The 144,179-nt window shown below is 36.1% G+C and overlaps 1 protein-coding gene and 1 non-coding gene across 2 annotated transcripts; both read right to left on the bottom strand.

Annotated features, from left to right (window-relative positions):
* Nucleotides 1-34,782: 34,782 nt before the first annotated feature.
* Nucleotides 34,783-134,370, bottom strand: GPM6A (glycoprotein M6A). Its single transcript, XM_072334224.1, has 7 exons — nucleotides 133,743-134,370; nucleotides 69,636-69,828; nucleotides 57,607-57,763; nucleotides 43,433-43,586; nucleotides 41,853-41,929; nucleotides 40,580-40,645; nucleotides 34,783-37,117 (listed from the first exon to the last, which is right to left on the bottom strand). The coding sequence occupies exons 1-7, from the start codon at nucleotides 133,777-133,779 to the stop codon at nucleotides 36,965-36,967; spliced, it is 837 nt and encodes a 278-aa protein (XP_072190325.1). The 5' UTR covers nucleotides 133,780-134,370; the 3' UTR covers nucleotides 34,783-36,964.
* Nucleotides 75,255-75,382, bottom strand: LOC140252337 (U6atac minor spliceosomal RNA). The gene has a single exon (XR_011903618.1). It is a non-coding gene; the product is annotated as a U6atac minor spliceosomal RNA (small nuclear RNA).
* Nucleotides 134,371-144,179: the final 9,809 nt, after the last annotated feature.

The following is a 144,179-nucleotide window of genomic DNA, read 5'->3' as shown; positions in this document are numbered from 1 at the left end:
AGCCAGTGCATTACATGATGTTACGATGTGGAATACCAGTAACCAAAAATCATAAAACCATGACAGTAGTTTGGACAGAAAATGAAAGCTCTTGAATAATACCACAATTTAGTACTTTAATGTAATAGTATGTACTAAGACAAACTTCAGAGCTGTTTCTCAATCCTTGCGTTGCATTAGTTGATACAGTTAAATGAATATTTCATACCTATGTGAAACTTTTAATTATTAGTTCTACCACAGAGCAGGAAAATTATCATTCAAAAAAAATCTAAGCAATAAATTCTATTGGGACAGGATTTTAAAGTATCACTTGTAAGCTTTTACAAGATGTAAGATGCTCCCTGTCTTAAGACAATCCTTACTTTCTCTTAAACAGAAAAATCAAATCTGCAATATAAAATCTAATTGCTTTCTTATAAAAATTTATTACATTAGTCAATGGAAACTGATTACAGTCTCTTCACTTCTAAATTTATAAAACAAATTACTTCCACCAAGGAGAATAAACTTTATATAGGCCCATCACAATTTGTTTCCAATGTAAGTACTTGAGGTTGAAATACATAAAAATCTTGCACAATATTGGATTCACTAGCCAGCCATTCCAGCTTGCTTTTCACTGGGTTCTATTCCATGAAGTCAGTGAAAGTCTCAAAGTGCTTTGTATTTTCAGAACCTCTGTATTTTCAGTATTTTCAGAACTCCTACTTAAATACATTTTGTTATCACTGGGAAGCATTTCCTAAAACATCAATGCAATTTGAGAAGTCTTAATTGAGTCAAGGGAATTTGCACTTCTTAATTGCATATATACTTTTCTACTTCAAGCACTTCACAACGTTACGTTGTTAATTGGTTTTATATTCAAATAAATCTTTTTATTTTTATCATTTTTACAACTTTTTTTTTTTTTTCAGTGCTTTAACTAATTTCCTCTAAAGGTGAAACATTTTTCATTTTAAATTATTGGAGTGGAAAATTGCACACGCTTAAAAATTTATGAAGTATTATGTAAGGGGTTGTGGTCTCATCAAATATTTATGATATGGCACCATATTTATTCCACCTACTTGTTAAAATTGCTTGAAGTACCCACTGTGATTTGTTTGGCAGAGCATACCTACTTATTCTTCCATAACAGTCTTTTATGTGATTCATGCCATATTATCTATTGTTTGAGCTGTACCAGGGAAAAAGAAAGCATGACATTTCAGACTATTTTTCATCTCTCTATTAATAGAAGGTAGCTTCTAGTGGGAATTCCAGACACCACTTTTGTGCAATCAGCCAGGGCAACTTAGGAAACCATCTACAAAATCACACAGAATCACAGAATGACCTGGGTTGGAAGGGACCTCGAAGATCATGAAGCTCTAACCCCCCCCTGCCAGGCAGGGCCACCAAACTTCCACATTTACTAGATCATGTTGCCCAGGGCCCCATCCAACCTGGCCTTGAACACCTCCAGGGATGGGGCATCCACAGCCACCCTGGGCAACCTGTTCCAGGACCTCACCACTCTCCTAGTAAAGAACTTCCCCCTAACATCCAACCTAAATCTACCCTCTTTCAACTTAAATCCATTTCCCCTTGTCCTACTATTATCAGCCCTTCCAAAGAGTTTACCCCCCTCCTGGCTATTGGTTCCCTTCAGGTACTGAAAGGCTGCAAAATAAAATATTTAAGAATGATTTCATGATAATTTTTAAATACAAACAAGTGTTGCATCAAGCTATGTGAACCTGGAAGCAAAGTGTCAATTCTGTTTAGTGATGGGATTATTTCAGGTAGTTGTGAATATCATATGCTTAACTTCATGAAGACAATAAAAGCCTTTCCAGTAAAATATCAATGTCATTCAATTGGATGGGGAAAAAAGTTACCTTTAGCCTTTGGACAGAGCAGAGTTTGTCCTTTCATGTTAATCTAAGTTTTCTTACCTTACTTATTATTTAGTTCAGCAATTTTCATTCTGACAACAATATAAGTAGGCATTATTAAGATTCTACAAACAATTAAAGGGACATAAACTTGTTAAAATTTTATCATCTCATTAAAAGAGATGACTTCTACTTTCTAAATATAGAATTGTTTTATTTTGCCATAAACTTCATTTTCAGCTCTGAATTGACTCAGTAAATACACACAGTGAATGAACCTATGTACTGATCATCATTGTTCTGTAAAGTGATATTAATTTTCTGAATTTTACAGATAAGCTACAGAATGAGAGTCAGACTTTGTATCCTGTTAAAAGGATCCCCACTTCTGGAAGAAACAAGAGAGATTAATGTTAGTGCATTCAAGCAGCAGTTAGAAGATCAACAAATTGCATTTCCTGTAGGATAATGCCACACTATTTTCTTGGTTAGATTTTTTTTAAGTGTTATTTAATGTTGAAATATTATGAGCTATCAGATATCTCCAGGCAGCAGCTAAATTCAAACAATAATATATTGAAACTGGCAGAGTCCCAAAGAAAATACTCTTCATTAACATATTTGTTCTGGAATCAACAATAACAAAATAGAGTTCCCTCCCTATTTTCCATTATTTGGAAATATACAAGTGTCATCTATTATCTACTCAGACTGCTCTCCAGTCTTGATTTCTTGACCGCATTACAAGTAAGAAAATAAAAAGGATAATCCTTACAGTTTCTCTAGAAACTGAGTACTGCTATCTAGAAGAAATATTAAACTCCTGTAACAGAAGCACTTCCATATTTTTCTACCTTCTACCTGCAGAAAATTATTTTTAATCTTATAGCCTTGAAAAGTACTTCAGAATGCCTTCAAGCTTAAATACAGAATCTGCTTGTATGTCCTTAAGCATTGAGCTCAAAACAGATGCACATCAGCTGAACAACAGGAAGAAAATTTCACGGATGGCCAGCAGGTTTTGAATTTATTTATTTATATTTTTTTCTATCTGTGTGTGTTTCTTTTGCTCTCCCTCAATGATTTCTGTATCAAATGTTTTCACATCCCACTTACAGCTGGTGGCTGCACGGTATTTACATCACCGATGTTCATAACTAAGTCTCAAGGTAGGTTAGGTTCAGTACAGCTAAGCATTTCAACTGAAAGCAATTTCCTCTGGTGAAGAGCCAGGAAGTTGCAGATGTCAGAAGCAGCCAACTGCTGTACCTAAAACGTAACACTTTTGTGATCTCACATCAAAGCACAGAGGTATCAATCATTCTAGTCTTATTCTCGCATCCAGCACAACGTTTCTCACTGTAATAAATGAGAAAACTGTGAAGATGTAAAATAATGTAACTTCAGAAACTGTTAACAGCATCTTGTACTGTAAACAGATTTTCTTGCTATGGTTTTCAGTTTACACTGTTTATAGGTATATATATGCTGATCTACTTTAAAAATGCAATGTTGGCTGCACAGCATCCTTAGTGAAGATCAAACTTAAGTATTGACAAAAATAATAAATCAAGAAATTTCTATTCATTGCCACACAGTAAAGAAGCTCCAAGATATACTTTGTATTTTCCACCTTTTCTAGTAAATAATGTCTATCAGCAGGCTGCGTACACTGCATTCATATAAGCAGACAGTTACAGAGCGTTACAGCTGAACTTACCAGTGAGCTCAAATCTGGCATTTCTGACCTCCTTTCAAACAGGCTTCTAAGGCCTATAAGTGGTTTTTAAAATTCTCAAGTCAGCTACTCTACGAGTTTCTCAAAGCATAAAACCACACTCCAATAACCGAACTATTTCTTTAGGAAGTCAGTTGCCACATAGAATGATCTTATCTTCCATCACCACACAAAATCTGTTTAGTTTACACTAGGTAATAAAAAAGTATTTGATCAGGAATGTGATAAGTTTATCTTGTAACTTCACCAGCCCTCAAAGCTGCCTGATTCTTTAAGATCTTTTAAGAGATATTACAATGAAAATGGTTTGTTCTAATATTAATTTGAGAATGGAATAGGCAGCAAATGCATCAAGGAGTACAAGGGAAGATGGTGGAAGGAAAAAAAATCAGCACAAAAGTGGTATTACAGATAGGAAAATCAACAACGGACAGATTATGCTCCTCTTTACTTATAACCTGAAAGATTCTTTAAATGGGAAAAATAACAGTTCCTAACAGAATATTTTTAAATTAATTTAAATATAGTTCATTGATCTTTTCTTCTTAAAAATAAATACAACCATAGTTATACAGCTCAGCTTCCTAAAATTGGACATTTCTAACTGCAGCAGTTTCAGTTGTAAATTATGAAGCTGCATAAATCTGAAGTAGAGCTCCATTATTAGTTGTTCATTTTTACCAGATATATTAAGATTTACTGTAGAGTCAAAAAATTTTACTTGCTCCTATTTAACTAAACTTCCGGAACAGAACTTCTGAATAGAAGGATAAACAGCCTTATTGTATAGTGTTTATAGTACCTTTTTCTGCTATCTCTCAGTGAATAACGTCACAGGAGAAAGAACTCCACGTTTTCATTATTTTCAAGATTTACCAAAATTAAGATCTATCAGCATTTGTTTTAACAAACCACATTGAAGTATGGCATTAAGTGAAAAAGGCTGGCAGTAAAGACAGGCCTTGGCATATCAAAAAAGTAAGATTTTAGAGCAGGTGTGAAAGTCCTCGCTTGACAGATGCTTACAGTGTAGATTAGTTTGCAGATGCTGCACCATATGTTTGGTTACAGAAAGCAGTTACCTTTAAAACTGATACATAGTTCTCATGGTTAAGAGTTATGTGTATGAGATTATGGCAGTCAGCTGCCATCAGTATGCCTAGATAATTAAGAGGTAGTCCTAATTTTAGCATATTTCAGAAAGAATTACAGAAAGAATTTGAGAAGTACAGACCATCTGAGAAGTACGTGCATGGAATTAGCACAGATTTCAATCAATACTTTTTTTTTACCTTGATCACATTACCTGGCTTCTAACTGCTCTGGGTCTGGAAGTCTCAGGCTTGTAATGAAGAGATGGCTGCCAAATAGATTTGCAGAAATTACCTTTACTTTCTAACACAGGAATAATATAACAGAAATAGAGATGGCACGTGGAATAAATAAGAAGTACAATAAGGAAATGAACGTTTCAGTAAGAAGGAGAAAAAAAAAATAAATAAATAGAGAAAAGGCATCCAGTGATACTAAACACTGAGTATTTGAATAAGTGAGCTATTCTTACAGAATAGAATAAGAGCTCCACAACCACACGTACCTGAGAAGAACGAAATAATACTTTCTGGTTTGTTGTTGGTTTGATTTTTGGTATTTTCTATTTTTTTTCTTCCAGATTAGAAGCCATTAGCACTATGGAATGGCCCAAAGTTTTTAGAATATCACAGATAATGTCTACCTAATAGGAGAAAGGTGGGCTGCATATCTGAGCAGTTACTGGCCTTTCCAGTTGCAATAAAGGTGATAACATCGCATCTAGAAGTGTCATGATGAAGGACTGAATCAAGCCTAAAGAGCACAAAACAATTACATGTATAGAAATTGAAATGAATCAGCTCTTATGAGCATTAAAACAGATTTTAATGAGTAGTCATTCTACTTAATGACTTCTAAAATCCAGCAATGTAAGCAAAAGTATAAAACACTCAGAAAGATGCATTTTTTCCCACTTAGTTTCTGTGAGAATATATATGAACTTTAGTATTCATTCTTCTAATACTTTGTAGCATTATTCTTAAAACAAAAGAACAACAAAAGAGGAAATAAGCAAATTTTCAAAATAAGCCACAGTATATAAAGATTTTGGAAAACGGCACGTAATGAAATTACTTTGAATATGTTTTAAAAAGAATATTCCTAGTATGGAACATTTCCATCAGGTAGCAACTTCTGATAAGACTGTATGAAATCAACCTATTTGTTAAAAATTGGTTAGTTTGAAGGACTTTGTTAAAACAGTGGTTCTGCGCTGATACATTTAAGTCAACAAATAGATCCAAATTTATATTCTCATTCTTCAGATAATACAAGCAACAAGTCATTTAATTAAGTCTGATTGACTTCTGAACATAAATTGCTGTCAATGAAATGAAAAACTCTACCCAGCACAAAATATCTGTGCAATTAGGATATATCCCATTTAAATATATATATATATATATATATATGTCAGGTTTTATATTCTCTCAGTGAGGAATAAAGAACAAAGTTTCAAGGTTGCCAGCTGGCAGAATGTAGCCGAGGAAATATAAAATTTAACAATTCTGTATTAATCACCATTTATTTTTGTTTCCTACTATATACATACTTCTGCTAAAACTATCTCTAAAAATAATTCAATATCAGATATTGATATCTCAGACTGCACACCCTATTTAGCTGCACACCCTCAAGCTCCACAACTTCTCACATTTGTTAGTATGACTAGATAGAAATGGTTGCTAAATAATTATTATTATAATCAATCATCCTGAAAGGAAAAAAATGAAACACCATCAAAAGCAAAAGACTGCACGTATATCCTTAGGGTAACATTTTCCTCAGACTACATTATCTGAACTCTGGTTTGAAGGTCAGAAGGTCATGAGTAAACTTGACAATTGATTTTGCTAAATCATTGTTTGAACAGTCTCTTAAGTATTATTCCCCCATCTAACCTTTATGTAGCAGAGAAATAGAAGTTCAGGTTATGACTTCATTTTCAGAAAACCCAGATTAATTCTTTCTCAGACACTATTATCACGCTTCACAGTATGATTTCCTCTGGCATTCTCCCATTCAAGTCCTAAGAACTAGTAAAGCTAATTTCTTGGCTTTATTTCCTTGACAGTCTCAGAACAACATGGCTATTACAGGATAAATAATGGAAAGCAAAGCAATGAAGTCTTCCCAGTCTATCTAGCTACTCCTCTAGGCAGAACCTGCCAGCTAGGGCATTCTTATGAGATTAGTCCTTTGCCAGACTATTGAAGGCATAAACAATGATCTCCAGTTTCACATATTTGTGTTCCAACCAACATTTTTTTTTTTAAAAAGAGAAAAAATTACGCCACATTCCCAGTTCTACCAAGATTATTTCTTGTGATCTAAATTCAGAGTACTTGTTATAAATGGCTGGAAATAGTCTGGCTTAAGTCAGATAAATGAATTGAAATGCTAAGCAAGTAAAAAAGTCAAACTTTACTTGCTTTGCAGCTCAACTTCTTTATCTGAGTTTGCTTCACTCCTAAATCATACTTGGCAACAAAAATGTTTGCCATTTAGTAGATGCCCTTTATTTAGCAAGTAAATATCAAGGTGATCTGAACTTCACTTCTAAAGACAGCTACTTTGACCATCCAAATACAATTATCAGACAGCAGCAGGTCTTAATATAATCTCATACTTTTTGGGGGCTTTGATCAATATTTATGACAAGTTCAATCAAAATTTATGTTTATGATGATTTGATAAATGTTACTGTATAGCTCTTTTATGTTGTCTCCTAACTAACTAAGCTTCATATCATCACTACCTCCAAGAAGCTGTTCAGAATTAAAGTTTGAAATCTCCAGAGAAAAATGACATATACAAAAAAGAATCAAGTAGATTGACAGTTTGCTAGACTAATGGGAAAATCTCAATTTCTCTCCATTCTCAGTTTTATCCTTCTAAAAGTGACCAAATTTCAGTCCTCTAGTCAAGTCTTGGACATCAGCTCTGCAGCAGGAAGGCTGAAAATTTTAATTCTCTCAAGCTTAGCTGGGTCTCTTGTGGTCTGTTAAGCTAAGGATTTATTCATGGTGTGAACTAAGAGTATTAAGTCATTCTCACTTCAGCAGGATGTTTGAAAGCCTAAAAATCACAGCTCAAGTCAGAGCACTTAGAGATATCTAACTTCATGTGAATGGGGTCAGAAAAATATTTTAAAATATCTGAAATGCCCAGACATCACTTGCTTAGTTTAAAACTTTTTTTCAGAGTCCAAGGGGTAGGAAATTCCTTTAAAAAATAAACACTGCAATTCTAGATAGACTCTTAATCTGAAGAGCTGGGATTTAACTGCAAGATACGATCAAGTTACACTATTGATCTGTACTTAAGTAATAACAAATCCATATATTCTAGTGGTATAGCATCTATGATAATAGGCAGCATCCATCTGAAAGCTTTCAGATTTGACCACTACAGAAAACAGGAATAGAATGAAAAATTCTCTTTAATGTAAAGCAAACAAAAATAAAATGCCATCAACTGTGTTTATTTCATAAAAAGTGCCAGAGCTCAAACTCTCTACTTACTAAAGTTTCCATTCTATTTATTTATTTATTTTTACTTGATAATATCCCCAAATACTGAAACGGTATTTTTCTACTAAAAAAAAATAATGCTGACTGAAAAATAAGATAAGTTCTAGTACTGCTGATTGTAAGGGAAATACTACTCAGGATAACAAAAGTAGTTCTGGTGTAGCACAATGGAAGTTGATTATGAAATGGAAAATGTATGCAAGCCACAGGCAAAAACTTCCTGACATTTATATACATGATTCATGGCACTGATAGGAGTATTCAGTCTAGCCTCACTTTTTCTATGATTCAGGGTATCAACTTTCAAACGATAATCTCATTATTGATCCGAATAACCTTTGTTTAGATAAAAAGCATCGTTGGAAAGACACGTCATCTACGCTTGTTAACAAAAGGCAGAAAATTCTACATTTCCGTTCAGTTGTTTCTCCAGTGACTGATCTCCCTCCCTGTTAGTATTTATGGCTAATTTATACCCCAGATTTAGAAGATCGTCTCTTTGTTAGAGAAATTCATTGCAAAAGTACCGATCTAAATAGAGATGCTACTAAGATTTTTATAAGAAGGATAATGAGGCACTGGCACAGGTTGCCCAGGGAGGTGGTAGATACACTGTCCCTGGCAAACACTGAGAGGCATAGCAGTTTGAGTACTTAAATTTGTGCTTTTGAGAACACAAAGCTGTTCTTTCTGTAGATTTTGAAAGTCTTATCCATGTGTCTTTGTCTCTAGACACAGATATTATGAAGGAATTGTACAAGCAGAGAAGAATCCAAAGGATTGTGTGCCCTGTATACAAAACGTATGTATTTCAGTTTCAGTAGCTTAAAACAATAACAACAGAAGCAGAGAGCGCTGTTCCTTGCCTAACATAACATTTGGAAGAGGTTTTAAAAAATGTTTTAAGTAATATTATACGATTCTCAGATGTCTGGTTATATTGGACAAGAATGGGGTAAGTTAGCCTAAGCAGGTTCATTTTAATTCCAGTTACTACACATCAAGATAATTAAGAAGTGGATGTTTCAGTGAGTATATTACAATTATTTACATAAACTAAGCATTCAAATATCCAACTTCATTTGATGCACAGACACATGAGCTTTAATGCTGCTCAGCCTCTTACATCATTTATTCATATATTCTGCTGAATCTCACCAAACAGCGTTAACTCATTGCTGTCCACATGCTGGGAAAAAGGGGGAGAGCACGTGAAATATTTTAAGCACACAAGTATTTCTTTCTGCTCTCATCTTCTTGTTTCTCTTTGAAGCCAAACATAAAACATTCTAGAAGTTTTGAAGATAAACAAAGAAGATTGGTTTCCTAGCAACAGTTATTTCTGCAAAGCTCTCTGAAGTTTCTCCTGGGTGTTTTCAAGGCTTTGCCCATTTACTAACATATGAATAAAAGCACCCAAACAAGGACAAACCTATGTTTCTTTTCAGAATTGAAGCTGTGGTAAAGCACAGAGTTGAAAGACATCCATGTTCTTTAAGAAAAGCATAAATTTCCTTTCAAAACTGAAAAACAAACAGCCAATATACATCCAGAAGGCACAAACAGCTTTGCTTCTTTGAAACATAGTTTACGGTCCACCACTGATGAAACCTAACAAGCTCCACTTCAAAACACAAAGCTGGCAGCAGGAATTGCTAAACTAATAGTTCCCCTAATAAATGAAATTCTGTTCTAAGTGTCAAATATTCCAGATATATTGTTCTCATTATTTGACAAAAATAAAATAATGCTGACCAACTTCAGCTGTCTGGTAGCTGGTAAAATATCAGGTGAGAGAAGAAAACTGAATTAAATATTAATATTTTACCTGTCTGAGAACCTCTACGACCTTCTGGGAGTTATATACATGGGAGGATATAAAATTGTTATGTTTAGAAAATAGTGCTTTCTCGAGGAATTAACTGTCAGGAAATGCCACTGAGACAGAGCAGTACTCGGAGAGCTGAACTTCTAGAGCACACAGTGTTTTCCAGGCAAGGGTGCTGGTACCCACCACGTTAGAACAAAGGCTTGCCTGGCTGTGCTAGGAGTCAGCCTAAATGTTACTACAGAGAAAAGAGTTTCCCTTTCCCTCTCATCTTCTTTGTCAGCTGTATATGGAGGATGATAAGAAAATAGATTTGGATGCTCCAACTCAAGAGCAAAGAGTGGGGGGGAAAGGAATAGGTATTTCTTGTAGTCAAACATATTCTTTATTTATTGTGAAATGGCACCACAGAATCACACAGAATCACAGAATGACCCGGGTTCGATGGGACCTCAGGGATCATGAAGCTCCATCCCCCCTGCCTGGCAGGGCCACCAAACTTCCACGTTTACTAGATCAGGTTGCCCAGGGCCCCATCCAACCTGGCCTTGAACATCTCCAGGGATGGGGCATCCACAACCTCCCTGGGCAGCCTGTTCCAGGACCTCACCACTCTCCTAGTAAAGAAACCATAAAAGTACCATCCTCCTCTTTAGCCTGGTTTCCCCAAATCCCTCTGTAAATTTCATATTTCTTCAGAAAAGCATGTCTGCAAACCACTTTATCTTATAAGGCTTTCCTTTATATCAGTGTACCTTTGCACATGGCAATGAAAACCATATTTCAAACAGAATTTTTGTCCTGCTCAAAATAAAACCATAGAAAACTGTTTCTGAGAAAAACTGAAAACAATAACAATTAAAAAATCTCAGGGTACAGCTGTTATGAGGATATCTCTTCTAATCTAATTACGGAAGAACATAATTGATAAAAGTGTTAAAAGGACTTATCCAAAAGGATTACATTAGTTAGAAAGATTATTTGTTTTCTCTTCATTTTCTAAGAAAAAACAACTGCAGTGGTGTGCTTTCTGGTCAATGTGAATCCACTGAAAAGCTCTAAATTTATAAAACTGTATAAACACAGTAAAAAATACCATTAACAAACTATATTATTACCGTTTTTATACTGTACACCAATGTCAGCAGCAGTAGCATAAAATCTAATAGTAGAGAGATATCAAAGCACCACAATTCCTAAAATGCAGTAGACCCAACATCATCCAAAGCCAATTTACTACAGTACAGTAGTCAGTTCTTTATATCCCTCTTGAAAATCTGCTGCTGCAAAACCATGTTAGTGCAAGCATTACAGACAATATTCAAGTGGGTTATAAATCAGATGTATCTGTTTTAGCTTAGAATTTGCTACAAAAAAAAAAAAAAAAAAAAAAAAAAAAAAAAAAAAAAAAAAGCTTATGTTTCACTTATTCAGCATCAGAAAAGCAAAAATAAAGAATCTTAAGAATCACAGGGGAAAAAACAACAACTATAACAAAAACCAGACAACAGGAAAAATAAATGAGCAAAGGTATGTGTCCATGGTACAACTGCTTGTTGAGCATGAGGTTTTCAAGGAAAGATATGACAAGGCCAGAAAGAAGAACAGACAATTAACAAAAGTATAACATGATTTTCATACACATAGAAAATAAGAATGTTCATCTTCCAGAACAAATCACTGTAAGGAGTGTGTAAGAAAATGGCATACCGTGAGTTAGCGTATCTAGTTGGAAAGTTCACCTTATTTCTCATGCTATATGTGGGGGTTATGGAAGCTTTGCTTCATCTCTTATCACTTGTGCCAGCTTGATGCCTGAGAGGCTCTCCTGGATACTCAGATGAAATCTGTCAAAGACTGCTCTGCTCACCTCGTAAGATCTGAGCATTTAAGAACATTTTTCTCTGCACCCATCCCTAAGATATCAGTTAATTTTCTTTGACCTGCCCTACACTTTCCATATACACCAGTCTGCACCAATACAGAATTTTTAAATCATGTTAAAGTAGTGAGGAGTATTTTGGGGCATCCCAAGCTGTTTTCAATTAACTGTTGTCAGTTACAGACTCATTTAACCCAAATGAACTCTACCAGAAGAAAATATTTACCATCTGGCTATGGCTGCATGCAGTACCAAATCTGAAGCTTGATAAGGAAGAAGTGTTAGAGTATGCTGATTAGCCGTTGTCACTGTTAGCTCAACAAGAGGAATTGCTCATGCTTACGCCTTCCTAAGTCACTGCTCTACTTTTTTATATGACTTGATAGAGTTAGTATTGTCCTGATCCAAGCAGAGTGCTATGCAACTAGGATATGGATGGCTTTGCCATTGGCAGCTATACCAGTCTGGCTGCTTTCCTAGAAAACAGAAGTTCCACAAGCTAAGTATTCACACTTAGCATGTATTATGAAGCAAAGAACAGTATATTGCTGACCAGCTAAGCTGGCCATGAAGCTTTATTGATGAGAAATAACAATTTTTTACAGAAAATGAAAGGTCTTTCCCTTAAAAATTCATGATGCAAATGTGGCACATTTATAACCTGTTCTGAGTCACTCTGCTGTGTTTTCTGTGGAACAGATGATGCAAATTCCCCTCATTACAACTCATTGGCTCAGCTGCTGGCAAGAAAACAAACCCAGCTTTGTTCAAACAGTATTAAGCAGTCCTGGCAAACAGACACCTGGCATAAGACACTGCTGTGCCAAAAGCTGGCTGCCCATTTCACTGATCAAGTAGAAATTCAACATAAAATGAAATTAATCACTTCTAGGAGCTTAAAAAAAAAGTATATATATTATAATAATAGTAAAAAAAAAAAGAGTGGATAGGCCAAAAGTTGCCTCCTCTCCAGACCAGTTTAATTTTATGTTGATTTTTCTTTTTAAATTATTTATATTTGTAGTTATATTTTTTCCATTTTTATTTAAAGAGTAATAGAAAAATATTTTTTAAAAAAAATTATTATTTTTTTTAAGTGTGTAAAAGTAATAGTACTTCAATAAAACAGATTCTTTGGGGAGGGAGGAGAATGAGCAAAAGTGTACATACATATTTGAAAGATTTCATGTGGCCTTGGTTATCAGCATGGTAGCAGATACTTAGATTGTACCTGTCTACTATGTGCCTAGATTTTCTGCTTTTATGATGGTAATGTGACAATCACCAGTTAGACAACTAACTTCAAAATATTCCAGTGCCATTTTCATGAAATAAATATATAGAGTCATTTCTTCAAAAGATCAGACTGTTTTCCTTTCTTATTACTGCAGCACACTAATACTTACAAGAGAATGGAGCCTGGTTTAGTCAGTTGCTATACACACAAACAGTTAAACAGGAAACAGAGAATGGTTAAAAAAAGGAAAGCCATACAATATCCTTATTCTACAGATAGTAAACTGTGTGATATTTATTGAAAGGCTCAAACTCGGTCTGTGTACAAGCAGTTAGCTGAATAAATTGAATCCAATAAAAGCCCAGACAGACAAAATATATTATGGTGTTCTGATAGCAAGACTAGTGGTTTAGAATTATATGCCTGGTGTTGTGCTGCTCTGCATATTTTACACTTGCAACTTGATTGCTTAAAGCATCATAATGCTGTGTTTTTCAATATCTTTTTGAAGAACAGCAATCACTAATATTTTTAGAAAGTTATATGTCAGCAATATTGCTGTCTCTGAAGTCCCACACATTGGCTGTGCTTGCTAAATGGAATTTTAACCTCAAAGGGACGCAAAGTGAGTGCTGATGTCTGCTCAGCTAATCAGAAAAGTAGCTTCCATTCATTTAAATGCCTATGAAGATGTGCCATATTTGAGTTAAAATAATGTTTGTTTCTTTTGCAGACTAGCAACTGAAACTGTTCCTGCAACTACTGCTGTACCAGCAGCAGTCTGACACTGTAGCTAGAACAGCATAGGAACCCTACTCTATTGAACTCCATGTTTAAATCAGTACAGGTTTTCAGATTTCTTTCTGTGTATTAATTAATATGCCAAAGAAAGGCAGCACAAAGCTAGGAAAACAAACAAACAAACAATTACTATTTTGAATGGCTTAGCAGACAAAGTGCATTCAGTCTAACATCTATATTTATGAAATATGTTTGCTGACAATAACTTCTGTTTATATTTATAGAAATAGCCAAAACCTTTTGGCAGTAAATATTAATAAAAGAAGGTTTTGACACAAAGCTACATTACATGGAGCCTACCTCCCAACATACCTTATTCTTTAGCAATAAAATGACATTTCAATGGAAAAACAAAGCTAATCAGTGTGAACGAAAAAAAAGCTCTGGAAAAGTAAAGTAAAAAGTAAGTAAAAAAAAAAAAATCTTGCTGGAAAAGGTAGTCAGTGATAAAATATTTAGTTATACATTGCTACATGTTTGTGACTTTTCTTTATGTATGGACATGTCCACAAGTATACACATATACGTAATGAGGAATATTATCATTTCTTTTCAGCTGTTATAGTTTGTTATCACTGAGCAGATAAAATGACCCTAACACTGCTGAACAGACTGCCTTGAAGTAAGCCCCAACAATTCTTACATCTGACATTTGGAATAAAGTGAATTGCATAACAGCCCACGCATCACATATCCTTATGATAAAGATTTACTCAAATATTTATCAGAACGTGTCCTGTAGAAGCTGTGATTGATAAATCTGATGGAATGGACTGACAGAATGATAGTGTTACAAGTCTAAATCTGACTCTTGTTTAACCAGTGATTTCAGTGGGCCTATTTCTGCTTGTATGTCAATCCAGTTGGTAGTGGAATCTGGTCACGCAAATGATACACATGCAACATGGAAAAGAGGGCATAAATTTGACTTTTGGCTTCTTAAATGCTCTATCATTCATTCAGCATAGATTTCTGATGGCATTTCAATGCACTGCCCACCTGCTTCTTACCAGGTGAGTTACAAAATGAAAGCAAGTTATTATTTTTACGTTGAAGTACTTGACATCCAGTTCTGCTCATTCACTCAGAACCATGCAGTATTTGGGTCAGTCCTTCACAAGCAGACAATCTTTCAGTTTTCTAGACTTCTCAGGAGTTGTGCTACTATCCTGAATCCTTACAGAATGATGTTATAGGCTGCATTTCCTTCTCTACTGTGATATGACAACGCATAAGCAATGAAGTTACTGAAGAGCCTTTAGCTCTTTAAAGTTGAATAGAAGTCTTCACATTAAACTCAACAGACATTGATTCTCCTTAATTTTACTTTTCTGACACATTGTAATTTTGCTGAGAATGCACACCATCCATGCATTCCAGGCAAAATTAAAAGTGTCAACAGTAACACTCAACAATAAATGCATTCGAGTGATGCCTTCACTGATTTGAAAGCTAATAAGTTTTTAAAAAAAAGAAAAAAAGAGAAAAAAAAGAAAAAGAAATAAGACACAAAGGCAATGTTCTACTTATTTCTATTCTTGGTGAGTAGCATATTGAATATATCTTTCAGTTGTGTTCTAATCTCCATTTAGAATGCAATAACTCCAGTTAATTGAGACATTGCAGCACTGACATTAATATATACTCTTCACTTTATAAGTTCTGAATAAGGTACCCTTTCTTTTATTGATCAGAGGGTTGTCAGTCACTGTGTGTGCTGGTTTTCCCCTTTCTGTTAGTGATATATACACATATAATTCCAAAGGTAATGGTTGATACAGGATATTTAAGTTAAAATCTCCTCTCCTAAAGTTCTTTTTTGATTGTTTGTTTTTATTTTTCCCCCCAGGAATCTGATTTTCACATACATTCATAGATTTCTCTGCTCATTAAGACATCACTGAATGATTCTCTCACAGTTTCCTAATCAGCTGATACACAATACTCTATGGGGAATACAAATCCTTTCAAACATTAGATGAGGCACATTTGACAAACTCTAATGGAGATTATATAGAAAGTGAACTACTAAAATAAAGTATCTTTATTGAGTTTTCTGTGTTTTGTTTTTTTGTTTGTTTGTTTAATTATTATTTATTTTTCTCTCTCTCTTCTCCAGGTGTTTCTTTTAACAGTGCAATGTGAGAAAAGTCAAAAGTTGTCCAGCAGAAATGCCACTGCACAGAAGCACAGATCTTCACCCAGTTCATGGCTAGGCCACTGGCCTTCCACAAATCCCTTCTATTTTCTGTTTTACTAGCTGCATTACACATTGTAGATGAGAGCAAAGTACTGGGATGGTGAGAATGAGCTTTAAGTGTTTCTAGAATGGGTTTAGAAATGACTAGTTCCAGGACAACTATTTTTACATTAGATACTCTTCTTTCAGCAAGAAATATCTGTATTTACATAAATGATGACCCTCCCTTCTATATTCCAGGCATTTGTCCCTTTCTACTCACTACAGATTCTTCACCAAATGGAATGTAAGAAACTAAAATTCTGCACTGGAATCAATGAAAACTGAAGTTGAAACTGAAATTGATGCATCTTAGGATAGTTAATGGTTGAAAATAGCACTTGTGTATAACAATTAATTTAATTTTTTTTAAATTTAATTTTATTTTTTGAAGCTATCTTACTCTCAACCAATAAGGACAATAGCTTATGTTATTATTATTGCAATTTGCAAATGCTACTGCAACTGATAAATTGGGGGAAAAACATTTGTTAAATGCTAAGCTTTTAATTATTTATCCATGATTCCCATGGTTATGTATTGGGATTTTTTTTCAGTCCAGGTAATTTCAAACCAGTGTGCCTGTGCTCTACATGTTTACACAAACATATGAATGCTGTATGAATGTTACAGATTAAATTTACACAATAGATCACACAAGACTATTGTTGATGTTTTTTTCCCAGTGAAGAGATGCTGTGATTTTGGTAGAAAGCACAAAGCACAGTGACATTTCATTTCTGCATAACGGGGTTTCCATTGGAAAGTTGTTTCCACAGAGAACACCTGGTGTTGCTTGTATCTTTTTAAATAAAGCTATCCAGCCTAAAATTCAGACCTTGAATCAGCCATCATTTCTATTACAAAAGCACATAAAGACAAGAAAGCCTGAGACTGATGAGTTCAAAAGAGGAGGGCGAAAACGAAGCAGAGCAAACCAATGAGCCAGACACAAATCGATCTGTCTTTAAAAAATGTCTCTGAGTTGAAAAAACCTTTTTGATCTCTGAATCAACTTTGCCCTAAATCAAATAGAGAAAAACCTAGGAGCTTTATACTGTTTTGTACCCCTAGCAGAAAACAGCTGAAACAGAATGGAGAGCAGCGTTACAGGTGTTAAAATCCTGACAGTAATTATTGCTCTATTTGGGCAAGTTATAATTTATGCATACAACTATTTCTCTGCTGGTATATTTTTCAAATAAGGTTACTAATTCATAGTTGGAAGACAGGAACGCTTTCTGCACAACAGGAAAGCAGCCTGTCATCAGAGCAATTCTTTCAATACCACTGCTTTAAATGTGGCAAAACATCAGTTTCTACCACCATCCTGTATCTCATCATCATAGCAACAGGGGTTCCTACCATGACAACAGTCTCTTTGATGTTTTTGTTTGAACGTTCTTTCCCTTACAGTTTTCTCAGATAGTTTTACTGAATAATTTTCCATAAAATTACTACTGTCTTCTGATGACTCATTACGCTTCTACCTAATATGTCTTGAACCTGCATACATTTATGAATCCTTATTATCTATTCCGAAGTCCAAACCTTAGCTTAGTTTGGGCTCTAAGATCTCAGCCTTGCCCCTGTTGAAATACAAACATTCTGTTGAAGAAATTAGACAAAAACATTAGAGTTTTAACTTCTTGTACCAAAAAATAATTTCAGTAACCTCTATTGTATATATATATTATTAATTTATATATCTATATTAAGGAATGCAAGTCTCTGCTTTCTGTGTACAATATAAAAGAAATTATTTTTCTAAGTGCAGGATTCCTACTAGAAGGGCTAAGATTCAAGACTTTTTGAAAATAATTTTAAACTCCTAATCATTTCTAAAATTTCACTGAATTTCACATTTTGTTTCTTAGAATGCTTTATTGATTTGTCAGCTTTTCTCACATAAGCATATGTTTCACCTCATCCCAAATAGTTTTTAATCTGGCTACAAATGCCTTTCAGAAGGCTAACAGTGCTGAAGTACTGCTATGAAGAACTTGTGTATCTAAATTATTTATGTTTCAAAGTGACCAGAGAAAATTTTTTCAATGTATTTTTGAATATGCAGTAGAATAATTGCTTATGTTTTTATTGTAGATGGGCTTACAAAATAGGAAATTAGCTGTGTTTTCTTTTGATATTCGGTATTTTAGAGCCCTAATGGTATTTATCTCATCAGACCCACAATGACATCTTGTGGCAACTTTGGACCAATCTTTCAGTGAAAAATTTTTGAGTAGTAAAATTTTCCACTGACTTTCTTGCATTAAAAAACAGTTAAACTTGGCAACAAGTCCATATAAGCCATCCACCAAGAACAGCAGGTCCTTATGTCTCATTAGCAACCATTGCAGCTCTTCCATTTTCTTTTTCGTGTAGTGGAAGACCGACTGCTTAACTTTTCGCACAAGTCATCTTCTGTGAAAGAGGCACTATGCCAAGTAAGGTATGACAGAAGGACTTAAAGCTTTCGGAAGCTGGTACAGTTAAAGTCTGCAGCATTTTAAAAGGAACTGTAGATAAAGGAAAGCTAAACATAAGAGTGATTTACAAATTCATGTCCAAAATAACCCTTTGCAAAATTCTTTTAAATTCTTACTCAATCTTGTTCTCGCTGTTGTTTGGGATGGGTAGCTGCCATAGAGTTTGGTTGTACTTTTATTTTGTTTTCTATCAGCCCTCGGATATTTTTATTAAGTACATTTTCATTGTTTTTTTCTTTCTGCACAAGCACAATAAATATGTTGGGTTATGTTTTAACCTAGAGCTATACCATGAATGTTAAAGGCTTCTCTGATGAAATTTTTCTCAGACTCCTCAAAGGTGTTTTTTTTCCTCCCCTTCTTTTTCTGCAGTGACTTCTAACTTCAAGTGAACTGTATTTTAGTTTCCTTAGAATTTAGCTAATAATTCAGTGTCTATGCCCTTGCAGTTAACTTAGGATTCTCATATTACTCTATTTTTGCTAAAATTTGGTAGCTCACAGGCCAAGCAATGAGAAGTCATAACATAGGTCTTTTTACACTAGGTTACAATTACAGTATTTCTTATTTATTTATGTAAACTGGCATCCAAAACAGGATAAATGTAGAGCAACATTTGTCTAACTCTGCACTGAGAGATGATTTAGTTATTTGCTGACAATCTTCATTAAAGTACTTGAAATTCTACTATTGCATATGCCAGAAGGTGCCACTCTCTTGGCAGAGGTAGGAATCCATTGCCTGAAGCACTCTGAAATTCAGCAAGTGAACAGTGTTGCACCCTGGCTCCTGAAGGAAAGTGATTCAATATACATTCTTAGCACACTGACATACAGCAAAGAATTCATTTCAAATTGTCTGATTGGGCAGAAAAAAGCCACCTTTTGCAGAACAGCCTAATGCAGGTTTTCCAGCCACATGCAGCTAGCCTCTAGGCATTTGCAAGCAGGCAGAACATCAGGCAGGTCTTGGCAGCAATTGAACATATGTTGTTTTGGCTTGCTGCACAATAGGTTGTTACTGGCAGTGGACTAGCAAGTAACACCAGTCAGCTCACTGGAAACTACTAGCGTTCCCACCCAAAAGGTCATAATATCCAACCAAAGAATGTAGGCTGTCCTTGACTTGGGACCTCCCCAGAATGCTGGGATGGACCAAGGGAGCCAGTATCATGTTGAGGTGGTAAATGTTGGAAGTAAGATTTAGGTGAAGGAATGATTTGGGATCCCAATGCAGTGATGAATAGTAGTAGTGAAGAAGTGGGAAACAACGTGGAACTAGATTACTATTGCTGTTGAAGAGAAGGACTAGCAGCACATTTAAAAGAAAAAAGAAGGGCAGGAGGGTTAGGGGAAAAAGGGATTGTAAGGGCCACCAAGTCACTTATCCAGCACAAAGCATTTCTCCCATGATTTCTGTTGAATCTAGGCAAGAATATGAGAGCCATAGCCATGATGATACTTCCATAGCAGATACCTGAGACTACAGAGAACATTTCTGATATTTATTCAAGTCCAAGATCATAAACAGAACACAGCTTTAAGCCAATTCTGTTTATTCCTCAACCCTTGAGAAAGTCTCTTACAAAACACCCCAAACTGTAAGAGATCCTCCCTAGGACTCCTCCCTACATTATAGAATTCAGCACCTCCTTCCAATCTTAAGTCTTAAAATCCTTAGAAAGTAGCCCTATATCTATTGATTGTAATGCATGTTCTGTTCAAGTTCTGCCATTTCATATCACTCAAACCTTTTGCAAGAATCTTAATCAGCAAGAGAAGTTCCCAAAATACTGGATAAGATAAGATATGGATCAGTGTCTTCATTTGGAGTTTAAAAACTTCATTTTCAAGTTTGATCTGAGCAGTGGGACTTTGCAGTCTCATTAACTTTTCTTCTGATAGGAGAACATGCCAAATCTAACATATATAGAGGGAAAACAAGGTAAGCTCACAAATTCTTATTTGTTTTTTTCTTTATCATAGCCTAAACACCAAGCTGCTGGATCTCCTGCTGTAAGAACAGAAGAACCTTAGGTTAGTCTTGCTTACTTGCAATCACACTCCAAAATGTCCTTCAATGAAGGAACAGATTTATGGCATAAATACATAACTCCGATGTTTCCTGGGAGCTGAAATTCTGAGTTAATGCTCCACCGTCACTGCCTTATGAGCTATGTCATGGATATAGCTTCTATACAAAAGAAGAAAATCATACTCTCATTCTTGATAAGGAAAAAAGCAACAACTTATAAATAAGTAATTTATGCAGAATATTAAATTCTAAACCAGAAGTGAAATACTGTATGCAGTTTTTCTTAGAACATTTCATATTTCATTTCAACCATCCTTCATTTCCTCTACTGAAAGCAATAAAAAAAAATCCTTAGAAACTGCTTTAAGCTACTTTGAACAGAATATCACAAAATATGTTTCTTAGAAGGATTTGACTATTTCCTATTTCACTGATAGGACAGCGTGTGTTCCCACCACAGAAGCAAATCTACAACTTACACTCTAATATCTTGATATGTTTGATATCATAATCTAAGGTGAACCTTTAAGAGTAAAGGTTGAATAATGTGATTCATGAGACTCGATTGCTTTTGTGAATTGTCCTGTGGTGCACAAACGATCCCTGTTATTACTTTCTCGTTTACAACTAAATTGCACTCTTCTGCTGTATCAAAGTTAATGAACCAATTGTGTTAATGGAAATGCTAAGAGCTAATCAAAGTATTAACTAATGCATGCAATTAAATAGTTTTAATCAATGTTTTTATGTCTTACTGATAATAAAAGTACTCTGCCACCGACAATCAACCTCCACTACAAGGACAAATTGCTAAGAAAGTATAAGAATGCACCTTTTTGCTATTAAAAATTATATACTATTACTAATGTATTATTATTTTGGTAATTTTGGTTTTAAAGCATTAGCAGTTCTGCATGTGAAAAATCTAACAGATTCTCAACAGAGAGTATTGAGTCCTGATATAACTTGACACATTTGTGTAGAAACAGTTGATACTGGATATTTCCGTGCTTAGTTTGCAAGCAAGCAAATTTATGTAAGCCTCTTCTTTATTTGATTGAGGCACATGTCTCTTTCGCTTGAGTCACGGCATTTCTTCCATTTCCAGGTGGTTTGTAATACAGCGCACAGTCAAATTAACCAGAGCTCTGGTCCTGATGCTGTGTGTTTTCTACTTCATTAATAATTACTTGTAGCTCTTGATCACAACCATGCTTATCTATCTCTTTAATAAATAGAAACCTCTTTCAGACAAGCAAGTGGAGTCACTCTGAAATCTTTTGTGTCCCTTCTGAAATAAGAGCACTACCCAAATATTAGGCCTAAGCACAGCATTGTAGTAAAAGAGCTCATTAATACCATGAATATTTTAAAGAAATAATATAGTTCATAACTTCCATAGTTATGATTTACATGTATTATTATTTTGGATTTAATTTTCTCTCATATTATTCTGCCAAAGTCATTCTTATTTGGATTCAGCACTACAAGATGAACTTTTGTGTCTGTAAAGCAACATATTTTTCCATAATTAGAAAACTAAAATGTTACAGCTTAATTCCAGGATAACAAAATTTAAACAAAGGATATGATAAGATTTAAAGCAAACAAAAGGATAAATATTAAACCAAACTCTCTCAGAACTTGAGCCTAATAATCTGCAGAGTTATTCAAGCAATTATATCTGTGTGCCTGTATTGTACCATCCATCACTGTGAAAACATACTGTGTTTCCTGAAAAATTTATTTGAATCCTTGAATAATAAAATGAAATATCTATACCATAACCTTTGTAAAGGAGTACAAACTATGTTCTGTACAAAGCAAACCTTGTTATGAAACATTATTCCATCTCCACCTTGTGGAAATTTTCTGCATACACTATATTTTTGTATAAAAATGAATATCTTGATGTGATCCAAATCACTCCAGTAATGTAGCTGTAGTAATCAATGCATTCATGGATCCTCTTAAATTTGACTTGTCATGTACTTTACAGCTCCAAAATTAGGTTTTCTGTTAGGTGGGCCAGAAACTGTCTGTGAGGATCACCAGAAGGGGTGAGAGGTAAGGAGGGGAAATGGCAGCATTGGAAGAGCTCAAAATTAAGACTCAGGTTTTTGTCCCAAAGATGCAAAGTTGAATATGAAACAATACTATGATGTGCTCAACTGTGCTGAACTGATACTGTGGGGTATTTTTCAACACCACTATATTTCTGAGCACTAATTCTATTCAACCTCAAAAAAATTCACTGAAGCACTGAAGAGTTCATTTCAGTAGAAAGAGATCAGGAACACAGGTATATGATTAAAAAAACAATCTTACCTTGTCCTGGAGGTGAGAATCCAGCTATGTAAAACTGCAGTGAGTTTCCCCTCTGAAACCCTCTTCTCCAGCTGTACTTCTGGCTCCCAGAAGATATTTTCTTCTGCCATTTAATGGTTTGCAAAGGAGGGCAGAAAAGCAGGCCTAAAGTGATCACTAGGACCACTGCATTTGCATCTTTACTGTCATTAAAGAAAAACAAACAAAACTTATTTTAAAAACACTGTTAAGTTCTATTTTAATGCCTTCATATAAGAAGGTTGTTATAGAAATAATTTGTATTAGCAGTTCAGAGTCTCTTTTAATTTTGATCTTAAAAAATTATGGTCATTTCTCCATCCCAGGTGTTCAGCATACAGTTCTCTTATATCCCCTCAGTTTTTCCTTTGCTTGACTGAATATGTCAGCTTCTTCATGTCCTAGTCTCCATTTACCTGGTCATCTATGAAGTGTTCCTGTGCATTTTTTTCTGGAGTCATCTCCTTTTCTTTAAACTATATACAGTGTTTTAGCTAAGACCTTACCAGTCCCTTCTAATATTACTATTCCCAGATAAAAAAATAAAATACTTATTCTTGCTTATCATAACTACACCACAGTTCTTCAGAAACAGCCCAGCCTACCTGTGTGTGGTGTGTTCAGGACTTTTTTTTCCCTTAAATTCTTACCTTTCCCCCAGTTCTATTTAATATTTGTAATAAATATATTATTATTTTCAAGAGAATCAATTTTGCTAGGCATGCAAATAAAAAACAAAACAGAACAAAAAAAAACTGATACAGCAGTCAATATATTTTTAATAGCTGTATTTATGTATATATGTAGAGACATTTAATTAACTATATATATATATATGTAACATTGTATGTATTATATGTACATTGAATTTAGAGAGAGCAAGATATTTTATTTCTTATATACTGTCACCCAGGAGAGTTAGAGCCTTCTGCAGTATCAAGTGTGCAGGCACATTTAGTACAGAAACCTGAATGGACTTCCAGCTGATATTCTGGTTTAGCATCAAACCCAGTAAATCCTTTCTCACAGTACAATTGTACAGACAGTACAATTAGCATATAATTGCCATTTTTACATCACTATTAAATCAGACAGAGGACCGGGATTGAAATACTCTTCTACTTCTGAAAACAAAATAACCTGTACTTGTTCAAAAATGGTATAGTTTCTCCTTGCTTAAACACTGCTTAGAAAATACAATACTACAGCGCAGAGACAGACCTGTAACTCTATGAGCCTCACTGTGTGACAACAGCAGATGGCAGCACGAGATTGTTTTTAGTCTTCAACAAAAAAACAGTGGCTCCAAAGCACGGATGGTGTAGCTGACCAACTACTTCCAGTGGAGTTGCATCTTTCATTAAAACAAAACAACTTTCTTCAAAAGCAAAACGTTACCTGAGAAAATATCCCCCCTACATTTTTGATTGAAACTGAAAAGTTTTGGCTTCAATTTAGTCCCACCAAACCCAAAGCTACCCGACACGTTTCATTTCAAACTGTTTTTTTGAGTTTTACAAATTCTAAAACACCGAATTAATTTCCTTAGATTAGGTCTTTGGGGAAGTGGCAATGGGTGTCTCCTCCTTTACAGACTCTTCAGTTAAGCTCCTGGGGGTTCTGAATGCTGTTTGAATCTCCGCATCGCAGGCCAAGCAGCTCCATCAGCCAAGATTGCATTACACCATGGCTTTCTAGCTACCATTTCTCTCTGCCTATTTCAGTATTCCCACAACTAAACTGAGAGAATAGACCAGAAACGCCTGTAAGATCCTAAGTGAGTTTTCCTAATTTCGCTTGCTATCATACAGCACTCTTCTGTGCTTACTGCCAGACAAAAGTAGGATAACAAAAATAAAGGCATAATTTGGTAGAAAGAAAGAGGCAACAGACAGAAGGAAGGCAGGAGCTGAGACTAGCCAATGTGAGAGGCTGTAGGCACATTACTCTCTCAAGCACGAGTGTCTAACCTTTTGGCTTCCCTGGGCCACACTGCGTGAAGAGGAACTGTCTTGGGCCATATTTAAGTATATAATATGTTTAATGTTTTTAAGTAACAAAACTTATTTTATTTTTTATTAAAACATTAAAAATGGAGAGCAACAAAATCATTAAACTAGTGGGATGTCTCATCCTATTTTTGTGAAATCAGTGCATCAATCTGGTTCCCCAGAAGGGGCTGCAATTCTTACTGTGGTCTCAAGGTGTTCATCAAAGGATTTTGATGAAATTTTACTCCTCCTGCACTTCAGCCTTGGCAACAGTCCTTCAAAAATGTACACGCTGCCAAATAGCAAAGGCATAACTGTGACATATATATATATATTAATATTATGGTATGAAACATAACACACATATGTTTATTTTCACTTTCAAGACAAGTGTTTATTTCATTTAAATGAGCAGTAAAATTGACTGAAAATCCTAAATCTATGAACCATGTTTAATTTTCAAGTTCTGTCACAAATTTTCCTTTTGATTTCATAAATGACTTGATGTCATTGCTCAAATCATAAAATCTTTAAAAACATTTTACTCTGAATTAGCCACCTTTAGGTTGAGATAATATTACCATCAGTCATTCGCCACTTAATTTCTACTGGGTGTGTGTGGTGGACAGGAGAGGTACAGTGAGCACTGCACTGTGTCCACTACTCCACAGCATTCCATTCTTGCCTATGCAGTCCGTGTTTGAGCTATACTCATTCAACTCATGAAAAGTATTGCTAAAAATCACAGAATAATGTTCAAAGTTTACAACTTTGTGGGGCTACTTTACTAGCTGTCTGGGGCTGCATGCCTGGTCTAGAGGTAGTCAGAAAATCCTCCTCCTTGAATGAAAATTTCCACAGACAAGGAACATACAAGACAGTTGTTATCACACCAAGCAAGTAAGATTAGGACAACTAGGGTGATCAGATAACAAAACAAGCAGACGCTGAAAGAGGAATTCTACCACTGCTTTGGCCTTCACTTCGTATCAAAGAGATTCCTCAGGTGAAGCTGGAAGATTCTGGCAGTGGCCAAAAGCAGCAGAATTGGCTCCAGCTGAAAACTGAGAATCTGAATGATTCCTGAGAGAACAATTATCCTTACTTTTCCCCTGGTTGAGTAGCACTGTAGACAAATTCATTCTCCATAAACAAGGTATCTTGCTAGCAATGTGAATGTATCACACCTTCTGAAGTTTTTTCATTACTATTGCTATTTTTTGTTATCAGCAAGGAGTCCCAAGCTAATCACACGGGCTATACAGCCTTTAGTGTTCAGTGGCTCATCAGTAGGAGTTAGAGATATGAACACTCACCCTCAATCAAGAAAGATATTTTCCATTTCTAAAGTCGTAGGGCAGAAATGCAAGATACAGGAGACTCGTTGGACAATAGTATAAAGTAAATTTACATTTTCATTGAAATAAATTATGTCTTACTGCCAAGTGGTGCTAATGGCTAAAAATGAGTTCTTTATTTCTTATTTCAAGGCCTGCATTTGTAAATTGTTTCCTGATCCTGTCTTTCTGGACTCACACCGGAGGCCTACAAAGAATGCTAAACGGTTCCACGCATCTCGTCCAAACCTCAGTTCACATCAGTTTCTCCCCCTCTTTCCCACCCACTCACACCTGCCCTCCAGCCTCCTATCAGATGGCAATTAGCACCCCTGTGGCTGGGTTTGTACTCTGTCCCTTATTCTGGACATGACCTGTCCCTGCTCTGCGTTCACTCTCATGGCTCCCTGCTGCATTGCATCAACTTCTGATTCATCACCATCCCCTTAAGGCCCTTAGTTTTTTCACCCTGTCACTCTTCATTTTGTCTTGCCTCCCCACATCCTCTTTACCGTCCTAGCTATACACATTCACCCATTTTTCCATCAGTTGCTTTACACATCCACCCAGTTCTTTCCCTTCACCAGTGCATGACAGTGCTGTCCACCAGCTCCTCTCCCAAGACCAGTTCTGACACAGGCCTAAACAAATCAGCAAAATATCAGCAGCATATGCAAAGGTACATCTGGTTACGTGACAGCTAAGGAGACTCTGTCACTGTCAGAAGTATTAACAGATAGAAAGTGTAGTGAGCCAAAAAAAATGCTTGATAAGTATATTTTAAAACAAAGCATTGACAGTCTTTACCTGCATTTAAGCTGAGCTCCATGTACGTGCTGTTCCTCAGGCTGGGATGCTGTGAAGCTGCAGATGGGTTTCTCTGCAATGTCTTCTTTCCAAGGAGCCCAGGCCCAAAACTGAACACAGTACTCAAGGTGTGGCCTCACCAGTGCCGAGTACAGGGGGACAATTACCTCCTGCTCCTGCTAGTAACATTGTTTTTGATGCAAGCCAGGATGCTGTTAGCCTTCTTGGCCACCTGGGCACACTGTCGGCTAATGTTGAGCTGTGCATCAATCAGTACCCCCAGGATAGCTTCATGCTTATTGCCAACAAGGAAGTTCTTTGTGATTACCATTCTGAAGGAGCAAAAATGTTTTTCAGCGGAATGTCTCAATTCTTCTACAACTGATTCTATCAAACAAGAAACTGCGTCAGCTCCTATCAGCTACATATGATCTGTCTGAAAGAAAATGTATGACCCTCTCAAAATTAACTGACCAACTGAATCCCTGTACTTTTAAAAGTCTTTTTCCTTGATCCTAAATTTAATAAATATTTTCCATGTCAGTCACTGAGTAATTCTGCTTTATGATGGCACCAGATCATGAAGGGTTAAAAGTTCTCCACTGTCTTAATAAGCAACCCTTTATAAATAGTCTTTATTAATAATATTCTCATCATTTAATCAGTTTCCTACATTTTAAAATTCAAAAACCTTAATTGATAACTTCCACATTAATTCATATCTGCATTGTCATTACCTGGAAAGAGGAAGTGCTGATTTTAAGAGCAGTGCTACACATGCAGTGCATGTACATGTTGTTCCTCAGGCTGGGATGCTGTGAAGCTGCAGATGGGTTTCTCTGTAGTGTCTTCTTGCCAAGGAGCCCAGGCTGGAGGCTGAGTCAGAAGCAGCAGCAGGGTTGTCTCTGTGTTCTGTCCTGTGCTGAGAGGCCACAGCCAAAACACTGGAGATTATGTAGGTTTTGTATGCTTTCATATAATCAGTACACCACATGGGGCTACGGGTGAGAGATATGGCCTGTTCAAAAATCATCCAATATATATTAGAAGCAGTTTTGCTTTGTTTTTAAATTCAGAGTGAGTATTTTCTTGCTACAATAATTATTAACGAACGCCATTTTAAAGTAGGTGGCAGAAAATACATTCAGAAATAGTTAAGTTTGCTGCCGAAACTCCTTCATTATTCACTTCTGAATTCACCAATTATTACTAAGAATTAGGGGATACATCTACATATGCACATGTATAATGAAAGACTGTTTCTAAATGCTTAACTTATGGCACATAATACTTTCACAACATGCAAAACTGGAAAAGGAACAGATTGGAATAATTGTCTGAAAGTTATTATTTTGAGTCAAACTCTGCAAGCAATCATCAGCCAAGCACAACTTTCTGCTCTCAGTATTCTTTTCCACCAGATGTCAGTATTATACAAATGCTGACAGCAAATTTAACAGTCTTCCCCTCCCACCAACTCATCTGGGACACAAATTTAACTGTAATTTTTTTTTCTTAATACAGAAAATTGGTTATTTGTACACAATCTTAAGTTCTGGACCATAAAGAATAAAATCGTCTGAATGTCTATTCATAAATATCTGTTCTACAGGTCTGGCCCATATACCAGTGCAGGAGATAAATGGATTTTTTTCCTCAAGAAGTTAACCCAGTTAAAGAGATGAATGCATGAGACAACAAGCTATCCACACCATACAGGGAAGCTTAGGGAAGAGGAGAAGACTTCCACAAAGTTCAGTAGCTCCTTCCATGTGCGTGGCTCTCTATCCTATTTTAATGAAAGGAAATACAGATATATTAATCCGTGTATTTAATGCCAAAATGAAAAGAACACCAATTTCTACACCACTTATGAAAACACATATATAATTCCTGAACACTGATAACCATTCTTGCATTTTAAATGTGAAGATTTTTCTTTTTATGTAATTCTTTTTTTTCCTAGGAACAACTCCTGTTCACAGAACAGCATCATACACCTTGTGGCATGAACTCACAGTGTGACCTTCCACCCTTTGTCATGTCATAGTTTGCTGTTTCAATTATCAACTGCTTTGTCCCAATTGAATCTCCTACCCGGATTTACCAAAATATTCTGTCAGATCAAACAAAATCAATGAATCCTGAATACCAGCTGATAAGTATCACGTAGCACAGATTTACATAGCATCTAAGGTAACATGACACGGCAGGTTCCCCCCCTTCCTGATTTTACTATGTTTTTACCCTTTGAATACTGAAGGAAAATAGAAGTTGCTTTAGGGGGCTCAGGTTTTTCTCTTTAGTTAACATCCTCTTTGTTGCCTTCCCAGGGAACCTCAGGTTTGCTTGGTACTTGCCTTCGCTGTACTCAGCATATTCCTCAAATTTGGGCAGTCAGGATGAGAATGTGGTATAAGAAGCGTGATGAGTATTTGTGGCAGGGACTTAACTGGGTACAGCCTCACGTTTGCTCAGTCAGGTAACATCAGTCCCAGTGTCACTCAGACACTCACAGCTGGAGCAGACCTGAGCTGCAGAGAGAATGTGGAAGGCGGGCACAGCAGTGGTTTGCCTGGGGGCAGTGATGTGTTGGTGAAGGAACTATTAGAAAAAGGGGAAAGCAAGCATGAAGCTCCCACACACAGGGTAGCCCTCCAGAGACTGCGCAGGAAAGGGAAGAACAGTATTTAGCACGATGAAAAAACCTATTCATGCACATATTAAATTCTGGGAGAAATCCTATGTACTGTTACATTTAACATGGGTGGTTTGGAGGAGTTGAAGATACAAAGATACAGAAGCCTTCTATTAGCAGAAATCGAACTACAGTGAATAAATCCACTAAGAACAACCAAAGCTGCTATTATTTTCATAGACTATCTTAGCATCTTTACAAAGAGATTATGGTAAACATCTTTTTAAATCTGAAAAAATACTTAACCTTATCATTGAATGTCTTATTTTCCCTTAAAGATGGCTCTAACATTAATGTAGCAAGGAAGTATATTTTCCACAAATGCAGCTGCTATAAAAACGTAAGAGGATCCATGTTCAGTACAGCAGATGCCAATGAGAAAAAGAGAACTATCGGGGTCATAAAGTGACACATTCCCCTGAGTCACTAATGGCAAATTAAGATCAATTCAGATTAGGAAAAGACAGATAAGTCCAACTTATGGAAATGACCAAGTATTCTTTCTAAAAGGGGTGGATGTGTCCATGCAGCTGCAGGATAAACCATGCTCAAGGCTGAGAGAACCTAAAGTCCAAAAGCAACCTATCTCTGGTGTACAAACAGTCATGGTTATAATGTATTACCCAACACTTTTCCTTTTGGTTGTTGTTGTTTTTTGTTTGTTTTTTTTTAACCTATGTAAGAGTTTTCCTGTGGTTGATTAAGCTTAAAATCCTTTAGCAGGAAACAACGTAAATCTTTAAAAAAGTAAATCATAAATAAACTGGACTGCCAGTATCTACATGGCTGCCAGTACCTTTCAGAAGTTTTCTTAATAGGTTTCCATTTGTAAAAGTCATGCTGCGTCTTCTCAAGTGTATTTACTTAATTCAGATATTCACTGTATTTTATTTTAACCAGGGTTTCTACAAGAAAAAACTGAATAAAAAATATGGGCTGACAGTCCTACAGGATATCAGAATACCACAACAGTCTGCCCAGTCCATATGGTGCAATTTCAGTTAACTGACTGCAGGTTAATTGCAAACAAGAAACAAACAAACAAACAAACAAAAAAAGCGACAAACAAGCCCATGTTTTATCAGACTATATCTATATTGTGTTCATATAGCTAATACGAAAATGTAATCAATTAACTTTAACTACTACATTGCAAAAATGCTAACATTTTTTTTCCTTTGTTTTTCAGCAAATGATACAAGCACTGGATTTTCCACACTGCTAACCCTGAAATTTGGAATTTCTTTGTTTTTGTGAGTGAAATGCAACCTTGCTATGGAGGGAGGACCATCCTCTTTTGCATCATCCACCAAGCAGCCATAAATGACATGAGCTCTACTTGACTGTTCCATGCTTCTGCACATGCAACACATCTGCCATGCCATCATGCTACTCATGCTGGGATGTCAAAGCAAGAGCACATGGCCACACCACCAGCTACTTGGTCCTACTGTGAAAATTAAAGCGAACTTGTAGCTACAGGTTTCTCTCAGCCATCTGTTCCTCTTGAATTCCTCTAAGGAGAAATATGCTTTGGAACTGCACAACATTCAGGTTTTCTAGACAGCATTTGCATTCTGTACCTTGTAGGAAACTCTCATAGTCCAGGGGAGTCCAAACTTTTGGCTTGCTTAGGAAGTATTTAGTAAATAGAAAACATCTTGGGTTTGTTACCCAGCGAGTTTCACTTCTAAATTGATGTTTATCTTCAAGAAAAAAATCAGTAAACTGTGAGTAAAGCTTTTTAGAAGATGCAGGATCAATAGCCTCAGAGAACAAAATATTCCCTATTAACTCCATGAAAGAGATTCATGCATATATATATATCCTTTTTCTCTTGGACAGCTAAGTAAGAAAACCATTTAGATAGGTGGTCTGAAAAACATAGCTCTCGTCTTTATTTTTCTGGTCTATGCAGTATTTCTGGCTTCAACTCAACATGCAGAACCACAGAATATTCATGCAAACTTCTTATTTCATCAGGCCATCTTTTTTGTAGCATGACTGGGATTTAGTGCCAAAATTTCAGTTGTTGCTGTGTTATTGCTAAAACTGTAACAGCTGCTGTAAAAAGAGCTTTGGTTTGACATGGCCTCACCCATCCCAAGCCATTGCTTCCAGACAGGGAAAGTTCAGCAACACCAAAGAATAGCAGGCAGTTCAGAAATAACAATTCAAAGAGGAATCAAGATTATCTTCCCTGGATCTCACATATATCTGATCAGACTCAGCATGACTTAAGGGGAAGAAGTCTATGACAGATTGTACAATTTGGGCAGAACCTTTTTCTCAGAACAGATTTCTCTCTGCAAAATTGCTACCAAGTTCTTGGCTGATGCTCTGTCTACTGGTAGTCAAAAAAGATCCACTACTAACCAAGTAATCATCATACCAGCATGTATCGCTTACCTGTTGCCATCATTGCTAATACCTGCTTATTGCTGGAACAAGTCTCTGAAGTGTTGGAATCCTCTGTAGATATCTGAAAAAACAAAAAACTATAGTTGAAAACTTCAACATTCAGAAAGGGTTGGAGTTCCTCCTTTGCAAAGAATACAAGTTAGAAAAAATTCACGTGGGACAGAAAAAGCTGCTAAACATATTAAATGCTGTTCTATTCAACAGACATCGACCCAAAATGTCAGCGGTGCTGAAAAGGGATATCACCAGTAGACATAAATGCAGCCTTAATAGGATCTGTTTGCAGCATTTGGTGCAATTCAATGGAAATAAAATGCTGCTTATATTTATAAGAGAACTTGTTTAAAGAACATCCTTCCTCTCTTGGGATGAAATGTGTTATCGTCTGCCCTTTTATAGCTCAGTAGAATTGAATATGTGTTCTTCAGAAAATCAGCTAAACCATCAGTTGTGGTAGTACAGAAATTACTAATTAGAAAAAATACACTAGAACTTAACTGTGGAAAGAACTATACAATATTCTGTCACTTATTATTATGGTAAGTATGGTACAGAGCAGTTCTGCTCTAAAATTTATGCTGCCAACTATAGGTTCATTGCAGCCATGGATAAACAGATAATTCTGATCTATAGGTGGTCAAATTATTATCCCTTAAGATCTGCCACCTAAAGGGATTAATTTGTCTACCTTAGTAGTGTAAGAAAATCTGAGAAATAACACTTGAGAGCTGTTTTTCATTTTGCGGATTTTGCCATTTCTCTTGTTCTGATAACATGAAATTAGCAAATAATTTCAGTGCCTCCTCTGTTCAACTTTACAGCCAAACTACATGATAAATTGACCTCAGGAATAAGACTGATTTTAAAGTTTCTCTTTCCGTCCACTCCTGCTGCAGACATTCATTCCCACATCTGCAATGCATTTTGCCATTGCTGAAATCGTGATGATTTGGTTTGTTTGTCGGCGCTGAAAACAGAGACATCAGTAGGACCCTGTTGGGATATAAAGCATCTTGCACAATAAGTAAATAAATAAATAAAAGAATGGGTAGGAATAAGGGCAAACAGGTAGGAAGATCTTGTAACTCATAGAAGTTTTATATTTCTTTTGTAACATGCTTTTAGTACTATGGATGGGTAAGAGCAAACTGAAGAAAATGAGAAACTGCGGATAAAGGACTGGGAACTTTTAAACTGCTCTTCGTTGAACTACAGCCTCTCCTGCAGCAATAAACAAATAAATAAGCAAGTAAAAATCTTGCACCAAATATTTATCTACAGTATGGCTTCTGAAAAGCACAACAGTCACAGTTTGACTAAGCACAGCAGTGTGTGTAAAAATGAAGACCCATGCAACCTACCTCAATATAAATCAGCTTAGGTATGTAAACTAAATATATGCAGAATTTGAAGTGAATCTGTTAGGGCTGATGTGCTGTGCTTTGAGGAGCTCTGCTGCTCCCTTGGCTTGTGCTGCTGATGGAAAATCACTTGTCATTATGGCATGTGTTCTCATCAACTGCACACAAAGTGCTATATAACAGTTAGTCAAATGAGAAGCAAATACATGTTGGATTGATATTATAACTATTTTTCCTTAGCAATATCATGCTAATTGACATATCAATAGATCTGTATTAACAATTGAAATTACATTACATACACATAAGTAATGTATTATCATAGTTTTAAAGCAAGAGCTACTGTAATATTCAGTTATCCGTATCTTCAGCACTCTTCAAGCTGATACCAGCTCAGCTTCTGGCAAACTGTTCCAAATGAGACCAAAGTAAAACCAATCTTGTGTAGCTCTTCTCTTGACTTACAGTTAAAAATTATAGCAAGTATGTCCACGCTACCTTGATTTTCCCAGGCTATGAATTCTGTTTTTAGAAATCTTTTACTCTCTTATTCTTAGGATATATCGTTTCTGATAGTAACTGCTGCTTAAGACATAGATTTGAAGTAATGTGCATACTGGCAGCGATTGTAAGTTTCAATGCAGTACACATATTACCCATAATTGAACCTCATGTCACAGGAAAGCTGCTTATTTTATTTTTACCCATGTGTAATTTGTGAGAGGTAAAGTTTAGAGGGAACTCAGTCATAACAGAGGATGAAAATGTTACTCTTAGTTGTAGATTTTGTCACTGTTCACTGCAATAGGATTTTTTTTTTTTTAATCACGTATTTGACAGAGACATGATCTACAATTGATATAACACCTCCATCTTAGCTTTTCTAATTTTGGTTTTTCTTCTCATACTTTATGCTAAAGGATTTATCTCCTGGGCTGTACAAAAAAATATACATGACCGTGAGCATTGCTCCAACAGCAGTGGCAACTGAATGAATAGGACTCTTCCGTTTCTGGTGTGAATGACTTGGTTGAGTTTAGGCAAAGAAAAAAACTACACAGTGTGAACAATTAATAAGTACACAAAGTACACAAGTGTGTTTATTACATTTTTGCAAGCACTTTGTTCTACATTTCAAAAACGCCACCATCAAGCTGTTGGCACATTTATGTACAAAACAGATTAATCGTAATGCCTGCTACAAAGCATTCTTTGTGAAAATACAAACTCTAATACCAGAGAAGAGCCAAAAGCATTAACATCATTACATGAGTTTAAAAGACATAGTTTTAAAAATCAGCACAAACGTTTTAAGACACAAAACTGAAACACTACAATATAGAATCCAAAAGAGGTTCCTAATACTTTTTGCAGAACTGCAATACTGGTACTGCACATTATGAGAAAACTGTTGACCCTGTAGGACAAGTGTAAAAAAAAGAAAAAAGAAAAAAAGAAAATATATATATATAAAAAGAAAAAAAAAAAATTAAACCAAAACCCCAAAATCAAAACCACCACCAAAAATCCCCAAAACAAGCAAAAGAAAAATAATCAATCAACTAATACTACTTAATGCATTATCATGCCACACAAATAACTATAGTAATACCCTCTACGTACTACAAGAATTGTTAGAAATTACTGATGATGCATGACTAGTAATAGTACAAAGAGTTTTACTCAAGAAGTTTTATTAGAAATGCACTTACACTGAGAGAGAATTCACAATGGTCCAATAAGTGCACAAACTACCTAAGTTTTTAACACTGACAAAAATGTCTTGTCAGGCTACATCACTTTAAAAGACACTTTACAGCATTCTTGTAGCATTAGAAATAGGCAAAAAAAAATTAATTAAAAAAAGAAAATACACCAAATTTGGTCTGATAATACTGATTTAGTTTAAGCAGGGTTTTTTTTGTTTGGTTGTTTGGTTGGTTTTGTTTTTGACACAGGAAATTCTTTCAAATTAAGATGACTTATCTGATAAAATTTTCCTATCAAAATAAATGTTCAAATATATTACTACACTTTCAAATAATAAGCTCTGTAGTGGTCTTTCACCTAACTTTAACATAATACAGGTAAACCAATATGCGTAGGAAAGCTAGAAGCCAAGCTACAACATTTATGGAAGTCTCCTTTAATATATCTTGTACAGTTCAGACAGGTGCAATCCATTTAAATTTTTAAAGCAGGTAAAAAGACTTCTGATTCCTACGATCACTGTATTTTTGATATATTACTTTCATAAATGTAGCTAAGCAGTAATTTCTCACATCATCACATGAACAACTCCAATTTAGCATAACCATCATTGAATTAAAGAGAGATCATTCTGTAAAAAACTATGGATAACTATATCACTTAAGTAACAATTGTCTATATACCATAACTCTTTAACAGGTAACCGTGGTATTGAACTCCTTCAAAAGGCAAGTGTCCATGCATTGTTAGCACCACGGTCGGCATGCTCACAATACAAACAGGAATTATCACCCATGGAACTTGGAACAAGAGAATATTCTTTAAAAACATCAATAAGAATACAATGTTAACAAAGATAAGAAGCACTTTTTTCTTTTTTTTTTTTTTTCCTTTTTTCTTTTTTTTTTCCCTTTTTTTAAGATTTTTTATTTTTTTTATTTTTTTAATTTTTACCCACTATTACAAATTTAGAAATTGCACCTTTGATCATTTAAAACGTTCTTAGGACCTTCATTCAAGTTGATGAGGGTCCGTCTGGCAAGATTTCCAAATATAAAGGAAAGTCATCAGTGTTTTCTCTATATATTGTACATCATGTACAATGGTCCCTTTGAAGTATACCTGTAGTTAAAGTAGTTATTGAACTCAAAACTAAAAAGTATAAAAAGCTACCTTTTTTCAAAAACATATAAGAAACAATGCAAAAGGTGTTATGCATAACACATACAAAGTGATTAAAAAAATCAAACACATATTTGTATTTGACAATAGTTTAGTATCCTTCATTTAGCAGAACTAATTAGCTTAAAAGGATTCAGGAAATGCTATTTAGGAGCTCTGTGGTAAAGAACATCACACAAAGTAAGAACTAATTTAGAAACCAAGTGCTAGACAACCAAGAATTGCACATGGGTGATAGGTAAGTCACCCAAACTATCTTTTGTGAGAAGCACTTTCAATTGTTTTTGAAATGGTTGGATGGCCTTTAGTTAAACGACAAAGCATTCACGTGTTAGAAAGTAAAACAAGGTTTGTTTTATGTGTAAGCATTAAGCCGCTCTTTAGAGCGAGTAGAATGAATGTCATGAAGCTCTTGCTCCTCCTTTGACTTAATATCCTCATATTTTTGCATTCTGCAGGCATCTTTCACATAGGCCCAGTTGGCAGACAAGACCATGAGATAATGGACCTGTAAGAGAAGTAACATGGAGTTAAGCACCAACACACCTAATCAGATTCACATTCAAACTTTACAAATTACAGGGCTAAGTTTGTTGGTAATTGTGTTACTCTCAAGCACTTACTGGTCATCACTTAGTACATAGGGAAAAGAAATCAAAGTAAATTAATCCAAAAGCTGGCACCATGAGTAGTATCCAGGTCTGGGATTACAAGATCAAATGAGAGATGATGATGATGTCAAATTTCCATAATCTCCATTCAGATTAATTGAATGCCTTACCTTTTATTTATTTGCTTTTTCTTCCCCCACAGTAAAATTCTTGTCAAATTTCAAATAATGTGACTGGAAATCCTAACCATTTTGCCATCTCAGACAATTAGACCACTGCTACTCCTTGGAGAGTATGATTTCAGTTGAAAAATATAATCTGAACGTCACAAAAATAATATCTGACCAGGTAGATGGATATGAATCCTAAAAATGGAGGGTATCTGAGCAGTGTTCTTATGACTTCCTGACCTTTTCAATCCATGAACCAGAAAGCCTCACAGCTGAAGATTATGTGTTGAAAATGGGACCATGAAGGCCCTGTTTTCTAGACACAAAATATTTGGTAGCATTCCACTATGATACTAGAGTCTTGCATTTTCACTTGGCATTTTACTTGGCTTTTCAGAAGTACAAAAAAGTAGACAAACTACTCTTAAGATAGATTGTGCACACTCATTAAACTCCAATTTTTATTCCCTTTTCTCTCTAAAAAGGAGACAGAACCAAAGTTCTGGCATAGCTATTAAAATCTCTTGCATGTCACACTCACTGTAAGTAGAATGACTTTCCTGGAAGTAACTACTTTGGCATCTCTAAAGAAAAAAATCTCAAATAAATATTCATGCTACATAATTACATATTAGTTAAAGAATCCACCATCTTTGTTATTGTTTTGTTTTTTTTTTTTTTTTAATTTCACACCAAGTTCCCAGATAATGTTGTCAAAGGGAGGAGGTCATCTTTAAGTGGCTGTCTAATTGCATTTCACACTTCCCTGACCCGAATAGCCTGAAGCCAATGAGGCCCTGTCAAGGCTTATTCAGATTGAAACAGGGAAGCCTCCTCAGTTTGCCTCGGGTCGTTTCAATTACAGGCATATGCAAGATAGTGCAGGGTCTTTCCATAGTCTATGAAACATTCCTGCTTAATTTTCTTCCTAAGAAGAAAGTATGTTTTGACCTCTCAGATCTGTAGAATTTGGAATTTTGTATTGTTTGGTTGGTTGTTTTTTTTTTTCTTTCCTTTTAGGACATTTAATGAACTCAGCAGGGTAGAAGTCTGAAGAACTTGCTTTTCTCCTCTTACCTGCATCTAACACCCTTTGAAAGAACACAGTTATATTTGGCTACAGGAACCAGCCTGGTTACGCATTTCCCTGCCTCTTGTTTGACATTTTCCTTCTCTGAAAAATCAAGATTTCACTGCTATATAATCTTGAAAGTACATGAGTTTTTCTATGCTCCAACACTAATTTACACACACTTTTTGAACCTCAGAGAGCATTCACAGACAAAACAGGCAGCTAATTAATTGTTAAATAAATTAATAAACAATTAAAAATCAACATCCATGTACAAACCTGACACCAAAATAGAGATTAAAGTAATAGCTATGGGAAAAACATGACTTGTGACCATGCAGTTCTGCAAATTCTAACATATTTGTTTGATTGTTTTTGCAATAAATACCTTCATTTCTCTACGATATATATCACTTTAGTTGTCAGTTCATTTCTCATCACATTGCCACCATTTTGTGTTGTTTGTTGTTTTTTTTTTCAAATATTTTGGGGTCCCCTGTTTTCCTATCTCTGGAGGCGTGGATTCTGAGGAATCCCTCCGCCCTGCTCATCATGGAACTGGACCAAATGAGCCTGTAAACTGCTGACATTCAGTCAGATGGACTAGTTAGTTTTAAAGGAAATGCCTAGTAAGTGTTTTCAACTTGCAATGTATTGATAAGCTTTAACCTTTGTAAATGACTAATATTTTGATCTCATTTTTCTATTAAGAAGTAATAAATTTTACAAACGTAGAGTTTTTCTACTATTACGGAACCGTACACAGACACTAGGCTAACTTCATCAACTTAACATTGATCTGGTTCTTTGTGCAATAGCACATATGAGGAAGGACATTGACTCTCCAGTGACTTAAATTACCTCTATACAATGATTTTGGTACCCCTAGCCCAATGTCAATACCTACTGATTTGGAGCACAGGATCTTTCTTCTTACTGTATGAGGCAGAAAGTACAGTCAGTCCCAAAAAGTGGAATCCCCCTTGCCAGCTCCTCCAGTTTTACTGTTTTGCATTGCATGAGACCACACATATGGGGTCAGCTGCTTCTGCCCCATCCCAGTTCATTGTGTATATCCTGCTCCTCACTAGCAGGCCAGTATGAGAAGCCAAAATGTCCTTGACTTAGTACAACCACTGCTCTGCAACAACTACATCAGTGTGTTATCAACATTTTTCTCATCCTAAATCCAAAACACAACACCATTTCATTACATTAAAAAATGTGTATTTTTTGTTTATCTTCCTTTTGTTGGCAGGGTGTCATGTAATACATGGCATGGAAAATCAAAAGAAAACCTTAATGCAACAACAGGAATCACAAACATGATTCTAAGGAGAGCAAACAAACAAACAAAAAAAGTACAGCTCTGGAATTTAGTGGCAAGAGATTAGTTGCAATAGTAAAGCAAATATCATCACTAAAAACTCTCTGAGGGAATGCATCAGTACCAAGTAACAGTCATTTTTCATTCTCTATACCAATCTTTATCAAGGTTACAGCAGAGTACACATTAGTACAGGGAATACAGTACAGAATCCCTACCCCAAAAATATCTTGATGTTTGTACAGACACAACAGGCAAAATGCAGAAGAGCAGGGCAATATCTTACACACATTTTATTACTTGGAACATACTCATTGGCAAAAATTGAAAGTTATCTTCATTATAAAAGTAGTAAAAATATGTCCTAAAGGAGAAACTAAATATTCTCATACATGCACAGAACAGACAAATAGATGTAGCTCCTAATATAGCAGCATGGTAAGTCTGTGAATATCCAGAAAGGCACAGATCATAGACGGATACTATTTGGTCATATAAGTTCCATTTGGACACACAAGTTCCTACACGTGTCTGAATATAGCAATAGAATGGTAAAAATTCCTATTAGGCACCCAAATGTTTATGGCATTCAAAGTAATCATGACATTCTACTTCAAAGGTAATCCAGCAATAAAATTAAAAAGTATTTATAAGTAGTAGTATTGAATTACATAACTATATTATACCAAAAGACACGCAAATTGAATAAGTAACAATCAGAACATGTTAGTGATTCAAATGACAAAAATAAAATAAAAATAAAATAAATAAAGGGTGTTGGGCTGCTTACCATAGCAATGACTGCTGCTCCTGCTCCAGCGAGTGCCACAATGAACAAGTGGAATGTCATATTTAGCTGCAGAGACAAAGACAGGGATTTTTTATGGATTTAATACTAAATAGTAATCGAACAAAAAGCCTGAATAATGCAGAGCAAAAGACTGCCTTCCTGGTAACACTGTTCTAAAAAGCTGGTGATTACTAACACTTTTTATCAAAATATTGAAGTAATAGCATGACGTTGTTACAATATTCATCTCAAGGACAAAATAAATAAAAATATATAAAAACAAACAGGACTCTAAAAAATAGTTTATGTTTACAGTTACAATACTCTCTATCTAGCTCTTCAAAACTCTGGTTTATGTAGAGGCAGAGGGAGCCTAAGAAGAATTTGTTTCCCTTTGCTAGCTGTAGCTTTTCATATGCTCGTATTCTGATTTATTTTCCTCAAAATTTTGCCAATAAAATTTGTTCACAATAATATAATAGAAAGTTCTTTAAGTAATCCAAGTTAACTATCTTCTCCACTCCATCCCAAACTACACGATTACATCTGTTTTTCAGATCAGTGATCTGGTTTACACTCAGTGTACGGACTGCACAGCAAGGGCTGCATTTTCATAGATGCTTTTTGATATAAACAAAGGGTGACTGTGGAATCACACTGTAGGAAGATTTATGCAAACAGAATAAGACCCTGTGAAACATTTAGTGAAGCACCCTCTGACTTCGGATTTATCAAGATTTTATCCTCTCTTATTGTTTTAGATAGACATTATTTTGTTTGCCCTGTCTTCTACCCTTATCATTTAAAAACAGAACCAAAAGGCTCAGCTATACTGCAGTAGGTCGTCTTTGCCCAAGAAAAAATAAAAGAGGTATATTTATCACTGCAAAATTTGGTCTGATCCATTTGAAAACGTTATTCTCCTGTCACAACAGAAACTGAGATCTTCAAATGAATTCTATATATAGTCTTCTTCTTTGTGCAGCAAGGTGCATTAGCTTTCAAAAATGCATGCGCTTTGTTGATTTCTTAACAAAAACAAAACACAAGTATGTTTAGAAAAATAATGGCTGGAGAAGCTCCAGCAGCAAAATGCAGTACATGGTAAAAGAGCAGGAAAAGTACTTGATCACTGTATTTTCCACTTTCCACACCATTTTATCACTCTGGCTAGAATCAGAACATAAAGAGTAAGAAGAAAAAAACATACATCAGTTGCTTCCTACTATAACGTATGTCATGGATTTGACAAAATATCACCACATTTACTCACCTCATTTGAGTCACACATCTTGATGAAACTTTCTGATGTGGTACAAACCTTCTTTTCCTCTCCAATCGTTACAATACCTAGAGCAGAAAAAAGATATTCACGCAGTTTAGTTCTCCTGGTAAATAGCAGCTTACTTCATGTGAGCCAGGAAAGCTAAGAAATACCAAATTTTACCTCCTACCTAGAAATCTCATTAATGACAAAATCATTGTTTCCTAATTTCATCAAAAAAACAAACACATCATCTACTTAGTAAAAATTCTATTAGGAAACATGTGGGTAATGATTTTTTTTGCCATTAAAAAAAAAAAAAAAAGAAAAGAAAAGAAAAAAAGAAAAAGAAGTCTTCATTCTAAATTTTAATCAGCACAATAATTAGGAATTAATTTGCAACCACTGTGTGCACATATCATGCAGGATATACATAAATATTCTCTACCCTCACGTTGAAAACCGTGCTGTCGATTGTATCCAGATGTGTTGATTAGGTACAAAGCTTCTTCCAGAAGTTATAACCAAGTATAGCTCAAACACATATTTGATTGTAATAGTTGTTTCTATCAGCAAGAATAACCAGGAATTATACAACTTGCTTCAGCTAATGTTGAAGTACTAAATCAAAGATTAGCTTGAAGAAAATCACTATATTTATCATAAAAAACAAACAAACAAACACAAACAGTATTGTTCTTTCCTAATAGAAAGAATTTTAAAATAGAATTTATAGGAAACAGATATATTCACAGAATATACATTTCATATGCTAGTGCTGGTATGCACATTTTAAATAAAAATAAGAATAAAAAATAAGTATGAACAAAATAAATATGAGCAAACCAAAAGCTAAGAGAAAAGAAGAATGAATACTTTGATGAGGTCTGTACAGACAACTGCCTTTTCAACTCGCCTATTAAGCTGAGGGGGAAATATTTATGTTTTTTAAAAAAGATCACTCCTGAAAACAATAAGGTGTTTTTGTTTCAGGTTAAGTTAAATATTCAATATATATCAAACTCTTTTACTCCTATGCAATGCAACACTTTTTTCTATCGTAAGGCAGCAATTAAAAACATACTGCATGTTTATATTTGGCTAAGGAGATAAAGGAGTGAGGCTCACAGAAGTGTCCAAGAAAAGTAGTATTACCCACAGCCCTGTGGGCTGAGAAACCAGGGAGGCCAGAGTATCTAGTCTCAAATCAGTCTTATGAAAGAAAGGAATCAATATCGAATCTAAGTATTCTCAAACTTTTATAACATTCCAAACCACTTCATGTACAAATTCTTCACCCTTCAAAAAGCAAATATATTTCCACATTTTTTAAATTCTGCAGCTCACTCTGTAGCCCCACATTCTTTCTCCAGAAGCCCTTTAGAAAGTTCCTATTTGTATTGCTCTTCATCTTCACCAGGCCTAGAAATGCAGCAAATCTCTGATAAAATGCCTTGACTTGTAGCTAATACCACAGAAAGAGGTATTTTGGAAACATTGATTGGAAACATGCAGACACTTGGAAACAAAGCAACATGACATTTCTTGTTGTGAAATCTTGCTGTATTTAGTGTCCTTCACTCACATACCATACTGGCGAAGATCCAAGCAGAGATTAGTTCCATCCACTAAGGTGGCATTTCGGCAAATGGTCCACAGATTGAAGTACATGTATACAGGCAGAGAAGTGAAGGCTGTAACGCCAAGCCAAGCCAACATAAAGATGTATGTCAGCATAATAAACTGTAGTAAAAGAGGGAAAAACAAGCAAGTCAGAATTTAACTGATACTCAAATGCAAGAAAAAGAATCACTGAGTAATGAGAAGAGAGAGGGAGAAAAGAAAGAGAGAAAGAGAGAAAGAGAGAAAGAGAGAAAGAGAGAGAGAAAGAGAAAGAGAGAGAGAAAGAGAGAAAGAGAGAAAGAGAGAAAGAGAGAAAGAGAGAAAGAGAGAAAGAGAGAAAGAGAGAAAGAGAGAAAGAGAGAAAGAGAGAAAGAGAGAAAGAGAGAAAGAGAGAAAGAGAGAAAGAGGGAAAGAGGGAAAGAGAGAAAGAGGGAAAGAGGGAAAGAGGGAAAGAGGGAAAGAGGGAAAGAGGGAAAGAGAGAAGGAGAGAAGGAGAGAAGGAGAGAAGGAGAGAAGGAGAGAAGGAGAGAAGGAGAGAAAGAGAGAAAGAGAGAGAGAGAGAGAGAGAAGAGAGAGAGAGAGAGAGAGAAAGAGAGAAAGAGAGAAAGAGAGAAAGAGAGAAGGAGAGAAAGAGAGAAAGAGAGAGAGAGAGAGAGAGAGAGAAAGGGAGGAAGGGAGGAAGGGAGGAAGGGAGGAAGGGAGAAAAAGAAAGAAAGAAAGAAGTAGGGAGGGAGGGAGAAAGAGAAAGGTGTATTTCTGATTTACTACTATAGTTCACAATAATACTATATGCTGTGCTTTTTTTTTTTTTTTTTTTTTGCTATTAAAATCTAGGTCTTAAAAAAAAAGTGAGTCCTAATCTGTAGCTCCTGCAGAACTGCAATGGTATTGAATCAATGAGACTATCTATCTGTTATGTTGTTACTACATTTAAATAAATTTGAGATAAAAAGAAATACAAGGGAATTCATCACTGTGAACAAACTAGGGTGCCTACCTCTGTTAGCGAGGAATTGAACTACATGTTTTGTAACATGTTTCCCAAAGGCTCAGCACATTTTCACATTTAAGCCTCGAGAATATGGCATTCATTACTTGCATAGCAATACGCTTGTAGGAAGCATTGAATTCTGTTTGCCTCCAGGGCTGGTAGTTATACTGGCACATAGCATAACACGTAAAATAAATAAATATATAAGCATGCTACTTCAGACAACTAGCAGATATTCATCAGTAACCTTTTCATTTTATGCTGTGGAAGGGGTATGAAGATGCTAAATGTAGAAGGTAAGTCAACCCCTAAATATTGAATCTGAATAGCTTCAAGATTTGATGGTTTCAGAAATGTTAACAGATTTAAACACACTGCTGAAACAAAAACTATTCAGCACACTGACATTTTTTTTAGCTGCTTATCACAGCAAAAAATAATAAATAAAAGAAACCAACAACAACATTGAATCTGAGAATAAGAAATAAGACTTATTTTTGAAAGCAGAATAAGCTGGTCCACAGTGTGTTTAAATTAAACACCAAAGAGTAAATAAAGGGAGAATTGAAGACATTTTCTAGCTATTTTGATGAAAGATTTCTTATATGGGGTCATAAAGGAATAAGCCTAATAAAAATACAGTTTTTTGTCCTTGTAATCAAATAATATCAGATATTAAGTGTTGTAAACAGTACTGAAAATTGCTCCAGGCATAACTTGTTCACATGTAGCTGTTCAGGAAAGATACTCCAAAGTAGAAACTAGTTTTGAATTTTAGGTGAGGTAGTTTTATTACTTTGCTGGTAAAGGATGGACATTCTCAAGCCTTATTAAAGAGAATTTAATTTGTTTTACCTTACTTCCAAATAATATTTAATAAAAGCCATTTTAATTATGAGAAAGTGCATTTACACAGAGATTTAATGCAGTTTAATTAATCCAGTTTAAAATTTAAGTCAGATTGATTTTCCATATTGTCCCTTGGTAGATGACTCTTTCAGCGGTAGTTTGAAAAGTTGGAGAATTTATAGCTTTAAAAATAATTATCAGAAGGATTCGAGAAACTATAAGATAAAGTTTTGCTCCATGTTAGTCTTAAAGCTGATAAGGCAACATCTGTTTGAACCTTGGGGGGCATTTATTTACAAATAATTACTCAGAAAATTACTTGGAAATGTAGATCCACTTAAGGGCTATGAATTCCCAACTAAAATGCTGTGTCTGATCCTCATTTCTTATCATGCTAAAGAGGTTGCAGGTTTTGTAAAGCAGAACCAACCAATAAGAAAGAATGTTCCCTGTGTGTACTCAGAACAGCTTTTAAGGTCTCCATTTACTATTTTATATTCTATAGATCACTGTTTTCTGGAAGCATTTTAAAGGTAAAGACAGCTTCCTTAGTTTATATTCTACGAATGTGCCAAATGCAGCTAAATCTGTGGCCTTATTTTTTGAGCCTCCTTCCAGAGCTTATGAACTAATCAACAATTTAAAAATTTATCTCATGTTCAGTTAGTAATGTATAATAGTTTAACAGAGAGGACAAGGAGGAAAAAGATCAGCCTTAGTATGAGCAACACAATCTTTGTTTAATATTCGCTGGTCTTTTGATCTGTAGAAGGAATGGATCTCTCTGTAGCATAGAACAGGAAGCCTGCTTAAAAATCCGTGCTGAGATAACACAAAGCATTGGTATAGCAAATTGGAAAAAACAGAGCTCATTAGCCTCTAAAAAAGCCCTTCAAAACAGCCTACCTCTGCCTGGGGCATAGAATAAGAGCAGCAGAAATCTGTCAGACAATGGCTAGAAATCCTAGGAGCTCCTCATTCAGAGAGAAATGCCTGCCTGTTTATGGAAGGGATTCTCTTTTAAAAACATGATTACTTGTCTTAGAGGCTCAGAAAAAGGAATCAAGTGCTGATTTAATTTTCAGAAATAATGTAGAAAAAAGAATTTCATTTTTTCCTTCCTGCCAGCTTTGACTGAGGAGCCAATGGTCAATTATATGCTCAAATTTTTGTTATAATACTCAAGGGATGGGGAAAATGCAGATAAATTTCTTTCATCTCACAGAAGAATGGTATTAACATGATTAACAGGCCCTGGAAGACGCTCTCACTGGTACCTGTGAGGCAAGCTTTGTAATCTGGACCTGACAACACTTTCTGCTCTAGGGGCAGTAAAAACCCAAAAGTAAAAACCGAAAAGTAACAAACCTTGCTCAACAAGTTATTATTTTCTGGCAACAGGAATTGTTACAAATTCCTTTTATAATGGAGTGAAAACGCAAATATGTTTGTTTGAAAACCATAGCTGAAGGAGTAAATTATTTTTTTAAATAATCTTTCTGTGCTATGACAGTCTACCCTCTGCTGTAGACAGTTTGTAAGAAATGCTTAAGGAGGCTGTTCACCACAGGATTTCAATTCAAAACTTAGTCTCCAGAGATTCAAAGGGATCATTCTGCTTTGAAGTAGCATTATGCTATGTGACAAGCCAAAGATTTCTGAAATAGCAGTTCAACATCTTAAAGAGGTACCACAGTTTGTTCTTTACTACTCTGTGTATTGTACTGATAGCGACAATGTGGTTCTCTGGTCATCCCAATTGCCACTGTAAGAAGGCAAACATACAAAATAAAGCGGAAGTGATGGAGAAATTCATTCAACTGGACAATAGTTTCAGCAAAACAGATATTTAACCATTGTAGCAGTTAAGTTCTTGCACCAAGTTGTTGCTGTGTGGCTGGTAAAACCTTTCTGTGAGATTTTACAAACTTTTCATTGGCTACAAAGGCTCTCTTGGATGATGATGCATCAAAATAATCAAGCCACCAACCCTTTTGGAAGGCTTTTACGATAAAATCTGTTTCACAGATCAGCATCAGGAAGCAGAGATTTCATTGTACATTCTGAAATAACACACATGACAGGACAGCTTTAATGGCAGTCACAGCTGGGTAAAATCCTGTTTCCATTGAAAACATTACCAAACTCTGCCTGTTTTAATAAGATCAAGATTTCAGTTACTGCTTTCTTTTTAAAACATATGGATACTGGTCCCGTGAAAAGCACTTTGATTGACTTAATAATACTGTTCTTATTTTAGTTTTGTTATAAATATTTTAATACTCTTAAAACAACATCTTATCTCTACTTCAGTCACCATGGAGACAGACACTGCAAAATCATGTTTAAAAGTTGTGTAACTACAAAGAGACAGATTGAAATGGAAATAGTGAACTCCAACTGTTACTTTTGTCATTTTATTGCAAGAATAAAGTTTTGCTACCTATTATATATATACATACAGAAACATAGCAATAAATTCAGAAGTGTCTGAAAATACGCTTAACTCTTAAAAAGCTCATGCTGCCGTGTAATTTTGTGTTTTTCAAACCACTCATATTCTTGTTTTATATGAACTCCATGACATGAGCTTTACCACAGAGTTATGAAAAGAAGTACACTTTGCTCTGTTTATATCCAGTTGACATTTATTATCTACTGTGACGCATACTTAATATTTTGTTTTTTATTTTATCATCCACATTTTTCTTTTGATGGCAACTGAGAAGCATGAACAGGAAGATCTCTACTTCTTCCTAAATTGTTCTTTCTCTATAACATCACATTTGCATTTGATTACCTATAGATTTTATTTCAATGCTAATATATGTATTATATTATTATATTATTATATTATTATATTATTATATATATTCAATGCCACTGATCACTTTCTGCGGAGACTAGCTACAGAGCAGGTAAGACTGCACTGGGCAAGGGATCTGGAGTAGAAGGGATCTGGAGTAGAAAAAACCAAAAGTAAGTTCTTCTTCCTCAAGAAAAACTCTGTTTAAGGCTTCTGTGAAGGCAGTAGCAGTGCCTTGCTTTGCCTGTGCTGGGGAGCTGTCAGCTGTAGGCAGGCTCCTGAGTCATCGGGGTGGAGCTGACACTGCCGGGCAGTTTAAACAGCCTGTAAACAGCCTGCAAACGTGTTGTTGTTGCTGGTCATTAACGTCAGCACCTGACAACAAGCTTTAAAGAGCCTCAAGGAGAGCAGAAGCTAGCCACTGATCACTTTCTGCGGAGACTAGCTACAGAGCAGGTAAGACTGCACTGGGCAAGGGATCTGGAGTAGAAGGGATCTGGAGTAGAAAAAACCAAAAGTAAGTTCTTCTTCCTCAAGAAAAACTCTGTTTAAGGCTTCTGTGAAGGCAGTAGCAGTGCCTTGCTTTGCCTGTGCTGGGGAGCTGTCAGCTGTAGGCAGGCTCCTGAGTCATCGGGGTGGAGCTGACACTGCCGGGCAGTTTAAACAGCCTGTAAACAGCCTGCAAACGTGTTGTTGTTGCTGGTCATTAACGTCAGCACCTGACAACAAGCTTTAAAGAGCCTCAAGGAGAGCAGAAGCTAGCCACTGATCACTTTCTGCGGAGACTAGCTACAGAGCAGGTAAGACTGCACTGGGCAAGGGATCTGGAGTAGAAGGGATCTGGAGTAGAAAAAACCAAAAGTAAGTTCTTCTTCCTCAAGAAAAACTCTGTTTAAGGCTTCTGTGAAGGCAGTAGCAGTGCCTTGCTTTGCCTGTGCTGGGGAGCTGTCAGCTGTAGGCAGGCTCCTGAGTCATCGGGGTGGAGCTGACACTGCCGGGCAGTTTAAACAGCCTGTAAACAGCCTGCAAACGTGTTGTTGTTGCTGGTCATTAACGTCAGCACCTGACAACAAGCTTTAAAGAGCCTCAAGGAGAGCAGAAGCTAGCCACTGATCACTTTCTGCGGAGACTAGCTACAGAGCAGGTAAGACTGCACTGGGCAAGGGATCTGGAGTAGAAGGGATCTGGAGTAGAAAAAACCAAAAGTAAGTTCTTCTTCCTCAAGAAAAACTCTGTTTAAGGCTTCTGTGAAGGCAGTAGCAGTGCCTTGCTTTGCCTGTGCTGGGGAGCTGTCAGCTGTAGGCAGGCTCCTGAGTCATCGGGGTGGAGCTGACACTGCCGGGCAGTTTAAACAGCCTGTAAACAGCCTGCAAACGTGTTGTTGTTGCTGGTCATTAACGTCAGCACCTGACAACAAGCTTTAAAGAGCCTCAAGGAGGGCGGAAGCTAGCTTCCGCCCACAGCTTACACCAGCGTGGTAGTCACTATCTCTGCTCATAGTAAGCTGTGCTTATAGGTAGTGGCTGAAGTAGCAGGGGCTGTAAGTATTAGCCTTTAGTTTTTCCTACGCTCTTCTTGCTGTTCTTGGGATTACAGTATAATCATGGTCTCCACCAGGAAGAGATCCTACTCCTCCAAAACTGTGGCAACTCAGACAGAGGGCCAGGCCAGGAATGCCGCAGTTCAGGTTTCTGGCTGTGTGGAGTGCCTGGAGTTGTTGCTGCCTGGGGAGGGTGGCAGGGCCCCCACCTGCGTGAGATGTGAGCAGGTGGACGAGCTGCTAAGCCTGGTGGTGGAACTCAGGGAGGAAGTGCAGCGGCTAAGGGCCACCAGAGAACGTGGGAGTAAGAAGCAGGGTGAGGAGTATGGAAAAAACACCAGGAAGGTGGTGGACCCCCTGCCCTACCACAGGAGGACAATCCCTACCACTGAGGAGGGCTGGCAGAGAATTCCAACTCGCCGTCGTGGGTATCCCCCCTGCCTGCCTGCCCCGTGTCCACCACTCTCCCTGAGCAATAGGTTTCAGGCACTGGAAATCAATCAGGAGGTGAGTGGAGAGAGGGTGGAGGAACTACCTAAAAGGGAACCCCCTAAGCTGAGTAGGTCCTCGGATGGTGATGATGGTAGTACTCCTCAGTTGGTGGTGCCCCCCAAGTCCATCCATTCCTCACCCACCATTAGAACATCACCATCAAAGAAAAAACGACGGGTCATCGTTATTGGTGACTCTGCGCTGAAGGGAGCAGAAGGGCCAATATGTCGGCCAGACCCTCTACATAGAGAGGTCTGCTGCCTCCCGGGTGCCCGGGTTAAGGATGTAAGGATGAAGCTTCCTTCTCTAGTCCACCCCTCTGACTACTATCCCCTATTAATGTTCCAAGTTGGTAGTGATGAGGTAGGCAGAACTTCCATGAGGACTCTGAAAAAGGATTTCAGAGCTTTGGGGCGACAGGTAAAGGGTTCGGGAGCACAAGTTGTGTTCAACTCTATCCCACCTGCTTCAGGGAAGAATGAGGGATTCAATATAATGGGCCAACAGATCAATACCTGGCTCCGAGCTTGGTGTGCCCGGCAGGGGTTTGGGTTTTTTGACCTTGGGTTCCACCGGTCAAAAGGGATCTTAAGGAGAGAATTGGGTAGGTTCATCCAGAGGGCTTTAAACTAGTTATGAAGGGGGGTGGGGCAGTAGCTGGGGTCACCAAAATGGAAACTGCATGCAATGTCCCTGTGCTTGCAGGAGAGGGGTATGCTTCTAAACCCCTAAGGTCTTGGCCCTTGGTGAAGGAGGAGGATGACTTGCCTCCTTGTAGGAAAAACACGAGGGCTGGTGTTAAGCTGGTGGCTGTGGAAACGCCTAATAGTAGTCACAAGGCTATTAGGGCTGCTGCTGATCGCAAGGAGGCCAAGCTCAGGTGCCTTTATGCTAATGCACGCAGCATGGGTAATAAACAAGAGGAGCTGGAGGCCATTGTTTGTTCAGAAAATTTTGATATAGTTGCCGTCACTGAAACGTGGTGGAATGACTCCCACACATGGAGTGCAGTGATTGAGGGCTACCAACTTTTTAAAAAAAATAGGCTAGGTAGGAAAGGTGGTGGTGTAGCTCTCTATGTTAAAAAAGATTGTGAATGCGTGGAAATCAATAATGATGATGACAGGGTTGAAAGCTTATGGATCAGAATAAAAACCAAGGCCAACAATACCGATGTTATTGTGGGAGTTTGCTACAGGCCACCTACCCAGGATGATGAGGTGGATGAGATGCTTTATAGGCAATTGGGGGAGGTCTCAAGGTCACTCCCCCTCATTCTGGTGGGGGATTTCAACTTCCCAGACATCTGCTGGGATTACAATACAGCAGACAGGGAACAGTCTCGGAGGTTCCTAGAGTGTGTGGGAGATAACTTCCTGACACAGTTGGTGAAGGAGCCGACGAGGGGAAACAAAACTCTGGACCTGCTGTTTGTTAACAGAGATGGTCTGGTGAGGGATGTAAAGGTTGGAGGCCGTCTGGGACAAAGTGATCATGAAATGCTAGATTTCTCGATCCTTGTCGAACCGCGGAGGGGAGTCAGCAGAACTGCCACCTTGGACTTCCGGAGGGCGGACTTCAACCTCCTCAGGACTATGGTTGAGAGGGCCCCCTGGGGAGTATCTTTGGAGAGTGTGGGAGCCCAGGAAGGTTGGGAATACTTTAAGGAAATTGTCCTAAAGGCGCAGGAGCTGACTGTCCCAAAATCGCGAAAGATGAGCCGACGGGTGAGGAGGCCGGGCTGGCTGACCAGAGACCTTTGGCTTGATCTAAAGAACAAAAAGAGAGTTTACGGTCTCTGGAAGAATGGGGGAGCTACTTATGAGGATTACAGGTTTGTAGTGAGGCTGTGCAGGGAGAAAATTAGGAAGGCCAAGGCGCAGCTAGAACTGAGCTTGGCTTCTAAGGTTAAGGAGAATAGTAAATGTTTTTATAAACACATCAATACCAAGAGGAAGGCTAAGGAAAATCCCCATCCCTTGTTGGATTCTGAGGGCAACTTGGTCACTGAGGATCGGGACAAGGCTGAGGTACTTAATACCTTCTTTGCCTCGGTCTTCAATAGTTATGCTTGTAACTCCCTGGGAACGCAGCCCCCTACACTGGTAGACGGGAAGGGGGAACCAAAAGAGCCTTGCGTGATCCGTGATGAGATGGTCCTGGATCTACTTAGAAAGCTGAATGTTTATAAGTCCATGGGGCCGGATGGGTTGCACCCTAGAGTTCTGAGGGAGTTGGCGGATGTGGTTGCCAAACCACTGTCCATAATTTTTCAGCAGTCTTGGCTGACTGGGGATGTCCCGGTGGATTGGAGACTGGCAAATGTGACGCCTATCTTCAAAAAGGGCCGGAAAGATGATCCTGGCAGCTACAGGCCCATCAGTCTCACCTCGGTGCCTGGGAAGGTTATGGAAAGGATAATCTCAGGTATCATCATGGACGAACTAAAGGTCAGCCATGGGATCGGGCCTAGTCAGCATGGGTTTATGAATGGTAGATCATCATAGTATCATAGTATCATAGTATTGTGCGAGTTGGAAGGGACCTTAGAGATCATCGAGTCCAACTCCCGGGATTCGAGCCCTCTGTGTAGCAGAGCAGCACTTCTACCCCCTGCTCCACAGGGGGGATTCGAACCCGGGCCCCCTGGTGTTGCAGACGGGAATTCTACCGCTGCGCCACCGGAGGCACACGATCCTGCCTGACTAACCTGATTTCATTCTATGACAAGGTGACCCGCTTAGTAGATGAGGGAAAGGCTGTCGACGTGGTCTACCTGGACTTCAGTAAGGCCTTTGACACTGTCCCCCATAACATTCTGGTAGAGAAGCTGGCTGCCCGTGGTTTGGATGGGTGCACGCTCCGCTGGGTGAAGAACTGGTTGGATGGCCGGGCCCAGAGAGTTGTGGTCAATGGAGTGGAATCCAGTTGGCGGCCGGTCACAAGTGGCGTCCCCCAGGGCTCGGTGCTTGGGCCGCTTCTGTTTAACATCTTCATTGATGATTTGGATGAGGGGATTGAGTGCACCCTCAGTAAGTTCGCAGACGACACTAAGCTGGGAGGGAGTGTTGATCTGCCTGAGGGGAGAAGGGCACTACAGAGAGACCTGGATAGACTTGATCGATGGGCCAAGGTTAATGGAATGAGTTTCAACAGGGCCAAGTGTCGGGTCCTGCATTTTGGTCATAACAACCACAGGCAATCCTACAGGCTTGGGGAGGTGTGGCTGGAAAGCTCCCAGACGGAAAGGGACCTTGGTGTGCTGATGGACAGTCGGCTGAATATGAGCCAGCAGTGTGCCCAGGTGGCCAAGAAGGCCAATGGCATCCTGGCTTGTATCAGGAATGGTGTGGTGAGCAGGACTAAGGAAGTCATCCTGCCCCTGTACTCAGCATTGGTGAGGCCTCACCTCGAGTACTGTGTCCAGTTTTGGGCACCTCAGCACAAGAAGGACATGGAGGTACTGGAGCAGGTCCAGAGAAGGGCAACGAGGCTCGTTAAGGGCTTGGAGAATCAGCCCTATGAGGAGAGACTAAGGAAGCTGGGGCTGTTTAGTCTGAGGAAGAGGAGGCTGAGGGGAGACCTTATTGCTGTCTTCCAGTACCTGAAAGGTTCTTACAGTGAGAGTGGGGCAGGTCTATTCTCACTACTGACTTGTGACAGGACGAGGGGAAATGGCCTCAAGTTGCGCCAGGGCAAGTTTAGGTTGGATATTAGAAAGAACTTCTTTACAGAAAGGGTGGTTAGGTACTGGAATGGGCTCCCCAAGGAGGTGGTTGAATCGCCATCCCTGGATGTGTTTAAGAGCCGCTTGGATGTGGTACTCAGGGATATGACTTAGAAGAGGTTTGTTGTTGTGGTATTGTTTTGTGGTTGTTTTTTAAGAGATAGGCTACTGGTTAGGCTGCGGTTGGACTTGATGATCTTCAAGGTCTTTTCCAACCTGAGTAATTCTATGATTCTATGATTCTATAACCTCATAGTACAGATACCTTTAAACTCACTGATATATCAATGCTTAAGTTGATACAAATCATCATTTGTCATCCTAGTCATTTTCATTTTCTCTTTATTTATTTCTTTAAATTCCAGTTTGAAATATAAATATAATAAAAGAAGGACATTTAAGTAGCTGACAACCTAAGGGACTCCTCTTGGCAATCATGGATCTGTTCTAACTAGCATCTCCTACATTCATGACTCATGCCCCATTCTCGGACAGAAGTAAATGATGAAACATAAATTTGTCAACCTCTCTCGTTTTTACAAATATACACTGCTGGATGAATGAGTCTGATGTTCTGACATTGCTACTAAATTTGCTACAAATCACAGAAAACACACACTTGTAAAGACTTTTCTGCTTGGTCTAGAATCACTACTCCTAGCACTAACTTGTTGGTCTTTATTATTGCCTCTACAAAACATGTTCATCTGCTCTCTCTCTTTCTCTGACATGCTATATTCCTAGGCACAGTTCCAAGACTCTTGTTGAAACATGGATACATTTCATGCTATGTTATTAATGTTGTGTGGTTAATTCTTCTTGGCTAGCATTCAAGTCAACTGCTTCAAGAGAAAAAGAAAGCCAATAATATTACAGTATCAGTCCAAATTTCTCTTAATAGCAGGACAGACTGTAACAGTCAAAATAACTTCTCAGATTTGCCTAACTGTGATTCATCTACATACTAAGTACTAGCCAAGGAGACATTCTCTAGATTCTTAAAAACTGTTACCAGAGAATGATGAAATCCTTGAAATTGAAACTTCTGAAGCATTGATTTTAAGGAACAGGTTTTGTTTTGTTTTGTTTGTTTGTATTATTATTATTATTATTATTATTTTCAACATTTAACTTTCATGGATAGTTTAAATGGATGAAAAACTGATCTTGCTAAAATTAAAAAAAATTACCATCTTTACATTACAGTTCATTTAAATGTATATTTTTGTCAGATTCCTTTGGATGTGCCTTTCAAGGCTGAAATTCTGTACCTGATATCTGACAAACTGAAATCCATTATCTGCCTATAAAACAACTGTTTAACTTTCTGATTTACCCTGAATTAATTTCTTGGCAGCAGTAGGGGAGGAGAATTCCACAGCTGCATCACAAATACATGATAAAGATTATTTAACTAATTTTTTGAAACTGAACTGAAAAATAAAAAGGGAAAAAAAAAAAAGAGAAAGAAAAAGAAAAAGAAAAAGAAAAAGAAAAATTGAGAAATTGAAATCTACTATGAGACACTTAGTTTGAAGAAGGTGTCTTTACAACAACAGATGAATAGGTTTTCCCTGGAGATTTAAAAATTTATCTCTGATACTTTCTTGCAAATATACTCCATATTTTATTTGTGAATTTTCTTGAAGATGTGGATGGTTTTGTAGCATTATGCTGCCTAACACCTTTGATATTAGGTATTCCACTTGTCTTTTTTTAATTTGTTTATTTTTTCTATGTTTTCAAAATCTCTCTTTCTCATTGTCCATTTGCCACTTGGAAATTCTTTGCCTCAAAATGTGTATACTTACACATTCTCAAAAATTTCCTCCTCCTTTTCTATTTCTTTTCAGTGATCTTTGCAAAACACATAAACTTGAGACTGAATCAAGAGATATGGACTTCCAGAGAAAGTCAGTGGTTTGGCTATTAGCCATATGGTAGAGTCTAAATGTGTGATCATTCAGGCTTATGGGAAGTATTACCTTCCTGAAACTGCAGAAACTTTGTACAACTGGCCAAACTGGTAACACTTCTTTGCTAGTTTCTAGGTCATTTGGAACAATAATTCATTATTCTGCCTTAGAATTATGCAATCTGAAAAGTCAGAATGAAGCATTTTTCTTATCAGTAGCTAAACTGTTTAAGGTATTCACTGTTTAGCATGTATCAGAATAGGAAATTATTTTGTTAAATGCTTTCTATGTGGAACATTGGATTAAGGGAGTTTAGACATATATATATCTTCTTTCTTAAAGAGAAGGTTTTCTAACATGAAGGTCAATGGTATCTGGGTTCCTCAGATTCTGTTCAACCAGAAGAAATATTCTTATGTCTCTCAGCCCACCATTTTGTCACCTGAAAATCCAGACATGATATCTGACTTTGAGAAACGAGAGTTTCATTTCTGGCATTTAGATATGGTGCACCTGCTTGGATGGGAAAGCCAACTGAGTCTGCACTGAACTCTGTTCCTTCTTTGTTACACAAAGAATCAAATCTCACCATGATGAAGTTTTTCTGCCTCTGAAATAACTGTTTCAGTCAGGACAAGAGGAAATGACAAGTTCACAGCCCTCAGATGCATTTTTTCAAGGCATTTTTGAAGCTTTCATGATTTTCCTTGCAAAATAATAATAATAATAATAAACTTAAAAAAGCAAATTGGTAAATGTTTTGGAAATCTGAAGGTTTACTTGAAGAAATTGAGAATCATGAATAAAATAGAACATAGGGATTCAGGTGACCAATACAATTTTCAAAGGCAGAAGAATCCCTTTCGTTCATTAAATACAAGGTTCCTTAACACTAAATATATAGAAGATAGTGACTTTAAAACTGTTTACAGCCAAAGTGCCTATATCACACAATGACATTTGATTGAATAAAAAAAAATAAAAAAGATGAAAAAGTAGCATTACTGTGGAGCATGTTACATCTATGTAGAAATTATATATATGCTGTGTCTCCTAATTTCTAGTCTGTAGATTACCTGTGTTCATGTTTAATATTGTCAGGATTTCCAGAGTATTCATTTTGATAGCTACTAGTATGATAGGGAAATGTGAAAAGCCTATACTTGTTACTAATCTGTATTCCAATGAAATAAATGTCCAGGCCCCTCACCTGACTTCCAGAAGAGTCGAATTTTTATGTACGTTATGCAGTCATTTAACTGATATGGAACATCAACCTTAAAATAATCCCAGCCCCAAATAGTCAGCAATTTCAATGTAAGAAATCTGTTTAAGTCCCTGTACAAATTGGAATTTTTTTTAATCTACCTTTTCCAGGGTAGTAAGTGAATGGGCTTCTTCAGATCAGAGATAATGTATGAATAAATTATGGGCAGCTTTTGGTTTAAAAATGAAACAAAAGAAAGCCTGATGACAGGTTTTTCCCAAACTGGAATGGGCAAGACTTATAAGTACCTGTGAAAGTAGTAAGAAAAGCATTTCTTGCCCCATACAGCTGAAGGCATTTTAAACTTCTGGTCTTTTTGATCAAAGAGCTCATTTTGCTGAGAGAATAAGCTTTCAGATGGTAGAACTAATTTCTTCCTAGTTACTTTGTACTTAACTGACATGGAGAGCATTTCAAATAGTCTATTATCTATTGCTAGGATTTTTAATAACCAAAGTATCAAAAAATATTAAAGAAAAAAAGTAATAAAACCATCACAATGCATTACAAATATACAAATTGTATTAAAACTACGAAATCTTATTCACTTACCCAGGCACTGACACATCTGCCGCAAGTGGTGATTTTGAAATCCCCATAGAGATCTTTGATGGCACCAGTTGTAAAGAATCCCTCCACCATCAGCAAAATGCCATATACAAAGAATGCAGCTGCTACACCATATATCACGTACTTGAAGATGTCAATCCTGCACAGGAAGAGCAAAAGTCATTTATCCACACAACTATATAATGCTGACTCTGAAATTTCATGTTGAGATAATTAGATTCAGCATCAAAGTTTCTACTCTGGAGTCAGCTTAAGTGCTGATATACTATAACAGCTGAGGCTGAGTACAAGAGTGAACTTTTGAATAAAACAGCATCAATATAAAATATTGGACCATTTAATTGAAAGAAAAACCAAACATTGATTTGTGTACGTACGAGAGCTCAGTTTGTCAGAAAAATTTGAAAATCACATCAAATTCATTTCATTTTTCATCTAGATTAAGTGGTAAAGAAAAACAGAAAAAAGCTGCACATCCCCCGAGTAACACACTGCACATAGCACGCATGGCACTGAGGTTTTGCTTCATTAGAGATGAGGTATTTTGTTATAATCTTCAATAAATCTTTCTACATATGCAGGTAGTTCTCAAGTTGCAATATCAGTCACTGCTATCATCTCCTCATTATTATTTTTCTGCTTATTCCCCAGTGATCAAAGTGTCTAACACATAATAGTAAAATCTTCAGAAGAGATCCCTAACTTCAAACCAGAAACATACGCTTCTCAAACAAATGCAACAAAGACAGACTGTTCAGAGGTTTTCTATATCATATCATAAACCCTAAGTCAAGAAATCAAAGGATGGTTTGTGGCGTAACTAACATGCAGACCCCAGAAGACAGAAGTAATTCATTGGGCTGTGCTGTGGTTGGCTTGCTCACCACTCTCGGCAAACGCAACAGTGATGGGAAGGAGACACTGTCTCCTAAATGTTCTCATGAGAAAGATTTCCAAAGAGATGTTTCAAAGGATTTCTCTGCCCTAAGTGTTTTTCCAAGCTTAAACTCCTCATGATCGTTGCCTTGAATCAAGTTGCACTGTCTTATACTTGGACCTTTCTGAAAAACTAGCTACAGTGAGCTTTCAGTTTATTGATGTAATCTGGCAAGTTGTGTGACTTTTCAGAAGGTAATGTATAGGTTTGAGGTGTTAGTAAGTTCCAGTCAGTTAGTAAGTCTGGGTCAAGATAAAACAGCTCATTGGGAAGAAGAACGAGAAATAAGCCAGTGTGCCATGAGGATCTACAAGATTAATTTTGACATGCACTGAACAACTATCCACACCAAAAGATCTCAAGACACCAAGATTGAAACCTCTGTTATTATGAAAAGAAATATTTAATAACATTTCATTAGGTTCACACTTTTAATTGTCACCCAAAAGAGGACTCTCAATTCACAGTTGACAATAACAAGGCTCAACAGCCTATTAACATATCTTTGAATTTTGAATGGTTTTCAAGAGACTGAAAGTCAGATTCAAGTCTACAGTTGATGTTTTAGAGGTACCAGTGTGTCAACAGCATCATGGAATTTATTTTAAGCTTGCATTATTCTCACAAAAATCCAGCCAAACAGGACCTAGCTGAGAGGGTGTGGGATAGAATGTGTAATAAATTAATGCAAAAAGCATGTTACAGCATTTTTCCCAGGACAATGATAGAAGTGTTCCGGGAATGAAAATGAATATACTTTCTCACTTACATCCAAATAGCAAAGTCCTCTTTGTTTCCTTCCACATCACCCTTTATTTCATAGCCAAGTGAAAAATAATGCAAGGTGAAATTTGTATGGAAGAGATACAGAAACAGTTCACAGTGGTAAAATAAATCTAGCACTTTAGACAGTATTAGCTAATGCATTTATTTTAATAGATATAATTACTGATTATCTTGTAAAAATACCATCTTCCTAATTTTGTAGTAATTCACTCAGTGTAACACTGTTTTAACAGGAAAATGATGATTTGAGCCTATCTTGCCATTAGTGATGAAAATAAATGTATTGTAGGCAATAGACGACCTTGTGATCATGCCATGGGATACACTGCCCCTCCTACATTATATACCTTATAAAGCACAATCTCTGCCAGTGGCTCAAGTGTGGGAGTTATGCCAGCAGCAGCTCCTCACAGACCTCAGTGTGCTCAGTGCTGTAGAAATTAGAAACTATCATTGCCCTGAAGGGATTAAGGCTTTTGGAAAGTCCAGGGACTATTTCAGCCTTTGCAACAGCTCTTTAAACCATCTGTGCTGAGCCTCCCACTGAGCTGCTCATATCAAGTAGGGTACCAATAGATCTCTGTTTTTTCCTCAGCTATATGTGTAACCAAAGGAATAGCTTTCATTAATCTTTTTACAAGGGAAATATAAAGACATAAATACTAACCAAATGCATAAATCAATTTCCTCACCCACTCCCATCACACACTCAGAAAATAGAAAAATCTCTGCTGGCCAGACTACATGAAATGAAATAGCCAGACTTACTGCAAGGAGAATGGATCTTGCATATTGCAAAGATTAAGAAGTAAAAATAGTGAAACAATAATTCCACTACTTATTAAGACATCAAATCAAATTGTACTGCAATATATCTACTAGGTATGCTATATTTAAAGAAATATATTACAGTTGTTGCCTTTTAATCACATATAGTTTTGAAGACATTACTGGCATTAAAGTATTCTACAGCCTCTATAAATTTCACATAAACTTTGATCTTCCAATGAAATTATAATAGTTAATAAAATATAGACCTTGTAAAAACAGAGATTGGCATTCTCTAAAAATAAAATTTAATTCTTTTGTGAATGAACTCAGAGAGATTAATTGCCATCTGTGTTTCAGTAAAGTCTCAAATGCCGCAGACAGAGCACCAGAGCAGCCAGGGAGGTAACAGTGAATAGCAGAAGGAGCAATGAACAGAAGCCAATGGGCAAGGGGGACAAGGGCACAGCAGAAGGACAAACAGGGCTTACACTTGTGAAGGCTGGAGTGGGTGGAAAGAGGCTCCTGTGGAGCAAAGGAAGCAGAGACAATATTAAAGAGGCAAATTCAGTACCTCTGATGAGACTGGAAAGATATACATTAGGCTACTGAGGCTACTCCAAATGAGAGGAAGAATAAAAAATGTTAAATAGTTACTCACTAAATGCAGGAGTCCTAAGGATATTACATAATGATATATTCACAGTCAAACAATTCTGTTAAAAGACAGCAAATTAAGATTACAAATTCAAACTGATAGTGTCATCTTCACACACTTCACACACTAATGTAGGTTGCTGGATTGAATAAGATGTTGAATTATGCAAACATAACTTAAGAGTGAAAAGCATCCTGAAATTAGAAGCTTTCATTATTACTATTACTTCAACAGAATAATCTAAAATGAACTTCACATATTGTCTGTATCTGGAAGAGGGTGTTGTAGGCTCCAGACCTGATTTACTCATTATACTGTTTTCTGAAATACCAACAAACACAAACATGACATCTTTCAAGTTGTAATTTAAATCAAGTTGATCTTTCACTTATTTGTCTACTCTGGGACATTAATTATTTCATATTAATGCTTTCTAATTCATTAATCTGAATCTGGATTGTATCCAACAACATGAATGTTAAAATAGCTGTTGTGAAAACACTTTCTTTCCCTAGCTGAATCTGCTGATGGAAGTGATCAGTGCTAACATCTTAACAGGTTGTAGCTGAGTATAGAGTAGACTATCCCAGAAGAGACAAGTCAGAGGTGAGTGAAAACATTCTCAATGAGTAAGATGAATGTTGTAGATTTCCTGCTGTGCATTTTTGTGCTGCTTTGCAAATACAAGGATAAAAAAATAAACAAATCAACAAGCAGATTAATTGCTTGTTGATCATATTTATGTATAGCACAGTTTGAGGAAGAATGTTTTAATAAAATAGTTATTAGTTTTCTTTGATGCTCCTTCAGACAACTGAGCTGATAACTATTTCATCATGTTTTGAGTGTATTTCAATAATCAAAATTAGCTCCTGTTAAATTTTATGTCTTGAAGTAACAGTGCTCTGGGCTTGAAGAACTTGCTCCTTCATGAGAGTAAATTAGTACTTCTCACTGATAATTACTGTGTTTACTACACCAACTGATAAACCAAAAAGAACTTTTACCATTGACCTTTTATCTATTCCAAAAATGAATGACAAATTGTAGGAGCATTTGCACTATGCGAGTCTAATCACAGCAATCTTTCTACCCTGAAGAACGAAGGCATTTAGCTAGGGCATACCAACGTATACACTTCTATAGAAATTAGTTTATATTCCTTTGGAACAATCAACATATTATTAGGGATATTTTTATTTAACTCCATTAAAATATGACTGCATTAGACAATTACTTGCAATTAACAGCAACAGCAACTACAATAAAAACAACAAAAATGTTTTTTCTGTGACGTGATTGTCATGTTTCCCAGAAAACCTTTCTATCTGGACAAAAATGTACATTTCGTACTGAACGTATTACAGAGAGCTTTGGGTTGGTCTAGTCCACCAGTATACTAGGTGTTTAAGTGAAAGAAGTTTTTCAGCATGTATAATTCTACTTCACACTTCTCTTCCTGAATTTATAACATAACTTCTCCAAATACAGACAATGTCTTTTGGGTACTACAGGTGTTGAATAGCACATACTAAACCATACCTATATTCTCAGTATGCGAGTAAATTCAGGCAATTATACCTATACCCAAATGTAAAATAATAATACTAAAAGTAAAATCAAAAAAAAAAAAAAAACAAAAAAACAAAGTAAGGAAAATACAACCAGCAGTATCAAATACAAAGCTAGTTAGACTATCACAGAAAATGTTTCGTTTGCAATTATAATTTCTTTGTAACTGGCATAGAATAATGATTGTAATCATCACCTCTCATTATGATCAGCTTTGCTGTTTTCTTTTCATATTTTGCTTTCCCATCACAAGGAACTTTAAATAATCACTGCTAGATGCCTTTGTGATTATTGTTTTGTCCCCTGAGAGACTGATCCTTAAGAGGTTGTTAAGAGACTGAGAAAGCATCTCGCCCTCTCAAGATATCTCAAGATCTCAGAAACAGTTTTGCAGTGTTTGTTTGGTTTGGTTTCTTTAGATAAACAAGGTATAGAGGGCTATTTGTAAGCAAGAAGTTTTGTGTGGCATCTGCAGAAGTCATGTACGAGGGAACTTTTGAAAAGAGGTGCTTAGCCTCTCCTGCACACCTGCTGGGAACAGTCTGTAAGTTCATGATGCCATTCACTTAAATGATTTGAGCAAAGAGGGCTGAAGCATAGGGGTATCATTAAGAAAGAAGGGACAGACAAGCAAAGACAAACTTCAGAAGGAAATTATACAGCCAGGGGGGAAAAAGGAGGATTAACAATCATACACTGCAGAGCGAGTAAAAAACTTTAGGTAATGCAATACTTGAGGTAAAATGAGACTAAAATATTCTCAATGTAGAAAAAAGAAAAATGAGACCAGTAAAAAAATATCAGCATAACTCCTTAGGGTATTTTTCAGAGATTAATTTAATGCAGAATCTAAACTTCTAAAATACAGGTGGGAAATAAACATATCAGAGTACAGAGTGTTCAATTAAAGTTTGTGGGAAAATGATGAATGGAGAAAGGATCACAAATAGATGAATGATAGGAACAATGAAGGCCCAAAAGATTTGTGTGGTTTTGCTTTTTTTAGTTGGAAGAGAAATAAAATGTACTACAAGTAAGAACAGCTGACAGAGCCATCTTTTGGCTCTGTATTTCTGTCAGAAATTCTGTAAAATGCATACAAACATTTGCTCAATACAGAAGTCAGACTGTTGGTATTATATAATGAAAAGATTACTGTATTATAGGATGCAAGTAGTTCTTGTATTATGCATTTTGTCCTTCTACTCCGAACAGCAGATAACATGATGTTAAGTTCATGCTGTTTATAACAGATTCTTTTGTGGTATACGACTATATAAGAATGCAGAATTCTACCTTAAGTCAACCTCCTTTAAAACTTTGAACGTTGCATCCTTCCCAGAAAAAGGGTAGTTGAGCTGATATTCATGGAGCATTTCTAAAACCAGCAGAGAATTCACAACCTGATGAGACATTAGAGTACTGCACAAACAGAAGAGTTTGTGCAATAGCAGCAAAAACAAATGCTCTTGGAATAAGAAAGGATCTTTAAAAGTTTATTTAAGAATATCCACTATGATGTGGATTAGGTGGTCTCTCAGTGTTATTTCTGATAATCTAGGCTTGTTCTGTCTTCTTACTTCTGGCAATACTGCTTTCTTGAAAACATTTTAGAAAATGATAATTACAGAAGAAATCTTGAACCTTCTTTGCCTATAGAAGGCCAAAAATAGACTGGAAATAGTGCACAGCAGGGTGCAGGCATCCAGCAGAATTACATGATGGTGTTGAGCACTATGGGTACTGAATTTCCATTCAGCTTTCAATAGGAATATATATTATAATGATGTAGCTTACTGCAGGATTATTATTTCATTATTATAAATGCAAGCTTGGAGTCACACACAGTTAATGGTAATAGCATAAAGACTATGCTATTACTTGATACTAATACAGATTGGGATTGGTAATAGTTAATTCTGTCCTTTTCAGACATCCTGTTTAATGGCCAGCAATCTTAGTTTCACATAGCACAAGAAGTATTTAGACAGATGTACATGACATAGGCATATATGCTTTCCATTTACGTGTGTAAGATTATTGTGTAAAGTTAACTCAGATGAAAAAGAAAAAGAACAATCAGATGAAAATGAACTGCCATCTGAGAAAGGTGCACAGTTATTACAGCCAATCTAAAATTCCACGTAACTAAGAAAGAAAGCTGATTAACAGACATTAAATAATATATTTGTCTGCCTAAAAGTAGTGGACTGTATTTACACAAAGACTAGATAATTATTTACATAAGACCATTCCACTGATATTCATAGGAGCTACCATGAACTTTTTAGTAGTTTACTTCATGAACTTAACAGATTTTTACCTCTCCAGTCTCTGAACAGTTTCCAAACATATTATGAAACAGAACTGCATAAGCTTGCAATTGATTCTCCTTACAACTTTTCTATCCTATAATATAGAGTGTTTAAAAGTTCACATTTGTTGAACACCAGGCTTTTGTAACAGAATGGACACATACAGTACTTCTTGTATACTAGGTAGATGACTAAAACAGAAATATCATATGATCTAATTCAAATATTTATAAATATTGTATTTCATATCAGCTAGCCTTTACTACAAATTTCATTGTAATACCTTTCACAGAATGCCATTAATATTAATGTAATATTAATCATAAAAGGGCTATTGTTAGTTATACCAATATTTAACTTGTGATAACTGCAAAATCAACACAAATGAATCATAGAAAAAACAAAAAGATGAGAATAACATCCATTCATTTACCTTTCTAAACTCTGTTTTCAAACAGTATGAGAGCATGGTAGGGGGATATAAAAGCTTCAATGAATGCTCTTCTTTTTCTTCAAATCAAAACAGCTGCACACACATATGCCTTTTATTAAGAAATACCCTTTTAATAAATCATGAATACTCTCCAACTGACAGGAAGGTTATCAGCAAGCATCAAACCTGGATGCTTCAGAATCCAAACCAGGGGCTTTGGCATTTTTAAAAGAAGGAATTTTTTATCTGTAAGATGGATTCTGTGGAGTATCCATAGCATATCTAATATCGAGGATAGCAACAATGGATTTACATATAGTAATTTCATCTAGTTTACTATTGCAGCTTTAAAATGAATTGAATTTGCCATGACCTGAAGTAGCTCTAGCTGTACTATAAAAAGGTTGTTATTTTTCCTATCAGGAAGGTTTCTTCATTTTCTACTCTAAGAGCTTGCTTCCCTTGTTTCATGGCCTGTGTATCACAAATATGTGACAGATGGTAATAACTGGCCTTGCATAGTGAAAAGAGAATGGTAAAAATATGCTGTTGGGAAATACACCAAATGTACCTTGTGCTGTTGATTGCCTGAAGACTATCTTCTAGAATTTGCTCCAAACACCAGAAAAATGTAACAAAGGAGTTCAAAAAAATACGTTTGACAATTGTCCAAAAATTTCTCCTGACTCTGGAATCTTGTCTAAGTTGGTGATAAAGTGAATCTAGTACCCACTGTAGATATACAGCCCAATGGAGGTTGTTAAGTTATTAGAGTAACAACTGAATACCATATCTACCCAAAGCAGATTATTCAGTTTCAGTGAAGTCTGCAGAGCTGTTAAACTGACAAAGTATGCAACATAAACCATTGACCTCTTAGAGTTAGAATAGCATAAAAACAGTCTTCAGGATAAATTAAGCCACCTTATATATATAATTTTCTGAGAATCTTTTTTAATCACAGGAAACTGAAATAGTCACTCCCTATCAGCTCGAAGGAATTCACACCCCAAACACATCTTAGGACAGAACTTAGAATATCTGTTTTGCCCACAGCGGCCTGGAGTTGCTTAAGCTGGGCTGCAAGCCAGTACTTCAGAGACAAAGTTCTCTTAATAAAATCCTTATTGATTTTTACAACGTAATGTTTTTAGAACCTATTGTTTTTAGCACATAATATGCAATGACTGCTTGTTTGTTTTCCACGTAAGTAATCAAAAGATCATGGGTAACTGTAACCCATTGCTCTAAAAGCACCGTCTCCACCTCACCCAGTGTCGCTGCAGGATGTCTCAAAGGTCAAAGAAGTACTGACAATGATTGTTCCACGATTTAACTTGGAAGCAAAATCATAAATTTGAGGAAATTAATTTCACTGTCTCACATTAAAGGAATTTTAAAACAAAATGCAATATTCATACTCATTTTTTTTCCTTCCAAATTCTGAGTATTTACTACTTATTAATATTTCCAAAGCAGCTCTTGGCTGAGTCCTCGAGGGCAGATTGCTCAGAGGGGACTTAAAGGAATCATTGTAGATTATTAATGAATTCAGGACTCCCTGTGCACCAGAGTGCTGTGTGGGATCGGGGCCATGTGGCTGGTAAGGCTAAACCTCATGGCTAGAGCACATCCCAGTCCCCCAGAAGGAACAGGGCAGCTGGGGCATCCCCAGACTCATGACTGGGAGAGATAAGGGCTGACAGAATTGAGCAGGGTGTGGGAGGTCCCAGGGGAGGCCTTGTGGGGACAGTAATGGACAGTAGTTCCCTCATGGCTCTGATATAAAATTTTTGCTGCTGCTGCTATGACATGGACATTTCTAATGAAATGTCCATGTCATGACATGTCCATGGACATTTCTGAATGGCTTTGTTGGCTTTAGGTACTTTGTGTTTTATTTTCAGGAACATGAAGGGTGCTTCAGACCTCCTTTGTTTATTTTTTGGAGAGAGAGAAGCTGCATTCTCTATAGGGGTTTACTCCTTTTAAATTGCAATGAGTAACTACAAAGAATGCCTTGTGTGCTGTGTTATTTGAGCTCAGAACAAACGCAGTAGTTCTAAGTGTGGCTAAGAAAGCCCTTATTTCTCACCAGCTGCATAAGCAATTTTATACTGAATGGCATTCAAAATCCACCAGGCTAATAAAAATATAGATAGCAATTATAGGTGTGATGAAACAGAACAAACTTCATTCCACTGGGATATTACCCTCTCACATTCATCACCAAGGGACAGCCTCCAGGTCAGCTTCAGAGCAGCAGAAACTTTAAGAGCCAAAATGTCTTAAATAGCCTAAAAGTAATTCAGCAGAACACCCCAATATATCTTTTCATTCTTATTATTTGAAATCAGAAAAATAAACAACTGTGTTAGATGTCCATTTTAGTATGAACTTTTGTAAGAATGTAGAAACTACACTGCTTGTTCTACTTACACTTTTTTTTTTATTATTTTTTTTTTCTGCTTTTTGGCCTTTCAAAGGCATATAATTACCACAGAACTTTTGTATTGTCAACTGTTAATCAGTCAATAGTTATGAGAAAACATCAAGCACTGTCTCAGTATATGAGATTATTTTAAAAATTAGAGTACTTTCTCTTTAAGTGGAAAATTGATATGCAAACATCTTTGAGAATCACACAGTTTATCCAGTTTAAACAACTTTAAGATACCATTTCAGATGCATCTCTCACTATTCAATGAACAGAACTTTTGGCCCTAATAGGTCTTTCAAGGAAATATCAGCTTCAGGAGGTTTTTAAGTAATTGAACAGATGAAAATAAAATAAATCACATTTACAGTTCCTTAGTCATTTCAGTGAATTGCCTGCATTTGAACAATGAGGCTTCCTGACTGATATTTTCACTTCAGAATTTGACAGAGGGAAACAGGAAAATCTGCCATGAAGAGAAAGCATCGACTTGTGGCTGTTCCACACTAATGGCTTCCTTAGGGACTAATAAAATATGTTAGAGCCAAATAAAAAGACCGACCTTTTGTTTAGGATAACAATGAACCTTAGCTGCCAAGTCAAGTCAGACTCATTATTCTAAATGACAAGACAAAAAGCTCAAAGCAGAAGTCACATACTTCCCATGAACCTAATATATTATCATACAAGAACATTTAAATTCCTCAGTCCTTAGGAGAATAAATTTGTATGCAGTGAAGCGAGACATACTTATTCGCTAAATTTCTCCCATCTGACTACTAATTTCAGAAACAGTACTGCTAATATTCTGAGAGAAGCTCTGAGGAAAATGTTGATGATAGAGCACCACACAAGATTTCAGATTCAAAAAACATGTGAATATCATGAAAATAGTGGCACCGAGTCAGACTGCACAACTTTCTTGTTCAATTTCTCATCTCAAAAAATAGATATAAAAGACCGAGAACACAGAAAACAAACAGGACAGCTCTCCAGTGCTACTCCAGCCTTTGGGACTTCCTGAGCTGCATAAGTCTGCTACTTAATTGAAAAAACATCACTGCTAGTGCCTTTTGAACCAGACACCTACTAGTTTCCTCTGATACCGCCTCCTTCTCCATAGTGAAAGAGAGAAACAATTTCATACACTGTGAATCATAGAATCGTTAAGGTTGGAAAAGACCTCTAAGATGACTGACACCAACTCAACCCACATCCACTAAACTGTGTTCCTAAGTGCCACACCTACTCCTTTCTCGAAAGTCTCCAGGGACTGTGACCCCTCCTTGGGCAGCCTGTTCCAATACCTCATCACTCTTACTGAGAAGAAATTTTTCTTAATTTCCAATCTGAACATCTCCTGGTGCAACTTAAGGCCATTACCTCTCATCCTGTCACTGTTACCTGGGAAAATAAGCTGACCCCCACCTTGTTACAGATGCCTTTCAGGGAGTTGCAGAGAGCTCCCTGAGCCTCCTCCTCTACAGACTGAACAACCCCAGCTCCCTCAGCTTCTCCTCATAAGACTCATGCTCCAGATCCTTCACAGCTTCATTGCCCTTCTTTGGACATGCTAGAGGGTTTCAATGTCCATCTTGCAGTGAGGGGCCCAAAACTAAACACTGTACTCTTGTACCATTATTTCTAATACAAGACAGAATATCTTTAGTCTTCTTGGCCACCTAGGCACACAGCTGGCTCATGTTCAACTGACTGCTGACTGATATCCCCAGGTCCTTTTCCTCCATGCATCTACCCTGCCCCAAACCTGTAGCAATGTATGGTGCTGTCCCTCAATGCAATGGATGATCAAATCACTTCATTTCTTCAAAAAGCATTTAAGAAAGAAATGGCTTTAAGAACGGTGGATAGGTTTCTCCAGCTTTAGTTAGGAGTGTGAGTCAGAGAGGATACTGGACTTCAAATATCCAAGATAAAAATATTTTAAAGAGGCAACAAGAGTGTAAATTTTATTTATAATTTACCTCATTATTAAAAATAATTGATTTACTAAACTGAAAACATTTCCTTAACTCAAATTCATATCCTCTCTGGAATTTTTCAGCAGTTTTAAAAGGAGACAATTAAAAGAAGTAGTAACTTACATAGTAAAGACATCAATGACATCTCCTGCAGCTCTTGTCATCTCAAAGTAGGTTTGCAGAATGTTGACAGTTCCTGAAAGAGCTTCATGTCCACAACCACAGAACAGTGCAACACCGGCATACAGCAGTATGGTAGCAATCAAAGATGCATAGGGAATACCTCCCAGGCATTTGATGCAACACTCAAAGCATCCTAAAAAAAAAAAAAAAAAAAAAAAGTTGTTTGTTAACATAATCAAGGAAAAGAAGTTTTTTTTATCTTGAGAAATGCTTCTGTAAATTGAAGGTGGCAGACCAAAGACAGATTAGATCAGGTATAAAAAGCACATAATTTCAGAAAATCTGTGTGAGGACACGGGTGAATTCAACTTTTGAGCTTTCTTAGTCGCTACTCGGCCTATTAAATGTAGACAGGCCAGCTGATTAACATGGAATGTTCAACACTGTATTATCCCTGGTATAGTTTCATATTTTGATTCAGAACACATTACAATGTGAATATTGGTATAACCCAAATTGACAACTCCTGTTGCTCAGCTATCAGGTTTCTGAGAAGAATCCTCAATAATGGGGAAACCATAGGGAGCATCCAACTCAGTTCCTTCCATCACCATAGAATTTTTTCATCTGCAGACAGTGACAACAGAATTTCTCCACCTCAAGACACCATTTTGAGGATGTAACCAGCTTTTCATGTTACTAAGACTATCTAATAATAGTAGATGAAGATACCACTGAAAAGGCACAAATTAAGAAATAATTGTAAAAGCTGAATTATCTCCCAAATTATTTTATCCTGTGCAATGTTTCTAGAGCGAGAACAATTGCCCTTTGATTATACCAGGCCCATCTTATCTCTATCCATCAAGTTCTAAGCCAATGCTCAGTTTGGACCAAGGGTTCTCAAGTTTCTGGTACTACCTTGCCTAGCCTAACAAGTAGTTTCACAAATGCAGCAATCTCTCATTCTGTCAAATCTCAGAAATCCCATAACAACTTTCTTATCCTGTAAAGCCCTGCCTGTTAACTTTTGGAAGGACAGAAAAGGCAGGAATCTATAGTAGGGAGAGGGCAGACAGAATTGTAGCTATTAAGGAAGATTTAAGGAAGCTGACCTGAACAGGAGAAAATCCTGAAGAAAGGCACTGACTCAATAGCTAGAAGTTTTATTTTCTCCTAATAATTGCTAGCTTGTGCCACAAAAGATTTAGATAGAAAACAGGGTGAGGCTTGTAGATTTTAAATGGATGTGTCAACAGCTGCCAATTAAGATGGTCAGCAGGTGTGAGTCAGTGTATTTTAACATGTTCCCAAAACCTCAGGCTATGCTAAATTATAGGAGTGCCGGAGGTACAGGGAAACAACAACAACAAAAGTGTAAAAAACCATTTTAAAAAATAAAATATACCTTACTCATAGTACACATAGCCTCTACATGTAATTCTGTATTTTGTTATGCAGATTCTTTTCTTTTTTCTTTTTTTTTTTTTTTTTAAGCTCAGATAATCAGAAAAGTCATTTCCTCTGTCTGTTCAAACATTCATTTTCTTCTTTTAATGAACAAATACCAATCTGTTTATCATATATGTATTTAGCAGCTGTTTATACACATCAAAATCTCAGTTGTCCTGGTCTCAGCAGAGACAGAGTTGATTTTCCTTCATAGTGTCTGGTATAATGCTTTGTTTTGGCTTTAGGAGAAAAACAATGTTAGTAACACAACAATGTTTTAGTTGCTGTTGAGCAGTGTTGCGAAGAGCCAAGAACATTTGTTTTTTCTGAGCTTCTCTTATTGTCCTGCCAGTGAGGGAGCTGGGGAGGCTCACAGATTGGAGGGAAAGAACCAGGACATTTGACATATACACACATATACAGTCAAGTATGCATATACACAAAACAAGTGATGCACAATGCAATTGCTCACCACTCACCGAATGACACCTAGCCACTCCTTGGGTAATGCCTGACCCACCTGTTCAGTGACAGCTGACAATCTGATCCCACAAACTGCATCAAAAATCTCACATAAATAATATTACTTTGGCTCTATTACAGTAAAACATATACCACGAAATAGCATAGCGAAGTGATATATATGACATAACAGAGTGATATATTGTAGTAACTAGTAGAGCTGAACAAAAATAGATATAATAAAGTGCTGAGTTTTATCAGAAATTAAATCAATATTTTTTTCAATTGTTTAAATTTTAATAAGGAAACTGAAACATTTATAATTTGTGAATAAGAAAAACTGCTTCTGTTCCTGTCTCACATTACAATTTCTCATACTTGTAAGCCTTTGACAGAAACTTGTACAACAGTATATTTTACCAATTGAAGAATTTGTTCATGACATGAACATCAGAAAATTTCTTGTAAACATGTAGCTTACAAATAATTGTTTATCCTTTAAGGCCTTTCTGAGCAATGCAGCTCTTCCTCAGGCCTATTACCTTTCTAACTACTTACTTCATGAGTAATGCTAGAGTGTTGTCAAACCTATTCAAAACTAAAGAAAAGCAGTGTGTCGGGAATAAGACGTTAAAATGGATATCGCTCATCAATCGTACACCACAAAAGGTAGTGTGCTGCAGATTACATTTCCTCTGATTCTTTTTTTCAGCTGTTCAGAATGTGAAAATAGATGTTTAACAAAAGAACAATAGAAATGCTATTTTAACTAGCACAGTACTATTGAATCAGTACAGAGTGTGACTCAGCTGTACAATGTGTGTATAGTACATGTCTGTGTGAGAGAGACAGTCATTCAGGGCTCTGAACATCACCTTCACAAGGTTACTAGAACACAGCCACAAAAATAATTACTAGGAAAGATTAAAAAAAAAATAAATCACACTGCTTTCATGTTTGTTCTGGAAATAAAGACAGAAGTGCTTTCAAACAGCTCACTCTGACTGCAAAATAAACCTGTTTAATCTCACAGATTTCAGCATTTACTCTTATTATGTTTTTTTCTAATATTTTCCCTCAGGCAAAAGACTAGATCTGTTGGAACTATATATTTTTACATAAGCTGTAGGAAGTAAACCAAATTAGCATTCTTCTTTGGAACTTCCAATATGAAGAACTGCATCAATCACATTTTCTGATAAGTCATAGCACAGATAAAATATAATAATGGGGATGGCAAGACATGGAATTTTGTGTTGTGCAGATAAAGTCAAACTCCAAATACTAATTACATTTAGCTACCCAAATAGTGCCTATTAAGGTTGCTTTTCATATATTTACTTTCCAGCCAGCAAAGTTCTCACACACAACCATCTCATCTCCTCATAGTAGAATCCTTACTGTCTATTATCTGTAATAATCTTGATGAGGGAAAAAACTTCTGCTTTAAAAGGCTTATAAAATTTTCTTTTTACTGTCTTTGTCCAGACAAATCTGTGCACAATTCTTCCACTTTATGTGGTTGCTTTACCAGGCAAGTATTCTAACATGTATCCAGGTACACCAGCCAAATGTAACTTCACCTTATCTGTTTATATGATCTCTTCTCTATATTAAGGAAGGAAAGTATTAAGATCTTGAGCAGAAGATGAGGTTGTGACTGTGATTTACATACTATTTATGCAAACAAATCCCACCACCACAACCATTTCTTTGTTTTTGTCTTAGTGATATGTGAACTCTTTCTCCGCAGACAGCACCCATAACCGAGGCATAAAACAAAAATTTCATTTCTGGCCAGTAAATTAAATAAACAGATAGACATACAGACAGACAGATAAAAGAGAGATTCAGGACACATCTTTTACCACATCCAATTGTGAAAGTGAAATTTAGATCAGCGGTATAACCAGATTCAGTAACTATTATATTACTGTCTTCTAAATAAGCTGTTATAGAAAACCCAGCCAACCCAGAATTCTGTGGAAAAAACAAAACAAAACAAAAACATAGAAGAAAACAAACAAACAAACAAACAGTACAGAAGGATCTTCTAGGTTTGTCATTTCTCCCTCACAAGACATTTTCAGCTAGAACTTCTAAGAGAGTCCATTACTTATCACAGGTAACTACATCTCCAAAATGAGCAAGTACTTTAGACAATCATATAAGGCTTAAGTAACATTTTTATTTATCTGTTTCTCTTAAATAATATTCTATCTAATATTAGGAAGCAGGACAGCAGAGTAAGATAATCTTCCTTGCCTTCAATTCCAGGCTAGGCATGCATTTTTAAATTTATACCACTAGATACTAGGCAGCTTTCATGACAAATAAACTCAAATATAGTTTATCAGATCATCATAAAACAGATTTAGTTCTGAATTTTGCTAAGCTAGACTTAATCTCATGAACTAAAGCTACTGTTATGTCATATCTGACTTGATAAAGACATCCATCTAAACACATAGCTCTGAAAAAATAGTCAACACATTTTACAGCAGGGGGATTGGACTAGGTGATCCTGTCATTCCTTCCAACCTCAACCATCCCATGATTCTATGAAACAGTGAAGTAAATTAAATTACATGTTCATCAAGCACATGGATGTGCATGTTTTCAGAACCCAAGATCTAAAATCAGTTTTACACATTAGCCACATCTGTAAATAATGTAGATATTATTTACACATATCACTGTAAGGAAGAAAGAACATTCTGAATAATGAGGAATATGAGTACCACTCATGATAAAAAATAGAGATTGTCATGGGACGCAAATTATATCTTCACCTCTTCATCTTCAAGTTGTGTGATCAAAATGTTTGCTTGAAGCAGCACACGGTATTTGGAATTTTGAATTGTATTTCATATTTTATCAGTGAATCTTCCTTTGGTTTCCATTCAAACTGTGTTCTGATTTCACATAAGAAAAGAAGAGCCTGCTGGCATGGAAGCTCTAAACACATCACAGGAGAAAATAACAGGCAGAAACAATCTGATCTGTGGTGATACTGTCCCAAGAACAGAGGACAGACAAGATATCTGAGATGTAGCTTAGCAAAGTGGTAAACAGGAGAAAGCATCATTTCAGAAGCACTAAGCAAAGACCATTCTTGTACTGCTATCTGGAGAACCTGTGCTGCAGGTACATCCTGTCTGTGCTCTGACTGTGAATGAGGCTTATCACACTCATGATTATACTACAGCTACAGTAAAAGAGAAAACTTGATCACCTTGCCATATCAGACACTAATAACTTGAGTACCTCAGATCCTAGAGATGGCTTCCCCTCTAAATTTTGCTTCCATGAGAATATTTGCTGTTAAAGAATTACTCCCCAGGCAGATCCTTCCAACCTGCTGTCATCTGCAAACTTACTAAGGGTGCACTCAATCCTATCATCCAGGTCATCAATAAAGACATTAAACAAGTCAGGCCCTAACACTGACCCTTGGGGAACACCAGACATAACACATTTTTTTTAAAACCAGTGTTTTGTTCAATCCTCCTCCAGCTTCTAAGTTCCCTTCAAGAACTGGAAGGCTGCAGAGGGGTCTCCCTGGAGCTTTCTCTTCTGTGAGCCAAAAAAGCCCAAGTTCCAAAATCTTTCTTCATAGACAAGGTGCTCCAGGCCTCTGATCATTTTTGTGGCCCTCCACTGGACCCGCTCCAACAGCTCTGCTTCCTTCCTGTACTGGGGGCCCCAAAAACATGGTTAGATGCCATGAAGTAGTTGGCACTGCCTTCACTTCATGCATGTTGTACAGTCCACTAGGAACTCTTCCATCCTTATCAAGGGGAGCACCCACCTTCTTGTGTTTCATACAATAAGAAATTAGCAATAATTTCACACAGAACTGCTCCTTAACTTTATTAAGTAATCAGAATTCCAGCTGAAATTGTTCTGTTTGAAAAAACTCAGTTCAGTAATATCAATAATGCATCACAGTACATTCTATATCAGAAGTACAGAATAGATTTGCATTTTCATCATATCCTTTCAAAACATTTTTCAATTATATTCAAGGTAATTAAAGCCCAAATTGATTGCTCAAATGGTTTCCCAATAATTCTGTTTTAATGTACCACGAAACTAACATGAAATGAGCTGCCTAGAGAAGAAATACTATTTCAAGAATCCTGCAATAGAGTAACATTGTGTTACTCAAACAAATATATTTTGTAAATCCACCTGGCAGAGAGATGTATAATTTCTGTGTTTCTACTCTCTGATACAATAATCTTTCAAAGACAAATTAAAAATAAGTTGTATATCTGGACTAATATTAATACAAACAAAAAACAAAGTTTTCAACTAAATTTGAAGACATATCTAGCATAAGTAAATGTGTCTTCAGTCTCCTCAAAGCATGCAGCATGGCCACTTACACAGAAAGTAAGAGATCTTTTGCTTGTTTTAGATTAGAAGTCACATATGTATCCTTACTTAGCCCAGACACCAAACATGCTTCTGTTGTGCTCCATACTTCTGAATTTGAAAAAAACAAAGGCCACCTACAACATAATTCCTGGAAAACTGATACACAGACAGACACGACTAGGCTACATTCACACATCACAGCACCCAATATGAAATTGAAAAAATTATCTGTTGAATATATCTACAAACATAAACAAGAACTAACCAGCGTGTATTACAACTTCAACTCTTTATTTTTTTGTCTTAGCCATACTTCAGCAATAATCAATGATATGAATACAAAAATTCTTACACTCTCATAATGGCCAGCACTCTTTTATCAGTGAGTAAATAGCTTGTTCTCTTCCTCTGTTGCACCAAAGTAACCCAACCAAGTTTTAGTGTTGTTTTTGTTATTCATATATATACATATATATATTATTGTGACAATTTTCTGCCAAATTATGAAAATTACTTGATACCAAAACATTAATAAAATAGTACCATGAAGCAAGCTACAATGGCACCTCATTAGATTCCTGTGTGCCCACTTTTCAAGTGTATCCAGGTCCCTCTGTACATATCTATTGTGCCAACAGCACCACAAAGTTTGGTGCCATCAGCAAACTTGCTGACGGTACACTCAATCCCATTGTCTGTCATTGATAGAGATGTTGAAAAGGAACAGTGCTAAGAAAGATCTCTTGGAGGACACCACTCATTACCAACTTCCACTCAGACACAGATTCATTGACTACAAACCTCTGGCTGTGACCATTCAGTCAATTCCATGTCACCAAATAGTTCATCCTTCAAATCTGTATTCCTCCAACTTAGATGATAATAATAATAATAATAATAATAATAATAATAATAATAATAATAATAATAATAATAATAATAATAATGATGATGTGGTGTGGGTCCACATCAGAGGCCTTGCACAAGTCCAGGTAGATAATATCAGTTGCTCTTCCTTTGACCACTGATGCAGTTGCTCTATTATGGAAGGTTACCAGATTGGTCAGGCATGATTGGTTCTTGGTAAAGTTATAATGGATGCCTCCAATCACCTCCTCATCTTGCATGAGCCTTAAGACACTTTCCAAGAGAATCTGCTCTATGATCTTGCCAGGCACAGATGCAGGACTCACTAGCTAGTAGTGCCATAGGTCTTCCTTTCTCCTTTTCTTAAAAACTGAAGTGATATATCCTTTTTTCTCTTTACCAGGGACTTTGTCTGACAGGCATGAATTTTCAAATATGATGCAGAGGGGCTTGACAGCTACATCAGCCAATTCCTTCAAGACCCTGGGATGCACACCATCTGGCCCCATACGCCTGTACACATTCAGCTTCATGAGGCAGTCTTGGACTTGCTCTATCACAATGGGAGGGATTCTGCTCCCTCAACCCCTGCCTAGAGGTTCTGGAACAAAAGAGTTTCCTACCATATTTAAAATATCTGGACATTTCTATTATGATCAAGTACTTAGTTAATGAAAAGAGATGTGCACTACCAGCATGGAAGGGATCTTTAAAGGTTCAACTCCCCTGCAATGAACAGGGACATCCACAGCTTGATCATGTTGCTCAGAGCCTCATACAGCCTTGCCTTAAGTATCTCCAGGGATAAAGCACCCACCACATCACTGGGCAACCATGCCAGTGCCTCACCACTCTCACTGTAAATGCCATTTCCCTTATATTTAATGCAAATATACCTTCTTTAAACTCAAAACCATTTCTCCCTGTTCTATCACAACATACCCTGCTAAAGAGTCCGCCCTCTTCTTTCCTGTAGCTCTCCTTTAGATATTGAAAGGCCAGTATCCTGGAGTCTTCTTTTCTCTAGGCTGAACATCCTCAGCTCTCTGAGCCCATCCTCACAGGACAGGTGTTCTATCCCTTTTTTTGTGGTCCTCCTCTTGTCTCACTCCAACATATCTGTATGATGGAATGGCTCTATATTGATACTAGTTTGTAGTATTAATTCAATGGAAGATATTCTCAATTTTGACTACTGAAAGTTTAGCAGTGGCACTCTACACTGTGGGAAAAAAAACAAAAACACAAGAACAGGAAAAGAGTTTCTCAGACTAGCCTGTTCTTCTTATAACACTAGCTTGTGTTTGTATCACTGCACTGCACAAGCTTTTATAGAAAATGCTACAGAGCAGAAGGTGATGGAATAAAATGTGACACCATTTCACATTCAAATATAAAATACTGTATATGTTGTATTTATCTGGAAATGCCCATATTGTCCACACTAAGCAATTCTTGTGAACACAGATTGTTAAGTAATATATTGGCATAGGGATCCATACCTATTTTTGATGATTTTATGTCTTTATATATTTATATATAGATATATATAGATATTTTAATAGTTTGCGGTATAAACTAACGAAACATTTCCAGATGATGCAATAATTAAGATATTTCATTTTAATGTATTAAAACATATACATTTATGCTTTAGAAATAACCTACTAATGAAAATGACTACTCATTTCTGGGACATGGACAATTGTGACAATGTAGAGAAAATGGTGCTGAGATTAGCTGTCATGTACTTCTCAGTACATTAGGTTTATTGCTGTTTAATTAAACAAATCTTAAAGCATTCAAGTTATTGACACAGAGAGTTCTTACTTGAAATACAAACCAGTCAGGCATAACACAGTCACTCTTTGTTACCATTAAAAAATATTGCCAGCTGATTTCGAGACATCTGTCACCTTCAATGTCATTCTAAAGTTAAAGACACAGGAATGAAGAAAAGTAATTCCATAAATATGACACAAATAAAGAATTATTTGGTTAAATTTCTTACACTAATAAAACATAGCAGTTATTTCAAATGTTTTGCCTATATTTTATGTTATGTAATTTGGATTTGTATGGTGAATAAATTAGTAATTTATTATCATTGGTAAATAGGTTATAAACATTTATGTGTCAATAATACATGCATGATGATTAAAATTGATATACATGGCTATAACCATGTTTTTGATCTACTCGAAACAATAACAGTTTATAAGAGGTCTAATTCAAAACAACACACTGAATTGCATCACTAGCTTTAAAATGAGAGTAACGTTACAGATGAAACTCTAAAAATTAAGTGTCCTTTTCATCCTACCCATCTGGAGTTCATAAAACTCAATCCACCTCCTCATCCTTGAGCAAAGCGGCTTCTCCCAAATGGAAAACTACTACAAGAGATGTAATGAAATGTAATCCTACAGCATCTCTTCTCTCCTCATTCACAAATAGGCTGAGTTCCACTGGGCTTTAAGCCACTTCTTTTTTTAGAGCATTATCCAAATCTTGCAACTCAAAGAACATTTCTCCATGATTTTTCTGTGCAGTCATCTGTTTAATTGGAATAGTCCACAAACCTTTTATGTATTTAAAATTTTCTCATTTTAGTACAGGTAGCATCTCCCTTTTTCTGGTAGCAGAACAGAGACACAGCCAAGGTTACATGCAAATGAGCTTCCATCAGATAGCATGAGTATGATTTTCAGAATATCTGTTTTTATATCCTTAATATATATAATCAAAGCACATTTTACTGATGTCAGCTGCAGTTATGTGCACTTAACACTACGGAATCATGAAAATACAGTTAGACTGTTTGTGAATACTTCATTCTCATCAGCTGTTCAGGACATACAAGAAAGAGATATATAAAGATAACACAAAATATTAATCTGCCTTAAACGATCTGTTTCCTTACAAACTCTTCCATTGGATAGGGTATGTATGTTGTAACTTTTATCTGACAGCAATGGAAAACTCAAACTGAAAAGTTCTAGGACCTTCGATAGTTAATAACTAAAAATTCCTTTTCCTTGGTATCACGTAGCTATGATCCTTATTCCACATCTCATGCAATTTCTGAGCCCGTTTTCCACTGCTTTTGTCTTAAAAGCTTCTCTTTGACTTTTTCTGCTACCTTCATTTGTAGGCTGTTCCCACCCGGGCTACTTCTATCCCCTTGAACGCATATTTGCCTGAGAGACAAACAACAGAATCTTGCTCATCCTCTTCAAAGCTGAGAGAGAGAAAGCTCATCTGCTGCGTGGGATGAGCAGTGGGAACACAATTTCACCTCCCTCTTCCCCTGAAATCTTTGTATACCTAATTCCACTATTTCTCAAGGGCACAAAGATACTCAATATCATCCTAGAGGAAGACCTGGATAACCCATTCATGTTATGTGACCAGTTTTGAGGAAGACCATTCCATGAAAACAAATGAATGCTATCTTGTATATTTTTCAAAATAAGTATGTGAATGTGTGATACATTTAAATGTACTATTTACACTTTTATATATTAATGCTTTTAATCTCACTTAAAAATCACAAACTTTTGAAACCATTAATAAAGAGTTTTGTAGACAATAAAACAAAAAAGAAAGTGTAATGAATTAGAATAAAAAAATTAAAGGTTAGTGCAAATTTCTACATTCAATTTTGATTTTTCAGTGATAACCATTATAACTGTACAGGTCTTAACCAAAGCCTCTGTGGACCAGTACTCAATACACTTTCTCAAACCTACAACTAATAATGACATTACATTCAGAAATTTGTTCTTGATTTGAGTCATTATTGGTCAGTGCCTTTACTAATACCTGGAGATAAGTTATTTCTCTTGAACAGAAAAAACTGTAGTAGCTAAATGGTAGCACTGGCTTCAAAACAGACCATACCTTTAAAGACTAACCAGCTCTCACTAAACAGCAGCTATTACTGCCTCCAACTGGAACAGAAATCTCAGGAAACACTTAATGAAATTCTTAGAGTGAGGAAACGACTATGCTTATATAAGGAAAATGAGTCTAGATGATGACCAGATGCATAAGCTTTCATTTGCTATGTATCCTTCATTACACAGGTTTGTTCTACAGCAAGAGAATTCTGTAATTCTTCAGTTAACCCAGTCCTATGGATGTTCTACAATCTCACGTTTCACAGCCAACCTTCCTGTAAATTATTTCAATGAAGTAGTTTCAGAAAAGAGATGAAGCCAAACAAGGTAAAAAATGAGAAACCAAGATATTTCCTGATCTCCAGTTCACATTTAACTTTTTTTCTTTTTTTCTCTCTCTCTTTTTTTTTTTTTTTTTTTTTTTTTTCAACAAGGTGTCAAAGATGACAAAACAAATCTGAACACAAGTTTTCTATTGAATTTCTTGAAACACTGGATATAAAAATTTCTATTGCATGTACGAGATACTATTGAACATGGAGAGCTATGGATATTACAAAAACTAAGACAAGACACAAGCAAACTGCAAACAATGTCTGAAATATCGATAAAGTAACTTGCTTTGAATTATACTGCTATTATCGTGTTTACTGGATGTAAATTCTTAGCCCTTTCCATTACACACAGCCAATCTAAGAGCACCTGGGGGCTGAAGAATGCATGCAAGTTCACTCCAGAGCCAATGATCTCTTCCCTAAACAAAGATTTCAGAGCTGTACATGCTGCAGGCAAACATCACTGGGGAAAGCTCAAGAAAAGTATCTGCTTTTGTAACAGCTATAATTGTCTACAGTTCCACATGCTGCAGATAAACATCATGGGAAGTTTCCACAGTTATCCTCATTGTTAGTCATTCCACTGCTTTCTTATGAAAAATTGAAATCTGACATTGAGTTTCATTTTAACTCAGGAAACAGATCAGTATGTTACATGCAATATGGCAGAAAGGTTTCTGTGAACTGTTTTTCAGTCATGGATTAATTTTAATTGAGCAAAGTTCAAGCCACTAGAAAAGGGAACAAAAATTCAACTGCCTCTGGGGATTTAATCAGTTTCCTGACCTAGCAAAATTCATCCAAACAGATGATGGAAAAAAATCAATTTGCAGTAAATGATGCCATCACCGAACATCCCAAATAGAGTCACTTTTTGAATAGATACCCAGTTCCTAGTGGCCAAGTCTTGGAGTGGCTGCAGGATACATGGTCAGGGAGGCAACTGCATATATACAGTCCATCTTAAAAGCTAAGTATTTAGAGTACTAGCAATACTACAAGCTTACCTTAAATTTAAAAACTAAATAAATATTTGAAACTAGCTTTACCACTGAGTGCAGTAGCACATATACAAGATAGAGGCAAAGCCTTTTTTTAATGTTTACATAATTTCTCATATGCCTTCATTTATCTTTATATTATTGTTTCACATCAAGAGGCTTATACAGCAAAAACAAACAAGCAAACAAACAAAAACCCTCAGCAAATTACTTGCTTGTCTGGATATGAAATACCACTTTTTTTCCTATCACACTTAGGAATCTGATAATTCAGGCTGATATTAGTGCACTGAACTAAGCTATACAGTTAATTATTCAAAATCATTTTTTTGTTTGTTTGTTTTTAAGACATTGACAAAATGCAAATTTTTGAACAGCCAAAATAACTTGAGCCAAGGTATGCAGATAATATTTTCTTCCTTAAAGAGACAGCAATGACTGTATCACAAAACAACTACAAAAACTCAAAAATGCAGGAGTCATGAATACTCCCAAGTGCAATACAGGGCACTAATGAAGTGACTTAGTCCATCATAAGGACTCTAGAATGACTTCTGGGAGATATTTACATTACCTGTTTGTTCTCTTGCACTCCAGTGCAATTCTTCAGGGTTCCAAAGCAGAGCAAATTGTTTCAAAGTACTTCAAGGCCCTGGTAGCATTTGACAGGAAGAATAAAGGACTATTCAATAAGCTCTACCAAACCTTTTAATCTCTCCTTCAAATTCACAAATTTATGATTTATTTTTGTGTGTGTGTGTGTGTGATCCAGAAGCAGTAAAAATAATAATAATAATAATAATAATCAACAGACCTCAACTGCTAGCATTAAGATAGAAACTCCCACTGTTTTCACACATCCATGAGTAGGATATCAATACCTGAAGCAGAAACTGAAGGAGTCCTTAAAAACAAACAAGCAATGAAATAATGCAGGATCCAGACATCATAGATGAAATGGAGACTAGGTTTTTCTTTTTTATTAACTGCTACTAGTTGTGAGGAGCACAAATGCTTTTCATAGAACAATGTAAACGTGAATATTTGAGAAGAGAAACAGGAAACCTAGGTGCCCTAAAAATACATCTCCATTCCTGAGCTCTCCTTGTGGTGGTTGACTTAGCTTTACAAACTCTAAAACACAGATATGTCCATTTCACTTTACTGCAAATATAAATAAAAATAAATAAATAAAATGTCAACAAATACAGATGGATAGCAGCATTTCTAAAGATCCACAAGATGAGAGTAGACTCATCATGTGTTCCATTAAAGTGAAGGTCTTCCAGGACAGATAATGCACTTGATGTAAATAAAAAATGTTCTTGTTTCCAAGGATTGTTAAACATAACATAAACTCATATTTACTATCATTAGGCAAGACTTCCAAAACAAAATGAAATTACAGCAATACTGGCCAAAAACAATGAGGTGACCCACTGTCAAAAACAGTTAAAATGGTATTCCTATTTTGGTCCTGCAGTTTTCATTTCCAGACCTATATTTCACTTTGATATGTTTTAACCATAGGCATTTGTGTGACAACTGTAGATAAGAAAAAGATGCGCAGCACCAAGAGTCTCTAGGAGTGACATAATCTAGAAGATTCATTATAAAATATCCATTAACACTCAGTTTTATTCCAATGTTTGAGTAGGAATTTATTTGCAGGTGGAATTACCTTAAAACAGCAACAACAAAAAAATGTCCTAACAGAGAAACCCAGGCTATGTATGTCACCATGATTTTCTCTGTTACAATACAGACAAGAGTTTTCCATAATTTTTGCTATTTAGACTAATTAAAGACAGGGTTACTTGTCAATACATTTCATACCTGCAATAGAATAAACACAATAGTGCTCTTTTATCAGATCATACCTAACCTGAGGTGCTTTTCAGCTAGGATTCCCTCCTTTCATCTAGATTCTGCATCATCACAGGAAGTCTGTAGTCCACAAAGCAGATGCATCAATCAGCTGGCTCAATTTGAACACTTATTTTTTCACATACCCGGTAACTTTTATGGCAAGCGTATTTACTGTCTTGAGAGACATAAAAAGATAAAAATATTTACTTTTTTTCTTCCTGACCAAATATTGACAAACAACTATTAACATTTACGCTGGCCAAAAGATAAATAAAGCACAGAAGAAAAAAAATAATGTTGTAGTTGGCTTAATACATGATGGCCCATGCATGAAGAAATGCTACACAGATAAAACACGTCTAAAACTTAACAAGCAAGGGATCAGAGATGGTGGCAATCTAAATAAAAGGAATGTAGTTTACTACATGATGAATGCAGCATCAAATAAGAGTATAAAAATCCATAGAACTGAACAACTTTTTTCTATTGATAGAACAAAGGATGTTTTTTTCTTTTTTTTTACTACATCTATAGTCCTCAAGCATAGATTTGCCATTTCATCTCAGATGTTTACATGCATTATGTTTTGCATAAATGACAAATTTTGATGGCTTATGTTATGCCTAATTAAAACAATGTTGACAAAGTCTGTACTTCCAAACTAAACTGCACCTCCTAAAAGATGTGAACAAAGGATAAAACTATTGTGGTCTGAAAAATAACTATTCAGTCAATGTTTCAGTCAAGGAACTGCTGCAAAGTGACTCGGTATCACTTTAAGATTCCTGTCCAGACAAACACCATCAGTACATAAATGATTTAAACAACAAGTAATTGAATAGACAAAGAATTGTGATATTTCTTTAAACATGCAGGACCCAGATGAGTTCATGCAACACATTCATTTATAATTAATTTGCTATTCTTCCTTATCTCCACCCAGTCACAACCCAGCTTCTACACATCTATTTTCTAGACTTTCTCCTTCAAGCTCAAGCATTAGGCTTTTCTTTCTACGTAGATGGAAAGCACTGCTTTCTTACTATTTCTGAATTTTAGCTCATCTGCCAAGGTTAAAGAATGATGTGGAATAAATGAACACCTGCTCTTGAGAACGAAGCCATCTCAAATGCCAAGCTTTGGCAAGATGACAACAGAATGAGCATGTGCTAATGGCCTCTTTCCAAGGCACTTGTTCCCAGTGAAGTACAGGTTAAAATTACTGTCAATAGTTTGTTTTTGGTTTTAGAAGACAAAGGTTTGAGTAGAACTCATCCAGTCGGTGCATGTGTCTGAGCGTATGAGGGACACACTCATAAAACACTAATTCAAAAACTATACATTTAAAGAAATTTTGCAAATATATGAATAAAAAGATGTAATGCAATTCCCTTCCACTACTACTTAAAAGCTAGAAAATAACTCATTTTCATTAGTATTCTGAGCAGAACTGAATTATGAGTTCTACTCTCCTTGGGGAAGAAAAAAAAAAAAAGAAACTTTGTAAAACAAGAAAAAAAAAAAAAAAAAGAATGTAATCTGGTATTTTGTAGTTGAAGTTAATTAAAATCACCTTTACATAAATATTTTTATCTGTTTCATTCCACGGTGTGCAATGAGACATACAGTTTTCCTTTTGTGGTGCAGTTTCACACAGAGTTTTCCCTGTTTATTTTGGTACCCTATACGTGCAGCATTTTGCTATAGATTAGTGTGGGATAAGCTGCAAGGAAGCTTGCAAGCTTTGAAAAACTTAATTCAAAATGACTTACTAGACATTAATATATTTTAAGTTGTGAAATTCTTGTAAAATTCCAAAATCAGTAATCATGCACGAAACTAATAGGATAATCAATAGCAGACAACTGATAATGTGTTCAGTGCAAGTTAACCTTAAAAAAAGAAGATTCTATATTTCCTACAAATAGCACTCTTGAAAACAGAATGTCCAAAGAACTTACAACAATTAACTTATTCTGTTCATTTTAGGTCTTTTCCAACCTTGGTGATTCTGTGATTCTATGATTCTATAAATAATTCTATTTACCTAACACCCTAGGTAAGGTATTCACTATTCAGCCTATCTATAGGGAATTCATAGCCTGACACAACAGGACAACAAAACCTAGAGGGGAAAAAAATTAAATGAACATAAAAGTAACTCTGCATCAGGAAAAAATATAAAGAGATGAATTTTAGAAGCAATAACCACTGCCACATTTCTATTTTTCTATTACAATACTCCTTTTAAAGACTTGCTAGGGAGTAACTTATAACCAAACATAAATAAATCACACACAGTAGAACACAAAATCACTAAATACATTTATGCAGCTGATTTTCACCCACTTAAGGAGCTGTGCCTTACAAATAACAAAAGTTAAATATTTCTATTCAAGCCAAACATGAACACCAAGACAAAACTGACTAATATTAAATTATAGGCTTCATATAAAGCATTCAGACAAAATGCATGGTCACTTCCTGATATTCCTGATAGCACACTAGCAAACACATTCAGGAATCTTAAGAATATTTTCTAGTATAGAAAAAATGAACGGTCATCTAACAACTTTCATGAGAACTGAATTTCTAAAGTACAGTTTTGAGCATCAGAAGCAACTTTTAAGAACTTAAAATTTTAATGGGGAATAGATATACTTCATGTCTGTTAACTAGCTCAGAAAAGTAGTTCTCACAAGTCCACATTTTTGCATACACAGTGACTTTATAGCCATGTACAATATATTTTTGAACATCATATTTTTAAAAGTCTTGCACAAGAAAGGAATCTAAAGAACAGTCCATCTCCATCATTCAGGGAAGGAAGGGGCTTTGAGGGATGGAGTGCTTTCCTACAAATAAAGAGGCTTTCAAAAAATTTTAGTCTTTGTTCATATTTCATTGCCATATTGATTGACTTCCTCCAGTATGGATAACATACTTTTTGCTTTGAGGCAATTAATTACACATGTCCTCTACTATAGAAGTAGAACACTAAATTTCTCAGAGACCATTATAAATCAGTACAGTAGATGTTGATTTTAAAGTTAATAGCCTGAAAATATTTCAGGACTTCCAACTGAGAAATTATGTCAAATTTTAACATGTGTGGATTCCTAGTTATGGCAACCTCACTTTTTCCTTGTAAAGTTGATTACATTTTAAGAAATTTTATGATATTTTTCTCATCTAAAAGATTTAACCAGTTTTACCACTGAAAACAATTATATTGGTCATAATATGGCCTACTCATATCTCAGTAGATGCCTTTTTTGCTTTCACAGCTATACCAGCTATGAATGCAATCAGGTTGCTGGCACTCTACAAACTGCGAAGAGCAGATTTTGTGCTAGCATTTTACTTCTCCACACAGTTAAAAGAAACACAATGACCTACCAAGCTAGTACAAGATATGGGTTACGATGGCACAGAGTACTGAAATACTACTACATGTCATAAGACACATATAGAAGGAGTAACATATGCTGACTTTTTTTTCTCCCTAAGAAAGAAACAGAGTTGTCTGGAACATCTACTCTGAGTAAAGTATATTGGGAAGTGAAGATTTTCATTTCTATCCTAAATGAGAAAAGAATACCCACCTCCAGAAGCCATCTAGACTATTTCCTGCTATCACAGAGAAACTAGTCAAACCTAACCTACTCAGACCAACTTCCTGTTAGGCTGATCACAAAACCCCCTACCAATGAATATTCTGTCACCTCCTATTATAAGAGGAATTGCTACAATGATAAAATGTCTCCATTAACTGTAAATAGAAGCTGTGAGAAATAAATCTGTATTGTGCCCAAATGATTTAAGATAATTTTTTCCTAGACATTTTCCAGAATGGAAGCAAACCTCAGGGGAAACACAGATTAAGCTCTTTCTAAATAATAAGAAGCAGAGAATCCAGCATTCAACAAATCAAAATATTTTGTTACCTGATGCCAGCTGCTTCAACTTCATTTGCTTCACCACTACACTGCATACATGGCATCAATGTTTTTGCAACCGCTTTTAAAGAAACTTCAAAGAACGTCTGATAAAAATCCCAGATACTGCTAACACTACAACTTTCCTGAATATATTTATTTCCTGCTTGTGCCTATCTGTCATGTGGTGTATAATACACAGGAATACATACAAAACAAAAGCAAACCCTCGGCCTAAAATAAATCTTCCAAAGAGGTTATAAATACCTGTGATCACTAGGGACTTTCTTAAAGGGTATCAATAAAAAAGAACAAAATTGTAGCTGTTCTGGATCATCATCTAAGAAAAAACATAAGCATAGATGGATCTTTCTACTTGCTTTTCATGTTCATTTATTCAAATACATCATCCTCCAATGCATGCTATATAAAAATTGAGAAGCAGTAGTAAAATTCAGAAGCAGTAGTCATCCCTCTTTATACAAAATTTCCTAATGGCTAAATTCATGGACAAGCTGTAAGTAGCACAGCTTTGTGCCTGAAATCATTCAACTGGCTTCACTTCAACTGTCACTGGGGATACGAATAGAATATTAATTCTCTCTAACACAACCTACTTGTATGAGCCTTTCCTGCAGGACTATCTTTTCTTGAAAATTAGAATTCAGGAGCACATCCCTATTACAGAGGTTGAAATAAACAAATACATAGATTTCTAATGAAGTATTGACTGTGAAAAATAATCACAAATATACACTCAACTTGCTATCAAGTGAGCTCTTGTGTAATTATTTGGGGCATTTGATTTTTTTATTATTTTTTTTTAAATGCACCAAAGCATCCATAGAAGAGTTTATAAATGCATATTGCTAAATACACAAGGAAATGCAGCTATGGAAGGATGCCTGTACCTTATAAAGGCCGCATCTGAAATAAATGAATGTTGCTTATTCTCAGTCTGTAAAACACATTAACATACAACCAGCATATTATTAAATATTTATATTTCTTACATAACATGAAAAAAGAAACGTCAACATTTTTACATTTACAAGAAACTAGGACAAAAAAGCTTTGATTGTTTTGTGCTGGAAGATGGGAAGGATGAGACACCTAAGTAAGCAAGGATGTATGATAATCATGAATTATGAATGAATTGCTTCCAGTAGCTTATCTAATAACTTTGGTATGATATTATTTCACAATTATGATATCAGTAATATCTGTGTATAACTTTCAAGTAACATGAATATACATTTACAGGCATGGGTTTGTTAGATGCAAGAAATTTCAACAACAAAATATGTATGCTGATGTGAATCATTGTTGAAAATAATCAGAACTGTAAAATAATGAAAAATAAAGCCCTATAGTTTCTGTCTAATCATCAAGGACTTCTACTAACATATATATAGAGAGAAAGAGATTTTTAGTCCTATAAAACAGTAATCATACTTTCCCTTACCAACTTCCGCTTATATAAACACTTCATCATGAAACAAGACAACAGAACATTGGGGAATAATTAAAATTCGAGCCTTATTAGGATTCTGGTCAGATACACTTGCTGCTCTGGTTTCCTGCTCTTTATTGGCAGATTTCAAACAGCTGTAGGAGCTTACGAACAACCACAAATCTGCAAGGTACAGTCAGACTATACAGAAATTCTTTTAGAAATAACTGAAATGGGGTTCCTGAGAACGTGGTTAGGAATTATACTTTTATTTCCACTGATTATGGCTACTAGGAGGATTTTTGCTATCAGCTAGCATTGCTTTGATGACTGGTGACTCTAGACATTCAGTAAAATCTCTGCCTAAATAGCCTCTGCACAACCTTCAGACAGTGACATCTATATTACAGTCAGTTGTCATTTTCCTTGCTACCACGTGCCTACAAGCACTTCAAGTAAAAAAATCTTTAAACAGAAGTAGAAAAAATTCATACCAATTTCATCACTAGGGATTATTTTTATTGGATAAACCTGGGAACTACCTAGGAGAGCTACTAGATACCAATCTGTTCACTTCACTTTTATTCTGATCATTCATCATCTCCTCACTCAGCTCAAACATCAGCAAATATAACAGGAATATATGACAACAGGTGTCTGTTGTGACATGTTTTGCTCTATGCGTAAAAGATTACCTGCCCACTCCTCTAGATGCTTGCATCACTGACCCTCTAAATGTGTCCCTTGAAAAGCATTATAAGTATAATACCTGAAACCTCAGAGCACCAGGTATTGCTCAAACATAGTATTAAGTATCAAATCCACAAGATTTAAACAAAACCTATTGCAGTTGATAGTAGATTATACAATAAATTCTCAGGCACAATAATCTCAGCCCTAAAAAGGGTCTTCACTTCCAGGATAGATCATAATTTGTAAAATTCAGCACATACTGGACTTGTAATATTTGAGTGATACTCTCACTGCAATTAAAATAACTCTCATACCTTCTAGAAGATGTTGATAGAGCAAAATTACCACATTTAAGATTACAAGCATTATCTAAACAATTATATAGGGGGTTGGTAAAAAAAAAATAATAATAAAAAAAAAAATTGTTAATAAACTCTGAACTGAAAGCCTAGATTAAGGTTAACTTTGCTTAGGTCTATAAACACACCAAAAAAAGCACAAAACTTTTGGTCACATTCTCCCATGCTGTGAACCTTTAATGAAATGCACAGATCAGTTTATCTGCTCATTCTAAGTGCAAGACAAATTTGCCTATCAGAATAGAAAGGCAAATTTTCAGAAGCAATGTTTCATTTCTTAGATTTAGTTTGAAGTCACCTGCCAGACCTTTTCCAGAAACTAGCTGTGTTGTGTGCATACCCTTGGGACTAGCAATTGGTTTCCATCTCATTCTAAGTAAGTTCAGGCTGCCTACTGCTGGTTGAACCTTTGGGGAGGTTCAAATGTAAGTCAGTCCTTTGAGGCTGGTGGCATAGACATCCTGGAAGTATCTGCTTGGTGGAAAAGTGTATCCAATCCAGTAAACACACTAGATCTTTCTAGAAAGAAATTCCATTTGAACAACCAATTCAATTCTGCATGTATTTGCAAGTACAAATATTACAGAAAGGCAACTGATTTGTCCTTGAGGCACTGGAAGTCTCCCTGCATTAAAAGTATATGCCAACTAAGGGAGAGCGTTGATAGATCCAGAAGAAATCACACTGCACCACAACTCCAAATTCTTGACAGATGACAGCCATGTAATTAAGAGAGCCAACAGTGATGCTTCATGTTGTTGGAAGAAGCTGAATTCATTCTGGCTTACATAAAGATTATATAAATGGAACTTGTAAGATTTTTATTTTCCTCAACAGAAGTCCACCTGAATCCAGAACAGTATGTAGCAGCATTTCAGTATATAAGAATGTATAGCTACTAGATACACATGTAATAAAACCCCCTTAAGGTTGCCTGTGTCATTCATATTCAGATTACTTCAATTTGGGATTTCTCCTATCAAACTTCTTGATGATAGGCCACTGGAACCAGATAGTAATTCAGCTCATCTTTACACTTAACATGGAAAAAACTAGTAGAGCGTAAGGAATTTACAGACACCAATGACTTCCCCATTCAGCAATTAACCTTTGTCAGAGAGAAAATGTTTTCTATAATATGTCAGGTGAATTTACAACAGAGAAAAAAAGGAAAACTATTCATACAGTATGTCATGAGCTTTGTACAGTTATAAGGCAAGCAAGGAAAGTCTCACTCATGAGATATCTTTTAATAGTCACACAAGCAGTAATAAATACAGTCCAGAGCACAACTTTTATTATTATCAGTATCATTATTATTATTATAAATTCAGGCCATATATCTCTTGACTACTGAATAACCTAGAAAGTTACATGAGGCACTTGGGACACTATTTCTACAGCCTTAATGTTCTTCTGCTGATGCTTTAAAACAGTAAATTTAGCAATCCATCCTGCACACAAAATGAACACTTCTTTATATTCTGGGAGGCAAATAGTTGTGAGAAATGGATGAGGTTATCATATTCTTTTAATTGACTGGAAAGCACTATGAAACAGATGTGTTTGTTTACTCATGCCAAAAACTCTTTTTGAAACTAAAGTGCATACCAGAGTGAAAGGTATTGAAATTACAGTTCTATTTTATATTACTTGCTGCCCACAAAGACATGGTTCTACTGGAACTTCTGTTCTGTTAATGGGATAAACTGGATAATATACACAAGAGGTAGTCATGTGAAGATTGTCAGCCTACTGTCTTATAGCATACTCAGTCTTTCTAAATGAACATTATTAAGTTTAACCCACTGCACGTCTTATATTTTAGAATTATCCAACCAATATTAAAATACAAAGTGTTTGCGTTCACACTGTCTTTGTGTAAAGTCAATATCTTAACACAGCACAATGAACAGCCATGTGCCCAGGCAACAGGACCTTCTCCTGTTCAGCAAATACACAGACCAATGACTTTGGATACCCAGATAGCTATGCACAGCATTCATACATGACTTGTATGTCCACAGCAATCCAAAGAGTGTCGATGCCTCTTAGCGACACATCAAAAGAAGGAGGGTATACAGAACAGAGAAATAAAGGACTTCAAACACACCCTGCTGCAGCAATGACATTGGAAGTATGATTTCCACTAACAGAGGGAGTTTTTCCACTGAAGAAAGAAGTAGGGAAAAGCCACTGAAATTCCTTATGGTAAACGACTAACTCCTACTGCAGGTAAGAAACGAAGGAATTTCAGGAAAACAGAAGAAACTAGCCAAGATCACTGAGAAGACTTGAAAGAGGAGACTATCTACAATAGCCAACTACTTTGAGAGACAAAAAGGCGTAAAAAGGGTGACATACATGCTACCATCTAGTCAGGAAGCAAGAAAACCAAGGTGAAGGAAGAACATCACACACAGCTACACTGACAGATCAACTGTAGTTTCTGTTATGTCTCTTTATCTAAGCATCTTATAATCATTTGTTCTGCCTGTGTTAAGTGCTATAAATGTTTATAGTGGTTTTGTTTGTTGGTTTGTTTTTTAATTTGGATTGAGTTAAATATGATTTCAGGGAACAGATAATAGCAAGTAAATCCTCACAAAAGGATGTGGAGAATTTAGAAAACCTTAATGAATGCCTTCTATCCTTAGCACACTCTCCACAATATCAAAGAGGTAGCAAAGCAGGGCCCTGCTAGAGCTGCACAGAACAGGTAAGAGATGACAGGAGAAGCAAAAGAGATTTGGGTGAGGTTTCAGAAACTTTGCCATTCAATAAGAAGGTGGAATACATCCTAGAATCTCAAGTATCTCAAGTGTTAAAGAGACAGATCAGGGCTAAGGCAAGTTGAAGTACATAGGCCAGTACAACAGGTTATTCAGCAAAAAAAAGAGAGTTTGTGTTTTGTCTTGCTGTATTCAGAAGGGAGAGAGGGGAGAAAAAAAATTATCAATACCTATTTTTTTATTTTAAAAATGAAAAAGTTTGTCAGATTCAAGATTGCAATCATAGGATTTGGAACTCTATCATTTTGTTTTTAAATAAAAGATTATTAATTATACTTTTTATTTAATGAGTTCTACTATCTCTTCATCCATCCTTCCTTTTCTAAAAGCTTTTTGTATGACCCCTTTTCCGCTAAAATAAAATCATTTTGCTTTTATTCTCTCTTATTTTTCCTTTCCAGTTTAACTCATGCTGTCGTTATTTTTATTGTTACTTGGTTGCTTTCCTTTTTTTTTCAGGAGCTATTTTTTCTCTCAGCCTTACATCATTAAAAAGTATCATGAAGGCACTTGGCTTTTTTCCTGCTTCTTTCATTCTGTTCACTTAGAGATGTGATCAGTCATGCCTTAACTAGTGTGCTTTTAAAGACTACTCAACTGTGTTCCATTTTGCAGAATTTTCTGATTTTTTACTCCACTAATTGAATTCCTCAATGCCTTTCATATTTGCTTTCCCAGATTCTAAAATTCCTGTGTGCCATATGCTATTATAACCATTGCTTCTAGGTTGAACTCCAGATGACTGTAAACACAGCAATTATGTCTCCCGATTTCATACCATTTCAAGTAATTATAATGCTTTCTTTTACAAAAACTTTCAACTTGTAATTCTGATTTACTGTAAATAAGTTTTCCAATGCAGTTTAATATCCTCAGAATATTGAAATTTAAATAAGCAAATAAATAAGCAAATGTTAATTCATACAACAAATATATAATCCCACTACACACACTGGCATCATTGTCATAAACATGATGTAAAAATAAAAACTGAATTCAAACACTGTATAAGAACTAAAAATATATGCAAGTGAAAAAAAAAAACAAAAAAACATAGCATTAAAAGCATACATAAAATTCAACTCCAATTCCATAAACTTGTTTTCATAGAGCTTTTCTGTTATTATTCAGATAGCACCATTACTGCACTCGGCACTTTACAGATGTCTTTGAAAATGAGGTCACTGCCTTGAAGAGCTTATAATTAAACCCCCAGTGAATTATATACAAAGTAAGTGAGGGCAGTGCATCTATCTGCCTGTGAGCTACATGGACAGCATGATTCAGTGTTATATGTTACATATTTACATTACTGTAGGTTCCAGGATTTGCATTACTTATCTTTATTTTCATGCTAGGTAAAGTGCTAAAGATTTAAGGAACAATTCTTGTCAGGTCACTGTTTCCTCACTTGCTTTTTCATAGATGTAAGCAAAAAAGTGGGTTTCCAAGACAACCGCTTCTAAAAATCAGATTGTCAAAACCTGTTAGGAAACGAGTACTCTATAAAATCTATAAAATCAGCCTTTGGTTAAAGAAGTCAGCTGATATGAGGCAGCTTTCAAATTACTTATTAATTTCAATTACAGCTACTTGAGGTCTGCTAACGTTGGCCATTATTGTAGTCCATAAATGCCATTACCCAAATTATTAGCACAGAAAATAAATAGTCTACAGTCTAGGGGACTTTAAAAAAACAAAACAAAACAAAACCACAGCAGTTTAGCAGTTCCTTTCCTCTATCCACTGTTCCTCAGGATGCAGTTTCAATGCCGAGCACCAGTAGAATACTTCTGCAGTGCTAGCAGAAAAAAGGTTATTTTTTTCCCAGCCAGAAAGCTGAACAGAAAGGATTGCTTAGTATTCATAATACCACTTCTTCTCCTTCTTACCCAGTTCAGGCAGCTAGGGAGTTAGATCCTGAGTATGTTAACCAAAGAGAACAGTCTGGGAAGAATAAGAACTCTGAGTTTACATTTATCTTCTCATTCTGTCTTGGCTTCTCTTTTTCAAATTCTCTCATCTTAATTCACCAGAAAGTTTTCACTTGCCAATACTAAGAATTTGGAATACTATCAAAAGAGCAACATAGTGAAAACTAAATCGTAAGCTAAATCTCTTCGAGTATACATCGGGCTTTTTGACATCTGTCCTGTATGCTGACCTCTTCACAACTTAGAAAAAAACTAAGGCTACAGTACTACAATCTACTCTGGCATGTTTATAACATTTACATCTTAACGTACCATATTTATATAATAACAGCCTTTTGCATGCACCTAAAAAGCATAACAGCACTAGATACATAAAAACACATGCATGCACTCACACACACAGCTTTCAAAGAATATCCTCCCCAATGCCCAAAGAACCTGTCCTTTTAAAACAAATATTTCAGCTTAACTATAGGCCCTGAAACACTCCAGAATTTCTTTTGGAAGAGTTTCTGGAATCTCTTGAAAACACGAAGAGCTCCAGATGGAAGACTTTTTTTTTTTTTTTTTAAAGCTTGATTCAAAAGACTTCTGAATTTTGGCAAATAAATGCTGCATATGTTGTGTGGAGGTGATCTCCTGTGGGGGACAGGAAGATGATCTCTTAATGCACATTCACCAACTGTCATAATGCATGCATTGTACAAAGATACTTATTAAAATTTCCAGCCCATTTTTCCAGTGCAAAAGCTGAAAGAAATCCTAAAAATGAACTGCCATTTTCTTAAGGGGATGAACTTAATACACTGTTGAGTCTGTATACCACTAGGAAAAAAGGACTTTACCCCATATCTTTATCTCTCTCATGAAAAAATATACCCTTTTAGCAGGGGAACCCAAATTTTAGCATGCCAGCATCATATGCAACAAGGCAGTTGAGATAGTTCTGCCTACGTGAAGGTAGCGATAATTCTATGCTGAAAGTAAAATAACTAATGCAAATAATTGAGATGGGACAAAAGAAAAAAGCAAAAATCTCAACAAAACTGAATTCAGAGTTCTGTCATAAACTAGCATCCCTACTTAAAAATTTTACTGATTTTGATGTGCAGTGCTTTAAAAAATTCACAAAAAAACAACAAAAAAAAAACCAAACAAGAAACAAAACCAAAACCAATTGTCTCCTGTGGGATATTTCTATTGCAAACACAGAGTTCTCATTAGGACAAAGCCAGATTTCAATCTGATTCAATTATGCTCTTTTTGATGATACACAAAATTCCCTCTTTATCCAATAGGTCAAGTCACAAAATGAGGATGCAGTGGTACACAAAACTGCTTTGGAAAATATTAATAAATATGCTTTTCCTTAGAGGCCACCTTATGCTCTTAAAGGATGGGAAAGAAGGAGTGTCCGTACAGCTAACAAAGATTTCGGTGCTTGCAAGGAAACATCTTGAGTCCCAAGATGGCCTCCTAACTCTCAATACTGTTCTGCAAACTCTGTCAGTATAATCATCAAGTCCTTCTCTGTTATGCAGAAATATATACATGATTGGTAAACAGCTTTTGACACACACACAAAAAAATATTCTTAACACTTAGAGTTAACACTCTGCAGCCTTTTCATTATTGTCAAGTTTTTGCTCTTTATGATAAACTTTTGAATTTTCTGAATTCTTGGGTTTTCATTACTTCAGTAGATTTTTTTTGTTGGCCACTTCCCCAGTTATCCATTTCACATCTCCTGCCAGAACAAAAAGCCTTTTTCATAAGTGTTCCTTTGTGAAAGCCAGTTAAATGAAAATATTGTTTGTTAGATATTGAGATTACATATGCAGCTTTTGTTACTTTTCTTTCATAGCACTGAGGAAAAAAAAATACAATGGGTATTGCATGTACCTGCTGGCTTTGTCTAAAAAAAATAAAAATTAAAAATGAAGATCATATAAATGGCCTTGAAGCAATGGATTTTATTCCACAAAGATATTAAACCTGATGTCTTAGGACGCTAAATGAATCTCATACTCTTCTTTTCAAGAAAAACTTACAAAACAGAACCCAAAGACACAAAATTTAGAGAGGTCTCATACATTAATCCAGATACTATGAACAAATTTCCAGAAAAATACAGAAGCTCATTAAGACAAACAGCATTAATGCTTTCTTTGCATATCACTATCTTATTCCATAGAAAGCAGGCAGCAAAAAAAGGTTCTAACATCAATGGTCTATCTAGAAAAATAGTGACAACTTCTGGATTCCTGCATATGAATGTGAAGGGCAGAGAAACTTGAAGAATAGGTACTTGTCAGAAAAAATATCCTCTGCTTCCATGATCTTAAGGTACAGAAAGTAGTCTCAAGAGAATCCATCTTACAGCATGCACTAAAAATCAGTTATCCATTATTGCAGTAGTAAATTAACAAAATATTCATAAAATTTGTAATAAGGTTTTCAAAGATGAATTTCATCTCTGTATTTGAGTTATAAATGCTTTGCACATTGAAGCAAGTGGTTGAGGTTCAGTAGCTTTAGCATCTTTGGTCTGTTGCTAAAAATCCATTCTAAAATAAACGTGGTCAGCTTGTCTATATAGGAACATGAAAAACTAGTCTGAAAATACATAGTTCCAGTAACTGGCAATTGAACTTAAACTTGAGTGGGGTTATGAGGAACATCAATGGGAATGTACTGAGTTTTTGTTCCACTATGGATGTAAAAGCCATACATTAAAAAAAAAATTCAAACTGCTTTAAAAAAATTTGTCGTAATCTAAAGCACAGCTGTTGTCTTGGTTTCCAACAAGATAAGGATGGCTTGGGGAGATCCAGCATGGGCCATAAATTATCATCAAGGCAAGGTTGTCTGTCTCCTCTCCTCATAAAGGGAAACATCAGGAAATTCTTTTCTAATGGATACAAAGCTGTGTATAACCATACAATAAGAAACTACATTGCAATAAATGTATTTCTACTCATCTCAATATTCAAATCTCCTGACACCCAGTATGGGACAAGTGCCCAACTATGAGGGACACTGTTTGCAAAGGAAAGTTGAAACAGCCTAAAATCAATTGTTCAACAAAACAGATCTTCACTTATCCTTAATATTCATAAGGCAAAAAAAAAAAAGATTGGCAAGCAATATTCAAAACCCACAAAAACTACATAAAATATTTACACAGAATCAAGATCACAACTAGGCATATGATACCTTTAATAAATACATGAACAAAGGTCGACTCTTAAGTCTTATACAGGCACAGCTGCTCATGCATAATTAACTATAGGTTAAATGTTATTTTCTAACTGAGATATGTGTATGTTTAGAAAGATTCAAAGGTAAAAAAAAATAAGAAAAATCCCTTAAACAAATGCCAAGATTTTATCCAAAGGGAAAAGCCTTTGGTTATTTGGCAATAAAATTTCATTGTTATACAGTGCATTTCTAAAGCATTTAGGTACAAATCTTTTATAAACATAAATTGCATCCAATTTACAGTTTGTTAAAGATAGAAACCAAAATAAGCCCGCTCACCCTGAAGCCATTTGATTGGCCCATCAATGTTTTCAATCAAAATTCTGGATTATTTGTGCAGAAATCGAAGAAAGCAAACATCAAGATTTTACACATGTCCTCGTTTAATTCAGGCCAGAGATCTCAAGGCATGAGAGATACAAACTACTATTGCCACCTCAAAACATATAGAAATCTTGGAAACAAAGCGGAGGAAATTCTCCTGGTTTTTATGTGTTATGCAGGGTAACAGAAATATACTGGAGCTGTCAAAACCCTTTTCTCTTTCTCTGCTCTCTTCGACTTTCTCCCACCAAAATGTGTTTTTTACAGCAGTTCAGACAAAATTGTCTGCAATGTTGCAATGCTGTTCCAACAATTGTTGGGGCTGAAAATTAATTGTATTCATACAAAAAAAGATTAAATTGAGCTGATTGGACCATTCTGTCCATAGAACTTAAAATACAGTGAATGTAGGAGAAAAAGGCAACAGTTTCTATAGTAACAAAGCTGCAGATGAAGCACATCTTGCAAGTGCCGTTCCTCTACAAACTCAAAAAGCAGAGTCATGTTGTATAGTTAAGCATACAATAAGACGCAAGAACAAAAGATATCAAAATTAAACAATCACAGAATCATAGGGGTTGGATCTCCGGGGATCATGAAGTGCACCCACTGTAGGTTCCCTTCAGTACTGTTTCTAAGCTAGTAATATTTTAAATTGTGAGTCCGAAGTTTTATCTTTTGAGCCAATGATTTCAATTTCATAGAATCACAGAATCACAAGGTTGGAAAGGACCTAGAAGATCATCTAGTCCAACCATTTTCCCATTGCCATAGCTACAGCAAACCACTAAACCAGATCTCAGAGTTACTCATCCAGATGCCTCTTGAACCACCACCACCACTCCACCACTCCCTGTGCAAGCCATTCCAGTGCCTCTGAGAGAAAAAGTTCCTTCTTATGTCTAGTCTAAACCTCTTCTGGTACAACTTGCAGCCATTTCCTCAGACCTGTTTGTTATTCTGCCTGTAGGTATAAGATCACAAGAAAGAAGGGCTGGACAAGATTTCATGTAACTTTGCACAACCCCTAAGGCAAAATGAAGTCACCTTTAACTTCTCACAACAAACATTTCTCTTGCTAAAACTATAGTTTTTAAACACGTGCTGAAATTTGTCAATTCTAAGACTCTACAGGTAGATTTTTTTTTTTTTTTCCAGTACCTTCCCCCATCCCATCTCCATGTCAGTGTTGGAACAGAAATGTAAATCTGGGCATACTGTACCTTGATGCATTCATACATCTTTCTATACTTCCTTCTATACTCTAAATGCTTTCTACTTTTTGTAGAATATCTGGCCAAATATCGAGCTGTATTAGTGAGAAGTCAGCAATATGTAATATAGAAGGAAATTATTTTTAATGCATTTCCCACAACATGATATGCAAAAATATACAAATATACAAATAATATGCAAATTAATATACAAAAAAGGAAACAAATCATATCATGTCTTTTTCATTTCGCTCATTCTAAGTACTTATTGTAACATATGGCATACAAACAGCAAGTCAGCTCCAGGAGCACAGAAAAGGTAAATCCAGATGTAGTTGAAAGAAACAGTGGGTTTTGGACTAATTAACACAGTTCAGAAAACTCCAATTAGAAGCTGTTCCAATCAAAGTCAGAAGTGAAAAAACATACCTGTGATGTCTTAATTTATGAGCAGCTTATTCAGATATCAACCTCAAGAACTTTATAAAGATGGGCTTTCAAAAAAAATAAGTAACCACTCATGAATGAATTATCCACTCAATTAGTCTACACAGACTTTTCTTCAAGGCTGAAGTATGAATAAGCTGATTTTTCCTACTACTTTCCACACTTGAACTCTCTGAAATTGGAAACAGTAGTACAACAAAAACAGTAAAATGAAGGGTAGTATTGCTATTCAATAACAATTTGGTATTTTCACATTTTTTTCTCATCCTCTTTAGACAAGAGCTATAAATGCTATAAATTTTAGAGTCCTGGTAAAACATGGAAATCACAGCTGTATTAATTACTGAAGTGTCCAACTCTGACACACAGAAAATGAAATACGGATTTTTACAGAATCACAGAATCATAGGGGTTGGAAGAGACCTCCAGAGATCATCGAGTCCAACCCCCCTGCAAAAGCAGATTCCCTACACCACATCGCACAGGTAGTCATACAGATGGGTCTTGAATATTTCCAGAGAAGGAGACTTCACAACCCCCCTAGGCAGCCTGTTCCAGTGCTCCGTCATCCTCACCTTAAAGAAGTTCTTGCACGCATTCATGCGGAACTTCCTATGCTCCAGTTTCTGTCCATTTCCCCTTGTCCTGTTGCCACACACTGCTGAAAAGAGCCTGGTCTCACCACTTTGCCCCTTACACCTCAGATATTTATGGACCTGGATCAAGTCCCCTCTCAGTCTTCTTTTCTCAAAGCTAAACAGACCCAGTTCACTTCGCCTTTCTTCATAGGGAAGCTGTTCCAGGCCCTTCACCATCTTTGTGGCCTTGTGCTGGACTCTTTCCCAGAGATCCCTGTCTTTTTTGTACCGGGGAGCCCAGAACTGGACACAGTACTCCAGATGAGGCAAACCACTACCTTTCCTAATGTACTTAGATCAATTCTTTATACATTCTGACAATTCATGCTGTGGGCAGGGTTCAAAACATGTGACTAAATAACTAGAATAAAGCATACCATCCATTAGGGGTTCAGTTGTGTTTTGCTAATACTACATTTATAAAATTCAGAGTCATACAAAAGGTGATTCTAGCAAATAATCATTTAGAATCCTTTCAAAAAAGTACCCCCCAGAGAAACAAGACTGTTCCAAGAAAACTGATGCTGTCGTGAATGAGCTGCTGCCCAAATACTGCTGAAATCTACTCAAAATAATAGCTTTACTATACACTAATGCAGGTAGAATACCAGACATGCTCATGCAGTGGAAAATAAAAAAATAAATAAAAATAATAAAAAAAGTAAAAATCAGACTAGCACTTGACTTTACAGTTCAAATTAAATAGACAGGAATTAAATGGATCATAACACAAGTACTTTGTGCATACATCATGACTTCAAAACATTTCTGGAAAAAAAAAATAATACTCAATAAAAATATTAGCCATCTTCGATGTCGAAAAATACTCAAGTATTTAGTAAGCCTTGAAAATATATTCAATAATTTATCATGCCAGGCATGCAGAATATCAACAAATATAGAAAGCACGCATGGAACAGCTTTGTGTTACTTCTGAAACTTTTAATAAGTGCAGTGCTGCACATCTAAAAAATTCAGTGTGAAGCACTTAGGTAGCAATGTCACTGTTTGCTGTAAATAACTACTGCATAACTTCTACATATCCACAACTCAGAGAAAAGCAATACTCATCTACAGGATCAAACAGTGTTTGCAAAAACACCAGCACTTGGTCAACAGATTGAATGGCTGTCTATCTCACAACCAGACTCTGAAATATACATCATACATCCTAAAAGTTTGCTTAATTGTAATAAGAAGGGCATAGAGGTAGGCCTGTTGCCAGAAGAGCCTCTCATCATTGATGTTACATAGATTTCTAGGAGGAAGACAGTAGATAAACAGAAATTACCTGTGAAAAATAAATGTTTGGTAGCTGTAGATAATAATTTCATAAATAGTACTTTCATAAATAGTTCTTTCTAACTATGTATCTCTCCTGCTCCATATCCTGCGTATAAATACTCTCTCCTTTCATCATAAAATTATTTCTTCTAACTGATTTACAAGACAAACATCATCTTCTGTAATCTGAATGCTTACTCCTGCTAGATGGCATAGTGCCACCTGCCTCAGGAAACACACGAGCAGCTACAGCTAAGTGTGTGCAGTTATCTCAGAAGGACGGCACTAATTCTAAGTAACTGTTTTACAGAACAATCAAATATCTCAGAGTAAATGTGGTAAGAAACCAGTACAATTTAACTAACCAATCTTAGAATACTTGAATTAAATTGGCTATGATCTAAAAAAAAAAAAATCAGAGCAATTTTGAAGCTAGAAACAACCACTACCAGCTTAATTTACTCTACAATCCTGGTGCAAAAGCAAGATATATTGTCTTAAAATAGAATACCATATCAACGGGAAAAGCACATTAACAAACTGCTTTGATTCAATAGTCTCACCATCACGTGCAACAGTTTTGTACTGATAAGAGAAGTTTCAGATAAAAAACATTATCCAAGCTTCCTTAGAAAAAATATACAGACCTGGATGACTACAAGACATCTCTTTACCAAATACCAAAAGCAAGTATGCCAATCTAGCTGTCAATATGCCTACCATATCTTTACACTGAAGTACATTTACAGAAAATTAAACTGAACCACGCACAGGGATGAGAATCACTGAATGCCAAACATTACAAAAAATAAAAATAAAAAAAAAAATTAAAAAAAAATCTAGTTAGAGAATAAATCAGTGTAAGATCTCCAGGTCCAGATTCCTGAGGAACCACCAGATTGAGATATGGTATTTTTTAAGCTGAAATCAGCTAAATTAAAAAACAACACCCTGCTTTTGCCACTGCACAGCTACTGCAATAGCCAGAAAAAAAAACAAAAAAACAAAACAAAACAAACAAACAAAAAAAAAAAAACAGTAAAATTTGCTATGATTTCACCACACTTTCACTGCTCAATTTTGAAAAACTGAGAAACAGAAGACTTAGTTAAGCTATAGATTTTATTTAAACTCTTCAAACATTCCAGCTATAAATATCTCCATTAGCCATCTTCAGTGCAATTAAAGTCCACTTCGACAGCTTTATAAAATATGACAAAGATACAATATTATTTGTATGGTGGCTTAAGTTACTAAAGAAAACCAAAACACAGGCTCCCTCTGAAGAGAACCTCATGGCTGTATCTAAACTAATAGGGTTAAGGAACAGTCTGGGGACTTTGATGCTCTGATGCAGCTGAGATTAAATCAATGAAGAGAACAAGGATGGTCTCCACAGAATGTAAAAGGCAATATGCTTTTCTATATTAGTATTTTTGTATTGGTTAACAGGGATCAAGAACTAAACTCAGAAACAAATTTTAAATGAGGAAAAGACTTAACTGAATCAATTCCTGAGGAACTTACCTGCTTTGGCAGCCCAGCTCAACCAAGTATGCCAGTAAACAAAAAAAACCAACAACACTGCAGAGCTAAAGCTGAGTGAATAAATCAACCATGGTTAACATTACAGATTGCTCAACGTCTTAGGAAAAAGCAGTCACATCTGCAAAACTGTCTCAAAACATCAAAACCTAAGTAGATCTAACAAGCCAAATAACAGAGAGTATATTTTCAAACCAACTAATCAGTACTTGCAAATTCTGGTTTAATAACATAAGTAAATACAACAATGGCTTTTCAACTAGTTTTGATGCATGCTAATATTCTTTTGTTCATTTAAAGGGCCAATTTCTCATCATACTTCATTAAGCCTCGTTTTATTTATATAGATAACCTCTTAATAACAGCAACAAATGAAGCAAAGAAAGTCAACATAGGCACACCAACTATTTTTAATGGGATATGTGTGATTTGAAGGTAGTTTAAAGTCTTTTTATTATCTTGATAATTCTATAATTTAATCTTTTATATTAAAAAACTCTACCAGGAATTTAGTGATGCAGATACAAAATGTTTTGAAAATTTGTGAAGATTGCAAAGGTGCAGAAAAAATTCAGACTGTTTATAGAATCTAGCCTTTATTTCCATTTATCAAAGTTGACCGAGGCCAGCTTCTTGCAGCATGCTCACATTAGGAAATTCAGATAATATAGGAACAAGACAAAAATCATAGTCTAATGAAGAATTGCAAAGAATGGAGATGCAGTTACTGATAGCATAAGTTAAATAAGAAATCAGGAAATACATGACAGTCATAACTAGTGTTAATTATGTCGCTTCTTATAAGACAGTGACTGCACAGCTTGTTTAGAAGTTCACTTCTTCTGGCTGTACAAACCAGCAACCATGCCAGATAAATCCATTCAAGAATGTTCCTGTGAGTCACATTAGACAAACAAATGTCAGGCTGACTGCAAACTGATCATTAATATGATTTATTATTTTTCTTGCTGTGTAAGAATGAGGCAGGAATAAGGTGCTTGAATGAACTAGCTACACACCTATTCAGACCATCAGAAAACTAGTAAGCATAGCTGTAATAATAATAATAAACACAAGCATTTAAGATATCTTCCCTTTTCTACATTGGTTTGCTTCTTTCTTAAGCTCACAATGAGTTATTTTGGATGTTTTCTAAGCCATTTGCTTCCTGTGTCTTCATCCTGTTTAAGTCCAGTAATAGAAAAAGTTGTAACATAATTTGGAATGCATTTCTATAAAAAAAAGACCTAGACGATGACAGAAAAAAAAAACAATTTAAACTTTATGGAACTTTGTTTCTTTAACACATTTTATAGAATTATTCAAGCCTTGCTTATGAATACTTCATTTAACAATGAGCTCTAAATAAAACAACCTCATGTGGAAGATGTAAAAACAAAGATTTTCACTGTTTCACTTTCTGTGTCTCACCCATTATATAAGCTTTGGTTTTCTCTCAGCACATTCATCTTAAAATACTATGAACGACTACTATTTTTCTACAATTACATCAAAGAAAAATGCATAAAATATTGAAATGCCTATTATTTGCATGGGGAAAGCATCAACTACACATATAATCTTCATCTTACATTTTTAATTTACAGCATCATTTAAGATTTAAGCTGTTTAGGCAAGTGGTTACATTTTATTACATATTTGGCCAGATTGAAAGTGCTTTAATAATATATGCAAAATGCATTAAGATCTGGAGTGTGTTGTCCTGTGTATCTTAATGCTACGAAAAAGAGTGAATCCAGTTGTGCATGCTAAAAAGAAACCTTCTGTAAAAATTTTAAAGGAGTAACTACCACAGAAGCTGGGCAACTGAGAGTACCAGATGTATTTTTAGAGATCTTCACATTCATAATCTTGCATTTTTCAAACAGTAATCTCAGAATACCTTTACTACGATACATGGGCTACTAATCCTACATTACAACTGAAACTGACATTTATTTATTTATTTTTAGGTTAAGTGTGTAAACTTACATGCACCAAAATACAAGTCCAAAGCAAACCTTGATATCTCATCTTTAACAGTACCCCAAAATCCTCTGGAGATGTATCTTCCCCACACGGATCTAGAGCAACGGTCACATGAATTACAAGTGGGAGATCATCATAGGAGAACTCATCACAATAAGCAGACTTGGAAATTCTTACTTCAATAATTAATTTTGTGACAGTTTAGATAAAATATGCATGCAAACACCAGGCTCCATGATCACACACTTTTTACAGTTACTTTTTTTTTTTTTTCCTTTTACTCCACTAAAGAAAATCATTTTCAGTAAAATCCAACAGTTTCAGCAGAGATGGGAAGGGTCCCCATTTCAACCTGACCTACAACTAGATTGTTAGAACACATTCAGGGACACAGGAGATGTGAATAAGAAAGAAATTGATCTCAAGCCATTAACTTAGCACTACCCAACTCTGATGCATTTTCATATCACACTTCACAAGATAAAACCTGTAAGTGCACAAAAGCAAAGAAACTCCCCTGCTGGTCTTTTACAACCCTGAATGCATTTAAACTGCACAAAGATGTGAAACCTGCTAAGTCACTTTCAGGATATCTCTAATGCAGCTTAGATATTTGGTTAAGTATAGGTTTTAGAAGTCATCAGAATGAGGCAAAATCTTTAGAAAGGACCAGAAATTTAAAATGCACATTTTAAGTCTCTCTTGGATGAATCTTGAAACATCATCTTGTTTTACATGGACAACTGCAGGAGATTCGGGCTGTGAACCTAAAAATACAATGCTACTGTCCAACACATCCTACGTGAATCTACTGCAACACATTCCAAGATGCCTTCCCACAAGTTAAATCCAAAGCCAAGTTGTGGGAGGCCATCCAGGGACAAACAACTAGGAAAGTTTGGGAACATGAGAATAGAAAAAAAAATAAATCAAATCAAATCATACAGTCAGAAGTTTTAGATCCTGTTGGTATAAGATAGCTTGTATTCCCATAGTTGCTTTTGTGAGGAGCAGAACTAGCTTTTATTTATCCTAGATAGGTATTTATTAAAATTAGCCTCTTTTGAGACTTCTTTGGATTAAGATTACATACATTTATGTATATTTCCCCTTCCTTCTGCATATGAACTGAACAAATTATGGTCAGGCCCCAGCATCCCCATTCCAGAAAGGTATCTCAAAAACAAAAATTAGTTGTTTTCCTATTCTTTTCATATTTATTGGCTTCATTTTTTTTATTCTGCCCTGTTTCAGAATAGAAATGAAAAAAGACACCTTTGAGTTTCCAAGGAAACTTTAAAATAAAAGAACCGTGTGATATGTTCCAGTAATATTCTACCTACTGTGCAAATAAGAAATGAGAGATGCTTTAGTCCCTGTGATGTTTAGACCCACTGGGCTGTGGGCTATCTTCTCAAGAACGAAGCAGGAATCTCATCTAACACTTTCAAAGCCACCAAAGAAATTAAATAGAAATGGAAAATGATCTGTAAAAAGACTACCTGCCTTGACAAATCCCAGGCAGTATAAAGATCTTCCAGATCTCTTCCACAGTGCTTTAAATTTCTTCTCTGGTTTACCTTTCCTTTCTAGTAGGCTACTAAAAAGATATAATAACCAGGCCAATCAAAAAAGCACTTCAACATGACTTAAAAAATCAAAATAATTTCTTTTTTTTTTTTTTTGAAACTAAGCACAATAGTTCTCATTCAAAAATGCTGTTTTTGTCATTTTTAAAACAATATATGTATAGTTTTTTAAGTGTGCAGTAAAGTACTTGTCCAAAATCAATGTGCTAGGATTTTTAGGCTTATTTAGTTTCAGACATCCAGGCATTTTTATTATGGGAAATGTTATTTTCCTTAACATCTTAAAAATATCCTTAGCCCCAAGAACCTTTGCTTACTGGGAGCTGACAACAGTTTCATGTAAGTTCACTGCTGACTGGGAGCTGATACTAGCTTCATGCATAGTCACTGCTGGCTACTTGTTAAAACAAATATCCTATGCACATTGGAGGAGGAGTAAATCGCATTGCTAAGGGTGAATAAAATTAAATTCTTTAGCCTTCTGCTAATCAAGAGTTCACATTGGAAATATGTAACATTGGAAGTTACGTTGCTACAAACAGGAAATAAAAAGGAGAGATGCTGTGGTATTTAAGACTATACCATATCTCCTCCACTATCTTCTGTATCTACTTGAATGTAAACTTAGTCACAGCCTCTAAGTTTGAGGCCCTCGTGCAGAAGACTAGAATTGTGGCATATTATATTTACTGTCTCTGTTTTTTTTGCATCTCTAACCCTCATATTCTTTAACTTACTCCAATTAAATATGATACATTTATTCTTGGACTGAAGAAATTCAAAGCAAAGCAGGGGTAGCTAATTTAAACTCTGACTATAACACTGTAAAGTCTGCACAGCTTCACCATGCATTTCAGTGAAAACAGCACTGAGCTCTTAGCCACAAGGACAAAGTAGTCCAGGACTACTTGAATTAAACAGGAGAGCAGTATGTCTACCTAATTTACTCAGGAAAGACAAACAGGAAACATCAAATAAAAGAACCTACTGAAAATAAAACCTACCTATGAAAAAAAAAAAATCTTTGATAATATGAGTAGTAAAAAGCTGGAAAGGATTTTCTTTTATTCAAGGAATAACTAATTATCTCAAAGGACATGGAGTTCCTCCAAACTTGCACCCAAAATGAATGAGAAGAGTTTCCTGTGCTCTTTAAACCAAGGAAATCAAATGGACTAGCTAATATACATAAACCAGATTTTAAAAATGCCCACATATGGTTGCTTACACTTTAACTGCATAAGATCTTTAACTGCCTGGAAAATAATAATGCAATAAACATGAAAGGTTAAAACAAGCAATTTAACTAGATTGGAAATTTAAATATCATTAAGAAAAACTCTACTGTCCCTCTTGCTGAGGCTTCTTCTCATTAGAAAAATATAATAGTGAATTAATTTTAAAACTCTTCCATTCAAATGTTGGTTTATTTTAACTATGGAGAAGAAGAACCAAGTCAGACAGGGATGGTTCATGAGAAAACAAGGAGAATAGTACTGAGAAGACCAAGACTTGTTAGCACCACATACTTCCACTCCTGTCTAAAATACATTCAGAGCACAAAGAGGCATTACACCAGATCATGACTCAGTGTTCATCCACCCTCAGTTTTAAAATGTTATAAATATCTTTCCAGCCTCCATTTTCAGCTATTTTGAGTTGGAGCTTTTCTCCTTATTTCTCCGTTGTGCCATTTCATTACAAGTATATGCAATTTGAAAATATTTTAAAACCCCACTGAAATCCCAAAGCAGTTACAATTTTGTTAAAATATGACAGGGTTCCAAACTGTATTTTTTTTTTATGCTACTTCTGAAATAACTACAGCCTCAAGCGTGAAGTGTTTGTAATGCAGTGTGAGTTGCTCTTCAGAAAAAGCAAGTGATATTGAACAGCTGATAGGGATGGGAAGCACAGGAGTTGTGAGAGTGAGAAGAGTTTCATGCTCTGTAAGGTCCTGATGTGCAACATTATCTCACTGGAAGTACCAGAGTATTTGCACATCTGAGACCAATGCAAAAGATACAAGGGAGCCAGGCTCACTATATGAATGGGAATGATGCTACAAAGCTGCTGCTACTGTAACCATCACTATGTCTACTGCCACCAGAATACTAATTACAGCAATCCCTACCTTATTCTGTTAAAAATAAATTAAAAACCTTCATAACTACAGAAAACATGCCCCTCAGTTCGCTACAATGCTTCTGTGATGATGTTAGTAGTACCTATCAAGTTAACAGTTGAATCATCTTCACTTGCATTAATCAGCAACTCCACTGCAGCAGATGCACATGTAGCCGATGGAGCAGCATTGCTAAGGAAGCTAGTTTCTTGCAGATGCAAGACTTTCATTGATGACTTGGTCAGGGGAAAGATTTCAATCTCCATTCAATTATAAAACTCCTTCCTTTTCCTTCCACGGCCCTTCTCTTGCAAAGCCTTTTAGTGGTAACATTCAGTCTTCACCTTCAACTGCAGAAATCAGTTAATTAGATCAACCAGAATCTTGTGGATGTTTAAATTGGTTTCCTCAGTACTTGAACTACTTTTAGGAGAGTGAATTTAATTATCACTGATCTCTTTTGAATGTTGGGTGATTGTCTAAATTAACCAAGATAAAATGACAGTTCTTTCTTCTCTGGGCTCTTCCGGCTAAATCAAAACAGCCAATTTACAAAGTAAATGCTAACAATAAATATAAAGTTCTAACAATTTATATTCCACTTGAGAAGTTTAGCATCTTCCATGCATTTGAGGAAAAGCTACTAAAGCACTGATGAACAGCTCTGCTTATTTTCATCTTCTTTATTTGCCAGTGAAGATTCCTAACTTATGGAGAGAGAAGCATCTGAACTATGTGGTATAAATGCATTTCTCACACATTTCTAGTTGTTTGAGTACAAAACTGGTTCAAGAGTCTCTGAAAATAATGATAAAAATAAATTACATGATGTGAAATAGAGAAGTATTTTATCAATTATGTTTTTGAAGCCTCCAATTATTTTCACAATACTTCATTTCATAGTCCTAGATATACTGGTGGGACAGAAGAAAGTGTCTTCAGTAAGAGACAAAGGGATTTCTTTCCTCACTTGAGATTGCATAGGCTCCAAACCTATTTCACTTAAGTAAAAATCATACACAGTTCCACTTGCTTTAAATGTCATAGAGTCCATCTTGTGACTAAAAATAAAGCTGACAGGCACAGGTTATTTTTTACTTAACTAGTGATTTAGCAGCTGTCTCTAGGTACATCCAGACCATGCCACTACAAACACTGAAAAACTCTTTAATCCCAGCTTTCTGACTTGTTTTCAGTGTCATCTTGAAATAACTTTCCAACAACTACATATTAAAATAAATAACCTTTTCAAGACACCTACAGAGGATGCGGCTCTCTGCATGCCTCCTTGAGAACATATTACAGCATGATTATAAAAGCAATAATTAATAGCAGTACATGGTATTACTGTTCCAATTCTACTAATACTAGCATTAATGACTATACTGCAGAACAGTACATTATATCATTCTTATAATTCACTCTGAAAAGGTTTTGACTACTGAAAGTAAATTTGTCTTTAAGCCAATAAAGCTGTGATTTAATCTACAATGAAAATATTCCTTATAGTAAGGCATCTTGAGGCAAAATAAGAGGACCTTGAGAAAATCAGTGGCTGCACACTGGTCACACTAATATTATTCTTCCATTAACTGATTCATCACAATTAGCTCCGGCTACCCCCAAACCCAGAAGAACCTGCAGAGTTTGTTTTTAGCTTGAAAAAAAAAAAAACAACTGCACAACATTCTCTATGCTTCTCAGCAAAAAAACACCTCAAAAACACTCTTAAAGAGAACAGAAAGCCACTGAAACTGAAAGCTTAGAGATTGCCTTTCCTTTCATGTGTCAGCAAGAGAGGGTAGCTCTCCCTTTCAGTTCCCTAGCCCCCCTCTGACTGTTGAGGAACAGATCAGACAGATGGACATACAGGGCTGATGGCACAGCACACATCAGCAGCACACACATGGAGGGATGCACTGTGACCCAGTTCCCGCAGGGCAGCCGCCATGACAAGGGGCTGGACTCTTACCAACTGCTAGCCCTAATGCTTTCTAATCCCCTGTGTGTCTGGGGCTTTATGGAAGGAACCTCCACCACTGTCATCCACGTTAATTATCTGCATGTTTATCTTTTAACTACACCCACAATTCTAATTCAATAAAGACTTTTTTTCCTATTATGTTCTCGGCCAGAAATGTCCAGACTGGCACGTAGAAACGTTCCTTCCAGCTACAAGGAGGTAATGCTCATTTATAATACATTTGTTCAGACTGCCATTGTAGGAACAAGTCACTGAAAAAAAAACAAAAAAAAAACAAAACAAAAAAAAAACAAAAAAAACAAAAAAAAAACTGACTTCAGTAAGATAGTTATATCATGTATTTATACTTAAAATCCATATGAAGGTTAGTTACAGGTTTCCCAGGCTCTTCTGCACCTTTATGAGTACATTAATAGAGGCATGGTCAAGCTTTAAGGCTTCCCCCTTTTGTTTCCCAGTTTCCTTCTCTTATTTCAGTTCTCTGAAAATAGATGAACGATTTAAATAACTTGCTTCATGAAAACTGGCTACCATCAAAAGAACAAAACACATACAATCGTGCATTACCAAATGCATATAAATAAATATCACTGTATGTTTAACTATGTTCTTTAGTTTCTTAGTCCTGTGACTTTTTTTTTTTTTATTGTTTTAAGGCGTTTGTCACCAGTTAGTAAATGGAGTTATCTGAGGAGCCGTGCAGAGAGAAAAAGCAGATCTGCATCATTCTGCAGTATGCTATAAAGCATGCTATTTTTCAAATGAGTTCAAATCTTGAAGCAGATTTTTCCCAAACCTGAAACACTTTTTTTTTTTTTTTTGTGGTGTTTTTATGCTTTTTTCTTTTGAAGTTTAAAAAAAAAATGTACATAGATGGTGATCTACCCATACCTCTTTCACTTCCAGCCTGTCCTGAACCCATCCCTTCCATCTCATGCTACTGAGCACTCAGTCGTTACTCTGGGCTCCTCTAATTCCCTTTTTTATCTGGAATCTGGCATATCTTCAAAGAACTGCCCAGGCACATGCTACTGTGCCACGCAAAAGTAAGACACAGGCTCTACTTTTTGTTTCCCAAGAGGATTATTTTAATCTATAATCGTTCCTTGTACCCTACACCACTCATTCTTCTCCACGTTTGCTGTTTAAAATGTCAGAATGTTGTTGCAGCATTTGGTAAAGATACATACTATGTAAGCCATTAATAACATTTTTAATCAGATTTATGTCTCATGCAGCACTAATGTTACACACCAGAAATAGATTCACACCTATGTTCATTTCCACTCTTTTCCCATTGTTTGTTTGTTTATTTTTAAACACTCAATTTCTCTCAGAATTGGGGATTTCTGTCATTATGCCGGTATTTTCCATGGTAAAAACAATGGGTATATTTCCTCATTTTTTTTAACTAATTTTTAGGGATGAGTTTGTGTAGAATTTCCCTCTAGGCTGAAGACTTGAAAGTTTCAGGTAAAAAAATAAATAAATAAATAAATAAATAAAATCCTCCTTCACTTCTAAAGATTGAAATTAAACGTAAGTATGTTAATTTGCCCTCAGGGATAGGAAATGCAGCAAGCCCTTCTTTGGACAACTTCAGGATCTCCTTTAGGCTTTACAGGAGGGACTTGAAAATAGCAAGAAAACAGATTTTATGACAGATGTGCTCTTTGAAGTGTTCCTAAGAAGCTCCTTAGAAATGTTCCATGAAATTTGTGGGGTACCCAAACACACATACAAACTCAGCATTCTTGCTGTCTCTGTACAAGAAATGCTGTCAAGAGTCCAGTCTGTGTCAGCTGTGGCACAGCACTGTAATATTGGACACTGGAAGATTTATCCTGAACCAACTGTATCACATTGAAAGCCCTGGTAAAGAGAGAATATCTACTGTTAATAAAAAAGTAACCATGATTTCCAATTCTCATCAATTTGGTAAGAATTTGCACAGCCCTATTTGCGGTCCTTGGCTTCAGGACATTTTAAGCTTCCACATTTTTCCCCACAAGATCATATGCTTTTCCTCTGCCACTGTCTAAAAGCAGGCACCTTTTGTTTCTCCTCATCCCTGTAACAGAGAAGCAGAGAAAAACTTGGGATTTTTTATTTTATTTTATTTTTTGCCTCTGTGGTAACCAAGCTTCACAAATTTTACTTGGCATCATCACCTAAAGGAGCACTTAGGAGCAGAATTAAGTACTACTGCAGCTTTCTCCCCACTTCTTGAGCTAACTTTCAGGGAGAACCAGACTCTACCATCTGCTTATACTGCTGGGAAGCATCTTCTTGACCCCTATGCAATTCTGACCCTTTTTCCTAGTTAGTAGCACAAGGGAAACTCCTAGCAGACCTCAGTCCAATGTCTCCTATCTCCATGAGAAACAGTAGCAAAATACATTCACCAATAACAAATGCTTCCTGACACTGTGCTGCATTTTCCAAAGCTAAGGGCTGAGAGCAGTAAAAATGAGATAATTCATTCTTTCATATTAGAGAAACACTTTATGGCTGATTATACACACTGTACTCAGCTTTTGGAAAGTACCTCAAAAAACAGCTTTATCATTGGACTGTATTTGAGAGTTACTGCTCAAAGCAAAGAAGACTTTTCTCAAAAATTAGTGTGCACATCCTATGCATCACAGCAAGGTAACTAGTAATACAGGGCCAAGAGCTCATGGGAACTCTCCAGCTAGCAGCAATCAGCACTTTGTCTTGCTTTTGTGTTAGCATTTCTCCCAGGCAAAAGTCCATAAGGCTTCCTTTCTGGCTAAAGCTATGGTGCCAGCACCACCCCTGACACTACTTTGCACAGATACAGCATAACCACTACATGAAAGCCTTACAGCTGAAGAGTGATTCTGGCTCCCTTCTCATTTCGATAGCAAATAACAGAAGTAAGATATCATGCAGTTATCATATCACACACTCTAGATACAGAGTAAAAGATTCTCCCAGCTTAACAACTCCCTTTGGAACTAAACACTCCTATCCCATCTATATACAATATCTGACAGCCAGTCGAAACTCCAGCAGCTCCCTCTAAATCATGTTAGCACCATCCAACCAAGCAGTACCGGGTTCCTGTAAGCACTGAGTGGCTTCACTGAACTGACATAATGGCCTAATTTTGTATATCTAGTATCTACCTGCAAACTGCATTTTACAGCTCCCCTAGACACACAGTCTCTGAGCTCTGACTCCAAACAGCCCTGCTATTACCTACTTCACAAACAAAAGAGTCCATGGCTCAGTGAAAAGAATAACTGAAGGACAAATCTCACTTAAGCAGCAGCTGCCACAGGGTCATAGGTTTTTCTGTTATGAACTAATTTTCTCTGTAAGACTACATTAATTTCTTTAACTTACAAAGGCAGGAAAACTGGGCCCAGGTAAGCCCGGTCCCCAGATTAGATGCTGAACTTTTTTATTTTTTATTTTTCTTACTTTAAATAGAAAGAAAAGATTGCTTGTTTTTCCTTCATTTTCTCATTCTTGAACCTTCAGTATGCATCCGTTTCATATATTCAGAATGTCTTCTATATGTATGACATTAAGACTGATCTTCGCATTTAATCCTCATTACACAGTGCCTGGAAATTTTGTAAGCTTAAGCAGACATGCTATAAAACTCCAGGCATCAGTTACCTTGTGTACTACATAGCTGCTCAAAGCTCCATGATGAAACTCCTATTCATTCTGTTGTTTCCTTTCTCTCAAATGGTAATTATTAATGGCACTCACTTCTTCCAGATTAGCTCACCCCTAGACCTTGGCTCTGGTGAACAGTGAAGCATGGGAAAGCTGCAGTCACTTCCCATTTTCTTTTATCCTCATTTCACTTGGCAAGGAATACCAACATCCAATACCAAAATTAAACTCTGCTTTACCCATGCTGCTAGTACAGGAAGCCTTGTTTTGGAATTATGATATCAGAAGACCAAATACAATGGACTAACGTTTGCTTCAAAGAAAGGCAGGTACTATACAAAGTGCAGCTTCCTCAGTATATTTTCCTCAAAGCCGCACTCATTATCATTTATTGGACTTTGTACTGCAGTACTGAGAAAACCTGAATTGTTCTGCAAAACTTTGTATGCACTGCTTTTTTGGCAACAGCAGCAGTTCTACTGACAAAGAGTTGCAGTGGAGCTGCATTCCACTGAAAAGAGTCTGCCCCCATGGACTTGACTCCCACACCTGAGATATTTATAAAACAGTTATGAGATTCCCTCCTCAGCCTTCTCTCTAGACTGAACTGCCCCAGGCCTCTCAGCCTTCTCTCATGCAGGAGACACTCTAGGTCCTTAATCATCTTTGTTGCCCTCCACAGGATTCTTTCCAGGAGATCCTGTTTTTTTGAACAGGGAGCCCAGAACTAGACATTAGTATTCCAGATTTGGCCTCACCAGGGCAGTGTAGAGGGGGAGGATCCCTCTCCCTCAACCTGCCAGCCATTCTCTAATATACCACTGGTCGACTTGGCCAAAAGGGCACACTGCTGATTCATGGCCAACCTCTTACTCACCGGGACATGCAGATCCTTGCCTGTACTAACTCATGTGGTTATCTCCCCCAGGTGCAAGACTCTACACTTGCTCTTATTGATCTTCATCTGGTTCCTCTCTGCCCAGCTCACCAATCTGTCCAGTGCTTGCCAAATGGTGGCACAGCCTTCAAATGTGTCATCTACTCCTCCCAGATTCATATCTTCAGCAAACTTGCTGAGGGTTGACTCTATTCATTCATCATCAACTTGGACAAAAATGTTGAACAAGATCAGATCCAGCACCAACCCCTGGGGAACACCATTGTTTACAGGCTCCCAAACATTACTTAAAATTGTTCAGAAATGGCAACAAGCTTAGTGGTGACGTGAAATGGAACATCAACATGATCCCTGGCAAAAGTTTGAAATCTGTCAGAGAATAACAAAGAAATAGGATTCAGTGTATGAAAAACATACAGAAAAAATACCATTTTTCATCTAGGCCCTATATACGAAAGCTGAACAGCCTCAGAAAAGACTGGTTTTGCTTACTCCTAATCTCTTACTAGTAATTACATCTGAGAATCTACTAAGCCACAATGCCTTCACATTAATAGAAATTTCTGAGATCTCACAAAATGGAGAAATATCAAATCATTCAAAGTTATGAGACAAGACACAAAAATAACTTTCTTCTATTTCTCTCACAGCAGACGTGAAACACCATCTAGGTATATATTAGCAACTACGTTTTCCATTCTTAACAGTGTCATCTTTTCATTTGGTCTCCCAGTTGCATGTTAATCCCTGTTGCCTCTTACCACACACAGTACTCCTCTTCCACCCTTCTCCCTTGCATCCCCATCAGCTGCTTACTCTCTGAACTCGAGACCATTAAGAGCTTCAGCTAATCAACCCACAGTGCCTCATTCCTAAAGAACTCTTATACTCACTTTCCAACAAAGTGAACAAAGCTACAGCCTTCTAGAAAGCACCTGCCTTCAGAGAGAAGAAATTAGGAGACTCAACCACATCTACACTATACCTGTATCAGAGTCCTGTGAAATACAGTAACTTTTATGGATGATGTCCTTAACTTCTTATAAACCTGAGGAAATTTATGGGGTGGGAAAGATAGAGTACTTGCCTGGTTTTGTTACAGCAAAGAACCTTTATCTCATGAAACATCACAGGAATCATTGATTGGAAGATAGAAGAATGACTGACAGAACTGTCATGACTAGCCCCTGACCCAGTGTATCCAAGTTATGTGTAGCCCTGCAAACTTTCACATTTATCTTCCAAGCACCTTTTGCTTCTTCATCTGCCTCTGTTCAGGAGTCACAAAATGCAGTACTGTTTTTATGAGTAAGTTAATCTACTGTATGTTTACAACCTCTGTCAGCAATATCTATCTCTCAGGAACAGCAGTGTTTACTTGTAGACAAATACTTGTCACAATGTAAAGAACGCACTACTTACATACAGAAAAAAATACAGAAAGAATATAACTTTCAGTCTACCTAAAGAATTGCCATAAGATTAGATTGGATTTTTAAAATAATAATTTTTCCAAATATTTCGAATAGAATATTTTGATATTGGATTATAATAAAAATTCTGCTACTTAGCTTTGCTTGTTGTTTCTTTTGTTTCCTAAATCCTTCCCTATCATTCAAGGAAATGGATGCTTTTGGAGTAAGGAAAATTACCAAGAAAACTTACAGTCCTCATGAAACAGCAGGAAGAAAGAATTTATCACCTTCCATGCAGAGCTGGAGAATCACGTTCCTTTGACACTCAAAGACATTTAACTGCTACCATCAGAAATAAAGCCATTTCATTGTTGTTTGATTTCTCCCCCCCATAAATTATGCACTTTTAAAGAGCTGTTTCTATTTGTTAATGCTGTTAAAAGCATTTAGAAAATACAGACTTGTGACAGAACTCAGAATGAAATCATATTTCATCACAGATGTGGCACAGATTGGCAATTTATTGGACTGACGTCTTTGCACTATCATTATTATTCTCTAGTGAGAATAATTATTCTCTGCTCTTAAAATTCTTGGTTGGATGTTGAACACCCACTTCCATACTGTACTTCAGAGCCGCACTTCAGAGACATGTATGCCCTTTATTCTATCTGTTCCCTCAGAATAAATCCTTCATCTTTTAAATATATATATATATTTGTCAGGAAGTGGATAATTGTTTGACACTGTATTCAGTCATGTTTGTTGTGGACAGTCAGACCCCCAAGGAAGGTGGAATTGCTTGCCATTGTTATTCAGCATGTTTGCTGCAAAGGCTGGGTCTGTGATGTGCTTTGACTCTAAAACTAAACTGAAATACAAAACCCTGAAGGCTACCCTTATATATCAAAACAAAACAAATAATTTCAAGCTACTTGGAAGCATGCAAATGAAAAATGAGAGTAGGGCGTATGTATGTCAACAGCATTGTCAAAACCTCCAGGTAACAAGTATCCTACTAATGGAATATGACAAATATGTAAATTTAAGAACTTTTCCTTTGAAATCATGAAGTCTGAAATGCAACTGCCACAATTTTCTTCATATCTCAGGGCTTCAGTAAGAGTAATTTAGACTGGAAACAACCAGAGAAGATGCTGAGCATCTCTTCCTGTGCAGGCAGTACACCAAGAGGATTTATCTGCTTCCTTTGAACACAGTCTTTCAAGGATATTTCTAATAAGAGTTAGGTAGCCTCATTTCAGTCTGAAGTTCACTATATATTTAGGGTTACATTCTATCATGTGATGTCAAAAGCATCATTGTATGAAAATACTGTGACCACCTTCCTTTAAAACAAAAAAAAAAAATAAATCATTTTCCTCAGATTTAAAAAAAAAAAAAAAACAAACAAAAAAAACAAAAACACAACAAACAAGCAAGTGAACATAGGCCAATTAGTCACTGTCAGGCACCAGGTCTATAAAATGAGTACAGAGACAGATTGATCCCTAGTAGAATAATATTTGTCCTAGACTTTCCATATTACATTTATTGTCACTAAGACACAGAGTTCTACTGAAAGAGACTGAAGTTACAACTTCCTGAACTGTTCCTTCCTTTGGCATACTGAGCAGACATCCACCATACGTAAATCACACCATTCATCCTTAGATTGTCACTGCTAAAAAGCAAAGGTCTGTCACTCTTAATTTTAACAACACATATGCCAGAACCATGACTGTTTCAACTCCTTCAGCATTATTCGTTTAAATAAAAGACTCTAAAATTAAAGACTCGAAAGTGGGGCATACTCAATTACACTTCGTTTTACTTTTTGTGGCAGAAAGCGCTACTTGATGGCTAAAAGTACTTTAACAAATGATCAAGTATTCCCTTTAATTCTTTATTTTCCTGTAGCATGTACAGGTCATAGCTAAAATAAGACTCTCACTGTAGAAGTATAAACACTAAAACCTAACAAACCAATTAAAAAGTCACAACATAGGTGGAAGAAATTAAAAGCTGTCCTATATGGTTTTTACAAGTGGGAAATTAAGGCACAGTAAGAGCTTTCTAAGGCACAATTTGGTAGTAATTTCTGTATGTCAAACTGAAAAGTGCAAAAAGGTAAATAAACCAATCCATATATATCATATTTTGATCCTGAAGTTTAAGGATTTTAGGAGATATAGGTTTTTAAGGATATTAGGGTTACATCCTGTCACATGCTGTTAAAAGCATCGTTGTATGAAGATACTGTGATCACCTTCCTAAAAAAATTCTGAAGAAAGTATCTTTTTCTCTAACAATTTTCAGAAAACCTTATCTCTAAAGCAGTAATTCTTAAATTACTGCTTGATAGTTTACTTTTTAATCCAACAATAAAATTTGATTCCATTAATGTGATTTATTCACGAGTATCGTCAAGCACCATGAAGACTGTTGTTGTCATGTTTTCCCATTTTTAATAGTTTACTCCTACTGAGAATTCGTATTAAGTGAAAGTCCAATGTTTTTTTACCTACTGAATCTGCACACTACTGGACCTACCTGGTAGAAGATTCTCTATGGGATTTCTATTGTTTTGTTTCTAATGCTATTTGTAAAAATGCAATTGTGGATATCTTGCTAAAATACTGAAAATATAGTAAAAATTCTGCAATAGAACAGTTGTTTTTAGTCAGTTTATCCAGCAATTATTCCATTGCTGGATGCATACACCCTGATTATTAAAAAAGTGAACCTAATCTGTCTTACAAGCTCGCTCTCACCTATTTTAATACCTCTGCAGGAAATTCATAACCAGTTTCACAAACTGAAAACTGTCATCTCAGTACCACAAGTTTTAGCTGCACATTCCATCTCTCAACTACAAAAAAAGTTAAGTCGCTAAGAATCTAATAGATGTTGAACATGAACAATCCAACTTCTGTCATTGTACACCATAATTGCAATTGCAAACATCCTGGTTCATCTATGCACCTTACTATCTCATGTACAGCAAAAAGCTGAGTGAATCAACATTGTTCTGTGAGGCAAAAAACCTGAATGAGCTGTGATTTATTCATCTGTATCCTTTTCAAAAGTCTTGAAAACCCTTCTGACTGTGTGATTTCCTTTAGAAGTTTGCTTTTTCTCAAATCTCAGTACCACAGTATTATTACTTAACACCAACCACAGCTCCAATTCAAGATATAAGATAACAATTAGAAGATTTCGCCAGCAGCTAATTGTATTAATAGATAAGACAAAGACTGTATAAAGCAAAATCATTATTAGATGCAACATCTGCAACCTTTTCTGTCTTGATAACACGTTTTTGAGTTGGACAAAATAGCACATATAAATATAAAATAATAAAATATAAAGCACATCAGTTTTAGTCCTCAGCGCACTAACTGTGCCAAAAATGTTGCCACAATTCAGAAGACAGGTTTACTATAAATAAAGAAGAATGAAAATAAAGAACAATTAAGCAGCCAGAATGATGCTGTAAGGGTAAAGTAGCTAGGTTTCTAAACCTTGAATCAATGCTGGGAACAGAGAACCTAAAAGATGTTGTGTGGGCCTGCAATGCCAATGACATTTTCTCCTTACAAGGAAGCGGGGTGAATTTCATTCATTTCAAAGCTGGGCAGTTCACTCACACAGGAACATAAGAATAGAATGGAGGTAAGTCAAAAGAGCATGTTTTACTAGCAGATGGATCATAAGAAATGAAAGTATAGATGATAGCAATGAAATAAACAAAGCCTATATTATTTCTGCACTATCCCAATACTGAGAATTCTGTGAAGTATTATTTCAAGTTATTTTCCCCTTGTATTTGTCCTTCAAAAGGAAGGAAATAGCAGAAAACATTAAACAAACTGTCTGCATTTATTATATAACCCAGAATGAAAAATAGCTCTAGAACTGCACTCTGTTAAAAAAATATATTTAGCAATATGGTTTTCATGTTTTGAATATTCATATATATATATTTTTAATTTCCCTGCACTACTAAATAAACAAGATTTATTGACTGTATCTGCAAGCTAGGTAACAAGATATGCACCTCTTATTATACCGTTGCCATTTTAAAGTAGGAAGTCCCAGCTGGTACCAGTTCCAAACACGTACTACACAACCACCTCTAGATAAAGCCCAGTTCTGCCTTTTTTGAATACCTTGGATTTACAGTGGCTTTGCTGGAACATACAAGGAATATAGGACAACACAATCAACACTAGCATTTTTATTAACCATAAATATAGGCTTTAAAAAAAAAAAAAAAAAGAAACTATAATCCTAGAACCATACATTGATAAGAGTATTTGTCAAGCATTATGTCAGAGAAACCTAGTTTCAAACAATTGCAGATTCTGGAATGAGAGCACCCTGAATTAGTCATCTCCATTAAAACTATGAAGTAGAATTGCCTAGCAACCAAGAAAATTAATTCAGAGACTAAAATAAACACTGTGCCACTGACAGAGCAACTGCTGCTCTATCCGTAAAGGCACTCAGAAAACACAATAGTGTTTCCTCAATTTTCGTTAAGAAAGGAAAAATACTTTCAGAATGCTAGTCATAATGGACAAATAAAAACAGCAAAAGTAATTGAGTAAAGCTAACAAAAATAATTGACCTCTTTTTACATAATACCATTAAAATGAAAAAGATAGTAAGGTTTTCTTTTTAATATTCTGACAACAGTGAACAATTTTACACGAAGGTTTCTAACATACTTTCCCACTTGAACAGATCAAGAACATTCATCCCATGCAAGCATTCTCTATTTTTCTTCATTCTACCTGAATTTACTGCAGAATTTATGACCATGCCAACCTGAAAAAGCTCAGCAGCATGATTACCTACTAGTAGCTCTAACCAAATTACTACTCATCACATTTCTGAAGGCCAGATTTTGAGTTATACAGTTAATCATACTGAGGTTTTTACAGGGAAAAAAACAGCTTATAGACAGTAAGGATGACTGCAGTAGTTTAGCTGGGTGACTGCTACTTTTATAAAATTCATTAATATATGGGCCCCTGTGTAACTCACCTTCCCGGAATAACTACAAAATCCTAGTAAAATTATCCCTTTAGAGGTGAAACAACGGCATTCTGTAGCAACACTGAACTGTTACAAGAATGATTACAGGTCAGCCATTCTTGAGTGGCAGTACTTTTAAAGCTCTCATAGCAGGCCTGTCTTGTCAGCTCAAAGTACCGAGTTTGTAGGCACTCCAAAAAGACCAGGAATTATGAAGGCAAGAACAACCAGAAGAGAAAATTGAGAACCCAGAGAACACCACAAGATTTAGCAACTGCAGCATCTACAGCAAATCTAATTGAGCCTATGTTAAAAGGTTATAAAAGCAAACCTATGTAAGAAATAAATCAAGGAAGGCAAGTAGGAGTAACTGTGCATTAGAAGATAACTCCACAGATACAGACATAAGTACAGTTTTCTACCTGGAAAGAGGGGTATATTTCACCACTCTGTATGTGCATAATATTCACAAAATACATCAAGAGATAGCTGCAGGTACTTTAAAATCTTCAAATCTCCATATTTTAGTAACATTCGGGAAACATAGAGGTGCTTGAAATGGATTCTAAAAGTAGTAAGGTTGCCAATAAATACATAAGGAAATCTAACGTGGGATGTGACAGGCAACAATGGAAAGATACCTGCATGAAGCAGAGGCAATGCAGATAAGGGTCATATGTAACAGACCAGAACAATGAAAAAAATTAAGAGCAAAAGTCTCCCATGTGCAAACACATACACAAAGCAGATAAAGGGCCCCAAATGTGCATAACAGGCTCCCCCATGTCTTAAATATTTAATGACTGTGGCAGATGGGTTGGGCAAAGAATATATATTGTCTGAACCAATAGCATAAACACAGCTGACCTGAAAGGCCTAATCACCACTAGGTTATAATTACTCCAGTGTTTTCACAAGTGAGCACTCTTCATAAAAATAGAATAACTTTGAAAGGTTGCATCTATGACAAATTATAGCCTCTGTGTGCTGTTGAACAATTTGCTTTTATTTTCTGGCCTTTGCACCATATGCTAATGGGTGTGATTGCAGCATACATGTTTTAGTAAATTTGTAGGTTAGCCACAGTTAGAAGCATCTTTGATTAATTTCATGTGTGTAATTGAACAGTATTATTAAACTGGAAGTTATTTCTGCAACCTCTAATAGTTTAATAACCACTAACAGTTTAACATGGCAAGAAATCTCAAAAACCATGTGTCCACATCAGACACTATCAAAGTCCAGTAATCATAGACAACTACATAACAGGCACTCAGAATGCTTTAATCAAGGATCTACACTACTCTCAGCGACAAAACACAGATAACTAACCAGCACTCTTCATCAAATCTCCAATAAAAGCCTAAAAATCTCACCTATAATTCCTTATAGGATGATAATAAGAAGGATAATCCCAATATTGTATGCCCTTGCACTAAAAGTAGGACTTATGAAATTAGACTCCCAGATAATCTTAGAAAGTATAACATGTCCATGTTGCAAAGAAAGGTAAAAAGGTCACTCACAGTCCGCCTTGGGGAAAAATTCTTTCTGCATGGTAAATTTGATGATGAGCTCGGCTTAAGCGCATGAACAAAACAAACCATCAGTACATTTCAGTGCTGATACTACAAGGTCCAGTTTACCCTGCTCCAAATAAATAAATAAAATAAAAAATCAAAGCAGCCAAGGAAAAACCAAATAAAATAAAATAAAAAAGCAGTATTTATTGAAAACAGACCCTCTTGTAGATTTCAAAGTATATTAATTTACTGTGATATCATACAAACAAACAAAAAGGAAAAAATAAATTAGACTCCATCCAACCTTCCTTCCAGTCTCCACTCAGTTCCCATTTAATTGCATCATGTGCCCTCACAGATTTCTTTTGCCCAAAACCTGACAATACGTTACTCCATTGCAGTGTTAGGTTCTAATCTTAAAGACCATCCAAATGCTTCATTTTTGCATAAATTAATAATCTGCATAAAACCAATAAGATTACTGACAGTGCATGACAGCAAAAACATGTATGCAGTTCTTCTTGGGATCAGAGCCCTGGTTACTGATTTTCAGAATACTGAAGTTATGTAGATGTAGTATGTCAGTTGCATTATTCTACAGTAACATCAATGGCAATGTATGTATTTACAAGCAAATGCTACTTAATTTTAATAGTGGTAGTGTGAATGAATGTGATCCTTAAATCTTACTTGGACAATTGATCTTCCAGCAAAGGTGAAGTATCCTGTAGTGACAAAACGTGAAGTTCTTCTCTGTGCTCCACATGATGTCATGATGTGAACACCAATAGCAAAAAATTACAAAACCATGACACTGAGGAAACATTTTATGGCTCAACTAGTTTGAGATCTGTTCCTCTTTATGTAAGATCACATGGGAAAAAACAGATTGTTCCCTGTTCCAGTCTAGTACATCAATCTACTTAGGCCACATGGTAATAAAATGCTTTTGAACAGCATGAGAACCAAAAAGAGAATCTACAGATTTTTATTTTTATTTTTAAATAAAGAATTACAACCTACTAAGAGGAAAGCAAGGTGGGGAAGCATGGATATGCTTGTTTATAGCTTTCCATGAATATAAGTAAGATCAGATTAACTGGCTAATTTCAGGGAGCTATCAACCTCTCAGTGGGAAATAAGAAGGCTGAGAAAGTCTCCAATGACATATATTGAAGCATCACAACAAAGAGGAAAAGTATTAACACTTAATTCCAAGGAAAAGTCACAGCATTTTTATGCCACTGAGCTAGAAAACTAAGATTCCTTTTCCATATTATTGTGCTTTTTTATCAAGTCATGGACAAAAGCAAACCACATTAAGGGGGAAGCATTTTCTACTAAACCTACTGTGCTTAAAAAAAATAAAATTAAAAATCAATATGTGCATTCAATAAAATGATTCAATATATCTACGAACAACACAGTAGCCAGCCATCTCAAGGCAATTTCAAACATTCATTTTCATCCTCAGCAATGCATAGTGAGTTGCTATTTACTATTTTATCCCGGTAAAGTACATGTTTGTTGTTAGTATAGTCTTACTTTAAACACTACTGCATTAAAGTTTTCAGTTGTTCTGTGCCGCATGAAGGATGCAAAATGGTACTGATTTACCATTGTCATCAGTAAAATAAAAGTCCGCTCAGTTAAGGTCATTCCACAACTCACCAATTCAGCACAACCAGTGAGGCTTAACTGGGCTCACTGTGCACAGGAGCAGCTACTGCATCCTGTTTTCTTTTACAGCAGCTATCTGCCCTAACTGACATTGCACAGGTAAGGCTGAGAAGCATTTGTCTGCTGAGAATGGCAGCAGCACATTCTGATCTGTTGATCTACTTCGCCATAAAAAGGGAGCATATTAAGTACAAGCACCCCAGAGACCAGGTCCAGCCTTCAGGCTGCCCCATAAGCTATGGTAAAATATGTCACACAGAAAAACAGCTGTAAATGTAATTTTGACTAAGGATATCACAGAACAAGTGGGTCAAAACCAAGCAGGAAGTTGCTCAATATTAATCACTTTATACATATGACAAAAGGGTGCAATATTACATTTAACTGGCAAAATAAAAAGATTTACCAGGAAGGTATTCATTGCCACTCACCAACAGGAAATACAATACTTCAGTGAACAGTCAGTTGTGTGACAGATAAACACTCTCTCAAGTAAAGTCAGGAGTATTGACTGCCACTGGAGCAAGTGTTCTGCATCTTTCATAAATGTCTCTTATATTTGTAATGAGGGGTAGGTGCTATATCTTATACCACTGGAACTGTGTATTTAATTCCCCTTGTCTGACAGGACTGCCTCATGCAAAGTCTGCAGTTCCAGTTAGTATAACCGAAACATTGGAAATGACAACAGCATGTAAAAAACATTTAGGAAGGGCTCTGTCAGTAGACTACATAAGATGTCTTTGGCAGCACACCTACAATGCCACAAAATTCAAGGTATTCCTTATTTTTGCATAACATTCTCAGAGATTAATAGGTTAAAATCTTGTGACCTTGTGATTTTGCTAAGACAAAAAATTACAACCATGTAAAATCTGAAACATGGGGGCTTTATCAACCTCTCTCTGTGGCATACTTCTACAAGCTAACAGAGATACTGTCTGCAAGTTCCTTTAGTGCTTTACATAACACTATATCTAGAGCCTGGACTATTAAAAAAAAATCTTTTGAAGAAATCAAAAATTAAAACATGTAAGATCCTAGATGTTTACTAATGTGAATTAAATGTTAAAGAATAGCCTAAAAGAGTCAGGACTTGTTTAATGACAGAACAGGAATAGTGTAACTATTATAAACAACTATCAATTTCAGCATGTGGATTTTAACTTTTAAGGTACTGTTGGTAACCTGCACTTCATTAAAAAAAAAAAAAAAAAAAAAAAAAAAAAAAAAAAAAAAGAGCTTTGAAGGTGAAGAGTTGTTTGAGATAAGCTTTGCAAAAAGGGTAGAAGAGAAGGAAGCTGAACATTGAGAGGATGTACACATCAGCTTTCCTGATCTGAAAAGGCATCAGAGCAGGTCAGGCATACAGCCCTCACTTGGCTTCCTCAGCAATTCTAAGCTCAGGACTTACTCATTTTTCTTTCCTATATGAAAAACTGCAAGCCTAAATTTTTTGCTATGACCAAACACGTTTCAGATAGCATGTTAGAAAGCTGTAGAAAGATACCACAAGCTCTTCCCATGTTATTAAATTGGTCCAAAATTATGCTAGCTGCTTAGTATTGCACGTAGTTTAACAAAATTTGGTGTGAAAACAGGGTGTGGGAAGTCTTAATGAATTCACACACACACACAAAAAACAAAAAAACAAACAAACAAAAAACCAATGCTAAGCTAATTCAGTAGTAGAAGATGGTGTCACTAGGGTAGAGGAACTTCCCAGAATGGCTACATCACCTTGCTAGGCAGAAAACATCTTCCCTCACCATGGAAACTAGGCTTATAGGTCAACTGTGAGAACTTTACCAGTAACACCAAGAGGAATGCTCACCCGAGCATGAACATTTTCCTATTGCTCACTGCTTTCAGTTATGGTAAAACCAAACTTGCTCTATGCAATATTACCATATATGTAGGTGGCATGAATGTAGCAAGTTGAATATTTCCCTAGGGGATCTCCAAGATCATCTAGTTCAACTATCCGTCTACCACCAATATTTCCCCACTAAACCATGTCCCTCAGCACAACATCTAAACATTTCCTAAACATCTGCAGGGATGGTGACTCCACCACCTCTGTGGGCAGCCCAAACCAGCACATGGCCACGTGGTCTAGTGGTCACTAATATCAATCTAGTATTACTCTGCTCAAAGTACTCATTTGTAGGGTTGTGCTTTGTTTTTAAATTTAAGATTATTGAACCTTTAATCATTATATTAACACTTAAACAGATTATTTTTTCCTTGAAAGACACGAGGCAAAGATTTGGAAGCCATTTGAAAACACTATAATTCAATACATAGATTTTGTGCATAAAGAAACTGCTACCACTTCCATTAACATTTTCATTCTGAGTGGTCAGGCACTGGAACAGATTCCCCAGGGAAGTGGTCAACCCTCTATAGTGTTGACTCAAGATCAGATGTCTATTTCATTATTTTAAATCAAATATTTTTCTCTTTCCACAGCAGTTTTAAGATTTTGAATCCCTCTAGAAAATGTTTCATGCCATACGTTTTTGTTCTGATACTGATTCTGATCACCCTGCAAAAGAAAAATGATAAGAATTCTTAAATTTCATTGTATAATGAATGGTCAAGTCCCTATATCTTCTTCCCCCTCCTACTTCTCTCTTCTCCCTCCCCCCCCCCCCTCCCCCCCCCCCCACACACACACACTTTTAAGCAAAAGACTTGTGACAACACATCAATGTAGAGCTTTCTGGCTCAGAAATCAGTCACATGATGGTCTATAAGCAGGAATTATGCATCGTAGCCTTATGAACTGACTGAAGACTTTGTAACATTGACAAACTGAAAGTTAACTGGCAAAATATTTGATATAGTATCATATTCACATATTTTTTTAACATTTTGATTTGAATGCAAATCAGATGCTTATGTGCTTTATGATTTTTATATTATTATACTCAGTGTCTACAACCTGTGGCAGAGCCACCTAAAGAACTGCTTTTTTCTTACTTGCTTTTTACTTCAAACTCCATATGAAATATAAACAAGAAAGTGCATATTCTCTAACTTGTTGCAGATAAAGCATGGTAAAAAATACATTGGCAAAATTGTATTTAGAAATAATGCATAGCTATACTTAAGAACAAATTTTCAGATGTGCAAAATATTTACATAGCTTATTTATGAAATATCTTTTTACAAAAATAGTTTATGAAGTTGATGCATGAGTCAAAATTACCATACAGACTTCAATTCTCACACATTTAACTGAGGATCCTTCCCTAGAGCAGCTAGAATACTTTTTGTCCTGTAAGAATTCATATAGGTCACACTGAAGCTGGCTTTTCATGCTTATAACTAGTATGACATTAATCCTTCAATAGTAGAAAACAGTATTTCTTAAGACAGACTTTTTCAGTGTTAAAGATTAAACAAACAAGAAAGACTAAATTTGCATCATCTGTGAACAGCATAATGTATTGAATAATAGCAGATATTCAAATTGCAGATCATAATGTAAGAATCTTAAGTAATTTAGTCTGTAGTTACTACACAAATGTGCATAACTTAGTGTAAGAACAATTCATTTCAAATTCATATTGAATGATGTTACAGGATTTTTCTTTGATAAATGTATTGATTAACAAAGGAGAATTAAGCAGGAAATAGAATGAGGGACTTTACCAAATGATAAACTTTACTTCCATACTTAACATTGATTAAGAAGGAAAATTAATTACTCTGCTAGTGGCTCTTCAATTTTCAGTTAATTATTTAATACTGACCTCTGTACATCAGGCTTTCCTTACGAAAGCACTGAAAAATCCAGGTTCAGAATGAAGAATATAAGGTGGCAAAACTCCACTACTTCAGCTGAAGAAGTTTCCAAATTACTAAGAATACTGATGATAACTCAGGGGTCCTAGAGGGCCGAAGTGCTAACAACTCAAGAAGAATCCAACTGAAAATACAAACATGGCCAGCACTTACTGTTTGTATTTAAACTAAAGGACATAAATTAACTCTCCATTTACAAATAGCATCACCAAGAAAATCAAAGAGCAAAAAAATAAAAACCATATTTGCTTCTTTTTATTTTAATAAGCTTTCTAACAAGACTTAAATTTGAGATGGTCATTTCTTCTCTTTTAGAGGTAAAGAGAAAGATTTAGAAGAATGAAAAAAAATGCAGCAATGTTTGCAATATTCTAGGTGATATTTCATCTCTGACTATTAAATCAAAATCAGTTTTATCTACTCCATATTAGCCTACCTACTTCCAGAGTAAAAGGAAGCAATTCAATCTTTCTCATGTCTGAAGAAGCGCACATCCCAGGCTGCTTAAATCTTTCTTTTGGTACTTTGTTAATAGACTGCAGATCCATCAAGATCACTAACACAAACCAAGTGCTAACTCATTAATTCTGTATACAACCACTACCTGTCAGAAAATATATTTACTTTGCAGCCACTGGAACCTTGCCTATATTTGTCAGGCATACTACAGCCAAGAGAGCTAAAATAAAATCAGTTATTCACAGCACTTGCTGCGGCATAAACAGTTGCTCTATCCACTCACAATAGTTTATTCTAGAAAGGAATTCGAACTACTACTTCATTAGAAAAATATTTTCAAATGGTGTAAACATATCTTGCTGTGCTATAGAATGCTTTGGGGTTGTTGTTGTTTTGGTTTTTTTTTTTTGAAATGGATATGTTGTCCACTTTAAGTCTCACACAATAAAACATTTACAGTGCTTGCCCTCAAGAAAGTTGTCTATAAGGGAGTATGACTAGGGTGGGAGACAAGCAATCTCAGTGCTTTCAGGGAGGGAGGACCTGTACTGCAGGAGCTGGAGCTTTTGACGTCATTGTCTTTCAAATACTGGCAGTTGAGACCTGCACTAACACACATGCTAATTTATGCATAAGGATTTCACAATCAGCACACATCCCTACAGACATCAAGAAAACTTATGCTTTTAAGTGCAGCCGATAATTTTTAAAAATACATCAATCACTTACATCACAGGCTTCAGTTATCCTCCCTTTTCCAGACTGCAAATTTACAATCAAAGGTATAGAGAGTTATAATTTCTAGGCATATAGTAGAATGTCATTGTTACAGAAATGGTTAACAAGCTGATCTTTCTTAGAATGTATTTTAGGCATTCACTTGTAGACATTTCAGGCCAGGCTTTCTGCACAGCTTCAGTTCTTGTCAGCTTACAAAGAGCTGTATAGCAAACGTGTTTGAAACATTCCCCCTTTAGCCTGCTCTCACTTGAAAGCCTAAGGAACAAAGTATCAACAAAGACCACTGAGTGATGAAAACAAAATAAAATAAAATTGTTCGAATAGTTTAAAACAAAAGCAGTAAACAAATTATTCTTGGTTTAGATTTTCACACATGAAATCTGCTGGGCAACAGCATTAGCTCCACTTATGTCAAAAAGAAAGCACATAGTAAGAAAATATGGATTAATAAAGGTTCTGATCTTCAATCATTAATTTCAAATACATGCTTCTAGTAATGCATTAATTTCAGAAACCAAATGTGATATATTCCTCTGTTGATAATCTCCCAAGTTGAAGCCACAAACAAATCTCATTAAACGTTAGAATGCACAGAGATTGTGTAAGACAGAATGCCATTATTTAGAATCTCAATGGTAAGAATTCCATTTGCACTTCTCAGTAACTGATTTTAGAGAATGCTATGCAATAAGAGGCTTGCAGTTGTTATTAGAGCTGTCATTATCATAATTATGAAATGCATCAGTATGAACTATTCAATTCCATCATGGCTGCTAGCAATACGTAATGCTGTTCAGTGGGAGGTTCAAAGCAACTGCTGCAAAAAGCGCTGGAGTTGGTAAGCAGCGAGCACTTACACTCCCATTGATTTTGTAGGAAACAGGAGAAAAACAGTTCCACTCAAGATGGCAGAAAGATGAAAATCGGATCATAGAAATGACAGATAAAGTTGCTGGGGCACTATGGTTAGAAGAACCGCTCCAGATTAACTGGACTGATTATCACTGATAATAGCCAACACTTTTAAAATGCAAAGTGCAAACCTTAAACAGATCCATCATTTCATGATCTTCCCTATACATTGCTAAAATTCCTAAAGCTACATTCAAGAACTCACAAAAAAAGGTTTTTCTTATTTTGCTCCTAAACTAGATGCTTTCCTCAAACTCAAAATACAGTTTTAAAGTCGCAAGAATCCAAAGCAGAAACACAACAGGTTGAGATGACAGGTTAACAAATATGGTGACAGCAACTACGCAGCACCCCCTTTCCACACCAATCAGGAAAAAGTAAATATAATTTGTCAGCTTGTCACTGTCCACAATGACAGCTGGGTACCACTAGAGGAAGAAAAGGCCAAAAACATTACATTGTAAATGGGAATGGGGTGAGGGGGAACAAGCAGTGTTACCTGCTGTAATCAGACTATTAATCACACCATTTTGAGTGGCTATTGGTCACTCACCTGCTTACCATATGAACAATGAGGACACAGCTCATAAATAACAACATGTGCTTTTAAAATATAAACAGATTCACATTTTCCTGTTTGTTTTTATTTTTATTTATTTTTTTCCTCCTAGTAAGGACTTGGGGGTTTTGAATTTCACAATTTCTTCAGGCAATAGCAATGAATCATTTTGATTCAGTGACCAAACAGTTCAATTTACTCCAGCTCTAAGAAAAAGGATGCCTTTAATTTCTAAATGCAAGTAACACAAGCCAGGCAATGAATATATTGATTTCACATTCAGAAAAAAACTCTTTTGATTTCCATTATTTCTGCCATTTGCAAAGAATAAAGTTTAACCAAAGCAACTGCTGAAATCACCAACAAACAATAGTCCTTATAAATATAATAATACATATGTAAACAGAAGATGCTCGCATATCTTCACTCAGTCTTCTCATGGTTATGTACTGTGTTTCTAGACAAGACCACCATAAACAATCCAAAGCTATATTCAGTCTAAATGGGTCACTTACAATGAGAAAGCATGACATTTACATGTAGGAAGCAGATTGACCAGGGAGCAGAAAAACAGAATACAGCATCAATTCAGAAAAATATGCCATTGCAGGCTATTTATATTAACTCAGTGAGTCCCTCATTCCTTTTCAAAACTGGCAATAAATACAGAATTAAGAGTACATATGATTTAACATGGCAAATACTCCCCAGGATTATTCTTTGTGCTTGCAGTAAAATAAAAAAATCCTTGGTTCCTTTTACTGTAGTGTCACTTTTACAGAATAACATGAGTGCAAGGACTTCATAAACACTGCATTTTTCAGGGATTCAGAAATCAGTAAACAGTGACAATTACCTTGTTTTGCTATTTAAGTGCTAGCACATTCTCTTATGTTATTTTCAATTCATCCAGAAACCTTAGAAAAGATATGTTCAGAACATGCTGTGTACCTCTTGCTAAACCAATTTCAGCTGCTACATACAAAATTCAACAAGATTCAAATTCATACTGTGGAAATACTAAGTTTACTTCAACATATAGCACAGAAAAAGAGAAAAATGCAGGGAAAGATATTGGCACTTCCTGAATATATACAAAATATACCCCCCTTGTCTTTGTTCAGTCTGGACTCTCATTCAAGGTGTAAATACTGGCTACATTGTTAGATAACCAACAGCAACCAGCTTCAAATACTGTGTGAGTAGCTCTCTCATAGTTCACACTCGGCTCCCTTGACCCAGCAAGACAAGCGTGAAAACATGAAATAAATGAAGGCTAACAAAGGCTGGTCTGGGAAGCAGCTTGCATTAAATGTTTGCTATATTCTAAGTATTAATGTAAAATTCACTGTTTAGATTCCTTTAATATTAAGCATCATGCAACAATCACTGTATTAATACTAATTGCTACTGCAGAGAGACAAATGAATGTAATCAGTACAGAAAGGAAAAAAAAAAAATCCCATCTGCCGCATAAGGACATTCACTAACCTTACAGCATGCCGCTAAAGCAAATAAGGAACTGCAAAATCATTATCTCTTCACAAACAGAAAGCAATCATCACTGTACCTTTTTGTGTTTGTCCCTCTTCCATATTCTCTTCCATGGCTACCTTTCTTCACTAGAAACAGCTACAGAGAATTAATCAAAGGTTTCAGTCAGATGTAGGAATAAGTGTGGATTTTTTTTTTCCCTGGGAAGCTCCAACAGCAGAGGCTTAGGCAAGTCCTCAGAGCTTAGCAAGGCTCCCTCACTCTCCTTGTTTGCTTGGAGACAGGCTGTCAAGTGTAATTTCATTCAAATTACTCTTCCGTGAAGATTATCAATTTTTCTTCTCAAAGCTGCCCATTGTGTACCACTGTAAGCAGGTATTCAAATGAACAGCCCGTGAATTTTTGGGGGGAAATTTGGTCTGAGCCCTTATAGCAATGACACCAATTCATAAGCCTTACTTTGCATATAAAAATGGAGAAAAGAAATTGAGGTTTGTTCTGAAATCTGTGTTTTAAATTGGAAACAGGCTGTACTGAAAACAGATGGAGGGGTGTCCTCTTAATGTGCAGCAGACCACCAACCCATAATTCCCCCTATTTGCTACTGAAGTGGGAAAGCCCAGATGCCTGTGGGTTCTTTATGCTGTATTACTTGTCTCTCTCCCCCTCCCTCCCTCCCTCTCTCGCTCCCTCCCTTTTTCTCTCTCTCCCTCAGCACATTTAAGAATAATACAAGTCTTCATTTCCCTCCTTCTCATATATCAGTATCATCTGACACTATCAACAAATTTAAACATTTGGAATATACTAGAAAACATACACAGCAAAGATCTATGTACGCACATTCATTTTTATGCATACAAACAAACAGAATTTGATACATATTAATCACTGCAAATGATACACACCCTATATACATTATCTGTCACGAGTGTCACAATAAACAGGAACTGAGGGGTGGTACAGAGCTTTAAAGCAATCATTGAATCGATTCCTTATCTGATTGCTAGTATCCAGATTCATCTGTGTGCTTCTATTCCCCATTTTAAAAAGTAGATCTCTGATAATGGTGAAGTACGACATGTTTGTACAGGCTTCCTCATGCACACACATGCACATTTATGGACTTAGGAAAAGCACAGGTTAAATACACTTTGAGAGCACAAATTCATTTGGGGAACACTGCAGTCTGATTTGGAATGCAAATCAGATGCTGCAGTCTAGCAGCAAATTAGCATTTTGTACCTTAGTCTATGGGTGACGTAGAATCATTTGAAGAGATTCATCATTTCACTAGAACTGAAATTAGATCATAGATTTATTTATCTTTAATTTTCACTTCTCATTCTCAGAAAAAAAATGCAACAAACTTACAACTAAAATCTACTACAGCTGAAAATCCCTATCTGCATGTAAATAACAACTTTCATTTTCTTTATTCTGCCCAAAAAGAAGGAAATGATAGATCAGCCTATATCACCAAACAAAAAGAAGTGTATATTTCCCATATAAAACTAATCAAGCCAGAGTCACACCAGGATAATTTCTGTATATAAATATATAAATCGGTATGTATTGTAATACCTGAATGCACAACTAATATAATTCTTTATATTAAAGAAATATGTCCTTTGATACACAGCATCTCCTGTGTAAGTCACTCCTGATATAGAAGTTACATCTACCTCAATCATTCCAGCCCCACAGCCTCTTCTGGAGAGAAGGGGGGGGGGGGGAGGGGGGTGTTGAAAAGAACAACACAAAAAACAGGAGAGGGAGGGAAAACTCTTATATGTACAATGACCTAACAAGATCCTGAGTTTGGAAAAAAATGGGAAGGATTTCTGTATAGAAACAGAGGCAATATCACCAGTGAAAAAAGCCTAGAAGACAATGTCTGCATTGCATCCGTAGCCACTGTTAAACATAAACTTTATTCTCAACTTATTTTCTTACATAAACAATAGTTAATCCTCATATTTACAAAAAACCAAAATCAAACAAAAACACCAGGGTGCTTAGGCTGTCACTTGCTTCTAAAGCTTGGTTCCTCTGGAGAGTATCAAAAACTCAAGTAACTGACTGCATTAACAGGAATGTCTTCAAGATCATAGTATCGTGCAAGTTGGAAGGGACCTTAAGATGTGAATCTGTAGGTTCCTTATGGTACCAAGTGACCTCATTTCTTGAAACAATCATATAATGATTTATTTTTTTTAGAACACAAAAAGTACACAAAATAGAAAATAGGCTGGAAATAGATAACTGGAAGAGGTTACAGCTTACATGTGGACAATTACATGGGTGAATTTCAATCATGAAAGGGTGATCAAAGAAACAGCTTGCTTAACAGTTATTTCAAAGGGAGAGGGCTGTAAAGAAAGGCTTAGAAGACAACAAAGATGTAGTAACAGTACGTAGTTAAGCCGTGAACTTTGTTTCAGCTGGGTCTGGTAGAGGGAAATAATGAACGAGGAAGAGAGTCTAGATCACAGGAAAATTCACAGATCTGAAGATGCACCTTTACATGAAGAGATCCCTGAGCAGCAAACTATTGAATGGTAAGGAATATTTTGAAGTTGTTTTTTTTTTCCTTTAAATCTTGCACTGCTTCCAGGAACATCTGCTTTGGGACACAAGGAGATGAGATTCTAAGTTCTGAGATTACTTGATCTCATCCAGGAAGGTCATCTTCATAACAGGTTCAAACACACTTGGATTCTGATTATGGGATTTTAACTTCCAGAAGACAAATACATTCATATGTCAAAGGTTAAGGTGAAATCTCAGGGACCAGTGAAACAAAGTTGAAAACTGCCAAACAGTTGCTTAGAGATGTTTTGTTTCTTTCCTTGCAGTGGTCTATTTTTCTGTGCAGATATGACTGTAATAAAGGTATAATAGTTTCACCTGTTAAACAAAATTCTACATAAGTGTTGAAGTTTCATCTTAAGAGGGGGTTGTAGTAGTTTCAGGTGTTATTAATTGGGAACACACAAATTTTACATCACTTTCCTTCATATTTAGCTGTATTATATTAACACACATTAAAACAAATCTGCCTCTCAGACTATTCTGGAAGCCTTTGTAGACAAAATTACAAATAGATGTTAATCCTAAATCTATTTACAAAATTCCACAAACATTAAGAGTAACAAGAAAATCCAAGAAACACCATCTTACTTGATTTTCTAGGATGCAACTGTTGGGGTTCCCTTCCTTCAGCACACTGTGAAAAATGTTTGATACCAGTGACACACTGGAACAGGTTGTCCAAGGAGGTTGTGGATGCCCCATCACTGGAAGCATTCAAGGCCAGGCTCTGCACAGCCTGGTCTCACTAGAGGTTGACAACCCTGCACATAGCAGGGGGCTTGTGAAACTAGATGACTGTGGTCCTTTTCAACCCAGGCCAGTCTATGATTCTATGACAAACAAGTTCTGTTAAAGTAATAACCACTAAAAGCTGCTAACTTCTTTCTGGGTGCACTTCTGACACAAATGAGTTATTTCAGTAGGAGCTGCACATGACAGCCTAAAATTCCCTCATAACACAAGATGAGATTATTGGTGCAAATGATCATTGGATAACGATGCCATTTCCAAATAGCAAAGCAAGACAGAACATCCAACTGCATAATGAATAAATAAACAGTTAATCAAGAGAATAATTGGAAGCTGATGACATTAACAGATCCCCTGGTATCCATTATGATATTATGAAATGTGGTTGAGCACTTACAGCTTTAAACAGTATGACAAGACACCCGACTTCTACTTCCTGTTTTATAAGGCCTCCAAGTCAGTTTACCACTCTATCCTTCTATACTATTGATTTTCAATTACATAATAAAGATAACGTTGTGGTGCAATGATGACTTGATCAGCACATAACAACATTACTTAAAAATAGAAAAACAAATAACATTGTGTCTCAACAACTGATTAACAAAAAACTCAAAGCCAGCTAGAGTTATCCCAGCACTTTGCTGCAATGGCTGCGTGAGCAAATTGTGAAGCTTAGCTGGGTGGTTGTGAAGCGGAAAGCAATACTGGTGCTGCTTATTTCAGGAAACTCATTTCAAATTAACTCCAGTTTGGTCCCATGGATTCACTGTCCTATAAGGATCAGGTGCATTAGGCATGCTCCTGGAAAGTACGTTCCAATGTTCTCGGAGAGCATCCATAATGCAAATCAAGACACAGCAGACAGGAAAAATTGTGACATTTTGTATGCTCACTCCTGATGCAAACAAAAATATAAACCCATAGTAATTGTGTGAAAGTTAGGCAGCAGATTAGGGAAAACTGAGAAAATTAAGGTTGGATTATCAAATTTAGTATTTAGAGTGTTCTACAATTAATATTCATATTTCTATATTCAAAATATAAATGTAACTATAAAATGCCAGAACAAGAAATCCAAATAGATTTATTTGAAGCACTGAGAAATCTGCCTTGTTACCTGTTCTAAGATGGAAATTTCTTATCTACAGCTTCCCATTATGCTTGTCAAATAACTAAACAACACAGTCCATTCCAGAGTTTTACTCATGCCAGACATTCATGAAAGTGTCTTGTGGAAAGGGGAAATGCTTAATGACATGACAAATTATCAGAATTAGTAGGGAAATGGTATATTAGCAGAGAAAGGAAGGAAGTGGAAGGTGAAAATGTAACTTTGGTTGAGTGTTGTTGTTCATCCCAGCGATGGGATGTGCATAGCTCTGTTAATCAACAATAATTTTAAAAATTATGAGCTGACAACATATTTATCTAAAGGAACAGAGCAGGAATTTAAACCAAACTATTACCAAAGAAATGGCAGGATGGTCATATAATAAAGCTATTTCTGAATAGGCCTTCACTTGATTTGTGTCTATTGCTACTTAAAGAAATATTCAGTCTCTGACTAATGATATCTAATTACTGACTGTCAAACAGAGAGAAACAAGTGACACACAAATGCAGAATACTGTAAAAGAGGTTAAAGAGGTATGAGATAACTTGCCTTACAACACCATAGATAAGAGCTTGCTCCTCTCAGTACTCAAATATATCTCCCATATATGCAGTAATAACCAAGAGAGGAATTATAGTAAAACTGATTAGTAGGAACTTAGGTTCAGAATACCACACTTAATAGTCTGGAAGTCTATTATCTGTAACTATTAACAGTAGTACCTTGACCCACCTTATTCTTCATTATATGTATACACATTATGTAACTTATATTATACTTCATTAAATTAAAATAAGGAAATTATTATTATTATTTTTAAATGGTCAAGCATTCAATAATGCCTTTAGGAGCAAGAATAGTTAAAATGTTTCCATAGGATACTGCCAGAAAAGAGGGTGATGGAGGACAGAACATGAACATTGCACAAGAGAATTCAGGGAAACCTCCCACAGTCATTGCATTTAAACATAAGGCACACTAAATTGCTTGGCAAGATTTTCCAACACCGGCACTCTAAACCTGACTCATGTGTGAACTGGCATGTAAGTTCTACAGCCCAACAGAAGCTGGCTGCTGGCATCCCTTTAAATACTGGAGGCCATCCCATAAGCACAACATTGTCATCCTCTAGGACAGCCTGTGATATACCTACCTGTGATAAAAGTTTGTCTCTCTCGTTTATAAGCTCCTTGCAATTACCAGAAGGGCATAGTGAGGTCTCCCTAAGGTCTTCTCCAAGCAAAAAATAAAACACAAACAGAAACACACCTATCTCCCACAGTCTTTTTTCATAGAAGTGCTCCAGTCATCTATGATCATCTTTGTGGCTTTCCTCATAACCTGCTCCAATAGCTCCACATCTGTCTAGTGCTGAGGCCTCAAGGCTTGGACAGAGTATTTCAGATGGGGAGTGGGTTGGCTACATCAGTCAGTTCCTTTAGGACCCTGGGATGCATACCACCTGGCCCCACTCACTTGTATGCATTCAGCCTCATGAGGCAGTCTTGGACTTTCTCTGTCACAGTGCAACAGATTTTGCTCTCCTGTCATCTGTGCAGACACTTTCCACGTGAGACATGCAAGCCTGACTGCCAGTGAAGACTGAGCCAAGGACCTCAGTGAGCACCTCAGCATTCTCAATGACTGTTGAAGCCAGTTCTCCATTCTTGTTTACCAGGAGTAATTCTCCTTCACCTGTCTCTTCTGAAGGATGTACCTATCGAATCCTTTCTTATTTTTCACATCCCTTGCCAAGTTCAGTTCCATATTCACCACCCCCCATCAGGAAGGGAGCCTGCAAATGAAACATCTCTTGCAGCCAAAGCAAGAAGGCCTTGTCAGATTCTCCTCAGTAAGGAGGAGTACACCCCAGCCAGCAGATATTCTTTATAGGTCTGCTCCCTAATTTTAACCAGCAAGGCTTTCTCACTTCTACTGCCCTGTCTTCTACCCCTTCTGAAAAGTTCGTATCTCTCAATTACAGTATTCCAGCTGTTCAACTTATCCCACCATGTTTTCTGTGATAACAACATATTTCTGTGGTACACAAAGAATATTTCACAGTGTAGTATACGCACCTGTTCTAGCTGACCCTGCTTTTGTCAGGGGACTAGATCTGCAAAATCTGCAGAAGTCTTTGCCCAACTAAATCATACCACAGATGTGTTCTATGATTCCCAACTGGTGTTACGACTATTGAAATATTCCATTCAGTTTTTGGTATCAGCAATGCAAAGATGCTGTTAAAAAAATATTTCAATATACTAAAAAAAAAAAAAAAAAAAAAAAAAAAAAGCCACAGACATGGTTAAATGAAACATCCTTTCACTTAATAAAATGAAATTAATCAATCCAGTAAATTTAACAAAAAATATTAGCAAGCACCCACATTGAAACTAAAGTATTTACAAGGAAATTGATCTAATAGAAAACTATTCGCATTAGTCAACATTGCTGGAATTTGGATCTAGAAAAATTCATAAAAAAATTACTTCCAACAGTTTTCTTTAAATCACCAGAGAAACTCACCAAGATTAGTTCCTGTCAGGAAAAATAAATAAATAAAAATAAATATTTTTATAGTCAAATTTTAGCTTAATTAGGTCATAGGAATTCTCTCACTAGTTCTCACAACATCCAGGAGTTTGAACTAGATGACCACACTAGTCCCCGCTGGCTTTCTAAACATTAAATTAATTAAAGCTGTAATGATGTTTGCTGAGAGATTTCATATCTTAATGTACTGAAGAGCTCCGTGATTTCTTTTACTTCTGTAGTCTATATACACCATTCTACACTGAAATAGCTTCAAAATAAATAAATAAATAAATAAATAAAAATAAATAAAAAACTAAAAAAAAAATCTAAGGTCAGATGTATGTAAGCTACCACCAATACATTTGCTTTTTCTTCTCTTCCTACCCATCTCTTGTTGCAAGTTGCTTACATACTGGCAAGATGTTACTCGCCCACATGTAACTGTGTGCACTACTGTTCTATGGGTGGTATCAATCTATGAAAAACTTCAAGCACCTCTTCAGCTACGTGAAGTCACTTTCACGTTCAAAGCCTTAGACTTCTGAAAGTACCTATTAATGCTTTCAAATGCTTGAATTTGATCTAACAACTATTTTTGTCTCAAATTATGAGTGGAAAAGACGGCTAGGCACAGAAGAATACGCAACACAAAAAACATGCAAGTAGCAAGAATGGATAAGTATGGAAGAAAAGAGCAAGAAAATGGAAAAATGCACAGACAAGAATGAATCTTTTTTCAAATATTCCTCATATTCAGAAATGTCTTGCTTATACTTACCAGAGAGAAAGGAGGGTTTGCCTTCCCCCTTGGGAAACATCATCCTATAAGAGATGCCACTTTACAAGAAAAGGAAACATCTAATCTTTCCAGCTGAATTCATGCTACTTCACTTTCATCAGAGCTTGGTTTGTGCAAGTGCAAGCAACAATAGTTAAGCCAGCACCAAAACATAGTTCTCATTTAAATTTTACCTCACAGCTCTCTTTTAACAAATAAGTTTAAATTATTTCTTCCATCTGAACAAATAGACACCCTGTTTACAAGATTAAGGCTCTCTATTTGTTAATATACATCATTTTGTGATGTGGGGTATATGCTATAAGCTAGTGATTTTCATAAACAAAAACTTATGGCTTGGCCTCATGACCTACAAAATGCAAATGATTATCTACAAAATCTTGAAGTTCTGTAGTACCTTTGCCTTTCTAGCTTAGTTATCTAATCCTTCTACTTCACCGTAATACAGAAGGAAAAACAGACTTCTGCACATGTGAAAAAGAATCTACAGAACAACAAATGACTCAGACTACCTGCAGTACCAAAATCAGTTGAAGTTCTCTGCTGCTCTATAAATTTATTTGGTACTGAAGCAGACTTTATAAACTTTTGTAGTTAAGTAAAAGTAATTTCCAGTGCTTAGCTTTCCACATTCTGAACTGAAAAATCATGTAAAGTAATATGAGAGCAAAATACAACTCTGCCAATGAAACAGCTGAATGCTAAATCAGAAGTCATTTGAAAAAATACAATTTTGAGACTGTGTAATATAGTTCTGATTTTCTCATAAAGAGAAGTACAACATGCCTTGTAATTAACTAGATTGAAACGCTACTGAAAGTTATGCTTCTAAGACCATCCACACAAACATCATGAGGTGCATGGGAGGCACAGGCAAGGTACTAAGATCATTTGGCTTCAGAAAAGTTTTGTGTCAGCTAATGCAAAATTTTTTCTGAATAAAAATTACAGAAGAAAAAAAGAAAAAATACAGCAGAAGAGATATCCTTGCAGCAGAGGTAAATACTTGGTTGCTAACCAATAAGATGCCCTACTGTGGGCTCTTTACTTGAAGGCCCTGTTAGGAAGCGACTACAGTAGATTCTTTGTGTAGATGCCAGCTACGTTTCCTCGAACTGCATTTAATTCATCCAAGTTCTGAAAGGAATACAGAAGAAAAACAGCCCAGAAAAGGGTAGATTAGCAGTCAAGTTTAAAAAAATAAAAGAAAAAAAAAAGAAAAAAAAGAAACAACAGCCTGTTTAATGCTTATTCTTATGTCAGGTCCAGTTGCCTGTGTTTACTGCTTAGAACTGGAAAGATCACAAATCTTTCATTCCTGAAATAACACAAGTTGAGCTACACTTACTTATAGCAATTCACTAGCAAGCTTTTTACTCCTTAGTATATCTTCTAACAAGCAATGCATCACTCCCTGAGATAGTCTACACATGGAAAAAAAAAAAAATCTAAGTCTTTAACAGAAATCATTTTCCTAAAGTAACATTCACAACAAGACTAAACAAAACTTAAGTTTCTTAAGCAAGTGATAAGCTTTAACAAGTATGCAATTTGTTTTTTCTTGACTTTGTTACAAAAAAAGGTTGCTAGAGAGAAAGCTCTCCCATATACTTGTGCATATTTTATATACACGTGCATATGTGCATGTATAATATGCATATGGATAGGTACATATATATTTCATGTATCTCAATAGAACTGCAAAGGCATACATATGTTTTTATTTGCATATGTATCAATATACACACAATCACAAGCCACACATACTGCTATGCAATTCCATTTGCCTGCAAACAAAATAACAAATAAGAGCTTTCAGCAGAATGGATGCCCAGCAACAAATAAAAACCTATAAATCATGTCCAAGCAGAGCATACAGTAAGCGCTGCACTGCATCTCTCACCCCAACCCCTTAGCACTCATAAGGAAAAACGTTAAAATCATAATTGAAATGGACTGTGCAAGCATAGGTACAAAAGAGCAGTTTATAAATATCTTCACAAGTACTGATTCAGTAATGCTGGTTCAGCAAACTCACTGGATCCTATAATCCCTTTTTTAATCTGTTATATACTTAGTGCCTTTGAAAGGATCAAAGTGGCATACAGTGTCCTTGTTACACAGCAACATCATAACAGCACAGGTTGGAGGAAACAAAAGAAAGATCAAGAAAACTTTTTTCTTTGAGTAATACATTCTAGGTAGTATTCAAGTTAAGATTCCTTTACAAACTCTACTTGTAATTGCTTAATACATGATTAGAGGATCTTCCTAATCTGGAGAAGGAAATCACATAAATGGATTGCAGATCAGTTTTCAGATGACCCTCCCTCCCCCTCCTACTCCCACTTCCCCCCCTCAACCCCCCCCATAAAAAAGTTCCCAAACACAAACAAATCAAACCATATCTCCTGAACTAGCATCTTTACTGCAAAAAATATAGGTACTGTTTACATACCAGATATCTCTCCCTATGCTTCCTTTACCACTAAACTTTAGTGTTTAAACAAGGGCAGAACTACAATCTGTAGTGTAGAAATTTAGCTAAATAAAGTATCAAAAATATCTTTCCACAAACTCACAGATGAGTACAATAATCCCCCCCCCTTTTTTTTTTAAAAAAAAAAAACAAACCTTAAAGAGGTTTTCTTGGCCTATGTCTCAAACTATGGTCTAAACAATAATTATAAAAGAAAATACTGGCTTAAAGAGAT

The sequence above is a fragment of the Excalfactoria chinensis genome, chromosome 4, assembly GCF_039878825.1.
Source record: "Excalfactoria chinensis isolate bCotChi1 chromosome 4, bCotChi1.hap2, whole genome shotgun sequence".
Lineage (NCBI taxonomy): Eukaryota > Metazoa > Chordata > Aves > Galliformes > Phasianidae > Excalfactoria > Excalfactoria chinensis.
The sequence above is the reverse complement of the archived record's forward strand: the minus strand, read 5'-3'. Positions and strand labels throughout refer to the sequence as shown.

Bases quoted from the DNA above. Each gene is read 5' to 3' on its own strand.
- GPM6A (XM_072334224.1), bottom strand. From the start codon at position 133,779: ATGGAAGAGAATATGGAAGAGGGACAAACACAAAAAG. The intron at 41,930-43,432 runs GTATGTGAGTGA...TTTCTGCTCTAG, and splicing joins CTTGGATCTTCGCCAGTATG to GTATTGTAACGATTGGAGAG. The intron at 40,646-41,852 runs GTGAGTAAATGT...TTGTCTCTGCAG, and splicing joins AGATGTGTGACTCAAATGAG to CTAAATATGACATTCCACTT.